Source organism: Chanos chanos, chromosome 5, assembly GCF_902362185.1.
Source record: "Chanos chanos chromosome 5, fChaCha1.1, whole genome shotgun sequence".
NCBI classification, from domain to species: Eukaryota; Metazoa; Chordata; class Actinopteri; order Gonorynchiformes; family Chanidae; genus Chanos; species Chanos chanos.
In genome coordinates this window covers 38,308,079-38,452,257 of record NC_044499.1, presented here as the reverse complement: position 1 = coordinate 38,452,257, position 144,179 = coordinate 38,308,079, and the positions used below count along the sequence as shown (strand labels likewise).

The 144,179-nt window shown below is 41.5% G+C and overlaps 4 protein-coding genes across 5 annotated transcripts in view; 1 reads left to right on the top strand and 3 right to left on the bottom strand.

Annotated features, from left to right (window-relative positions):
• Positions 1-4,906, bottom strand: part of zeb1b (zinc finger E-box binding homeobox 1b) — a 49,946-nt gene extending 45,040 nt beyond the window's left edge. The window contains exon 1 of one of the 2 annotated variants that reach the window (XM_030774356.1): positions 4,833-4,906. In XM_030774356.1, coding sequence (XP_030630216.1) covers positions 4,833-4,890 — 58 coding nt within the window. In that variant the 5' untranslated portion in view covers positions 4,891-4,906. Of the gene's footprint in view, positions 1-4,828 lie in introns of both variants that reach the window. The other variant, XM_030774357.1, reaches the window with a different exon arrangement.
• A 39,925-nt stretch (positions 4,907-44,831) lies between these two features.
• Positions 44,832-47,319, top strand: znf438 (zinc finger protein 438). Its single transcript, XM_030774986.1, has 2 exons — positions 44,832-46,480; positions 46,728-47,319. Exons 1-2 carry the CDS (start codon positions 44,841-44,843, stop codon positions 47,317-47,319), a joined length of 2,232 nt encoding a protein of 743 aa, XP_030630846.1. The 5' UTR covers positions 44,832-44,840.
• A 2,945-nt stretch (positions 47,320-50,264) lies between these two features.
• Positions 50,265-74,128, bottom strand: LOC115812507 (GTPase IMAP family member 8-like). The gene is made up of 6 exons (XM_030774985.1): positions 74,101-74,128; positions 72,834-73,535; positions 71,825-72,457; positions 70,933-71,625; positions 51,099-51,237; positions 50,265-50,286 (listed from the first exon to the last, which is right to left on the bottom strand). The coding sequence occupies exons 1-6, from the start codon at positions 74,126-74,128 to the stop codon at positions 50,265-50,267; spliced, it is 2,217 nt and encodes a 738-aa protein (XP_030630845.1).
• Positions 74,129-83,383: 9,255 nt separating this feature from the next.
• svila (supervillin a) lies at positions 83,384-130,565 on the bottom strand. The gene is made up of 44 exons (XM_030774984.1): positions 130,511-130,565; positions 126,738-126,801; positions 125,819-125,910; positions 124,275-124,338; positions 124,016-124,167; positions 123,115-123,820; positions 121,372-121,446; positions 116,244-117,185; positions 115,328-115,483; positions 114,433-114,467; positions 113,040-113,104; positions 112,408-112,544; positions 111,804-111,899; positions 109,732-110,014; positions 108,584-108,646; positions 106,952-107,309; positions 105,239-105,443; positions 103,034-103,166; positions 100,700-100,747; positions 99,812-99,866; positions 98,764-98,828; positions 97,576-97,741; positions 96,744-96,839; positions 96,127-96,213; positions 95,802-95,979; positions 95,526-95,698; positions 94,772-94,927; positions 93,571-93,707; positions 92,635-92,782; positions 92,202-92,347; positions 91,691-91,866; positions 90,945-91,092; positions 88,639-88,832; positions 88,328-88,410; positions 87,697-87,845; positions 87,370-87,475; positions 86,455-86,662; positions 86,060-86,193; positions 85,800-85,955; positions 85,548-85,691; positions 85,280-85,401; positions 84,915-85,070; positions 84,403-84,423; positions 83,384-83,470 (listed from the first exon to the last, which is right to left on the bottom strand). The coding sequence occupies exons 1-44, from the start codon at positions 130,563-130,565 to the stop codon at positions 83,384-83,386; spliced, it is 7,020 nt and encodes a 2,339-aa protein (XP_030630844.1).
• Between the last annotated feature and the right edge of the window lie 13,614 nt (positions 130,566-144,179).

Here is a 144,179-nt window from a genome sequence, read left to right as displayed (position 1 = left end):
GAAAATATTTCAATGGAATATTTAAAATTCCTTAACACCCTCTGTTTCACTGGCTGAACAGGAGTCAAAATATAGCCTGCAGAGTTGAAGAAGTTGCCGGTAGTAACAAACTACATTTTTCAAAGCATATGTAGGTGCATAGAACTGGGTGTTTGTGAAATGGCAGTGAATAAATGTGCGAGAACGCTAAACCATCAGCTGGTTCAGCTCAATTTCAAGGTGTAAATCTGAACTTTAAAATGTCTGAAGGGCTAAGACATAACCATAACAAAGTCGCTTTGAAACATAAGTTAAGTAACCCCTGTTATGGAAACCACTACAAAGTGCAGTACACTCATGGTGAGCTGGTCTGTTTATTTTCCTAGGAATAGCTATAACGGTCAGTCACATTCCTTTATTCCCAAATTGGGAGGTCAGAAATTCCCCTCCGATATTCCTGAAAGGAGCAAAGAGGAGAGAAGATAAAAAAAAAAAAAGAGCCAGTCATGGCCCACAAATGACAAACACCTGTTGTCCTGGAGAGCGTTAACACCTCCACGTTTACGGCCTCCACTCTGGCTCACCTTGATCTCAAGAACCTCAGTAAAGAGGAAAAGACCCAGAGAGTCGTTAGCATCCAGGACAAAAAAATCTGAATGAGACAAATAAGGCCGTCGCCTTTTGGCACATACCCACCAACACGGGAACTGAGGCTCCGCTGCTTCTGAAATCACTCCACTAAAATATTAAAATGCCACATTTCACACACAAAAAGACTAGTCCCGAATATGTCTGAGGCATTGTCAGTGAGGCACGTGTCTCACTGAAGCAATTTTATACACAACAGACAATGCCTAGAATTCTCTGAATGTAAATGACATTTTTACTAACAACTATGCAACTACATTTTGTTCTTGATCCAGAGTTTTTTGAGTTGCTATGTGTTAAGGAAGAAGAAGAAGAAGAAGAAGAAGAAGAAGAAGAAGAAGAAGAAGAGGAAGAGGAAGAAGGGGGAGGAGGAGGCGGGGGAGGGAGCAGTAGCTCTAATTAAGTTGATATCTTCTGAAAAATTCTTCACCTGACATCTAACAGACCCGTTCTCGAACCTACAATTTTTTTCACCCCTAATTCAAAGCAACAAGCACACCACAGAATTTTCACCTGAGAGTTAAGTGCTACACCCAGTTCACCGAACCAAACACACTCCCTGAGCCAAGATTCATCACCTGGGGACTAACTCCACCCCTCTCCACCTTTGCCCAAGCTGGACTGACCAGTGTTAACCCACTGTTTCCTTTCCAGATAGACTACATGCAACACCACCCACAGTGAAGAACTGGACAGAATTTTAGTATGCTATCATGTCAGGTCAAAGGGCAGATAAAACTATATTACGAATTATATTGGTGTGCATAGGCAAGAATAACTGTCTGGCAGAACCAATGACTAGGATGTACCTGTCCCTGGGTCTGGACATGGAATGATTTCTATTCAGATGGAAGCCAGATGTTTTAACTGTCTGCATGTAATTGATTAACATCAAAACTTAGCCTCCCTTCCCAGGTGACAGCCATCCTCTGGTTCCCTGTACAGAGCTCATGGGGCTAGAACACAAATAGATAAGTAAATATAAGTTCCTGTACACACAAATATCTAGGGATATTTGAAAAGGGGTGTAAGTGTAACGCTTATTTTAAACGATACTTGCACCTCAATTCAGGTTTTTATGCAATTACTATTAAAATGGTACAACAGATGTAAGAAAACAGTTACTTTATTAACCAGCTATGTGCTAACTAACTGTGAACACAGGTTTTCTGTGAAATACAAATACAGCCGTATCTGATTTTAGAGAAAAATCATCGCTCTATAAGCTTTTCACTCAACGCTTGGACCCTGAAGCGGCCATATTCCAATTATACACGGTCTGATCAACACTCCTCGTGGAGCGAGGGGGAGGGGCGTATGCTAATAACGCAGAGACGCTCACAGTCGGAGAGCGTCCATCTCACAAGCGTGCTAAGACCGCTGGTGCGCTGTGAGGTCAGATTTATCCCGTGACTTCTGATTGATGACCGGTGAGCGGACTGGCTCGTGCAAAACACATCTTCACCTCACACACCATAGGCAGCGCAACAGATGTTAACAGTTACTGTGATTTGCGTAGTTAACTACCTGTCACAATGGTACACGATCCAGATTTGGACGTAAGACTCACAAGGAAGAAAATAGGAGAATTTTATTTTGCTATCACTCATCTAGATGAACAGTAAATAACACGCCACAACTCCACTTGGTGAGGGATGTCAAGAAAAACACGACCATTTTTAAAAGATCAGTTCCATCCAGCCCGAATAACTCTTATATTCAGACATGCAAGAATAAATGAACACAAAAAACATGACATCGACAAAAACGATATTCATATTATTTTTATAAATCTCCTCAGGTACTGTTGTACTGCTCAGGTGCGTCTCTCGTTCCTCGCTACCTGCACTGCAGTGCGCACCGCCATTCCAGCGCCTTACGTTGCAACGTGATGCAGCCCTCCACGACGAGTCCCTTCAAAGCAGGACAAAACAAAAACGATACAAAAAACTGTTTTTTCTTTATCGCATCAAACTAAAAAAAACCTTGCGCAACCCCCTTAAATCAATGTCACCACTTCCCACTTTGTTGATCGGCCATGAGACGCAGCATAAACAAACGGTCAACACCTTCGTGTCAGCACCGTTCAGAAGAGTCTATTTTCATACATCAAATCAAATCTTCACGGCGTTCACGAGGAGCACGTTCTATCCGCTGAAAGGAAGAAAGAGAGAGAAGGAAAGAAAAAAACCCGCTAAACTGACAGCATGCGGGAAACAACTAAAACTCCATATTTTTTCTACCTGAGTAAGTTGTCATGCTGCACCGCACCGAGCAGACGGGTTTTGGTCTTTCGAAAAGACGGATCGTCTTTCGAAAATCGAGTTCTTCAGTGAGTCAGCGAGTTTAACGACTCCGATAGTAGATGCATCCTAAGCTTACGTGGTTTAAATAAATGAAAGCGTCATCCAACCCTCTCATTCAGGTGAACTGGCTATGTTTACAGGTCGGTCTATTGCAGGGGAGGCGAAAGCTTTGCACTGTCTGACTACCTGGCGCGCGCATGTCGTCAAGAAAGAGCACAGGGTTTGTCACTCGGCAACGTCCGTCAGAAATATCATATATGATTTATCACAAATCAAAAGTAAACCATGTAATCTATTCTGGTTATGTAGTTGAGTATGAAGCGTTATCTATCAGCAACCCAGGATGTTCTATCCGCCCGCAGTGCAAAAAAAAAAACCATTCATATAATCATTCAGCAAATTTTACTGCAACAACACAGACGGTTTTACTAAGTATATGAGCTACATTACACAAAAATCCCATCAGCAATTTCATTTATTGTTAGGAAACTAAATTAACTCTTAGTTATGCCGTGGAAAATGTTATCATCCTTGCGACGTCCAAAGTGTCACTTGTCGTGATGATTGACGAAAGATAAACACTCAAAAAGAAATAATTCAAATAAATAAAAATAATAAGCCATGTAAATACTGTGTTTTTTTTCCGAACATGCAAGTAAGCAAAAATGTCATAAGCACATTGAGTTCGGTCCCAGGTGCCGCTCCTTGTACAAGCCCTGCCGTGTGTTGTTATATCAGAATTCCCTGTGCTGCTCAGGATGTATACGCATTCCTTATATAGGCTGCAGCAGTTGTTCCAACACAAGACAGCCCTTCAGATTCCATTCCTTCTCTCTTCAGCGTTACCACCCAATGAGAAATGTGGCAGGCTGCACAAACAGGTTGCTCTTGTAGCCATCGGACGAGTTCAGTCCCGAGAGGGAGTACAAATGCAGACATATCACGGAAAATACTCTTATTTTGCTTCGAAAACTTCTAACTAAGTTTGAACATTATGGCCGTGAAGCATCTCAACAAAATGCAGTGTTATCAATTTTCAATGCAGCAAAACAATAACTCAGCAGCGTGCTACCAAGAGGTTTCATTCATAATCCCACTCATACACAATTACAGAGAAAAGTGTAACGAATTATTGTATTAAAAGTATCTGAGCATAAACAGCTTATCGACAAATTAACACACCTGGACGGTATACGTACGAAATAAATTGTCAAATATTTTCGGTAAATTCAGGGGCATGCTCTTCGGTGTTGCAACAGTGCTCCGCTAGCCCGCTAGCTACCTGCTACCATGCAGATAGCGAAACATTTCTTATAAGTTTATGTACTAACAACACAAACAACACAAAAACACAGCGCACCGTTCTTTTCATCTATTACCCTTGTTTTTCAAAATATTTCGGCAACCATACACTAAAACAAACAGTTTGATTAGGATCCGACTGCAACAAGAACACCAACCAGGTATATTTCGAGGAAAAAAATAAGTTTAAATCTGGTTGAATCTGATGAAGAAAAATAGACAAGAAAGTGAATCTGAATTCTCAAATTTATTTTCAAAGTGTTTTATGGTCCAAAATGTTGTCAAAGCAAAAGAAACACGAATAGAGAAAGGGGAACGGTGAAACAAAAGCGAGACTCCAGTGCACGGGACTGGGTGCGTATAACGGTCCACAGTGCACTGTGCCGCTAGGCGGAGGGAGAGTCGCGAGCCAGGTATAACGGTACACCACATAGGGGCTATAACACAGCGCTTTACTTGCGACTTTCCACTACTTTGACTGACTAAAAACGGGGTTCTAAAAGTCCTCTCTGTGACGGAGAGTCGAAAGTTCAACAAAACCAACTACGGTCCACTCAACCGCTTATCAAGCCGTAAGAACTGAAGTGTTTTACTCACCGTTTGTCCTCCTCGGGTTCGCCTGCTTTCTGCGCTTACACCTGGGGCCATCCGCCATGATCCTTTCGCTGTGTCTAAATGCTGCCGGAGAGTCACCTCCTCTCGCCCCCACACCTCCCCTCCCCTCCCTCCCTTCCACTCCACCTCCCCTCCCTGCACCTGGTTTACGACACTACGCTTTACGACATTACCTTCTGGCTGCTTACACCTCTCTCTCACTCTCAAACCCCTCGACTCAACTCCCGCCCCTCTCACCACGCGCTCCCTGTGGCGCTTCGGCCGCTCTCCGTACGCAATTCTCTCTTCCTCTCTCAAGCGGTTGGCCCACCCCTGTCCTAAAAGTCACACACTTTGACAAACAACCTGTTCATTCTTAAGAGGCCAGTTTAACGTTTAATTGACATTTAGTGAGGGTGGGCGTTAACCTATAGAAAGACAGTAAAATATAAAACTCTTCGGCTAAGTAGAGCTAAAGTATTTATAGCCTAATGTAATAATATCTCATAAAATTGAGGAAACCATCCTGTAAGCTGTTTGGAAAATAAATGGGTAACATTTATTTATTTAATTATTTGTTTGTTTGTTTATTTATTTATTTGTTCGTTTGTTTATTTATTTATTTGCCTTTTTGTTGCATAATGGCGATGGGGGAAGGCGCCACATGCACCTGTTTACTACTAGCGGGACAATCTACAAGCTCCTCCCCCTCACCGTTAGCTGCGGTACGCCGCCCTAATCCACCGCTTCAATATCTAGACCCGCCCACGTTCTAGAGCATAAATTATACAGCACATTGAACAAGCTGTTTAACAATGACAAGGTATGCAAACAAATTTATTTATTTCAGAATTACTTACTGCAGAGTTATCCTAAACTATTAAAATAGGACACACACCCATATCGTATAATAGTGTTTATGTGGTAAAATATTATTTTGCTCTTCAATTGCAGATAGTCAGTTTCTAAAACTCCTGTAAGTTTTGGATATGGATCTGTATTTCCGGGAAATGGAGGGGTGTTTTAATCTTTCATTGGACGCTTTGATATCTCTACATTTTGTAAATTATATATAACTATTTTATTTAATCCCAATTCAAACTGAAACCACACAAGGCAAGTACTTCAAAGTGCTGTCATTCATGAGTCAATTATTTACTTTCATCTCACATGATGGATTCTATCTGTGTCACGTATGGAGTAGTGTTTGTTTTCCTGTATTTAAGCAAACAGTTTCAGTTTTGCAACTTCCGTCCACCTACACTTTTGTCTACTAAGAAGTTCTCATTTCCACAATTAGAAAAGTTCAGTTTTTATTCAATCAGAGATGTGTTTATACAGCGAATATAGGTCAAAATGCTATACAGCGTATGATTCTTGAAAAAACATAGTGAAATCATTCCCAGTGACGTGATTATTAGTGGGACTGTATTTTACTAAATTAATTTAGAGACACCAATTCCTGGAGTTTTGTTGCAGTTTGTTCATCTCTCTCTCTCTCTCTCTCTCTCTCTCTCTCTCAGTGTGTGTGTGTGTGTGTGTCTGTGTAGAAAGTGTATGAATATGCTCTACATGTACATGTTCTACATGTAATTTTCTGTGTACACGTTATGTTTACACCCATATTAATGCTTGTAGACAGTTATGTTAGTTGCCTGTAAGAATGTGTGTGTGTGTGTGTGTGTGTGAAGGGGAGAGTTTAATGTGTGTCAGGGCGCAGGGAGGATCATGGGACCCTCTACTCGATGATTCAATCCTCCACCCAAAGAAAGAGCTCGCTGTTCCCCAGGGAGTGTTTACTCCATCACACCCGGCCAGAGAGAGGAGAGAGAGAGAGAGACAGAGAGAGATAGAGAGATAGCAAGGGAGAAAAGCATGTGTGTGTTTGAAAAGGACATACAGGGAGTTGAGACAGCAAGTGATTGAGGGAGAGAAAATATTACAGAGAAACAGAAATAAAGGAGTGAGGGTTGCCAAAATGCGCAGCATATCCAATAACCCACTCTGGCTTTTAGCTTTAAGCCTTGGTTTACACTCATAACTATGGTCACATGAGGTAAAGGGAGCTCTTTCAAAAATATAAAGACACCAGGGCAAAATATCTAAGAATGTGTTCATATGACACAAACACAACAAGAAGTCTTTTAGTTAACCGCACAGCACAGTGTGGAGATCTGATGTTCTCCATTACAGGCTACAAAGGTTGCAGTAGCTTCAATAGCTGAGCCCAGCTATTCCTGTGCCCAATGCCTAACAGGTTTGTGGTGATGGGTGTGGTGGATTCAGCAGTGGAAGTACAGTCTAGAGAGACCACACTAACAGAGAAAGAGAAAGAACACCCTCACATTTCACATCCATCCAGAGGTGTGATCATACTTGGCAAATGGCAGGGAATTTTCCTCTAAATTACGTTTAGAGACATTCAGCGAAGAAATCCAAAAATGTGTGCAAGATCAAACAATTTGACAATGAGATGATGTCAAGAGAGCTGACACATCACTGTTACGCTGTCACCGCGCCATGTTATGATTGGATACTTCTGTTTGTGACCATTGATGATGTCATTTACATTACAGCAACAAAATAAAACGTAACTGATTCGTTGCGAAAATCATTACCATTTCTCAAAACTAAGCTCACCTGGTCCAACAAAATGCCTGCATTCAAATTACAGTTTCTCTCACCAAGTCACATGGTCATATCCAGCCACAGAAAGACTACAAGTGTCTATAAATATGTAACACTGACAATGCTTCGGGGACCATAGTCCTCTATTGTCTTTCTTCGCAACAGGGAGTCTCTCTTGTCAACATCCCAGCCTGAAGTCAAAATAACTGTATGGCAGAGGCATGTCCTTGCTTCTCGTCTTTCATCACAAAACACAGGCCTCTCTACCTTTAACAAGGACCATTGGCTATGATCAAAATGTCAGATACGTATTCCTTCTGTTAAGGCGATCCGAAGAGCCTAGATCAGTAGATTGGGTTCTCAGTCTTGTTGATTTTATCAAGCCAGTCAATAGTTAATGATTAATATGAAAGCGAGACAAGAGGATGGATTTATCTCGGAAAAAAAAGAGGATGAAATGAACTTCTCATTCAGGACAAATGGGTAACTGTACAGGACCCAGAGGGGCGCTCATGAGGAAAAACCGCTTAAAACATCTCAAGCATCCTTCTTGTTCTCCCTGTTTGACCCATCCTCGCGTGTCCTCTTTCACTCCATCAAGTACGAATGAGCCTGTGTAAGGTGCTTGGCCCTTCATCATTAAACCTGTTTTCATTCTGCCGTTGGCTGCAGACAGTGAATTATTCAACAGGACAAAGTGGTCCGTGGCAGCACAGGGCCCCAGCAGAACGACAGGTAATAATAGCATTAGTGCCTTTAGCATCTCACTAAGAGGCTAAGCACACTGTTTTTCCCTAAACAACATTCCTCCTGTGCATACTCTTCCAAAAGTTGTTTTTCTGGCATAATTCACAAACTAAGCTTTATATTAAATAGCCTGCGTCCTTACTTTACCTGACAGTTAGCTAACCTGTCAGCCCAAACATTTGATTTGGAAGTGTGATAACCAAGCTAGAAAGCAGAACAGTAATTTTACATTTTTGCCAAAGCCCATGCCAAAATACAATTCTGAAGGGGTTTTCCTTTCTTTTCTTTTCTCTCTCTCCTTTTTGTTTTTATCAAACTTGATGAAGAGTGTGACATTGAGGAGAAGAATGCTTAAGCAGCAACTGACGCTCATGGACCACCTTTAACCTTTTTGTTTGTTTGTTTGTTTGATGGGTTCTTTCATCTAACACCAGGACAACTTTAAAATCTGGACGTCTGGATGTGCACACAATGTGTTTAAGCTTCCTGACCGATGCTGGTCCAGATGCCACCATCAGCCAGTGGGCAGACCAACGCGGTAGATTTGGAGACTGAAAGCATTAAAAAAGAGGGAAAGGTGAAAAACAGAACTTCTACGGTGGAAAGAGGGGGAGGGAAAAAAAACCCTTTGGAAAAGGGTTGGCATCATCAAAGATCAATGATGAGGCATTTAGAAAAACCACACTCACTCTCTCTCTCTCTTTCTCTCTCCCTTTTACCTCTCTTTCTCTCTAGCTCACAGACTGACTGGAAAAAGACTCAGCCATTATTCAATGGAAAGTCCGGCCTTTCCCATTTTCCTTGGATGATGCTGCTTTAGCATGAAGTCATTTTTTTCTTGTGTCAGTGGAAAACAAAGAATAAAAATAATGCTACCACTACAAATACTGAGACTATAGAAAATGATGTCATTAAAGTAGTAGCTCAAATGTCAAAGGCCTTCATGTCCACATGCTGGTGACAAGACCACCTGAAAGAGGCTCAGACACCATCTAACTGGTTACTATCTAAGCACTTTCAGATCCAGTTTGCTGGTTATACAAGTATAACTACAGCTTTGTGGTGTATGCTGTGATTACATCAGTAAATGAGGGTGACCAAATTCCGTACTAAATCAACAAGTCAGGTGAGAATAAAAGGCATGTTTTTACTTTCCTCCCTCTCTTTCTCTTTATTACACATTCTACTTCCTTTCCTTTTTTAAAAAAAAATAATGATTCTTTCTCTCTCTATTTGCTTCTTGCATCCACAGTTTCTGCACTGTAAAGTCCAGTGTGAGCTGGAGGTAGGGAGAGAAGGATGGAAAGGCATCCTCCATTCTCTACGTTAAGGGATCAGGCCACATCTCTGTAAATGAGTATTGATCCTGCTCCTGGCGGGATCGTTTAGGAGATTAATGCTAGTGGTGGCAGGGGAGCCTCAGCCGGCCGGCAACTCTGGCAGGGGGAACCAGCCCTGAGATGCCCAGGACAGAAAGCCTGCTGTGGGGCGACGCAGAGAGCAAGCCCACCCTCCTCTTCTCACCATCTGGACCAACAGCTCAAGGCACCAGCTGTGTGGGGGAGGGGGATAGAGACGGAAGATAGAGGGGGAGACAGGGGAAGAGAGAGAGAGAGAGAGAGAGAGAGAGAGAGAGATGGGGAGGGGGGGCAAAAGAGAAAGGGTAAATAGATTTAACCAGAAACAGGTATAAACAATTAAACAAAGAAACAAATAAACAAATAAATTGATTAGGGAGCACGGAAACTGCAAGAGCACCTGACTAACAGAGAGGGACAGGTAGAACAAAAATCAAAAGAAACAGAAGCACTTACACACACACACACACACACACACACACACACACACACACACACACAGACTGGACAAACATGGAGGGTGCACAGTGAAAGGATAGAGAACAGAACTCCAAAGAAAGACCAAAGAAAGACTTTAGGGACTGTGCAGGAGAAATAACGGGGAAACAGTAATAAAGACAGTAAGAGGGGAAGAAAGAAAGATGAGAGAAAGACCAGTGAAATGAATCAGGAGAAAAATAGGAAGGAGAGGGATGAGTAAAGTATGATGAATTAAAAGGGACAGGAAAACGAAAGGTTGAAAACAGATGAAACAGCCTTGGAGATTATCCTTGATACAGGGACTCACAGTCCTGAACTAGAGACCAGAATGACAGACGCACAGTACACCCGGTAAAACTAACTTCAGGAATTCAAGTGAATTAATAAAAACAACCTTCTGAGCTGAGGAACCGGATGATAGATTTGAAGGCTTTCGGACATGGTCAAAGATCTTCCTCACATGCTCCAATAACCAGTCTTAAACTCTGGATATTCTACGGTATAATATTAGGATTCTAAACATCCAAAATATTTTAAAAACCTCTGAAAGCTACTAAACCACGTTTGACTATTTTTATTCATGTTGAGAAGCATACACAAGCACAGCCTTTGAACTGCAGTGATCTGTATAATTATTTGAGTGAACAGAGGGATAAGGCAATAATCAATCCTCAGTGTGTAATAGCTTAAGTCAGTGTGGTACAGTAGAGTTCAGCTTTGTTATGAACCTCAGAACCAGAGGCCTCTCAGTAGCAAAGAATGTTTCATTCTGCATGTCACACTGTTTACATCTTTCACAAGCTCTTTTCATGGAGTAGTTGACGTGAAGTCACAGCAGCGCTGGGGGAAAAAAAAAAAAACCTCAACACTGAATGCCATGACTATTAAACAATTCCAGAAACTTAAGTGGTCTGACAATGGAATGTTTTGAGGCAGAGAACGAGATGTCAATCTCGAGCTGCTTTCCCGCCAAACGACAAGGTCATAATGATGTCACTTCCTGCTCTGTATATTGTCCTGGGCATTGACGCCCATTTGAAGTGAACCACACCCGAGAAACAGTGCTGTAATGAACAAAATCCTGAGTCTAAACAACGATCAGAGGACGTTCATGGTCAAACTGACGCACACTGCTACAAACACTATGTGTACCTGGAAAACACAGTACCTGTGATCTGATCCTTATAAAGGATTTACAAGACTTGTAAAGCTACTATGAGATACACACTCACAAACACACACACACACACACACACACACACACACACTGGTGTGTGTGTGTGTGTGTGTGTGTTTTAAAAGATCTCTGCCTTCTTTTTCAACAGCTCATTTATATATATATATATATATGAGCAAAAATGTGTTGTCCAGAGAGGTTTAAACAGTCCAGCTCTGGAATCAGATGAAACTACACCTAATGCAGCATGCCATGACGAGCTATTCTAACTACAGTCCAACAAATACTTATCTTGGAGTGAGAACGTGAGTGAGAGCAAGAGACAGAGAAAAAACAGGGCATGGAAACAAGTAGAAATGTGGGAGGAAGTATCTGTGTATGTGGGAACGGGTATCAGCACATAATAGTCAGTGTGGGAGTGTATGTGCCTGAGACAACATTTTGGATCATCCAGGATGTTCGACTAAGCTAAATCAGTCACGCAGATCACTGCAGGTCCATTCCAACTATTCCATCAACATTCACCTCAGAACCACAGCTCCAATTTATTCTGTGTATGTTGGAGCTCTGACTTCTTTCAACAGCTCATTTGCTGGCATGTGTACCTGGAGAAAACTTTTCATACACATACACAGTCAGGCTTGACATATCAAAGTTCTGTTTTTGGAGACATCCACCCACATGTGAAGCAACGAACAGATACGATAGCTGTGAAAGTGAAATTGAGAGAGACAGAAGAGAGGGAGAGAGAGAGAGAGAGAGAGAGAGACAGAGACAGAGACAGAGACAGAAAGAGGAGAGAGAATATCATGGCAGTTGCTTTTTTCAGTTTCGTACCAGAGGAGTACAAAGTTCTTTCACAGACATTAAATATGATCACATGAACCACGAACTAAATCAGAATCTAACTGAAAAACGTGTTACATGGTATTTCAAAAGAATTTTATAAGTGATCCATAAAATAAGAAATTCAATCAACTTGACTTTTTGGGATGATAGACTCTTTAGGATCGGACGGATGATAATAGTAATTCAGTTAGTCTCAGACAGAGAGACGGATTCAGGGAACAGAAAGATCCCCATTTCTGTCCTTACTGTTGAGACAGTCATAAAAGGTCTGACCACCTACTGTGGGAACGTACCTGGAGTCTGCCTGACTTTACACTGAGCCCTGACTGTCTCACAGAGCAGTCTGCCATCTGGAGAAGACTGTGCTCAGAAAAGAGTGTTTTATACTGATGTTTTACAACCTGGACAGAAAAAGACAGAGAAAGGAAAAGAGAGAGGAAAAACGAGAGTTCCACATTTCTAAAGACATACCCCCCCCCCCCCCCCCACACACACACACACACTCCCTCTAACACACACACGCACACTCACACACATAGAGGGGAGACCAACAGGAAACAGCAGAATGATCAGGACTGTTTATGTTACTGGTTCAAAGTTGAATGAGTTTACGAGAAAAACAGCTGAGATACAAACACTGAAGTAAAGAAGAGGAATCAGTGAAAGAGATGAAAAGGTAACCAGTGTAATAGACCATGGTGTTCGTAGCATAACACCATTTATATCATTTGGAATTTTTTTTGCAGAAGCGCAGCCTGTTTGCTTTGCTAAGGAAAAATATGTATTTACACAGGCTTTTATTGTGCAGCCAACAAAAGAGACAAGAGCGTTAAAAGCAAAACAGGCCTATACGCACACACGTACAGACCAAAACCACTGAAGTGTGTTTGCCCTTCATTTAATATTTCCATAAAGTGGAATTTAGTTACCATTGATTGGAGGGGAGTGAAAAGAAACTGCATGGACAAATGTGGTTTACATCAGTCTGTTGTGAAGCACATTCCTGAGCAATCCACTAATGATGGACTAAGCTGGACAATGTACACAAACTCCATATAATTAGCAGATAGAAAGAATGAGCACGGCGAATCGGGGAGTTGTTTGATTCCGTGAAATGTTTTCTTTTTTTTTTAACTAAAGCACTTTCTATATGCCTATTACAATCACGACTATGGACTCAAGAGTAATCACAAAACTGAAACAAACAGAAAAACAAACAAACAAACAAGTGGAAAAAAACCCAAAAACAATACAGGCCCTTTTCCTGTTCTTTTCTGCCATAAACAAGAGAAATGACTTACAGCTTTAAAAATAGACCAGTCTTATGTGTTTCAACACATCAGAATGAGGTGTGTCTAAAATATTCAAGAAACAAATTGAAGATTTTTCAGGTGATTAGTCATGCTTTCTTTTGTATTTGACTAGGTGGGTTTTTATTGGGCAAACCCTCGGTTATAGAGCTGTAAAAAATATTCTTTTGACATTGGCTAGGTGAAAAACCTTTAAACTCAGTCTGAGAATAAACGTACAATTCCCACTCAGAAACAAGAGAGACAGAGAGAAAGAGAGAGCAGTATTGTTTCAGCAAATAACTACTGAACAGTATCAAACCTGTTTATCTGTTTCAGTGTTCCTGTATCTCTAATGTGTTAAAGCCTCAAGTAACTTGCACAGTTCATGCATTGACACTCCCCACTCTTCCCCTTGTGTCTATTTCTGTCACCAGTTTTTTCTCAATCTTTGCCTCTTTCTTCTCCTCTGTCTTCCATTTTATCCATTTTTATCCATCCCATTCACAGCATACTTTCCTCCTATTTCCTCTTGATACCTGTTCCTATTCAGTCTGGGGTTTGTGTAGATGTAAATAGCAGTAGAAGGTGTGTGTGTGTGGATGCAAGCGAGTCTTTTTAAGAGGTAAACTGCTTTCAGGGTCATCCTGACAAGTGACCACGCTGATGGTCAGAGTATGAACTCCTGCAGATCTAGAATTCTAATTAAAAAGGTGGATTATAGATCAATTACTAATTAGTTAGCATTACGTATTACACTCACATAAATCTTGATTCTTTACATCTGGAAGGCAAGATTTAGTGTTTAGAAAAAAGGTGTGTATCAAGGTTAATTCTAGTTCTTCTCAGTTCAAATCAGAGTTACAGTTGGCACCAGCTCTGAAGATGCAGTTTTGAAAATTTAGGAGTTAGTGAAAAAGCAACTGAAAGTTAAAATGATTTGTTTGCATTTTAGACGTTGCTTTCAGGAAACTGTATTCAGAATACAGTATTGTCTTACAAACTGCCAAACTGTGTTCATTCACTTATTGGAATTACATAAAATGTCACTGAATTTAATTAAACTACCTTTAATTCAAATTCAGTTTCAATCTATTTCCTCAGTGTTTTTAAAGTTAAAATTCAAATTGTAATTCTTCCCTTGAATGGGGAACTGATAATTATGTTTGTTAACTGACTCCAACTCTGATGTATGCATATTTGTGTGTGATAACAGTCGTGTGTGTTTGTGTACGTGTGGTCACAAAAAGTCACAGAATTGCTGACTACAGCGACGAACTCTGAGTGAAGGCACGTAACACTCTGATGACTGGCATGACAGCGGGACAGTGGCACCGTAGATGTGTGTCATGAAGGCTTTTCTCTTTCTTTCCATCTTGCTCTTTCCATTTCCCTCCATTTTCATTCTTCTACCTCTGTTTATGCTCATTTTTTCTCCTTTTCTGCCCTTTTTTCATCAACACCTCCTCCTACTCTTCTTCAAGTCTTCCTTTGCTGATTTTCTGACTGTATCTTATTCCTTCAGTTACAATGACCTTAATCACCTTTTCATCCTCTTTCCCTCAGTCAAACTCTATCTTTCTCTCAGTTTAAGGTCTTTTTCATCCTATCTCTGTTTAAACAAATATTCTCTTTCTAACATTTCCTCTCTTTTTCTCTATCACGTCCTTCTCTCTCTCTGTCTCTTTGAGGGATGAACACCTGCCAGACTCTATTGACTGTGCTCTATGGTGATGGTTAAGTGAACAGGACATGCGTGGCCTGAGGCAACTCTCTAAGCAAAACTAACAATACTATGTTTCAGTGGGCTAAACAATGTGTGACAGTAGCAACCACAGTCAAAGTATATGAGGTTTTGAATTTATGCAAGTTTGTCACAAACAAAGCTGTACTTAAGGTGAAAAGTAAATCTGTACCCAGCACGATTCAAATGATCCATAATACGAAAAAAAAAAGATAAAAAGAGACCCTGGATCAAATAATCATTTTATTTGCGGATTTTTTTTTTTTTTTACCTCAAAGAAAATAAAATGAATGAACATCTCTTCTGTGAGTCTGGCTCCTGATTTAAGAGGGAAAATCTTTACACACTTTCATGGCAGCCAAACAAAATAAGCTCTTTGAGAAACTGTTCTATCTCCACAGTTTCTCTCTGTATGTGTGCTTTTGTGTTCCTGCAGCTGGGCAGAGATGCCCATCACCACCTGAGGAGCTGGCTCTGATTTTGGACCAATGCCACCGCCTGCCTGGCACCAAGGCTGTGCCCTGCCTCTTCAAGATCTGAAAGGAGCATACAAAACGTGCAGGTTCATTATCAAAACTCAGCACATTACAAAATTGAGCAAAAACACTCGCTCTACAATAATCCTTGACTTAGATTCAATGTTCTTCCTAATAAGCATATCTGGTCAATCCAAGACACAAGCAATAACTAAGAAAGAAAACAACCAAGAAAATACATACGAACAATTCACGCAAAAACTGAACCTTTTCAGAATGTTTTTCTTTTGTGAGGCGGTCAAAATAGCATGGTCACAGACGAATCAATATTTGACTTCAGTTCTCACACGGAAAGAGGGAGGACAGAAATGATAACTTGACAACCTCCTTCGTACAACAACATCATTGGCTAGTTGCAATTTCTCCGGCTCTGATTGGTCATATTTATCGAGATGAACCATTATTGCCAGAGCCGTACCATTTTGAACGAAAGGGGTTACAACAGTACAACAGTGCAGTTGAATTCGTTAGCGATGTATCAGGTTATATTTAGATAGTTACTGTAAACATCGGTTTACTTTTCAAGTTAAATTCTGTGTTTCTCCAGAGACACATATTGGTATATCTCCCACAGGTAGATATTGTTGTAAGGCAGTTGCCGCAGCAATCCCCCGCTGTCTGCGTTCGAAGGTCTAGCTCAAAATGGCTGTGGAGAAACAGTTATGAAGATGTGTCGTTCTACACAACAAATTAATTTATTGCATGTTCTAAATGTTTGAGGAATCATCTGAGTGAACCTGAGGACATACCGGGAAGGTGAGGCAAAAGAGGTTCCGTTTATTTCGTCATAGGCTTTCTCTTTTCCTGCACAAAATAAAACCCAATGGGGTTCCTGTTCAATCGTATTACGATAGTATTCTCAGCCAATAGGAATTTACAGAGCAATCATAGGCCGTGGCCCTGAAATGATGTGCTGTTAGAAAAACAAACTTAGCATGAAGTAAACGAAGGCAGACAGACAAGTAGCAGAACGTGATATTACTAGGAATGGGTTTTTGTCAGTCGTGATCCCATATAATCACTGCTTTAACTTTTTCGTGAGATCCAAAACACCATGGAATCAAAACATGTCACGCGATGTAGGGGGTCAGTCTTGATTTATGACGATGTCGGTTGTAGCGCCTTAAACTCGGCATTATAACGGATGGCTGAAAGTTGTTCTTTCAATACTCTAAAGCGTTTCAGCCTTCAAGGCTGTTAAGAGTATTTTACTGACTCTACAGTTTGCTCCAGTAGGATGCTGCAGTCTTACCTTACTACTTGAAGAGGAAAGGACAGGCTGCTTGGCTCATTGGTCCATTAGGAGATGTCAGACTCCATTTGTGTGTAGCTCTTATGCTGAATTTGTTTTACGACTAATGTGACTTGACGATGAACGAAAAGTTCATTGAAAGTTGACTCTAACGAGAGAGAACAAAAAGTAGAATGAGCATACACTGACAACTTGGTCCTGTTGCTTGTCAGGTGCTAATTGCCCGAGATTCACTCAGCTAAACTTCATTAGTTGGTGCTTTGAAGCGGGTATGATAAAGCCTGTGCAGAATGAACACACGGAATATGCCAAGAAATTTCAATATAAAAATATAAGCTAATGTTGCTTTAAATCTACAAAGTAGTCATAAGATCGGAAAAAATGCTTTATACGTCAGAGTTAGGATTGTATGGACTACCTAGCCACTTCAACCAAGGTCTCTAACCATTAATACAAGTTGTTAGGGCTGGACTGAGTCAAGTGCAACGTTAGAGTGAGTGTGTCCAAATGCATCAGCGCTAAAGGTGGCTAATAAATGTGAATGGAGGGCAGCACATGCCACAGTGATTAATAAATGTGAATGGAGGGAAGCACATGCCAAGTTGTGGCATAAGGTGTGTTTGTAAATCACTCTGCAGCGTGTTCGTGCAGAGAAAAAGTCCAAATTTACTAAGTATAGAGATGGTCTGTCAAAAACCAGAAACATTACCTCTTTTTCATCACAATCCTAATTTAAATCCTAATTTAACTTTACATTTCAGATGTAAAACCCCAAGCCATCACACAGGCATACATGGTTGATAACTGTCTATCAACAATATGAATTCAGTACAAACTGTTAAGGTTCTAATCTGTTCTCCATTACTCTTAGTTATCACCAGAAACTAGTTCTATGTTGATGACTGAGTTGGTATTACACAAAACACATTCTTTGATATGAAAACACTGGTAATCTGCTCATCTGATTTAAAACAGAAGGAACGGCTAATCTTGATAAGAGCAACTGAGGTTCCATGGATCAGTCTATAGGGCAGCCCAGGTGATGAGAATATCTCCTTTGTTTAGAATTGCCAGGTCAGCTGAATGAGTGTCAGTGCTGCACATGCTATGATTCCACAAATTCACTGAGAGAGGGGACTTTCCCTGCCGTTTTAATTTTAAACTTATCTCTTTGTGGCGATACCTCTGATATTGAGATGCCGCTAACCAGTGAGAGGAAAGTCATTAATTATTCTCCAGATGTAACTGTGTAGGCTAAGTTAACTGTTGTTAATCCAGGAAGCAAAGAAAAAAAAACTGTGATAAAATACTGAAGCGGGCCAGTTCTACTTGTTTTTTCTTAAATTTTTCATGTATTGTTTCTTAAGGCATACTATCAAATAAATGGAGATCAAAGCCAAAACAGCAACTGATGTATGATTAAAAAAAAAAAAAACTTTATTATTTATGTATTACAGATACCAGTGCAACATCTTGACTCTCAAGAATTGACCTACTTGGTTCAGTTTTAGTAGAAATTTGGAGAACTGGCTTGTTCCTGAGTAAGTTAAAGGTCTACTCTTATTAGACTTCAGCATCACAGTAATGGACCTGTCTTTGATAACCTGACGAGGAGGCCTTGGAAGTGTAGGCACATCCTCTCAGATTTGTGGTCTGAGCTCTGACAACAAGGGTTTACAGTTTATGAGATCCATGTGATTGGTTTTAATGTAATGTTGTAAATAAGAGTAAAGGAACTGTAAACAAAGCAAATGGCACGTAAACACAAACTAGGTTTGGTCTTACAATTGTATGAATAGCCGAGCAGAAAGCATTAAGGTAAGCTGGATTATTCAGAATCAGCCTTTATTTGATTTGGTCATTCAGTGAGAGGCCAAAATGTTTAGTCCCAAATGGACCAGTGATTTAAAAAAAAAAAAAAAAAAAATTAGGAATGTAGTAAAAAAAGTAAACAGGATATGGACTCTGATTTGTTCATGTATACCAGAGATTCTCCACTCCAGTCCTGGGGGCCCACTGTCCTGCACATCTTTGTTTTAAGTCTTCATTATCACAGTTAATTGAGCTAATCAAGGGCTTGATGATTAACTGATCGGTGGAATCAGGTGTGTCAGTCCTGAGTTAAAACAAAGACGTGCAGGACAGTGGGCCTCCTAGACCGGAGCTGAGAATCACTGACTTATACTGTTGTTACTGTAGCTGAGAGGCTTTTTGGTGGAGTTTTCTGTAAAATAAATGGGTTCAGCAGAACCTGGCATAAACACAGTGTGGTCGAATAGCACAATGTCTGTAATTTGAATAAGTTATTTATGACTAACATCTTCAGGAAAGAAGTTTGAGAGATGGGTGAGTATTTGTTACAGTAGTGAGTTGACATTGGGATTGTTGGTGATTGTTTCGTATGGGCATGCTCAGTGCTTTTGTCTTTTTGCATATAAGATACATTTCCATATGGAAGTTTGATACACACACACACATATTTTTTGGAGAATGCTGAGGTTTATTTTGGCATGTCAGGTAGCGCTGTGTGGTTTCACATGTGGCGAGAAAAGCAGAGGAGGGGGTGGAATTCATAGCAGAGACGCTTATTTAACATTTCCGGTCAATCAGAACCATGTCAACATCACCACACACACCCCCTCTCTCACTCACTCTCACACACACACACACAGTCCAAGTGAGGAAAAGAGAGATTGATTTCCTGAACTCTCCTTCAACCTCTCTGTAGGTGACTTTGTAGTGATTACTTGCTGGTGTGTGTTCAGTGCCGTTCCACATAGCGTTGGACTGAGATGCGTTAATAAATGCCAGCCCGTCACATGGTGGTCAGCAATGCATTATGTGCTGCAATTACAGATCAAAATCAGGCACGAAATAGGGATTTAATTATTGGGAGAGCACCTCACATATGCAGAACAAATGTCTTTGTTTGGAGAACAAAAGGCTTCATGGCAAGGTGTGACTCCACAGCCAAAGGAAACACAAACGTTTGGGGCTTGCATATTTTATATGCAGTTCGCTCTCTTTGGTCAGGGGGCCTATGCTTGAAAGCATAGATTTATGAATCCAAATTTCCACAGTAATATAGCTCGTGCTGCGTCTGCGAGCCCATAAGGTCAAACAGCCCTTTTGCGGTACCCTAGGTTGTAATTTTATTTAGTAATTACACATTGTAACCAGAACACTACACCACTGTCTCAGTATATTTTTACATTTGTTGAAGTCTGTTGTTAAAACGCGTAACGTCCTTAATCCAAGGGAGGAATGCACATTCAAAGAATCGTGCTTTGCAATGTGTACTAACTTTTCACCTTAACGACCAGAGGGGTATCCTCACATATTTTGGGATGGCCTGATAGTCTTTTTTTTTTTTTTGATAAAACAGTTGTTTTGAAAGAGACTTAATACTTTTACTGCATCGGGGAGATGAGATTCCTTTATCTGTTTATTCTTCAAACGAAAACCCGTATCCAGGACAAAAACAAGAGTGGCGGTCGACACCTTGAACATGAAAAGTGCATAAAAGTGTGAATTATGAATGTGCGCTGTGACGTGGAGCTGGAGGTGGAGTGGATGCGGTAATGGTCTGGTGAATCTTTCATTCACCACTAAATGCCACTTACAGGCCTAGAGAAGGCAGCTCGCTTCCTGTAGTCCTGGATGTTTAGAACCTTAATGAATTAATGGCCTTTAGACGACACGTTGCTAGAAATTCCGTGTGTAGGTACTGCAATTCTCATATGGTTACATGATCTTTCTTGAAAATGTTAGTTTAGTAACAGATATGACCTTAACTTGATACCAAAAAAACAAAACAAAACAGTTGTTAGTTTTTAATGCACAGGTGCAGATAATAAAAAATGCAGAAAGGTTTAAAAAATAGAAGCATGAAATGAAAAATTTTCTCCTTATAAATCACCTCAGTCAGTGTTTTGAATATAACGCAAACAGGAAGTCGTGTTTCAGTTTAAGAGTTGATTGGAATGCCGTTGAAGTGACTGGGACAGGAAATAGATAAATACCATGGTAACAACCGACCCTACTCTGCTCTCTGTCTGCGCTGGAACAGCTCCACTTACCCTCTAATAGCACAAGTAAACCCAACAAATCACGGGCTAATATGAGCCAACTTTAAACACATGCAGTGTGCAGGAATGCTGGATAAGACCAGAGTGTGTTCCTCTCCCTTTGGCTCATTCCATCCTCTCCATTCTTGTTTGGACTCTTTTTTTTTCCCTCTCATTGTCACCGTGTCTCTTCCAACTATCTCATTCCTACCCTCTTCAGAGTCTCATTCTCTTACTCACTCCTTCTGTCTCTTTTCTCCTTCCCACCCCCACCCCCCCCCCCCCCCCCCACCCTCCCACTCCCCCATCATCCTCCTCCCCCATCATCCTCCTCATTTTTCTTCCATCTTTCGCAATCTCTCCTCTGTGTTTATTTGTCCTCCCTCCCCTTACCTCCGTTTGATCAGGTTACTCCAGTGTGACTCACTGGTTCCTGTGAGTTGTGCGGTGGTGTAGTCAGGGGAAGAAGCCTGAATCCTGCCCTGCACTCCTCCCTCTCGCTGACGCCTGGTGCCCGAAACCACAGACGGCTCTGGCCTGGCATCACACACACACACACACACACACACACACACACACACACACACACCGTTACAGCTATGTTCCAAGGGAAAACATACACACACAAAGTGGTGGTTTTGAGTGCTGGATTTTTGACTGTATCACATGAGATGTGATACTGGATCTCTCAGTTGTTTTTGGTTTTTTTCCATCTGAGTTACACAGCACGTTCAAATATTTTATTGTTCCCGAATTAAAAATAGAAACTAAAGCCTGCGCTTATCTTTACATTTGTATGTCATAGGCCTTTTTCCGTAGTGCAAAAAAATTAAGCTATTGTACATGAAATCGTACATCAATGCAAAGATATTAGATAGATTTTAAACACTGGTCTTTCCCTTAAATGTTATGTTTCAACAAGCATTGAAAAAAATAAACAATCCAACAACCCAGTTATAAAAAAAAAAAAATCATTTATATTCTACGAGCTAGCATTAGCCTACCGCAGGAACTTCAGAAGATTATTAATCCACTGTAAAAGTGACTCACAGTAGTAATTGCCGTACATAATAAATAAGATATGCTTAGCTTTCCAATGCCTTCGCCTCACATGGCTGTAACTTAGGACATATGTTATGTGCCTTCTGAAGATTCTGTCCTTAGTACAACATAAGGATAGTGATTGGTTAATGCTGAACAATAGCAGAGTTTCAGTGCTCAGTATCAATGCACTGAAATCCCATTCAGGCTCCTTTCTAACATAATAATGACTTGTTGTACTATTAAGGAATCAGTACTGCTATTTTAGAATAATATTTCTGATCTCAGAACAGCAGTTTGAACTCAAGTTTTCAATTATGGCTTGAGGAACACTTTAGATAATTGTTGAAATGAACGTAAAGGTTTAATCCATTTCCCTTGTGATGAATAAGCATCAGTTTAATGTCTAATGTTTTTTCTTAGATAATTCTGACATTTTATATAAAAATATCTATAATTTAGAATTATCTGTCTACTCTCTACAATGATCTATTCCTTAATTTTTGTTTATTTTTATTTAATTTAGTTGGAATTAAGATGTTTAACTATAATCTGCAACTTTAATTGTGCTGCCTCTGTGTCTGATTACCCTCAACACCCCCCTGATGTTGTTGTTGCGGAAATTAATGAAAATCCTTAATCACAAATTAGCCTGTTACTCACTGAAGCATGAAAATATTGATTGCACATAATTCCCAAACTTTTATTGACCAGTGCCTCATGGCTGAGGCCTTTTCAGACACAGCTTTGTGTCTAAGCATGAGCTAGGGCTGTATCATTTCAGAACATATAGAATGATTACCAGCCTCGTACGGATTATGAATGAAATGATCATAATATGGTAAAAGTGGAATTTGACAAACGTTCAAAGCAGCATTTTTCATTCAAATACATGTTAAGTAGAAAAATACCACTTTGGTGTTTTTCAGTTTTCAGTTTGGAAACAGTCAACAACTAAACTGAACCTATATGGATGGTGTTGTTTTGTTATGTGAATCAGCATGCCTTTCAGTTATTGGATTCTGAGAACTGAGCCATGAAGAGGGCAAAGAGATTTTGCACATATCTGTGCCAGTGAAGACAGCTAAATAATAGCTCTGTTAGCCTTGGATTAAATGTTTATCCCTGTCATCTAAATATGGTGCATGGCTATAAAACCTGGTAGTAGTTTGCTGTTTATTAGTCCGTGATTACTGACGGTGGCTCCTATTTGTCTAAAGCATCCCACATGCTTTCCTCCCTTTACTCTGTGTATTCACGGCTGCGTGTTCCTGAGCACGGTTGCCATGGTAAGTCGGTTGGCTGGAGATTTGTGGTCCCCATCATTTAGCAGTTATGGAATGTTGGTCCCCTCTGATGGCCTAAAAGGTCCTGTTAAACCATAGTCCACCTTATTCCCATTAAAGAGAGTGATGGAAGGTATTGACGTGTGCTGGGACTCTCCCGCTCTGCTGCACTGTGTGTGTGTGTGTGTGTGTGTGTGTGTGTGTGTGTGTGTGAGGGGAGGGGAAGACAGAATGAGATGAAATGACCATGAGGCTGGGGAGTGGCCGTGACAGCACTGGGCAGAATGACCCAGCAGGATTGTGTTGCTCTAAGCTGATGATCATCAGTCTGATAAACACACAGTGCTACATATAAAGCTTGAGTACAAAGCATAGGAAGGATGTGAAGGAGCCTGTGTGTGTGTGTGGGGATCAGCACTGTTTAATGCTTACTGGGTTGTCAGTATCATGTAATCCTATGGCTTGTACTCTCTTACACAATGACTGTACTTATAACAACTGGTTTTCTGATACTCTCTGTTGAACTTGTACTGACAGTGGTTTTTTAAACTGGTGCATGGGCACTGCTAGTAAACCTCTCCTAATTTCTACAATCAAGACCTCAGTAAGTGCTTTAAAATGTGATTCAGGTGTGCCAGAGCTGTATGCAGGAAGTGACGGTTAAAAGGGGTTTAGTTTGCAGTGGGAGTCAGATGGACTGTATGGCTGAATGAATTAGAAGAAGGTCTACTGCGGTGCAGAGAAACAGAATGTGCGTTGCAGAGGAACTTGACAAGCCAGAGCTTTGTAGGTGGAAGGTTAACACAGTAGAGATGTAAGTGTGAGTTCTGCACAAGCTGCAGTGTAGCTTCTTGTTTCACTATAACGAGACATCTGCGACAGGCAGTGGGCTAATTGTTTTGTAAGAGGATGTTTCTTTGCCTCAGGGATTACAGAATAACAGACAAAAAACAGCATGGCAGACTGATTTGTTTGTTTGATTGATTGCGTACCTAGACGAAGGCTCTCTTGCGTCAGACTCGACTTTTTAAGGAGAGAAAGGGTGCTCTGACCGGCCTGCGTTCGGCGAAGAATTAGGACAACGCAGACTGTTACGTTTTTAACAAATGTCGATAAAAATGAAGTGAGGTTCCCACGCTTGCAAATTTTGAGACAGATCAGAGAAGAAATGAACTCTGCATTTGAAAACCTCAGTTGAAGAAAACTCGATAGAATGGAAGATTCACAGGTACACTCTGAATGGAAAACACATAACATATCTTTCCCATTTTCTACTGTTTCTGAGCAGAGTCAGGTTGTTTAGATGCATCTTCGCTCCTGTAATCAAGACATTTACGTCACTGTGAATCAGACACGGCTGAATGAACTGGCTGGCTGGCTGCCTGTATGTTCTTTAAGATATGCATTAGACTTTCTTTCTCCTTAGTGTGGGTTTATTTTAACATATTAAGGTTAGATCATCACATTAGTTAGTATGATGAATGCTGTGATCCTCTGTGTAGGCTTAGGTGATGCATACATCGCATCTGCTGTCTGGTAGACCTGAGTCAGATAAGCTGATGAAGAGAAAATGAAGTAGCAAATTTCTTTAGTTTTATTTCCTGATAATACCAGTGAGAAGTTTGACCACCTAAAACGATGCTAGGTCTTGTATGCTGAGAGCAGGGCACTGTCAAGAGTGGAGACAATTGTTATTATATCTGTTTGTATGTGTTTTTCTCTCCAGACGGTGCATTAAACCAGACCTACAGTCACACCCAGAAACATTTGGCTCTACTGAGCCTCCCACAACCCACATGAGACCACTAAACAAGCATTCTCCACAACCAGAAAACAACCACACATCCTGGGCTCTCTCCTTCTCTTTTCTTTTCTTTTCTTTTCTTTTCTTTTCTTTTCTTTTCTTTTCTCTTCTCTTTTTCTTCTCTGTGCTCAAAGTTTGTCTTCCATTACACTTCGTTTTAATTTGATTAATACTGGTCACACACACACACACACACGCAGACTGAGGTGGAAGGCTGACCTCGGCAGGGTGTGTTGAGCAGTCAGGTTAATGCTGGCCTGCTGGGCTGCAGTTTGTGCAGGGTTTTAGTGGTGAGACGGAGGGGTTCAGCATGTACCTGTCAGTACTAAATGATTGCTCATTTCCTGCCGAGGGGGAATGGAGTAATAGCATGCAGCTGCCTCAGCTGGACCTTACCTTTTCTCTTCTGCACTCCTCTTTCTCACACACACACACACACACACACAGACACGCACCCACACACATACGCATACACCCTGATCTCGCTGTCTCTCATTTTTTTTTTCTTATTTTAACTCACACCCTCTCTCATATTGTCATCCCATTCCCTCTCTTTGTGTTCTCTCTCTCTCTCTCTCTCTCTCTCTCTCTCTCTCTCTCTCTCTCTCTCTCTCTCTCTCTCTTTATACCATCGTTTTTTTCCCCTCCAGCTCTGGCAGTTGTTCTGTTTCTCAGACTTCTCTGAGAATCATTCTCTCTTCCAGGGCTATGAAGACAAACACACACAAGCTGTCTCAATACAGCTTCTGAGGGCATGTTCCCCGCCAGTTTCTCCAAAGGTCATGCAAAAGTGTGTGCGTGTGCACGCGTGCGTGAGTGTGTACATGCATGTGAAAGTTGACAGAAAATAAGAAAGCGAGAGAGGAAGAGAAGTCCTGATTTGTTCATGAGGGCTATGTGTGGACCATGTAAGCCTGTTTGTTTGTATAGGGAGATTCGTTTAAGGAGGGGTCATGTTCCAAATTCCGTTGCAATTCCATTACGATTCCAACCTCAGTCACATGACTTAGAATGGAACGCTCAACAATGACCAGCTGTAGTCAACATTCCAGCAAAGGGAAAACTACCACACAATCAAAAATGCAAAAAGGCTCAGCGGCTTGAACTTATGATGAAGCCCTGTATACCGACTTTCCCAAACGTCCTTTTCGCAGGACCCCTCGGGCCTATCTTCGCTCCTCTTAAGGCCCACTTTTCTTTCATCCGAAACTAAACGCTTCATTCATTTCCATGGAGAAATGCTCGGTAAAGATCTGTGCTCAGAGGGTGATAATTCTTGGTGAGGAATGCCTTATGTCATTGAGTGAGTTCTCTGTTGACCTGTTGAATTGTGACATCCCATAGAGCATACAGGCAATTAACCTAAAATCACTCGGATCAAAATCTTTTCAGGGACGGCAAATAAACTGGTGTTCGTCTTTCTCAACTGCACACACACACACACAAATTAGCCACACCTCCTCTTCAAGTCTTACAAGACAGCTGTTGAACTCAGCTAGCCAATGTCACGCTGCATCTAATCTCCAATGTTCTTGCCAGAGTCCTGTTCATAATGCATTCGCTATACATATTTGAAGTCATCCGAATTTCTTTCTGTGAGTTATGTCAGTGGGACAACAAGCCCAAATCTGTTTCATGTACAGGAAGCATCACTAAGCAAAATGGAATCTTATCTGCGTAATGACAGACTAACAAAACACTATTAAACAGTGTCTGTTTACAAGCTCCACTGCGCTGTCGTCTGTGAGAACTGCAAGTCTCTGACACTCTCTCCCTCTCTCCTTCGTTTCACTCATTCGCACACTTAATCACTTACTCACTTTTTTTAAATTTGATACTTAGATATTTCTCTCCACTTGCTGGATATTTTTTATACACTCTGTTTCAGAGTTTTAAATGTTCTTCCCTTTTTCCCCAAAAATGGGCAACAGGACTTGTGTTTCCCAAGCAAAATGAATGTTTCATTTGATTGCCAAATATTTGGGTTTTGATTTCATAATGTTCTGTAATTGGAGTTATCCACTTTTAAATGTCCTTTGTTTGGCCTCCTACCCAGCCCTTACATTCTCCCCTTATCAACAGTTGGATTGGGTGAGTGTAGCCAGTGGACTAATGCTCCATCTAGAGTGGGCAGCATGTTCTGGTTTATCTGCAGATTGGAAGTCCAGTCTCCTGTATTTCATATTATGAGGCAATGATGCTGCCCTACTAGGATTTATGTGTACGTCTGATTACTGTAATCACTCTCCTTCGTTCTGTCTATTTTCAAAATTTGTGCTCTCCGTTACGTCTTATTTGGCCATCTCCTATTCCTTCTCATTCTCTCTCTGTCTCTTTCTCTCTTTCTCTCACTCGCTCTGTCTCTCCCTCCCTCTCACTCTCTGTCTCTCAGCGGTTGTAGAATGTAAAGGATTACTTGAGGCAGGAGTTTGTAGGGATGTGTTCACTGTGCGTGTTACAAAAGCAGAGCTCTGTTTCCTGAGCTGTCTTGTGTAATTTTGATCATGTTCTACACTGGGTAGAAGTCTTCTCCGAGTGGGAAGTGAAAGGAGAAGGTAGATTCAAGTCTCTAGGCAGCACAAATAATATTTATTTGATATATTTATATCAAATCAATATAAAAAGCACTGAATTCTCAATGCTCTTTCTATCTCTCTCTCTCTTTCTCACTCTCACAGTCCGTTAAGAGGGAATTGAGATCAAATAGCAGTGTTAGAAGACGTTGCCTATTTAGGCTAGTTAGCGGTCTCTTTCCCCTGGGACTCTGGTTCAGTATGATATATGGCACAAAACTGTTCCTGGATCAGGCTTTCAGGGGTCAAATTTCCCCATGATGATTACTTTCAAACCAGGCGTTCCATTCACTGTGCACTATATGAGCTGAACAGAGACACTTTCTTCCTGCAAGCTTTCCTACCCAGGCTGACAAGTCTCCATTCCTGCATTAGAGTGCAAATAAGTCAAATCCTTAATGCCTTGTTTTTCTTTCACTTTCTTTTTTTCCCCTCATGTTTCTCCCACACTCTTAAGGCAGGAAAGGGTTACTCTCCATGTTTCCTGTCCAATTCCCTCTGCTCTGGCTCCTTTCGGAATCACTTTCTTCACATTAAACATTCCCAGGCTCCCATAACCTCCTGGCTTCCTTGCACTGGCCAAGAGGGGTCCCAGGTGAGTGTGTGGGCGAAACCTCCTGTTTTTTAAGGATAAAAATCACTCCATCTCCTCTTTTCATTTTTTTTTTACTATGTTGGTGGTGAAAGCAGGTTTTTTTTTTTTTGCATACCTTTGATCATAGGCATGTGAAAGTTTTTTTTTTTATTTTATAAACACTCTGTTGTGCAGTGTTTTTGCCCTCAAGAGCGCTTAGGCAAAAGTGATAGTTCAAAATGGATTTTTAGCATTGCTAAGCTATTGAGAATATTCTCAGGAGCTCTAGCCACACGTTTATGATCAAGGCTTTATTGTCATGACCACTCACAGAGTCTGCGGTTCCATCACAGGAAATGATCTGAGCTGAAGGCTTGAACAGAGGGGGCTATTGCTAGACTGCTAGCACCTCCATCACTCTACTGCTCATAACAGGATTAAGCATTTGTAGGCTATTCATTGGTTGCTGAATGTGTCACTTGCTACAGGGACTCTGTTCCTATGACAACAATTGAAAAGCTGTCGCAGCAGAAGTAGTTTTTGATTGATTTTGCTGATAATGTTCCACACCATCACATGATACATGACAAATCCGGTTGAAAGGTTTTCAGTGGAGTGACTCAGGATGTCCTCAGCTCTGTAGAACATATTTTGATGCCTTTTGCAATGAAAGGCATGAAATAGACTTTTTTTTTTTTAATGTATTGCTGGATTCATCCATTTTAATAGAGAGAAACCCAGCACAGCATCATGAATTTCTGTGATCAGCACTTTTTGACTTCTCCAACAAAGCAAAAGCAAAAGCTCATGTATACTCCAAGTTAAAGAAAGATGCACTTTGATCGTGCTTCATAATCCTAGTTTGTTTTTGGTTTTTTTTTTTTTTCATCTTTTTTCTTCCCCCTCTTAAAGGGTATTTTCCCACGCTTCCTTACCCTCAATACCATCTCCGTTTGCCCCTGAGGGATTTAATTGCATTCAGTGATCACCCATCTAAAGCAAACGCTTCAGATCTTTAAAAATTGAGATCAGGACAGAAGGGAAGAAACATGCTGGTCTTGTTTGGACCTGACCCAGATGCAGTCCTGCCCAGCCAGGCTAAATTTAGCCCTGTAACGCTCACCATCTGAGTACAGGTCTGACTAATTGACCAAGGAGTGCTAATCATCTCCAGGTTCTGCAGCTCACCAAGAGCCAAGAAAAGGCAAGACTGTGTTATCTTCAGGAAACTCTGGAGCTGTGTACCAATTTCTCGCAAACATACAAACAAACTGATGAAACAGACAAGTTATACTTACGTTCTCACACTTTTTGCAGTTATCAGTCTATACCTGCGTGGCGCTACTTTGTGACACTGTAAAAAAAAAAAAAAGTGTTTGTCTGTTTGTCTGTGGAAAACCATAACCCAGTGACACAACTTAATCACTTGTCAAAATGTTATTGGGATTTTTCATTCAGTACTAGTCTTTAACCCTAACTTGAGAACATTATAGCACACTTTGTCATGCATGTGTTTATAGACCTGAGAACTGTTACTTCTCTGCTTTTCTAAATGCATTTGCAGAATTTCTAGCATTTGCATTTGTACAGTGTTCTACATCTCAGTTGCTGTGCACTTAACACACCATAGCACACACATGTCCCTTTGAATTGCATTGCGCTCTAGCATTGCACTCTACCTGCACGCTACCATAGCAGTACAAAGTCGCGACCAAAACCTAACCTGCGGCTCACACAGGAAGTGGCCCCCTCCCACCGGATATCCCCTTGTGGCTAAATAAAGTTGAGTGACAGGCTGAGGATGTATGGGGGTAAAGGTTTGCCCTCTGTTCTCTTACTGCGTATGTTCAGCCAGGGAGATTCCTCAAACTGAATGATGCTAAGGCTGAGTTTTAAAAGCCCGCTCTCTCCTTTTGCAAACCTTGGGTTTGAGAGCTTCCTGTGCGGTTCCTGTCCTCTCGTTCACCAGCGGGAGAGCGCGGGGGCGTGCGGTGGTGAAGGGTCAGGCGTAACGCCATTGTGCAGAGAACATGTACTAAACGCGCAGGTTAAGCTCCAGGAAGACGGGGTTTCCTTTTAGCCTGCGCAGGTTCCCTCTAAAAGCTCTCCCACCATACTTCTCTTTCAATATAGGCAATGTTTCTACCCGGTTTTCCTGTCTCTGTCGTGATCATAGTCATTTTTCTGCTCACACTTAAGCACAAGTAAAGCTATTGGTAAAGGAAGTCACACAAAAGGAAAACTCCGGGGGTGTTGTTTTTAGCACTGTGTCATCACCACCAACATCCAATCAGCTTCAACTTCATCATGGTCAGAATTTATGCTGCATGGTGACACAAAACAAGGAAGTGGATGCAAACAGGAAGTGATGCGTCAGCATTTTCATGACACAGGCAGCAGCATCCCACCTCAGTGTTTGTTTTGATTGTTTCACGCTAACCGGCTTCACACACACACACCCTCTCCTTCCCTCCCTCTCTTCTGACCGACAGATAAAACACACACACACACACACTGCTCCGAACAGCATGCCACTCATTGGTCTAATGATGTGTCAGCTTTTTTTTTTTTCAACGTAGAAATTGATCTCCCTCCATCCCTCTCCACCTCCTCTCTCCTCTTTTTTTTTCCCCTCCTAGATTTGGTTCACTGCTAATTTCTTCCCTTCTTTCCCTTTCCCTCATGCTGAAAATGATCCATTACGATGAGGTTGCTTTGGCAGCAATCAGTTTACTACGCTAAGTACGCTGAATCCCTAGGCAGCACAGTCAGGTCACCTGTGGCTAATCGCCAACAGCCATCATGCTCTCAGATTTGCCTTCGACACACTTTTTTTTCCCCCTTGCACACTCATTTAATCTGGAGATCGTGCAAGGATGGGTTGAGTGAAATGTCAAAAGCATAAAACATTTAAAGAATGATGTGATTCAACTTAGATCGTTTTCAGACGGAGATTTGCGTCAGCAGAAACACCGTAGTCACAGAAAAAAAAAAGAAAAAAAAGAAAAGCGCGTCTGTTTGCCAAGGGGGTGAGGGTGGATATATTTTAATGACATTATTCTTGATTGGATAATTTATGTGGGCGTTTCCATATTCATGTCCAGTGCTGGCCATCCGTCACTGTAAAGCTGTTGAAAACCTGACTGCAGCAGTTTAACATCAGGCCTGAGGCTGTATTACCAACAACTGAAGAGCTCAAATGCCATCTTCTGGAAGCCTCTGTGTCTCACTGCTCAGTAATGAGATGAGATTAGAGGACGGTTTTCATGCGTACCTCTCACTCAGTTGGCCACACAGTGCTATGTGGGCATGGCAGAAGTGGAGAGCGGAGCACTGGACATTACTTGTAGGTGAAGGACAGAAAATACTTTTCTTTCTTCATTCTCTCTCTTCCTTTGTGACTTTCTCAAGTCTTTTTGTGATGGTTGAGTCGCCACTGTATCTAGTCTCTTTATCAACTCTCTCTCTCTCTCTCTCTCTCTCTCTCTCTCACACACACACTCGTGGAGAAAGAACATGTTTCGCAATGGGCAACATTGCTCCACCTACAGGACCTCTAACAAGCACTTAAATCGCAGTTGGAGAAATACTCTCTCACACACACACACACACACACACACACACACACAAACAACCGGATACACTCACAACCTTCCAAACTATGATCTGCTGTAAAAGATTAACTGTATTTTACATGTCAGTTAATAAACTTCACCAGTCTAAAATATGCTCATCCGTATATCAAAGGGCATTAAAACTTCTTAACTCCTGATTTTTTTTATTTTTTTTATTTTTTTTTTTTTTAAGAAAAGAATTGCTCCCAAGCAGTTTTGATGAAGCTATAGCCAAATTTCTGTCATCCTACCTGGCAGATATTCTCTTAGCGACATAGCATGGGCCAGAGGGCATATTCATCTTCTCTCTCTCTCTCTGTGCTAATTTTCCTTCACGTCCTATGATTTTCGTGGGGCTTAATTCAAACTCCTACATAAAACCTTGAAGGTCTCTGTGGGATCAATTTAAAAGGAGACTCTCCTCCTTCATCCTTCCATCTATTCCTCCATCGAGCCTTTCTTCCTTTCTCCCTCTCCTCTCTTCCTGGCTGATTGCGACGAGTTTGAAGCCAGGCTCTCTCAGGCGGTAGTGATCTGTCCTCTGCTCCAGTCTCTGGTGTTTGCTGCTTGGCTCCTGGAGCTGATTTGCTGCTCAGTGGGGTGTTCTGGCACCTGTGACAAGAGACCAATCTTCACAGAGAAAGGAAAATCCTCATACGTTTCAGTCAGATGAAGGTTTTGATCTTTTATGCTGTAGGGATGTAATTGATAAGGTGGTAGAGGTGAGAGACGTGTGTGTGTGTATATGCATGTATGCTTGCGTGTGTGTGTGTGTGTGTGTGTGTGTTTGAGAGAGAGAATCAGAAGGTGTGTAGTATTCTTCTCAGGCAGTTTTCTTTGATATATGGTTCCACTGCAGAGGGAATCATACAGGTCTGACTGTTGTTCTCAAATAGCACCCCCCCCCCCCCCCCCCCCCCCGTCTCTTTTACTCTCTTGCACAGGTGAGGAAATGAAAACTATTGACTGTCAATGCTCGGAGAGTGAACGGACAGACCTCCTGATTGTGCATGAATCACCAGAGGTCTCACATTGTTTGAGTACTTGAAAAAGTAAAGTGACTTAATGCCAGTGAGGATCAAATTGGGACCAGTACAAAATGTTGTTCACAGATGTCAACTGCAAAGAAGTAGACATGGATAGTAGCGCTCGTTTTCGTGCCTGAGAGCCTTGTGTTTTCGATGTGTAATGGTTGATACAGGTAGGATTAGATGGAGCAGCTTATCCTAGATCTTTCATACAAGTGGGTCCATAACTTACCTGGATATAATAAGAAAGACTTGGTTCGAGTCCAGAATGCAATTGGAGGAGGCCCACAGCTGGACAATCTTTAAATTGGGTAGGTGGCAGGATGTACCATCCTACTTATTTTTAGCCAGCCCTGGAGTCAGTTAAGGTCAAATGGGGCTTCCTCAGAAGAGTAAACATGGTCGAAGCTCCACACCGAGATTAAGATATGACATGTAATTGAAACCACGGGACGTATTTAGATAAACAAGTTCAGACAGAGTTTTAACTCAAATTAAAACTCCTTAAAAAAAGCATTTGGTGAGTAAATTAAGCTCCACGGTCTTGGACTGTCTGCCAGTTGGGTCAACATGAGGTGAATTGTGAGGACAAACCTGCGCAGGCAGGCTGCCCAATGCAAACTCCCCGTTTAAGCACACGTTCTCCACAATCTTTCCCTTTTCATCTAGTGACATAACAGACTCACATAAGGTCTTTACAATGCATTCGTTACCATGGACAGAAATCATTTGAATTTTCAAATCTTTATGAACAGTCATTTGGAATATGAAAGTGTGTGTGTGTGTGTGTGTGTGTGTGTGTGTGTATGTGTTGAAAGTGGCATTTTGTCACACGGCACCTTTCATGTTTCCCTCCGTCTCCTCAGACAAGGTCTCCTCCTGCCGCAGTCTGGTGCCATGGTCACGTCTAGCACTGATGACATCGTTGTGGTTTCTTAATTAGGGTTTAATGGCATTGCCGAAAGCTGAAGGGTATAATTTTCTCTCCTCCCCTGAAATGAAGCTCTGAGACTCTAATTTGGATTTGAGAGCAGCTGTGTGTGATTTCTAAACAGACCTCTTCTGCTCTGTTTGTGTTCCTTACAAAACTGAAGAGAAAAGACAATAAAGACACCTGCTTTGAACGAAACCCTCAAACACACCAAGGTGAAATTCTTTAACTGTTTTAATTTGAATTTGAATACACGGCCAAGAATATTCCTCACGTGTTTTTCCAGAGAGGAACACAGCTATAGTTACACACGGGGTGGACACTTATGTGTTTTTGATGGATAGATGCAGAGTATGGGGTTGTGTGTTTGCGCCTTGAATAATGAGGTTTGTATGAGTGTGTTTTCATCACCTGAATAAAATGAGAGAGTCCTGTCATTCCCATAGCTGCATTTAATCATAAACTCTTAATTTGAATATAAATAAGTACGAAGGCTGAAGTGTTTTGTCTAGCCTGCAGCTCGTGTGAAGCTCTCGGTTAACGGGAGGGAAAAATATATGGCCAGATATATGCAGAATGGCATTTAGCCTAAACGTAATTACAATCACCAGGCCACAGCAGAAAAAAAAAAAAAGGTCTGCTTTCAAAAGAAATGTGTGTGCACGCACGCATGCGTGTGATTGTGGTGACAGCTTTGTGGGAATACGCACGCACATACACACACACACGCACACACACGCACACACACGCACACTCTCAGCTCTGGCCGTTTGCCTGTATTTTATCCAACGTTCTATCAGAGCTGGGTAAACAGTGTGTGATGTTTGAAGTGGAGTGCTTTAATCAGAAGTGTAATTGTTTACACTGTGAGATGGTTAGGGGGCACTTGTGTGTGTGTGTGTGTGTGTGTGAGGGGGTGGTAGAGATTGAGGATTGCAGGATTGAGGAGGGGGGCGTAGCCCTTTTCTGCCGTGTAAATTATTGCCCTGAGAGAATGAAAATGCCAAGGGCAGAGAGGAAAACAATAGCTGGCAGTGGATTGTGGTGCAAAGTGTTTGGGTTAATATGGATATGACTCAGGGATGCTTAGTTTGGCTATAAGACCGTTTTCACCACTTTTATTCATAATCGGGTGTATCAGACAGATACCCCTGTATCACTTTGTTTGTCATGTGCCGCATGTGTCAACGTGTGTGTGTGTGTGTAACTGTAAACGAGTCTAAATGAATCACTTCTGATGTCCTGGACAGTTGAACAAAGGTGCAGATGGGCAGATCACACTCACGTTCTAGTGTGTGTGTGTTTGCGTGTGTATGTCTCTGCATGTGTTGGTGGGTACTTCTGCATGTGCATGTGTATCTCTGTGTGTGTGTGTGTCTCTCTCAGGGGTGGGGTGGGGGGTGCTCCTAATGGTCCTTATAACATGTCTATAATATCAGGACTCGCGTTAGCGGATATCAGTGGCCATGGGCTGAGTGCATATATTTTTTTTCAAGTGTCAACTCTTAAAGCAACAATTAGGTAATTGACTGTATTTATGTATTTAGATACATTAAACATTTATTAAAAATGTAAGCTGTTAACAGGAAAGACTTGCTTCTGAAGCTTGGCAAATAGAGCATCGATTTACAAATGTTTTTTTTTTTTTCTTTTCATCTGAAACGATGTATTAAAAAACGAGTTTGCCTTTGGCTCATGTATTATTAACAAAGAGCTAGTAATGGTTTATGAATAATGTAAGCCTATCCACTGGCCCTATTACAGCTTCTTATCAAATTGATAATTTCTCCCCTTGGTTCTAAGGCAGATTAGAGTTTTACTAATGGCGTTTGTTGCTGTTGTGCGTTTGAACTGGTTGGTTCAGTCACTGGGCGCCCCTGAGCCAAAAGCTGTGGACTGAAGCAGTAAGCATCTGTTCATCTTCTAGTATGTCTGCTAACTCCATTTGCCCTCTGACATGACACAGCCATGTCTCCGACTGCAGGCCTTTAGCCCTGTGTGTCAGCCCGTGTGTTTGGCTTAAGAGCATAGAGCTGGACTAGGATTGGGCTCCTGGGTCTTATCTAAGAGACAAAGAGGGAGAGCCTAATGTTATCACACCCTTTCACCCAAAGCATCAATTATTCACAGGCTAGATTCAGAGAGATAATACTCTGTGTGTCCGCTATAGACCTCTTCTGTTTGTGTGTGTGTGTGTGTGTGTGTGTGTGTGTGTGTGTGTGTGTGTGTGTGTGTGTGTGTGTGTGTGTGTGTGTGTACATGTATGTAGGTGAGTGTGCATGAGTTTGGTTGTGTGTGTGTATTTAAAAACGTGTTTGCTTTGCTTTATATAAGTGCATGCATTTATGTCATATTTACATGTATGTAGGTGAGTGTGTTTTGTATTTGTGTGTGCATGCTGGCTCTATCTACGTGTCAACGAGTATTAGACCTTGTGTGTGTGTGTGTGTGTGTGAGGTAGTGAGCATGAGGTTGTGTGTGTGCGTGTGTGTGTGTGAGTGAAGTCTCACTGTGAAACAATGGATATGTCATAGTACATTATATTTGCTCTGTGAGGGGCTGTTCAGAGAGTCTGAAGATGTAGCCCTTGTTCTGCTGAGTGAGCAAACAGGTGGACTAATGCCTCCAGTTCTCTCTCGCCCTCTCTCTCTTTCCTTTTTCCCTCTTTTCACTAAGGAGGTGCTCTAACAAGCTTGTTCAGTGCAGCTCAGGAGTGTAAGATGAATAATTTACCTGAAGGAGCACTCTATATTTATTTAATATCATTCTCACCGAGAGAGAGTGAGAGAGAGAATTGTGCGTGTACTCTGATATGACAGTCTGTATCCATGCTTTTGAAGCTGTGTTGTAAGCTTGTCGTTTGTTCCCTGATTGTCTCAGGTGAGCAGAGGGAGAGAGGAGAGAGGAGAAGAGAGAAAGAGAGAGAAAGGAAGTGTGGAGAGGGACAGTCAAAAGAGAGAAGACTTAGGCTGACTGGTAAGAGCATTCTCAGTGGCCCTGAAACTGATTATAACACTCAATAAGACTGGATGGCCCAGGTGTTTCTAGATAGCAATATCCTGTAATAGTCAATAACCCATAAGTTAACAGTCCTTTAATTGTTACTTGAGCTTATAAAGCTTTTGGTGAGGTGAGTGAGGGATCTTCAGTTTGGAACTGTTTGGTCTACTTTACGGAACTTCGACTAGCAGCGAAACATATCCAAACATCGCAACTCGTAGGAACGATAGTAATGTCACATAAGGATTTTTTAAAATTTGTTTTAATGTGTAAGAAATGTAGGTTTTAGTATTTGGCCTAATGTGAGTAATTACCCCGGTGCATCTTTTTATATGTATTTTGTCTTTGTTTGCAAAGACATTGAGAGTGAAGCATGAAATCCCAGTTGCAGTTTAGCAGTAGCTCCAGAGAGAAATGGGAATTCCCAGTGCAACCACTGACCTCCTTATGTAAACAGACAGCTGTCTCCATCGTTGTGTTTTCCCCTCAAAATCCTACTCTGCCGTTTGACTTTTCAGTCCTATCATATTCAGCACATACGTGAGAATATTCCCTCAGCGCAAACATAAACCTCATTTTCCAAAATAAACACTCGTCTCAATAAGCAGTCTTTGCTTTGCGATGGACAGTGTCTCTCCTCCAGACCCACACCCAGAACAGCGTATCATCTGCGTAGATGCAAATTTAGACGGTGCCTTGTTTGCTGGTCAAATAGGCGTTCTTCCGCATGTCCCGAATGCTTATATTATACCTTAAGCTTAAGTGAGGATGCAAAATATAAAGCGTCTCCCGCTCTGTCTTAGTCTTCGTCCAATTTAAATTTGTCAGCAGGCGCTTTTGAGCCAATGCTGTGTGTATTGCTTTTACAATATCATTCATTTGGTTTTTAATGTCGTAGAAAGGTTTGGGATTACTGTCGTGTGGCCTCCAAAGGTCTTAATCAGTTCTGTACACAGGCTGTATACGCAGATACAGATCATTACTGAATGAATCAAGGAACGATGGAGAATGATCAACTACATCAAGTGCTTCAATCAACAAATCACGCAGCCCAGCTCACTGGGTTTCTGTGGGCATATAAATACCTCCTCAAACGAGGCGAGAGGAGAACTTTCTCATTAAATGAGTGAAGGCTGAAGCCTGCTTAATTTAGCAACTTTACCATTGGTAACCGTGGTAATTACTGCGAAGGTTGCCTTTGATCTTTCCAGACAATGTTTCCCAGATTCCAACACTCATCAGGGGCCAGGGGGAACAGCTGCAAAAATTAGTGCGGAGCTGCTCTTTCTCTCTCTCTCTCTCTCTCTCTCTCTCTCTCTGTCTTTCCTTCTCTGTCTTTCTCTCTCGCTCTCCCGATCTATCTTTCTCTCTTCTAAAAAGCAAGCCCCTGAGCTTGCATTGGTTGGGAAATGTGTGTTTGGTAAGAGAGTGTTTATGTTGGGTAACGATGAGTTTTTTTTTTTTCCCCTTGATCGTTTTAATAACACATCACAACACATGACACTCAATCTGGTTTCTAATTTGAATGATTGTTATTTCAGATAGAGTTTTAGGAAAAGAATTCTGAAACACGTCCTAAATCAAATGAAGATTGAGTCTGAGAGGAAATAAAATCCCTCTACAGCAGAGATGACATGAAATCAGCTGTACTTTCAGTGTGTTCGCACATCTGTGTGTGTGCGCATGTATGTGGGTAGGTGGGTGTGCAACAGGGGGTCTCTGTCACTGCAGATATTACCACACACACACGCAAACACACACAAATGCAAACGCAGGAGGTCTTCCTGTTACTTTTGTTCTGTCATATGTCAGCTGTGTTTTGGTGAATAGGAATGTGTGTGTTTGTTTATGCTATCATCTGTTCGTATGTGGGCGTGCGTGTGCGTGCGTTCGCGCGCGCGCGTGTGCCCGCATGTGTGTGTGTTAGTGCGTGAGTGCACCCGTGCGTACGGATACATGTGATGTGTAACAGTGTTCTACATCACAGTAACCGCCGCAGTATGGCCAAATCACCGATCCTTTACAGAGTTCTACTGGGCCGCACACACACACATTTGCATTTAAGTAAGCTGACATTTCTTTTTCCCCTCTGTACAGTCAACAGGGCTTGATCAGGACACAGCTAGGAGGTATCAACAGTGGCTTTGATCTGCCATAGCTCTCGTACACTCACTAACATTAAAGATGTACATATCAAACAGGGCTGACTCCCTGTCCGCCACACCGTCCTTATGTAACTCGAGAAAAATGAAAGGACTGAAAAAGGCTCAAGGCTGGAGAAAAACAGTCCCCCAGTCTCACCCTCTCTCTCTCTCTCTCTCTCTCTCTCTCTCTCTCTCTCTCTCACTTCCATCCTTCACCTCCCTCTGCACTCATCTAGTGAAGAAACTTCCACAGGGTTTTCCTCCTTTCTTGTTCTTCATCTCTTTCTGTCTTTCTTTCCTGGTTTATCTTTTTTTTTTTCTTTTTTCTGTCATTAACAGCTTTGAACCTGCTTAATTAGCACCTTGGTGCTTTTTAATCCACACAGGTACTGAGGAAAAGATAGAAGACAGAGAGAGAAAAAAGTCAGATTCAGTTTTAATAAAGTAAAGAGGCATGGTGGAAGTAAGAAAGAAAACTTAGAGCTTGAGAGAGAAAGAGGGAAGAAGAGGCAGAAAGAACGAATGTCGCATCGCACTGTTGTTCTCTGTGAAACACCCTACTTATGATCACAAATGTCATACTAGGCAGATAAAGGTCATTTAAAGGTTCAGCAAGGTGACTCACACTCTTTGCCTAGGGAGCAAATTCACACACACTCACAAACACACACGCATCCACACCCACACGCACACGCACATGCACCATATTTTTATGCTCCCAGCCCTGACACCAATTTGAATTCCCTGCTCAGAAGGATCTGTAATTCAAAAGTTCAAGATTCTTTGACCTCAGCTTCTGCTACAGTTTGCAAACTGTCTCCATCACTAACGGATTTACACATGAAGAGACCGGTGAGTCATACACGCAGACATACACATACAAAACTCAGTGCACACAAATTAAAATTTGCATTTCAATAAGTTGAAATTAGCAGTTTTATTTTTATTTTGCATAATCCACATATGAATTATGTAGAAACACACAGAGGGAGGTAATCTTTTGAGTTTTTTTTTTCCTGTCACTGAGATTCTCCGTTGACCTGCGACCGGTGGTGACATCACCTAAGCGTGCTGACAGACTCACCATTAAGCTTCGATATTCACACTTCCTGTCAGACCATAACGCACAACGACACAGAGGGGATACTCGCTCTGTTGCCCATGGCAACTATCATTCCCAAGGTCAAAGTTCAGTGTTAAAATTTACGGCATCCTGTCTTGGCCGGATGGGGGAAATGAGTGTCCTCAGCGCGTAGTCTTCCGGAAAAATCACTGCCGCGAGGAATTATGACACACTGTTATCTGCGGCTCCATGCTGCATTCCCAGAAATATCTGACTAGCTCAGTCTCTGAGCTTTTATACATTATTCTCTTTGCAACCGTATGTAATCGTAGATCCCAATATTTCACTGGCAAATATTTCCATTCCCGAATGTCATTTGGAATATTGCCGGAGTTGGTAGAGGAATGGAATGGAACGGAACAGAGCACTATATTTTTCATAACTGTGGTCAGCCTCACTAGATATTGTAAAATAATATATTAGACTGAAAGAGAAATAATCAGCTTTATCAGCTGCAGAGTGTATGACAGAATCCTGGTCTTTCTTTAGTCACTTACATTTCTTATCGAGGTTTTTTTCTGTTTACTCCTACAGTCTGTTGTCAGTTAATTGATCTATACATGTGTTTACAAGTTGACCTGTAGTTTTGAAAGTGAAACAGATTTGCTTTCCTGCCCATATTGATTGATATTAGATGGCCACTAACAACAATGTGTGCATTGTATGTAATACTGTGTTTTAATTGTTTTTTTGTGTGTTTCTTGTGGGTTAAACTCTAGGAATGTGTACGTTTGTGCGTATTACAGATAACATTACAGCTGGTTCTGCTTCCTGTCTGAAGTACCATAATGTGTGTTAGTGTGTACATGTGTGTGTTAGTGTGTGCGTGCCCCCACAGACCCATGCATTTGGATGTATACGTGTGTGTGAGTGTGTGTGTGTGTCTCACGCTTGCTTGTTGTATGTATGTTTGTATCTGTTCATGGGTAAAGTTTTGCTGTTTCGTCCCTGTATTTCTGAGCAGAAATATGTATATATACATTGAGGGACCTACAAACACTGATCTCGTTTTCTCCTATTCCTTAGAGGGGCAAGAGACCTTAATAAACATACGTGCACACGCACACACACACACACACAGACATTGCACCATAGAAGATACCTCTTAACCACAGTAAAAGTAAAATATGCATCGAAGGAAAAACCACTGAGTACAGATAATTCTAAGACAAATCTTGTGGAAAAAAGTGAAAATAATAATGAAATTATTCAATATTTCTCCCTCACCTATGAAACATTAAAGGTTGTTTTCATAGCACATACAGTACATTCAATCCCAAGTCTTGGGATTTCCAGAGGAAAAAAAAATCTCATGGAAAACTCTGGAAGAGCTTTAGCTTAGTGGGGCTTAACAACTAAGGTTTAAAAGCTGGTCTTATCTCTGATTCCTATCGTAGTTCATTTAATTTTTTCCCATGCATTCATGCAGGATAGCGTCACAATCACTACATAACCAGAAAAGGTACAGGACATGGAATGAATGAGAAAAATGAAAACAAGCAGTTTTAAGAGTTAGGGGTGATTTTGTGTGCGAGGGGTGATTTTGTGTGAGTGTGTGAGTGTGTGTGAGTGTGTGTGAGTGTGTGAGTGTGTGAGTGTGAGTGTAGGGGATAGCTGATGGGTCACTAAGACTGTGACTGTTAGATACATAGGTTGAGTCCATGCCTCCCTTGTGTGTCCACCCCTCTTATCTACTGCTGATCCAGACCTTTCATCTCCACTCAGACCTGCAGGGCACACAACGACCCACTGCTGAAAACACACATCCTCCTTCCCAACACACACACACAGACACACACACACATACAGAGACACACCAGCTGCTATCTCTCAACCACAGACGAGGACACTCACCTAGAAGTCTGATTACGCGTGCACACACACACACACACACACAAGGTTTGTGTCTTATACACCTTCGACATCATCCTCCCACCCTTTTTCCTTTCCTTCTCTCTCCCCTTCTCTCTCTCAACTCCATTTTTTCACCTCCACTCTCTCCCTCCTCCCTTTCCTGTTGTTTTTCTAACTATGTGTTTGCTCTAATCTCTCTCTGCATGACGTCTGGAATGTTCCCTGGTTTTGGTTGAGATAGCAAGAGAGACAGACAAAAAGAACAACTTTATACAATTGCAGAGACACTGTAACAAAGCATGAAATACTGTAATTTAAATACATGATCTTAATTAGTCTAGACATTAGATAACAAATGTCTTTTCTCTTTGTCTCTGTTATAGAAGGGCTGCTGTGTCTGAAGATGGGTCATGAAAAGTCTTAAACAGACAACTAGGGCCAACTCACTGAAATAACACACACACACACACACATCCTTTGAGTTTTCCCAGTTTAACACACTGTTACAGCAGATGCAGTACGTAAAGACGTTGGAATGGCACTTAATGTTGTTAGAATACTGTCATTAGAATGTGTGGCAGTGATTAAACCCAGACAACACCGACACATGCACAGCTCTCAGACTCTGTGCCTATGTGAGCATTAGCTAATGGCTAAGGGTAGTGCTCTGTGTTTATTTGTGAGGAGGTCATCTCTGTGACCAGCACAGCTCATCTGACCCATTGACCGTTATTCAATCGCCCTCCTCAGCACATTCCTTTACACGTGGGTGAGCCAAAACACACGCGCACGCGCACACACACACACACACACACACACTCAGTGTGTGTCCTGATCATAACCTCAAAGCTGGCATAAACACCAGACTTCACCTCCGACCTTTCACCTCTCACCCTTTAATCTATCTATGATGCTGCACTGTCTCACCGTGGTTTTCAATAGAGCTAAAAATAAATCTCCCGTCCCTCTCTTTAAATAACCCCCTGCTCTTCTCTAGAGGTAACACTAGCATCCTCTTCCAACACCCCTCCACTTTTGTCCCCTTAAGAACATTGGCATCATAATGGCAGCAGTACGCACTCACTGTGGCCTAATCGAACCCTCTGCAGACATTCTACTGAAGGGTTATTTAGGCATGGCTCACTGTGACCGTATGCACGTTTGTTCTGTCATGAAATCTGCATGCGTGCAGTTTTGAAACTTTGTGATAAATATGGTAATATGGTACATATCCCATGGTTAGCATCAACTTTCATGACAAACTAGATGCTACCACTTCAGACACACCCACACACACACACTTTCTGGAATCTGTGTCTGTGTGTCTGTGTGTGTGTGTAGGCCACTGAAGACAGAAGAGGGAATTTACCAACCCAGCTGTTTCCAGTCTCTCAGCTCTTGTCTCTTACAGGGAAACGTTATACTTGCTTCATCTTTCTCCTCCTCCTTTTTGAATGTTTCATTATCTTTGAACTCATTTTCTCTCAAATTACAATTTGTGAGTTTCAGTTGGGAAGTGTCCTCTCATACGTCATCCCAGTGCAGTGACTGTGTTTAAGGTTCTGCTCCATCCACAGCTGAGCTGGAGTCAGTTATCCAAACAGAGTCAAAGTATTTCACAGGCTGAATTAGAGAAGGTGCCAAGGGTATGCACTGTCAAAATAAGCGAACCATCCACAACTCTTCCAGGTTTTGACCCTCAAACCTTAACAATGGGTCTTTTTTTTGGCCTAATTCCCTCCTTTTTTTCCTACTCCTGAGCACTTCTAGTCTAAGGTTGCCATGTCTTCCTATTATCAATGGCTTTTACCATTATTCCAATGGAATGGTGCTGAGCTTGCTAAGGACAACAATGCTTACCATGTATAGTGATCATAGTTGTAATCATCCAGTGGGCTGTATATATATTTTTTTTAATTTGGCTCTATTACAATCAGCCTGTTGTAACAATGCCTTTACCCTCTATGCCATAGACAGGGTTCACAGTCTGCATTATTCCTCTTTTACTTCATGTGAAACTGAAGCCAGGATACATAATCCACTTAACTGAAGTGTGACCAATCCTGTTCAGTTACTGTTAACTCCACTGCTCCATTACCCTTTTAATCAAACATTGTGCCTTCTCAGATGTTATGATGTATAGTTGTAAATCATATCGTACTCTAAAGTGTGTTCTGAAACTCACATAAAAATGAAATTCATGGTTGTGTGTTGGACACTATAGATGACACCATAAACCTTATTTTTGGGGTGTTAAAGCTAGGTCATCTGTGTATTGTTGATTGTCAAGGCCTGTACTGGAGTATGTGTGTGTGTGGTGTGTGGCACTCTCTGTGGGTTTTTGTAACTCTTTTTCATGTCGTAAAGCCCCTGCCCCTGGGCAGCTTTCATGCTCTGATGGAGGTTTATCCATACAGGAAGCAAGTGTGTGTGTGAGTGAGAGAGAGAGAGAGAGAGAGAGAAAGAGAGAGAGAGAGAGTATGTAGAAGCACATGAGGGGTATGGGCCCCTGTGAGCCACAGCATGAAGAATAGCTGGATACTGAGTCCAAATCAAAGGGAGCTCTGTGTCTGTGCCCCGGGGTAGTGTCTGTGTGTGTGTGTACTGGAGTTTAGGAACAAGTCATGGGGCTTTTCAGAGACAGATAGAGACTTTCTTTCTTTTCTTTTTTTTCTTTTTTTTTTTTTTTTTTTTTTTGCGAATGCAGTATTTTTTTTTATGCTTTGTGTCTTGTGTCATCCTTTGTTTTTCTCATTTATTTGAGATGCGAAATGTTGTAAACAAAATACAAATTTTATAGTCTGTTCCAGTACGTTTTTACGTAATTTTATTTTAGTTTTATTTTTAAGGATTGATTTAAATTACAAGCATATCTTTTTATTTTGACAGGAGATACACAACCCCCATCCCAGATGAAGGGTCTTCAGTTTCGGAGCATCGCCCCCAAGGCACCAGCAGTGGTCCAATCCCCCACTGTGCTTTCTTGCCAGCCCACCTCTGCCCTTCCAGAAGCTTCTACAGCTGTCAGCCCTAAGTCCATCCTCGTGCCTGCTCAGAACTATGCCCTCATGCAAGTGGCTGGACAAGAAGGCACCTTCTCATTGGTGGCACTGCCGCAGTCACCACAGCAGCAGCCAGTCCAGAAGAGCCTAAAACTACCCATACCAAGGTATCAGCCAATGAGAGGCAAGAGTGCTCAGGAAAAGGTCAGTAATAAGAGGCAGAGTCCCGCCAAGATTACCGTAACAACACGGGCCCGGTCATCTGTAGCAACAGCAGCGAAAACTAAACCGTCTGAGTCGACCGAGAGTCCAGATTCCTTGTCTGAAAAGGTCTTTCTGATTGACCCTACAGCTTCATCTGAGATTTCTGTTGCAACCCTTCTTCCTGACAATGCTGTTCTGTATCCAGGCTCACAGACGGAGCAGGGAGGTGACAGAAACACTGACTCTAATCAGAACCTCAGTTACTCTCAAGGGCCTAAGAACCCAATCGTCACCGCTGGCAACAATTGTTCACCAGCCAAACTGCAAACGAGCAAAGACCGGAACTCAATGACAAACCAGCCCGGTGGTCCAGGTGGTGCCATCACGGTTCTTTCCCCTGCTATCTTCAGCAAAGCCGTGCAAATTATCCCCTCTCCACCCAAAGGCAAGCTGCCCATCTTACCTTACGCCAAGGTGAAGAACTCCCTTCTACCTCCAGCCAGCCTCTCCAATACCCAGTCCACAGAAAAGAAGCTACCAAACAGGGCTAAAACCAACTTCACCAGAGCCGCAGACCTCACTGACAAGACTCAAGCTGAAAACACAAGCAACAGTGGCACAGCACAGACTAAGAAACCAACTGGTAAGAGGCGGGGGAGGAAGAGAAAGACAATGGAGGACATCCTTATGTTTGAGGCACGAAAGAAGAGATCTTTGACGTTCTTCCGAAGGCGCGTGCCTGAGAAACCTCCAGCCGGCGCCACAGACAAACTCGTGGACATCTCCAGGAAGTATCGCACCATCCGCCCCAAGCCCATGCTGGTGATGGAAACTGCGATCCCACAGTTAGTGAGTCTACCCTCCCTCTCAACCCCAGACAGCTTGGACCAGGAGGCATCCATTGCAAAGCAGATCTCAGGAAAGCCCCTGGATGAAATTCAGTCAGACTTTACTCCTGCGAGGGCCCCAGGTCAGAGGAGCACCGTCGCTGGCCTCGGTGGAGGTTTTGTGTACACCGGCAGTCGGCCGCTGCACCGTTGCCCGACCTGTAGTAGGTGTTTTCAGTTTAAACACCACCTGCAGAGTCACATGAACAGCCATAGTAACCTGCGACCGTACGTGTGTCCGGTGTGCAGGAAGGCCTATGCTCACTCAGGCAGTCTGAGCACACACATGAAACTGCACCACACTGAAGGTAGGCCCAGGAAGAACCTCCGCTGTGAGTTCTGTGAGAAGGCCTTTGGCTATGTGGGTGTCTACTTCAGCCACCTGAGAGAGGTACATAGAGTCATACTTACAGTGGAGCCCTCCATCAGCCAGCATGAGGAGAATACACCTGTAGAAGGGTGAGTATGAGTAATTCACACACACGCAGACAGAAATACAGATGCACACATACAGGTGGAAGGGCAAAGACGCACATGTACGGTGCACAAAGCCACATACTGCATCCAACCTACTCAGATGGGCACCCTGACCCACACATACACACACACACACACACAAACACACACACACACACACACACACACACACACACACACACACACTATAAATCTCTCTTTTTTTTCCTGTTATTTTTGTCATCTATAGGTCAGCAGATCCAGATGAACAGGCGTCGGAGCGCGTTGACCCCGTGGAGCTGCAGATCAAATGTGGCCGCTGCCAGGCCATCACGCCCACCTTTGCCGACATGAAGCTGCACCTGTTGTACGTGCACGGCGAGGAGGTGCAGGTGAGGTTGCGTGAGGGAGCGCTGCGTGGGGGCCGGGAGGCCGAGGATGAGCTCGTCAAACACGCCGCGCACTATTGGCGGCAGCTCAACGAGAAACGCAACCTGGTGCGCTGCGGTAGCTGCGACGAGGAGTTCTTCTCCTTCTCTAAGCTCAAACGGCACCTCCACTCCCACCACCAGAGGGAGAGCCAAGACGAAGAAGAGGAGGAAGAGGACGACAGCAGAGAGGAGAAAGGGGAGCATGTCCCGGGCGTCACTCATAAAAGCGTGATACTCCAAACAGGGTCACATTTTAACTGCATCCTGTGTAGCGAGGTCTTTATCAGTAAGCAGGACGTGTTAGAGCACTGGAGGGGGAGACACCACTGTGAAAATCCTGCACTACTGTGGGATGTCCTGGACTCTAGGGGGAGGGAGAATGATGACACACCCATGCCTAGCCCAAACTAGTGCCGCCTAAATGGCTATCGTTACCCGTAATCTAACATGTGTGTTAACCGGTGCTCAATTTTGTGATGGCACACATTAAAATCCACTAATGATGAAACACTTTTTTTTTTTGTATGTTTTGTTTGTTTTTTCTGTTCTATCAGGTTGTTATTTTTTTTGTTGTTGCACTGTTTTGTTTTGATGAAAGATATTTTTATATATTTTTTTTTAATTTATGGCTTAGTTGTTTTTTTTGTTTTTGTTCTCATGTGTTCCAGTGTTTTTAAAGCAAGGTCAGATGTTTTTACATCAGGAAGCCAAAAGGCACAGTTCCTATTAACTCATTGTTAATGGACATACTAAAGTTTCTTTCCACACCGTTGTAATGGCACCCGTTTGTCTTTGAATTGATTCCAGAGGCTCAGTAGCCTTCAGTGGAAGTCAATGTTTCTAATGTTAGTGCCAATCAAAACTGTTAATGATAATTGTAGTACGTTCCTGGTGACAGTTGATGGGATCACACGTAGTGAAATTAAAGTTAAAGCCAGTTTGACTGATATGGACTGTTTTAGGATGACTTTACCAAAATTGAGGAAACTTTGAGAAGGTTCAGTTTAAGGTACATCCAAATGTAATGTAAAAAATAAAAAAAATATGGTAATTATGTTCTCAATAGCATACCAAAACACACTCAAACTTCAAATCAATGTGTAGAACATTCATTAAATAATACCTGGAATCTTTCAACAAGTATGACTAAAACATTCAGTATCTACTCTTGTTGCAATGACAAAAGATCTGTTGTGATCTTTTGTAACTGATCTAATAGACATGTAATGTTGCGATGCATCTCATTCCAGTGAGGGTATTTTGGATCATGCCAATGCTTTTTCAGTCCTTCCCAACACATAAAAGAAGTATATTGTTTTGCTCAAAAGTGGATGGCAGGAACGTTAAGGTCATTTTTGTACCTGTATTTGATTAAATTAGTTTGAAAGAAGCCTAGAAAAAAAAACCATCCAGTTACACAAGGTTTTATATTCTACAGTTTAAAACCTCTTTAAAGAATGTGTGGTGTGTGTATGAGTATGTGTGTGTGTGTGTGCGTGTGTGTGTGTGTTGCATTACAGTCTTTAAGCCTCTTAACATGTCAAAGTTCTGTGTTGTGTTTTTGGCATGGGAAATGTTTCTTGTAGACTGTGTTGATTTATTTAAAGTCAGTTTGTGTTTAGTTTTGCTAACAGGGTTACTGAATGTACCTTCAATGTTTTAAACCCTACCAAATGTTTATATATATATATATATATAAATATGAATATATATAATACATAGATAGAGTATATATAATTATATTGAAAATATATATTTACATAGAGGAGTTAGTCATCATGCTGCTGTTTAATTCTCAATGGAGAAAACATTTCGACGTGTTCAAATGGCATTTTAAATGACTTCATGCAGCTTTAGCTAAGTACTGTAAATTGTTCTTCGCTACAAGGTGAATTCGTGGTGTGTTGAACAAGGCAAAGGCTTGTCAGTGCTTGTTGACATTTTTGGTTTCTTCTTTTTCCCTCCTATTTGACATGAAAAAGTGAGTTAAAAACATAAATCGTCATGTTATAATTTAAAGATATCAACATAGGTTGAATCATATTTCATAGACAAGCTATGCTATCCAAAATGAATATTGATTCTCAGTCTATTTAAACTGTTAAAACTCACAGTCAGTTCTTGTCACATCGAACATCAGGAAGGCTGGGTTCATCTGACATTACATCTATAGCCCGTGGATCAGAAAATCCCTCATCTCTACTGGATAAAGGCCTCAGGATAAGGGAGTCTTGGAGAAGTTTTGGTATGTGTTTATGCGTAATGACAAGGTACATAGACATATGGCTTCTATAGACTTGCTTCACATTCCCAGAGCTGAAAGTGTGTCATTTCTCCTCACTGTGATGCTAGTGTCTGCTTTGTGTGGCTTTGGCCAGCTCCGAGTAATGGAATTCCCTTCGTCTCTGACTCGTGCCTCAATAAAAAAAAGAAATAAAAGAAGAGTGAGTTGTGGTCATTTTTAACGTGTCTGTGATAAATGGTCCTTTTCCTGTTTCTTTTTTTTTTTTTTCCCCTCCATCTCACCAGCTCCTGCACTTTATTATCCCTGTCTCTTATCTTTGGTTTAAGTTCTCTCATTTCTTCGAAACCTTCTCACTACATTTTCTCCGCATCCGTCTTTTTATTATTCTTGTTTGATTTTTTGTGCTAGCTTTGTACGTGTGCACTTTAAAAGCAGACACTCAGTGTGAGTGTGTGTGTGTGTGTGTGTGTATGTGTGTGTGTCAGTTTGTGCCTGCGTTATGCTAACTGTGTTTCCTGTAAGTCATCATCTTAGTGAGGAATGTGAATCCTCACATTTGATGTGCTCAAGTCACATGACTTTGGTTGAAAAGTCTAAAGGCGAATCGCAGAGGTTTGTCTAGGTGCATGGACATACCAACATCCTTTTTTCTTTTTTTTTTTTTTAAACACTTTTTTATGGCACAAAGAACATAGTCTGACAAACAAATCTGTAACTCTCTCCAAACCATTTATGCTTTAAAAATGAAAAAAAAAAAGTGGTGTCTGTGAACCAAGCAGAGAAAACTAATCATAACTGCAGGCCTGGTTTGTTGCTATGTCCAAATTCGTGATGTGCCCCAGCTTTGTGTGCTGCATTTTGTGCTGGTATTCTTAAGGGCTGCACAGTCAGATAAGCTCCCATTAGAAAGAGGCTGCCTTCCTGTTCAAATGGGAAGTCATCTTGGAGAATGTCTGTGAAGCTGGTGCGGGTGTGTCAGTGCAGATGCATATTTCTCTTTAATCATCCCAGCTCTCGCTCTTTCTTTCTTTTTTTCTCTCTCTGTCTGTCTCTCTCTCTCTCTCTCTCTCTCTCTCTCTCTTTCTCTCTCTCTCTCTTTCTCTCTCTCTCGCTAGTTTTCTTTCTCCTCTGGTCTACAGAAACACAATCGCTCAGAGATCAAAGACCAACTCTCTAACAGGATTAGCATGAGTGCAGGAAAGGAGGGAGGAAAGTGTTGGTTTCAGGAGAGAACCAACCGTCTATGATCAGTGTTTTATTACAAGTCACAACCAAGGACCAAAGCTGTCATATACTCCTACTCTCTCTCTCTCTCTCTCTCTCTCCCTCTCTCTCTCTCTGTCTCCTCTCTCTCTGTCTTCTCTCTCTCATATGCTCTCACACTCGCCAGGTGTTTTTCCTCAGAGCTATCCAGCTCCTTAGGATGGAGTTTTGTGTATTAATGGACTGATGAGAGATGCTAACCAGATGAATTATTCATCCTGAAAGAAAGCATGTCAGAGAGAGAGACAGAGAGATGACGATGATGACCATGACAATGATTAGGATGACGACGACAATTAACAGTAGGTGATTTGTGGGGGGATGCCATCCCCCTTGTTAGCAAAATGACCAAAATGCAGCCCCTTTGTTAACCTGCCATCTCCCTATATATTCTATAGAGTAATCTCAGTGACCACTAGACCATACCCCCTGTTGGCCATCGGGCCATCCCCCCGTTAAAAAATAACAAATCACCTACTGATGATGAATGATGAATGATTAGAATACTGACAAGTGGTAGAAACAAACACCACACATAAAACACTCATCTGATGTCTGAAAAGATACTGAACGTGTCTGAAGAGCCTGGTCTTGCTTCATCATGTCAGTCTTATCACGACCACTGGTAGAAAAGACAAAGCGGATTCTACTGCGCAAAGAAAGAGGTGTGTCTGCTCCTGACAGGATTTCAGACTCCTTCATCTGCAGCTCAATCTCGATGTGGGAGGAGCTCACCTTGCTGTCCCTGTTATTGGTCCCCTCCCTCAGCAATGCTGTCACCACGGAGCTGACAGGAGAAGTACACTCCAAACCAGACGAGGCTCAAACACAGAACATCTCAAACAAATCCCATCAAAAACTACACCTGACCTTTCAGTAGTTCAGTAGTTCAGCTTTGTTTTTGGATTTAGAAGGAGTTAAGAACTTAAAATGTCCAGCTTAACCTTTCTGACAAGCGCTTTTCTTCTCACTCTCCAAAAAAGAGCATTCTTGCTCCTCTGGAGCAAAAAAACAATCGTGCCAGAGGACATGAACCTGGCTGTATGGGTTGAATGCGTGAATTCTCCTGGTGGATCTTTGCATCGATTTGGTGCATTTTTGCATCAAAAATGCATTTTCTTTGCATTTTTTTTGTATGTGTGTTAAAAGATCAGCGTCAAACTTTTGTTAGGTATGTACATGAATCTGATTTTGTGTGTGTGTGTGTACTTGGTTCATGGTATTTGGTATTGAAGTTTGAATATATGAACCAAAGTGAATACTTGCCACTAAAAAAAGGCTGGAACTCTCTCTCTTTTTCTCTTTTTCTCTCCATCACTCTCTCTGTAGGCTGCGGTGAGCTGGGTGGTCCAGATGGCATGGACTCACCGTGTTCCACTGGGTTTTCTCTGAGTGCCCAGAGGGACAGCAGCCATCTGCCTTTCTCCTCTCACGGCACCCAATGCAACTCACTCCTCCTCACCTCTGACCTGCATTCAGTCACACACGTAGAGAGATTGCCACTCAAAAGCATCTCTCATGGGCGTCTGTGTGCAGACACAAGGGTATTTCTGTGCTCTGAGTGGTTGTAGATGTAATATAATAAAGACTGGATGTGGAGCATCTTCTCCACCTTAGGAGCCCCTCCTCCCCTCCATCCTGTAGCCCCTTAGGGAGACTCTGATAGCCTGATGCTAATAGGAGACTCTGGGGGATTACTTTTGCCTGAGTGGTAACCTACATTCACCCACAGATCTGACAAATAAGGCTAATGACATAAGCCTGGAGAATACACATGGACACACAAACATGCACACACACACACACACACACATATACACACAAATGCTAAGAGACAGTGCTTCCTGTTTCTTTCAAATAAACCTACAGAGACCCACACTACCTTTTATACACATACACGCACACACACACATACACACAAGCACAACTCTGCATGGCTTTGTAGAGAGGTAACAAGGTTCCTGTGTATTCTGTTCATCTAAGCATAAGTCATTTATGTGCTCTGGTCTAAGGAGTCAAACGTCAAGGGAGAACTAAAAATTCCATTCCTACACATCTCTCTTCAATTCCCAGTGAGCTGGCGGTCACTGAGTGACACTGCTGAAGGGAACTTAAACACAAATACACACGTGGGTACTGCGTACACACACACACACGCACACACGCACACACACACACACACACACACACACACACACACACACACACACACACACACCCTTGCTGCCCCCTGTTGGCAAATAACCGAGACATTCTCTTAAACTCATTCTTCAACCTCATCTGTTAGGTTAATTAACTAATGTGTATACCATTCATTGTATCTTAGGTACATGTCAGAAGGATCAGGTGGCCTCTATATTTCATCCATCTCATCTTGAGACAAATCACACCATTCTTTTCACATCAATATCTGGGAGAAAGTTGACTGTCTGGCAAGCTGTGGCTATTAGTGTTCATTTGTCTTCCACTCTTTGTGTCCACTGGTTGTATTTTTCTCTCTGTTCTTGTGGTTTTATGAATAATGAGGGCTCACTGTGAGTAATTAAGAAAGCTCTTCAATCACCCCCCCCCCCCCCCAGTCCCTCTCCTGTAAGAGGAAGCTATGACTGGGCCTCCCCAGTGAGACTGTCCCACACGGAAAATGCTCCAATCCTGCCTTAGCCTACACTGTCAGAATCAACTGGACTCATCTATTTTGCTCTCTCTCTCTCTCTCGCTCTCTCTCCCTCTTTCTCTCTGCGGCATGTGGTGTTGAATCACCACGGCAGAGGCAGCCTGCCTCTCTCCACTCTTCTCCTTGTCAGGCTCTGGGACTAATGTCCCTCCTTTTCACCACATTTAGAAGGACAGGAGTGTGATAAATCCACAACAGTGGGGTTAAGGAGGGAGAGGTGTGTATGTGTGACCTGGGGTGGATAGAAAGAAAATAAGAGAGGAGTAAGATAATAGAGTCACAGTAAGAGAGAGAGAGAGAGAGAGAGAGAGACAGAGAAAGAGAGAGAGTTAGTTAATAAGAGTCAAACCTCTCACCACCCCACCCTAAAAAACAAGAACAAAAGAGTGGTGCTGATTAAATGAGTAAGGAAAGGGAGCCAGCACCGAGATGAGTCAATACAAAAAATCAATGCAGAGAAATACCGTACATTCCGGAATAGGACTGTGAGTCACAGTGGAAAATGAAAGGACAGTCAGTCCATGTAGCACAGGAGTGCATCAGTACAGAGTCCCATCCCGCCTCACGGTACTCAGTAACCGCGGAGAATGCGCGGAAATAAGTGAGGAATATAAATCAAAGAAAACTCAGGCTCTTATCTGTGACTCATACTCAGGACACAAACACAAACATATTTTACACACACCGGACAGATAAGGGAAAATAAGCAGAACACCTTGGTATATTTACGATGTGATTTTTCCAAAAGGAAATCAGGTCTTACATGATTCATCTTAAATAGTTTTTTTCCCCCCAAATAGTTTCATTTTTGTCTTATTTTTTCATCACATAATAACATATGCAAAGGTTAGGAAAGCGCCATGGTAAGTTGAGTAAAGTTTCTCCAGAAAAAAACCCCCATTGCTCATTCAACACTGGGAGAACTCAAAATCGCTCCCAAACAAAAAGTCACCTTCCCTGTTGAGTAAGAAAGGGAACCTGTCCAAAAATGTCCACCCCCATAAGCTTCAATTTTGTTATGTTGAAATGTTTTGCACACAGGGTCAGAAATACCTCTTGAGCAACCTCTCATACTTGGATAGTTTTTTGGCGAGGCATAGCATAGAGACCGAAAAACAATTAAATAAACAGTTACCGCAGTAAACAAAGAACCAGCATCCATTATGACCACTGCCAATCTCAAACTCAACAACTCTTTTCTCAAGTTCACATCAGTGCTTCATATAACACCTTAAAACAACACGAAAGCGACCACGTGTCCGTGTATTACCCAGGCCTACAGAATTCTCCACTAGCAAGGGCCAAGGCTTTTCCCCCAACCCCACAGAAAGACTCCTGATTCAACCTATCACAGTCCTGAGGAGCCTGTGATTAGATTCAGGTGTGTTAGACTGAGGTCAGAAGAACCTGAACAAGGGCAGTCCCCAGAGAGGACAACAAACGTAAACTACACTACTGTGGATACAAAACTGTTAACAACATCAGACAGTTACTGCAGTCTTACAACACAACTACCGCTTATATTACATTAATAAAGAAAACAAAGACACGAAGAACAAGGTACAAAAAAAGGGTTTTTTTTCTTTCCTTTTTCTTTAAACAGAACATAAAAATACTGAGAACACATTATAAATATAATAATAAGCTACCTAAATTGATTTTTAAATAGATTTTGAGGCTGCGTGAGATGTAAAAAAGAGGCCTTTAGCTGAAATTAAACCTGCAAGGAGAAAAAAAAAATACACAACATTTCTCATATTTCACGCTCCAGGACTGTTCTGGCATTGACTGACCTGTCATTGCAAGGCCTCGCCGTCATATCTCCTCATAATCAATACCATGTTATACAGGAAAGCACAGCTTAGAGAGAGAGGGAGAGAGAGAGAGAGAGAGAGAGAGAGAGAACACACGTTCCGTTTAGAGCTTTCCCCATATTAAACGGCTGAGTGGCTTTAAAAGCTCCCACAGCACATTAATGCACTGACTTTGTTTTATACTGTCCTACGGTTAAAAAAAATCCCCCAAAAAAACCATGCACCTAGCACACGTCCAGGACACACACACACACGTGCAACCCCACGCACGCACATATATACACGCACACGCATGCGCCTTTGCTGTCATCTCTCTCTCTCTCTCTCTCTCTCTCTCTCTCTGTAGATAAAATCTTTACCAAATACAGACTGTACTACTACCAGTACCACTGCTTCAAAAGCATTAAGGATGGTGAATTTGAACAGAACTGCCCATCTATCCATCATAATCCACCCCTGCATATAAATAGTGGTTCAAAATGCCCTACAGAAGAGAAAAAATGATGCATACAACATTGTTCTACCATGACACGATTAAAAGATGGAAAAAGAAGTTAGACACAGCCAACACATGCTGACACACACACACTGTAAGAGTCTCATGGAGTGTAACAGGGATTTACACAGTAGAGAGTTTATGTACCTCTAATGAACACATTTGATACAATATGCTACTGTGTTATGTCACTGCCCAGGTTAAAGAAAAGCAAAAGCATCAGTCACACTTCTGTAAACTGGTGATGGATTTGTGCATCACTGGTTTCAATATGAACAACACCTGTAGATTACCACGGGAAGTACTCAAGGGAAATCACACATTTACGGGACTCACTTTCATCAGAAAACTAATTAGAGCCAAATGCTTCAGTCATATCGTAGATCAGGCCTTATACAAGCCTGAATCCACTCTCAAACCAGAGCTTTTAAGAGGCCAATTAGGAGAAGTTAGAGGAATGTATGTGCCAAAAACAGTGTGGTAAGCGGGTAGGTGATAGCTTGACTAACTCTGAGGTAAGCTCCATTACACTCTCTTTCTCTCTCTCTCTCTCTCTCTCTCTCTCTCTCTCTCTTTCTCTCATTTCCTGTGTGCAAATGGTGAACGTTGTGAAACTGAGCTTAGAGCTCTACGTAATAATCTATGCTGGAAAAGACTATTTCCACAGCTTTACAGCTCTACAGCTGACTGTGCGTCCGGTGTGAAAACCCAGCTAGTCCAATACCAAAGAATGTCTGACGGGTCACATGACTAATCCCTCACTTGCATAAGTGATTCCTGAATGTTCAAGTTGTTCCTCTGAATAGCAAACTGAAACACGAATTAATGAGAATATTGTGTTACTATGGTCTGTAACTCTTTATGTGTCATTTTGATGTCTTGGCAGAACAAAGCAGAGAACTCACAGCATCCATCCATCACCTGCAGTATCACCATCCACACACATGTATCCAAGCCAACGTCTCCAGTGTTCTCCCACTCCCTGGAGCTTGGCAGATTCAATGTGTGTGTGTGTGTGTGTGTGTGTGTGTGTGTGTGTGTGTGTGTGTGTGTGTGTGTGAGTGCGTGTGTGCATTAGGGGATCGTGTGCTCAGGATATGACCTATTGTTCTGAGATAATGTGCGATGTAATGTTCTCCAGCTCTCTTGGATGGAAAACACTCCATGTAAAAACCCCTTTACTGTGGGAGAAAAAAAGGAACGCCAAGAGAACCACACCTGCCAAAGACAGCCGTCTATCACCAGAGCCGTGTCGAGTTTTTACGGTGTGTGAGCGTAAGACTGTAAGTGTGAGCGTAAGACTGTAAGTGTGAGCGTACGTGTGTAAACGTGTCTGAATGGAACCGTGCGAGCGTTTATAAAGAACGTGCTATTTCAATGTGTCAGCATTTTAATGAAACTCCCACCAAAAAACTCCCTAAAAATATCACAGTTTGTTACGTCTAAGAGAAATTCACTCACGCTCACTCACACACAACCCCATCAAATTTTCCTTGTGAGTGTCAGCTAAGTGTTGTGAATGGATCTCATCCCATTTCTACTGCGTCTCACTACTACCAGGTAGACCTGAATCCTGATGCCTTTTGATCTGTTTTTTTTTTTTTTCACACATATGGAATCAAACTGTCAGATAACTATCAGAATTTGAAAACAAACATTTGTTTAATGTTTTATTTGATAATTAATCTTACAAAACTTCTGTCTTATTTGTTAATGTTGATCTGTGAGATTGAGGGACACCCTTCAGGAATTTTACCATCTGCATGTGACAAACAGGGGGAGTTGTAAATTTGCTCTGTGACCGGAGACCAGGGCCACGCAGCAGGATCTAAATTCATCCCAAGCACACAATAACACTATAACATCACACCTGGACTGTCTCTGAGTTTCTAGAATAAGTGCTTCATAGCACCCTCTAGTGTTCTTCCACTGTTACTGCATATCATGGAGATTAAAGGAGCAAACTAGAACTGGCTCACTGGCGTGGCTACAAAAAAAAACGCCAAAAAAACATTTTTACAGTTCAGATAATATATGATGAACAAGACAGAGCATTTATTTGAATGTAAATTATGATGAAGAATGAGGATTTAGTTAGAGAGCTGTTTCAATGACTGAAACATTATCAGCTTGTTTAGAACAGAAAGCACAGAATCATATTTTCATATCATCACCGGAGCAGTTCTCTCAAATATTCACACCCCCACTGAAACGCATTCAGCTTTAATGTAATCCAGCTTTCTCTCTCTCTCTCTCTCTCTCTCTCTCTCTCTCTCTGTATCTCCCTCTCTCTTCCTTTCTTTCTTCTGCATCAAAAAAAGGTAGGATAAACTGGGAACATGTGCATCTAATTGTCAGGGCAGAGGCGGTGGGAGGATTATGAAGCAGTGCAAAAAGAAGGAGATGCATATGTGTGAATGTACGTGTATGTGTATGTGTGTGTGTGTGTGTGTTTGCACAAAAGGAAGCAAGGGACAGTGTAATGGTAGAGTAGACATGAATAATAGGGTTTTGTGTCCCAGTATTTCTCAAGCGTAGGATGGCACACACTCAACAAAACACACAAACACACACACACACATACACACACACACACACACACACACACAGCTAACTGCTGTGTAATTACAGATCGTTATGTGAGATTACAGGAGTGGCTTACACCTGATGCCAGAGAAAGTGCTCAACACATTAAATATTTAATCAGAGCCTTCAATGTGAACCTAATAAGGCAGAGAGAAAGAAGGCAGAGAGAGAGCGAGAGAGAGAGAGAGCGAGAGAGAGAGAGAGAGAGGGAGAGAAAGATAGGGATGATATGGATAAGAGTGACAGACGCTCAAACATACCTATATACACAAAAGACTGGAAGTGGTTGTGATAAAAGGGAAGTGGATGAAGGTGAGGGGAGGATTCTAGAGGAAGCGCGTGGATAAGAGGAGAGGTGAAGAGTGGGGAGGGGGAGAGAGAGGGGAGGAGAGACTCTGTTCTTCATTCTTTGTTTGACAGGTGAGCCATGGCCCACATTCTCAGCACTTTTGTAGGTCTAAATAATTAAAACATGGTATGTTTTATCATTTCATCTATTCCTCATTTCCTGCCCGATCCTGTCATCTCTCTCTGATCAAATGCGGCGAACCTGTAGTCCTATAGCCTCGTCTACCTGAATTACATCTCATCACTCGGCACTTGGCACGGAGGAATGACCTACTCTTTCTCATACATTCTCCCTATCAACACACATCTTACATCCATCAGGTGATGGAAAGAATCCAAACTCAACATTTTACCTATAGGTTTCCCCCACATACCCTCACCTGCTCTTGTGTGAACTCTCTTACCCTGTAGCAATCAACGAAATGAAATGATGCCTTACCTTTCTAAGGTTATGGAAAGAAGCTTTTTTTTTTTTTTAACTCTCCTCTGTCATTTCTACACACAGATAAACAAACGCAGTGATGATGATCTGTTGTTTTGTGGCTCTTTGATCTTTCTTCTGAGTTTAAATAAAGTCTCAGGAACGGGATAAACTGTCCAGGACGTCTAAACAACATCCAATCGCTGTTTCCATTTTAGATCTGCACGGCAACAGGGGAAAGAACGACAGAGAGGAAGGAAAAGGAGGAAAAAAAAAAAAAAAGACCAGGCATGAGATAAACATATGAGGCTGTTCCCCAGAAATGAAGAAAAGGAAAAGAACAATGGTGTACATCTCCACCTACTCCACACCTCAGCTCCCTCGCTCTGTCTTTCTTTCTTTCTTTCTTTTTTTCATTAAATCACAGGAAAAGGTTTAAAAAACAACAGGGCAGGAGAGGAAAATAGTTCACAATGATGTTTAGGTTCTCCTGGCGAAGGGAGGCTCTTAAAATGCCATTCTCTTCTTACCCCATCCCCCCCCCCCCTCCATCAGCCCTCTGGCTTCTCTTACTCCACCAGTGAGGTACCGTTTCATTTGAGGAACAGGCGTTAAGTTCTTTTTCTCTCTCCCTTACGCCCGTTAGACACTCACACACACGCACCACAGGCCTAGTTCTCAGTGTGTCTGAGAATGAAAACAGTGTGCACATAGACACACAAGCCTTCGGTGTTTGGCATTCAATGTTACTGTGTTAAATCAGTGTACTCAGAATGACACACACAATCCTTCTCCTCCTCTATATCATTTCTCTGATGTGCTGTTTCTTTCAGTCCTTACTTCTTCCTCTGCCTGTCAGCATTCCTTTCCCCTGTACATTCCCATCACTTTTACGCTTTCCTGTACATTCTCTCTTTCTCTCTCTCTCTCTGTCTCTCTCTCTCCGTCTCTCTCTCTCTCTCTCTCTCTCTGTCTCTGTCTCTCTCTCTCTCTCTCTCTCTGTCTCTCTCTCTCTCTCTCTCTCTCTCTCTCTCTGTCTCTCTCTCTTTCTCTCTCTCTCTCTGTCTGTCTCTCTCTCTCTGTCTCTCTCTCTCTCTCTCTCTGTCTCTGGGAGAGTGTAAGCAGCAGGTGGCTACACTCTCTGTGGAGAAGATTGTGTTACTAACCCACTCCTCCACCTCACATCCCAGTGGACCTGACTGTCCATTAAAGATGACATCACAGACACTACAACAGCCGTGTGCAGCTGTGGCCCAGAAGACAAACTCAGCTATCCCTCAATGTCCAACAAAATGCACCAGCAGAGACTGAGTAACATGCACAAGTACACACACACACACACACACACTTGCGTGGGCGCACACACGCACACATGTACACACACAGCACACACGCACACACAGCGCACACGCACACAAATATACGATACCATACAGTTAAGATCTCTTTGCCTCCGGCCAGTTTTCAGTTAGTGAGAAGGATGTGTTCATGTTCACTCTTTTGTGGCAAACAACACAGGCACATATGACTTGAGTGTGGCAGAATGTGTAGTATAATAAAGTGAAGTCCTCCTATGTGAGCACACACAGTAACGTGTCTCGTCTCTTTGTTCTGGTGAGAGAGTAACAGCTTTGACAGGTGCTCCCCTCTCAGCCAAAAAGCTTAGAGCGACATGAGCAACTGTTGTACCCACCTGTCTTTCCACTACCATTTTTTTTTTGTTATGCATTCCTTCTTCCAGTGACTATGAAACTAGTCTCTCTCAAAATACAACACAGACCATCTATGACAGTAAAGCTGTAATGAGGCATGAGGTCAGTTGATGACAGTCTAATTACAACTCTCAACTATTGAGCTCAGGGGCAAATCTGATCTCAGGTCTGTTTGTCTATGTATGTGTGAAGAAACTGAATAACCAATGAACTCATGTTTTCTTGCTTTCTTGGATGCTGATGATGCAAATACAGATGAATGGTATGGACAACACTGAGATTAGCCCATGGCTGGTCACACGAACACACACATAAAACAGTGAGCCTGGGTGGTAAAAGTGTTCAGACACTACAGTTGTGTGGAAATAAGGATGCAGCCATAAAAGAATGACTCAGGAAAAGTGCAAGTCACCCTTAAAAAAACCCCAAAAAACAACTTCAGTTAAAATTGTAAAGCATCAGGCTCAAAGTATCAGTACTCAAATTTTCAAACGCACAAGATAAAGGAGATTATGAAATTTATTAAATATAACCAAAATGGAATCTTCTTGAGATTTAATGGCAAATTTTTGCATGCACTTATTATCCTATCCCATGGTAAACAGTAGGAATTTCATCCTCTATGGATTGTTTTGTGCACTAAGAAAGGTAACCTTTTTTTAAAAAAAATAAGGCCAGTGATGGTCGTCCATGCTGGTACTGTGGGTGGCTAAAGGTGTCAAGCTCAGGACATTTTTCAGGAACTAAAGAGTTCTGAAACCATCCAGAAAAGGAAGTACTCACCAGGGAAAGTACCATAGCCAAGCCTATGAATAAGGCACACAAACAGATATGATCTTGCACCTGTTTGTGTACATCTGGATCAGTCAAAACCACATCTTTTCAGTTGGCTACTAAAATAAATAAATAAAAAACAATGTCTTATGACCGCCCACGTGAAATGAAACAATTGGTGACAGTTGTCAGTAGAAATGTACTGGTGTAAGAAGTACATATATATTCTTCATAGATGTAGTCCAGTGGAGTAGAAGGTGAAACTGCTCATATTGTTGATACTCAGTAAGAGTATAAGTACAGTAATGAAGGACCCTGTGTCAGCACATCAATCCACATGCACAGAGCACTGCAGAGCCCCCTAGTGGACACGCGCACACGCGCACACACACACACACACACACACACACACACACAAACACACACTTTCATTTACCTTTGATCTTTGACAGTAAACACTATAGTCTATATCATACCAAATGCTCAATTTTCTGTCGACGGAGACACCTTTCAAAGAAGCCTGGACTACCCGTACTGTTTTTGATTTCAGAAGAGAAGAGAAGAGAAGAGAAGAGAAGAGAAGAGAAGAGAAGAGAAGAGAAGAGAAGAGAAGAGAAGAGAAGAGAACTTTCTCTTCTGAACAGTTTATTCATTAGGGGTGTGGTGACTCCACTGTCAGGTGTGTCAGAGCTTTACTTCCAGGTCAGTAAGAACTCAGTCATGTTGATGTAATCCCAGTGGAGGTCAGGTGTCTGATAGAGCAGAACTGTTGTCCAATGAAAGAGAACATTTGTCGTAGTGAAAAGTGTACAGTGGGATGGGATGTCAGACAGATAATAGAGATGAGATTCCACTCAGGACAGTGCTCTTTCAATCAGGAGGCCAGACCTCCAGCCTGCAGCGTCTGTAGAGTGTATGAACACAAACTGTGATTTTTTTTAAACCTTCCCCTTTCAGTGTTTGGATGGTAGAACAAATTAATCATACATTCATAACCAGCAAACATTCTGCTGTGTTACATAAGTCTATACCTGACCCTGGTCAGTTAAAAAGTAAAAAAAAAAAGCAATAAATGCTTTGTTTGTTCTACTTTTCCAATTTCTCCTTTAATATTCACTTTTATAGGACAATTCATTAGCCTTTGGTTGAATTCTGTTGAACTCAGCTAACCCCTACGTCCACGGCACGGCCCAGGTAGGGAGAGCAGGGAGAAAAGGCCCGGCGGTTCGGTGGTTTGCCGACAGACTGCAGACCCGAGCGAAGCTCTCCGTCTGCCCGAGCGGCTTTTGAAGGGCGAAATTGAAAGCAGGTTTTTGTCATTTGGCATGTTCTTTCAAATGGAAATAATCTGCAGTTCTGTTTTTCTTTGCGAGGGAGCCACCCCCCTCATATTTGCTTTCAAGGTAAGATTAAGAGACCAATTTTATAGTTTTGGTTCAAACCTTTCTTCCTTATCGCCTTTTTTTTTTCTTTTCTCAATGCAGTATGACGAAACGGATTATCAGTCGCCATAAGCAATTTATCATTAAATATGAAATCCCAGTACATCAAGCGCTATATATAAAATTCACAGGGACAGAGATGGAGTTTCAGTATAGGCTGTTTCGTCTCTCACTTTTAAAACGCGTCCTGTACTTGCTGGTTTACCCAACAATGGAGACGTGATAGTTCTCTTCCTCTTTGGTTTTTCTAGACACGTCGTTCATAATGTGTCCTGGGAGCTCACAAAAACACCTACCAGAAGAATCCAAATGAAACAATACATTCACGTAGCGATGAAGCATTACACATCGATACTTTCAACACATGGCTATACTTCACATATCAGACATGGAGAGAAGGCAGGGAAAAATATCCAGTGCTCTGTGGGCAGGTTACGTCCAGCATTCAGTCATATGACTTCTGGCAGAGGAGACCCAGACTGTGGGCCAGATCCCGCATGTGGATCTGATAAAGGTAGAACCAATGCAGATTATACACTCTGCACCGTCTGATTCCCAAGATCAAAAGTCATACTCCAACATGTGAATGATTTTCAGATTAAGTCACAAGTCTATGACCATCACATTGCTTTCATTTGGTCTTCGTCTTGTTTCATTAATTTTCCTTAAACGTCCGTTTTCACTAGTCCTTTCCTGTCCATTTCGTGTCCTCTTTTTCCTCCTCCTCTTGTCCCTTCTGTTCTTTTGAAGTAGACATACCACCAATGATGGCAGACCTGTCGTGGTGTGTCCGTAGCTCGGGAAACAAGGTCCTGCTCAGAGAGGCCGGTTCCTCAGGCAAGTGCACCTCCTGCTGGCTTTTCCACAGCACCAAGGAGCTTCTTCTCCAACTTCCCACCTTCTCTGCCTGACTTACCCCAGCAGCTCTGAGCTAAATCAAATCTGTAATGACATTATACTTCAGATGAAGACATTCTTTTTTTTTTTTCTTTTTTTTTTTCAGTGTATTTGTATAAAGTAGGTTTTTGTTAAAGAATTAAAATGGGTTAAAGAAGCTCTATACTTTTTTTCTCCTCTACAAAAGTATTTATTTTAAATATCTAATATATAAGTGATTCTTTTCAGCAAGGCCACTATGTATTGTGCTAAGGACAGAGGGACTCCCTTACAACCTTGCCTTGCAGTAGTAGAGTGCTGCATGTGTTAGATTTTCGTCAGTTTTATGGCATTTCCCACTGGTCTCCACATTTTCATAATCCTTTATATATTAACCATGAAAATGACCTTGAATACACAGTCTTTCACAACCTAGAATTGTATGACAAGTTTAGGACAAAAAGTGTGCAAACACAATACAAAAACATCAGTGTCCCAAAAATATGAAAAATCTGGAGCAGTCACACAAAACAATGGGAGAGCCTGAAAGAGTTGTCTGAATCTCTCACGGCCACGGGGTAATAACACGACTTCCTGGCATTATTCCAGCCCAGTATTCTGCATTTTTAACACCTAAAGTCCATCTGTCTTTTTTTTTTTTTTTTAAAGAGAAATATTTGTGCTCACTGTTCCTGTCTCTCTCCATAAATTTGGCTCACGTCTTGGCCGATGAAAACTCTGATCCAGGTTTGTCTGGTTATTCCATTTAAGCACCACTTGGTTTCTCACAGCTCAAAACTTGAATGATGCATCTTGACAGTTTGGCACCATTGTGTCGTGTTAATACTCAAAACACTTTTTTTTTTTAAAGTAAGGAGAAACATGTTGTGAAACTATTCATGGCACTCCACTCTGTGGGAAAGTACATTCCTAACCTCTGTTTTGGAAATCCCCCTGGACATTTCTATTCTGGCCCACTGCAGTCTGTTCATCAGGGCTGTGGTGATTGTAAAGCACGGCACAAACATCATGGTCAAGGATGGATTCATACCTGGGGTTGAGAAGCTCTATCTTAATTCAGTGTTTTTTGCTTTTTTTTTTTAAATTTTCATCACTGACCATTAAACATGTCACATGTTTGTAGTCCTGACATAGCACATCTGACTCAGTGAATCAGCGGCTTGGTGACTGATGGGCAGGATGAATAAGACTTTATGGTATGGGACGGTAAATGCTGCAGAGGTCCCTGAGGAGAAGGCTAAGAGACATATCTTTCTGTGATTTTCCAAAAGCAAAGCGGTGCGAACTCTGGGCTGTGCTGTAGTTATGAGAAATGGTGTTATGGTAATGCTCTAATGCATTTTCATTGGATTTGAGCACGTCATACCATACCATAGCATTGCTGTTCCAGGTCATTTAGCATGAGGCTGTCATCTGGACTTTAGAGGACTTTAATACAACTGCAGTATGACTCAGGAGAACATGTTCCAATTGGAATACTCACACTTGTGTGACAATACTACATTCACAGAGTGAGAGACAGATAGGGAGGGATTGAGAGATAGAGAGAGAGGGAGAGAGAGAGAGAGAGACAGAGACAGACAAACAGACAGACAGATATCCTATAAATGTGTGTATGTATGTGTCGCATTAAAAGTCTTTGAACAGCGGATTATGTTTGGGGATATTATAAACATGAAAATAATATCATTCAACCACAGTCATATGTTAAATAACTATTATCTCCCTGTTATCCTGGTTTTCATTTCCTGCATGTAGGAGATCTTGAAGAACATCACATGGTTTTGGTTAAGGTGGAAAATCATAGTCAGTTGTGGACAGAGCCTATTTTTTTTCTTTCTTACAAACATAAGTGATTTAATCATTTTTATGGATAGTGGGAGTCTGCATGCTTTATATATATATGTACTGTAAAGGAGATAAATCACTGTTAAATCAGAATGAGGAGCAGAGTGGTGGAGCCGGGAAGAGGAGAGAAGGTGAGTGCATCAGGAAAGTATGGAGAGGGCAAAATCTGTACTCATACGCCCCCTAGTGGTGTGCAGAATCTTAAACAGAGATGTTTGCTTTCAAATACACAAACTTTTTCCAAAAGGCCACCCCTGTTTGAGGCATGCAATATGTTATTTATTTAAAGTTACAATTACTGTCTGGAGACAACATGTTCAAAACAAACACATGTAAATGTGCAGCGTTTTCTAAGTGAGTCAACAGTGACAGTGACATTGCACCTTTTAATCATGTTTTAAAAAAAGTCCTCAGCAGTTTAAGTAAGAATTATTTCTGATTGCAGTACTAATATTACTCACTCAGTTGTAACATTTGGCACGTTGGTACATTGACAAGATGATTCTGATAGTCTCCTCATTACTGGGAAATTTCACTTTGCGGAGTAAAATGTAATATCTCATTATCCTCGTTTATCAGAGGGTAATTAAGGCATTTAGTCTAATTAGGGTTTCAGACAGGGACCAGCTGTCAGACTGCCACAGCCTTTTGACTCAGCAGCACAGAGTCTAACCTCTCTCTTATCTCTCCTTCTGTCTCTCTCCACACACTCACTCTACAGCATTCAAATAACAGTTCACCACCCTGCTGAAAGTTCATCAGACACAGGATGAAGGACAGGCATTAGAAAAGTATCGAAATGAAAAAAAGAAGAAGAAATGAAGGATGGAGGGAAACACACTGGCAAGACAGCAGAGAGAGAGAGAGAGAGAGAGAGAGAGACAGACAGACAGACAGACAGAGAGAGAGAGAGAGCTCTGTGAACAGTTGCTGATTAGTCTGATTGGTAAATCAAACCCTCTAACGATGGCAGGTGGGCAGGGGGCTGTGAGGGTTTACACTCAAAGGTGGATTGGAACACAAACACGAGGTCATTCACAGAAGCATACAGTATCAGTGCAGTGCACAGTAGTACCAATTAACAGATCACAGGGTTATTATCTAACCAAGAAACAACTTCTCACACTGTACACACTGCCATAATTCTGAAAATCCTATGCTGCTACGGCAGCATTAGGAGTTTATGTATAACAATTTCGGTCTTAACAATACGCATCTTTGCAAAGCCTGAGAATCAAGGTCAAACAGCGGCAACAAACTAAGTGCAGATTTAAGCAGAAGAATGAGTTAATGAGAGAAACACAGAGAGGCAAATAGCGAGAGAGATGCTGTGTCATGAACAAATGCAAGTTTACAGTAATTAAATGAAAGAGAAAGCTTATTGTACTTGTGCTTGGGCACACAGAAATAGTAACTGGAAAAGCTGGAACTGAAAGCCAGTTTCTAAATGAGAACAGCTCAGTGTTTGGTCTACTTCAGTGCCTTTGTTTGTAGGATATACTGCCACCTACTGGTGAGTCTAAAGATCTTTTTCAGTACCAGGCTGGAAAGAAACAAGCATCATGGCTGGAAGCCAGAAGCTGAGAGCTGTGTGAAGCAGACAAATGTAGAGTCTCCGCTGTGCTGGGATGTGTTGAACACAGTAATCCAAAACACTATGTTGCTATGACACAGACCTAATATGTAGGTGGATGACTAAGAGCAAGACCCAAATAGTCGCCAAATACTCACCTACGTGTCTGTGCACTGCATCTGGTGTGTGTGTGTGTTTTCTCAGAGGACACAAGTTCCCTAATCATGTTTAAATGGCATATGGTGGAGTAAAAGAATCACCTTTGGCCTGATGAAGTACTAATAACTCAACCGCAAAGACTTAATATTCACAAGTGACTCACACATTATGAGATGAGAGAGAGGTGTGAGAATGGCCATGTCACACCAACATGACTAAGAGCCTGTTATTCAGCTGGTATATGGGCTATTGGCCGTGTCTCAAATTCAGAAAGAGAGAGCTTTGGTGAAGAGTGAGGAAGAAGAGATTACCCAGTAAAGGAACCAGCATTTAAGCCCCCCCCCCCCCCCCCCCCAGCACACACACACACACACACACACACACACACACACACACTACAAACATTATATACGGAGGTCAGGTATATTAGAGATACTGAATTGCCCCTAGGTGTGAATGAGTGCATGAATGTATATGTCTGTGTGTCTGTTGTGCAATAGATTGGTGACCTGTCCAGGGTGTTTCCTTGCTTTTCACCCAGTGAATGCTAGGATAGGCTCCAGCACCCCCTGGGACCTTAATTAGGATAAGCAGCTTAGGCGATGAGTGAGAGTGAGAGAGCGAAATGAGTGAGAGAAAGAGTGAGTGAGAGAAATTTTATTTGTGCTTTACTTATAAGGTACACCATCTAAACTGAATTGAACTGAATAACCTCTCACGTGGCTTCTGGATTTGGCAATTGGCACCCCCCCCCCCCCCAAACACACACACACACACACACACACACACACACATTCTATGGACACAGGTGTGGTCCACAGGATTATCATTAACAGTTAAGCTTAGGTTATTTGTAACTTTAGCTAGCTATAAAAATAAAAGAAAAATGCTTGAGAGTAACACCATCACAGGCTAACGTCATCATACACTTAAATTCATTTCCAAATTTGGCTTTGAAATGTTTCGTACGCCAACTATTATTGATACCGTCGCCTACATAAACTGTTTTTAAAACAACGGTGTTGTATGAAACGTTAGCTAGCCTACTATTATGAAAGAAATAGTCTAGCCTTCATTATGGCCAGAGTACACATATTTAACATGTTTCATACAATTGTCTTTACTCCACACGCTGTACCAGGTTACTGTTTTGAACATTTCTTACAGATATCAGCATTACGAACATTGCTTTGTCTTACAGAATATGGTATGTTGCCAGTTCACACACAAGCCACCTGCTGCTGCCAACATGTGTCAAATCACAATTGTTGTCAGTAGAAGCGCTGATGATGCAAGGAGCGGCGCTGGCGCCCTCTCTCACAACTCTTTCACACACTCCCACACACACACAACGGACGCTAAATAACAAGTGTAAACTGAATCAATAAGCATGTACTTGTCTCCTCGGAGAAGTTCTCAACCGCTGATGTTTTTTTTTTTTGTTTTATCTAGTTGTATTTAACTTCAAATTTTATCTTTAGGTCTAAAAAAATACCGAGGTCCGGACTTCAGTAGCCGGTTACGGGCATGAGCCTTACTAAGAAGAATAGATTTCTTGAAATCTCTTCTCATCTTTTACATGATGTCTTTATAGCACTTCAGAACCAGTTACCAAAGTGATGTGCTTGTGGATAAGAGCATGAACTTGTTTTTACGATGTCAAAACACAGTCTTGCATTGTTTGGCAGATTTCTATCAGTTGCATTTAAAACAGAAATAGGCTTCAAACTTGCCTTAGCCACGTTGGAGAATGAGGAAATAAAAACAATGGCAAGGGAATCCAGGGGACTTTAACTATCCAAAGACACTGAGTTCTGAGAACTCAGTGGATTCAAGAGTATGCTTGTAACACACAGACTTTACAATAGAGTCTAACTTGAAGTTCAAGTGTGTATGGCACAGATACATACTGACTGAACATTGCACCATGAAAGGTGAACTACAGAGTATTTGGAATAGGGAAACGGCCTTAGCCTAATTTAAACTACACTAACTGGTATTTTATTCCCAGTGTATGTCTCACCATTTGATAGCATGACATCCAAATATCCATCACACACATAAAAAGTGAACATGTGCCTCCACAAATGCACATGCACTCTTCAAAAAAAGTTTTGTAGTTTTGGTTAGAGTTTCAGTTTCAAATCAGAGTCTCTGCCACGGCACTTGAGCAGAATGTATTTTGATATCTGTCAGAATTAGACTTGCCTATTTTATAAAGATAAACATGTAGAAAGCCTGGTTAAAACTGCAACAACCATTATATCTCATATACTCAGAGGAACTAGTCTGAAATTGTCATTTATATCAACGTAGAATGACCTGAAGTACAGAGTGTCTCAAATTAAGGTGTCCTTACTTTGTATGTCGGTGTGTATCAATCTGTAAATACATACATAACATTTTCTAAGTCAAACAGAGCACCCTTTTTTATGTTAAGTTAGATGTGGTAACATAGCACATGGTTTTATAAACCGAACAAAGTTATAAATCTTCACTGTGGCATGCTTCAAAATAATTACAGTGCCCCTGAGGAGAAGAGAAATATTAAATCACAAGAGAGCCCTTTACAATATCCAGATGTGGAATACCATCTGAAACATCACATTAAAAATACTTTTACGCCGCATACAGAGTATGTAAACACACAGAGTCCACAGGTGTACAGACGTCAATATAAGCTTCAACTTCTTGATTTCATACATGAAAATGATTAAAGGGTACATACAGTAAGCATACAGTAGAGAATGACTGAGAGACCTCAGAAAGGCAAATAAAGAATACTCTTCCCCTCTGTTGGAAATTCATCTCCATGTACAAGTATAATGAATGTACTACAATTCTGTTATTACACACAAACAGAAATTATGCTAATTATATCTATAATGACCAAAGATCTTTATAAAGAAAAAACGTGTTTACTGTACATGTCTATATTCCAGAGTAGTCACATACTACTTTCAATGTATTGGCTGCAAGGACATGGCAGATCAATTGAGGCGCTTCATTATGAGGAGCCAGTTTACTTGCTATAGAAATTCTTTATGTCTGTGTTTTATGTAAGCTAAATTCATTAGACCACAAACCAAGTGCATAAGAGAAGAGAGAGAGAACACTGAAAACAAACTCTGTCAAAAATACTCAGTCAGAAGCACTGTGCTCTTCTGACGCCCTGTGTGCGTCCTACATGGTGTCCTGTCTTTGGATCAAGATGTCGTCTTCAATCTGTTTATCCTCCTCGTGGCCCAGCAGCTTCTCACACCATCAAAGACTGAAATCCCAGAATCCTCCCCAGAGTTTGCCAGTGAGTTGGTTGATAAAGCTATAAAGTTTTTATCCTGAGCATAGGATTCATCTAAATCTCTTATTGAGCTGTATCCTGAGCTTTTGTCATCTTCTTCCACTGTTAAACAAAGTAGAGGAGAGATTAGTATGCATGTTAATGTGGTCTTTTCCATGACTTCTTACCAATTAAAGCAATTAAAGATAAAGCAGACTAAGAACAAACCATGAGGAGCAGCATAGACAGGCTCAGGATCTTTATGTGGCTCAAACAGGGGTTTGATAGCAGCAGTAATACACAAGAGAAACCAAAAGAAATTTTCCAGTTTTAATAACTTTGATTTGTATTATCCACAATGATTTAGTAAAGGCAGTTATAACAGCAGTCAAAACAGCATTCTGTCTCAAGTGTGTATGTTAATACAGTTAAAATAACGATGGGAAACGAATGTACTCTGCTTAAATTATACATAGTGTTCTAAAGACTCACTGAATGGATGATCAAAATTAAAACTTGTAGTCTTCTTCATGGATTTCTGTGGATAGCTCTTCAAGATCATTCTTCTTTCCACCTTCTTGAAAATATCTTTGTCCATCTCATAATGACGACCACCATTACTTGCCACCATCTGCTCAATCTTGTCCAGCAGCTCAGTGACCTGAGAGTCATCATCTTTGTTCTTATTGTTCAGAACATGATACCTGTTCCCACATTTCTCAATAACCCACTGGAGAGCCTCTCCTTCACTCTCAATGAACTGCTCAACACTTGTGTCTCCAAGCCAGTCTCCATGGGTGAACACCACTATTGTGTGACTCCAAACATATTTACCAAGAAGTTCCAGATATTTCTGAGCTGCTCTCCTGTTTGCTTCTTTAAATGAGAAGGAAAGACGGATAACGAGGAGAAGACCATGTGGTCCTGGAGAACAAAACTTCTTGCTGTTGACAATGTTCCAGTCCAGTTCAGTGTTGTCTTCCACATACTGTCCCCAATCCCAGCCTGGTGTGTCCACCACAGTGACCTGCCTCCCTGCTACTTCTCTCTGTTCAGCCACACACTGAGCAATATTTGATGTGTCAAACATCTCACTGCCTAGAACTGTGTTCCCTGTGCAGCTCTTTCCAGCTCTTCTGTAACCCAGTAATACAATCCTCAGCTTTGACAGATGGTGTGAATAACCTGTTTATTGAAGAATTAGAAAACAATCAGACATTTTTATCATTACTATTATTTTTAACTGAATAGACTCTAGTGAATGTTATAGGCTAGTGCTATTAACCATTCTACAGTGTAATTGTTTAAACCACTGTCATGTCACTGTGCCTCAGTGTATCATCACCCCAGTGTATCTTAAGTGTAAGAGGCAAAATAAACTTACTCTTATGCTGATTCTGTTTCTTTTGCAAAATATTTCTCTCTATCTCATAATGACGACCATTGTTTCCTGCCACCATCTCCTCTATCTTCTCCAGCAGTTCTGTGACCTGAGCGTCATCATCTTTGTTCTTATTGTTGAGAACATGATACCTGTTCCCACATTTCTCAATAACCCACTGGAGAGCCTCTCCTTCACTCTCAATGAACTGCTCAATACTAGTGTCACCCAGCCAGTCTCCACATGTAAATACTGCTATGGTGCGACTCCAGACATGTTCACCAAGAAGCCCAAGGTGTTGCTCTAATGGTTCTCTGTTTTTATGAGTGAATGAAGTGTCCAAGCGTATGAGCAGGAGTATAGCATGTGGTCCTGGAGGACAAAAAGAAGCACTGAGCACAATCTCCTGCTTAAACAGTTCAGGAGTGAATTGAATAGGATGAAGTCTCCAACGGCCTGGAGTGTCCACTACAGTGACAAGCCTCCCTTGAACATTTCCCTCATGTTTCAGACACTGAGTAGTTCTCTTTAAGGGAAATGTGTCTTGGCCCAGGATTGTGTTTCCTGTAGAGCTCTTCCCAGAGTACTGGTAACCCATCAGGAGGATTCTCATCTCAGGAAAATGTCCTGTGTCTGCTGAGAGGAACATTGGTAACGTTTTAGTTTAGGGTTCATTGACAAACCCTTAGAATATGACTGGCAATGCATGAATAATAGGAAACCTTAACATCCAAATAATAAGTGTAAAGCAGTAATGAATAATCTATTACCCTCTTGATATTTGAAATGTGAAATAAATGATGTTATCAGATTATCACATCAACTTAAAGGAATGAAAAATTAGCTGACAAATGATATAAACTAACTAATAATGTATCAGTGTATACAACAATGTATGACAAAAGTGTATAAATGACAATTATAATTCATTGAATATATAACAGTAGTCCAAACTCTGTCAAAAATCGACATATGTGAGATTTCTCTTTTAGTAGGTGACAAGAGAATTTACCTATTTTTGATCTGAGGGTCTGTCTCTGTTTCTGCACAATCTTCATCCTCTCTTTTGCTTTCACCTCTTCTGTTGCTCTCCACTCTTTCATCCTGAGTATGTTTTTATCTATGCCATAATGACTGCTGTTGTTTTCTTCCACCAGTTTCTCTATCCTCTCCAGCAGCTCTGTGACCTGAGCCTGATTATCTCTGCTCTCATTGTTAAGAACATGAAACCTGTCCCCACATTTCTCAACAAGCCATTCGAGATCCTCTCCTCCTCTCTCAATGAACCAAATGATGTTTGTGTCTATCAGAGAGTCTCCATGGGAGAACACTAAGATTGTGTGCGTCCAGACTTCTTTACCAAGCAGTTCCATGTGTTCCATGACAGCAATTCGAAGCGTTTTATTGAATGATTTATCTGCACGAATGACCAGGAGGACAGCATGTGGTCCTGGTTCACAGTGAAGGACACTGCACATGATCTCCTGCTTGTCTATGTTTGTTGTATCGATCAGAGGAAGTTGTGACCATCTGCCTGGGGTGTCAACTACAGTGACCCTCCTCTCTGCCACAACTCCCTGTCTCTTCACACATTTGGTGGCACTCTTCAAATCAAACGCCTTCTTGCCTAGAATGGTGTTTCCAGTTGAACTCTTCCCAGCTCCGACACATCCCATCAGCACAATCCTCAACTCAGGAAGCTGTTCCTCCTTCCCTAATGACAAATCAATATTCCACGTATTCAGTTAACACTTCAGTATTTTGCCGGATATTGATTCGCTGTTTTCATGAATTGCGAACTGTAGCTGTATTAATGAACTTCAAATGCTTTACAGATATTCAAGAATGTACCAGAATTTTGAGCTCAAGGTGAAATAGTAACTTCTGAAATTGTGTAACATGTTAATCCTGAACCAGCTCCAGCTTCATATGGCCCCTTGTCCAAACTATCTGAAGAGTTCTTTGTGCTTAAGAAATGCCCCCTTATTTTCTCTTCAGTCTTTGCTACAGTATAATGTGTTCTGTGTAACTCTGGAGGAGCTTCCCTGTTTTATTAGCAAGGCTGTGTTTCCCTGATGCATTAGCCATTATCCATTTCCCATTTAGATCAACTCAGTTGCTGAAGGGTACTTTTCTTTTGTACCTGAATTTTTCAACTAGTGTAACTCAATGCAAGGGAAACATGAAACATGAAATGTTGTATTTCGCCAAAGTTTATGAAACAGAAATGAAAAGTCACTTTTGGAATAATATGTTGAGATCACAGTGAGTTGACTTACCAGAAAGGGAGGTTAATCGCATTGCCATTATCCCTGCAATTATTTTCTCTCAGCTGTGCATGTCATCTTGATATGAGATAGAACCACATGACTCTGAGAAACAAATTACAACCAAACAAACTAGCAAACGAAACAGCATGACAGAATAAATGTCATCAGTTTGAGACATAACAGTTAAGCAATGACAAGCGAATAGGTGACTGATTAAGCACGCTTGTGAAATGTGAATTAAAAAAAGACCTCTTCGAAGAACCTCACAGCATACCTATCACGTTGTGTTTGGTATTAAGACATTCCTGTCTGGCAGAGACTCGACAATGCTTGACAATGCGTTTTTAACATACCGTCCTTTGTTTTGTGTGTCCTTGTTTATCTGAAAATGTAAAAATGTCTCTAAAATCAAACACTGTCTAACCAAAATAAAATTGTTTAGCTGTAATTATAGTTATGTCAGTTTTCAAACAGAAGGGGCTAATGACCACTGTCTGAAGTATGTGATTATAGTATAAAAATCTACTGCAAAAACTGACAGACATGAACACATACAAACAAACAATATGGATTACACTGTTTAAGAAGTTAACATGTTTTTCACTGAAGTCATAAAATCACTGATATCATGAATTGTGTCATATATTTTTAAAATTGATGGATAAATTGTATAAATAATATAAGCTATGTTGACTCAAGCAATTTACCTGTGTGTCGCGGTGTTGCAAAATGACAAAGTGAAAGTTGAACTGTTTTGAATACCACACCTTGCAGTAAACTTGTCAGGCAGGTACTGAATACAACAACACGTCAGAAAAAGTCCTCAACTCATCTGACACTAACATTCATGTATTTACTTTGAAGTGTGTAGAGCTTTGCTTTCTTTTTCTCCTCTCTCTTTTTTTGACAGTCCAAGCTCTTGTCCAAGAGCTGATCAGTCTTACTTGAAATACTGATCAATCATATTTAATATAATTGCTAAACCTTGTTAAATCACTTTGAAGTAGAACAATTTGATAAACTCTGAACTGATAAAGCTTCAATTACAGTAAAGGGCACAGCCAAAATATTTCTGCTGTAGTTTTATTGTTCATGTTGTTTTGATCATCATACCACTTTTTAAGATACACTTCCCCTCTGCAGTGTAGCAAGCAGAAAGACGGAATTAGACTGAAATTTCACTAAAACAAGAGCTCATGCCACATTTACCAGTGCACACTATTTCTGTATACAGTAAAACCAGTAAGAGAATTATAACTGATAATAAAGTTTACATTTCTTACATTTATTATCAATACTAATGTTACGTTCCCCCTTTTTGTCCGGGGGGGGGGGGGGGGTAAGGCAATGTAACAAAATAAATAAATAAATAAATAAATAAATAAATAAATGTCTAAATTAAATAAGTGAGTGTCCCAAGGACACCACAATACAACAGAAAACAACTTTGAAGAGGATAGTACTTGAATTTATTATCAAACTTAAATGAGAACAGGAAGCGTCAACCAAAAACAAAAAGAGACTTCAGGAGGGGGAAAGGCCAAAACAATAAACAAAACAATCTAGTTATTAGGAGTGGACTCTAACTTACCTACTGTTAAAAAGAAAACAAAATTAACAACACAAACTAACCTTACTCCCTAACTAACCAGAAAAACAGGAGAAAACGGTTTCAAACAAAAAGGCACCCAACCTCCCTACGGGGCTTCCTACACTTTATACAAGGCTATATACAAATCTATATACAATACACACACACAAAAAAGAAACACATAGCAAACAAGAAGCAAATGAAGCAATAACAAGTTATCAACCATCAACAATCAATCAACAACCAATAACTACCAACCAACAACCAACAACCAACACTAAAAAGGTTTTTTAGACAAAAGAAAGTTATTTATAATGAGAAGACCATTTTAGAGGCAGAACCTTGAACAGAGAGATTTTGGAAGTGCTTAAGCAATGTCCAGTATGTCTGTGTGGTTTATTGATTTGTGTCTCCATTTTGAGAGAAGTGAGATGGCTGTAAGACCTCTACTACATTGGGTCAAGGAACAGTACACATACACACAAGACAGAAAACCATACATAGTCAATTATAAGCATGTGTACAACCAAAATCTAAATAAAAACAAATGTCTTCAAGACCTGCTTCCATCCTGGCAATATGAAATTCCACGTACACAGTTAATCTTTGACAAAAAGCATATAAAAATGATGAATGATAAATTGGCGAGGACAGTTTATATGTCATGTGTTGTAAAAATCACAAAAATGAATTTTGAGAGGTTGACCACGGTCACATTTGAGAGACAAAATCCAGAAAGGTGAGCCTTCAGAAACATAGAGGATTTCATACTATGCAGTTAGAATGAGTTTAAATGCCTTCTCTGTCATTTCCTGAACAGTAGTCTCAGGTTCTGTCTCCTCCTTTTATTATTAGTCAGTCTGAAGGAGAAAACAGAGAGGCGTGCGTATTAATGAGTGCTTAATGTGGCTTTTTTTTTTTTAATCAAATTGATTCAGTTGTGTAGAGACAAAAACTGACAAAAAATACTATGCCATAACAAACAAGGATATTTTTAAAAAAATAATAATATAAAAAGAAATGATTTGGTAAATATTTGTTGCTTTGTTATGATAGCTGTGGCCACACTTCTTAGTAACTCACTAGAGAACATCCTCTCAGCTATCAGTGAAGAGCTCAAATTATTTTCAAGAAGAATGAGATAACTTTGACATTTAATGTTTGAAAACATTGTAGCTCAAACAAAACGAGGACAATAGCACTGATTCTATCATGTTGTTTTTAATGTGTTCAGAATGCTCCTATATTCATTCTTTGCTGTCTGACAGCATTTTTTTGATTTTTAGAATGTGATAGATGAATTTGTTTTTTAACATACCAGCATTTCTTTTGTGTTCCTTTGTGTCATTAAAACACAAATGTGAATCTAAAAATCATGCATTATCATAGAGAAGGAAAATCTTAACAAGAGTATTTTATTTTACCTGTGCGACATGGTCTTACCACGACCTGGAAAATAAAAACTCTTAGATGCAACAAAGCTTTACACTTTGCTAAAGTTAAGTGAAAATATGTCAAAACAAAAACAAGAACAATCAACAAACAAATAAAAGTGTTCCAGAAAGTGGGTTTAGTGAAAACCCGCTACAAACTTCCTAACAGAAGAGCCCTATGGCTTTGTTTTGCTGGGAGAATGAAGCCATAGAGCCATTCTATTAGGAGGTTTACTACTTACTCTGAGTTAACTAACTCTGAGTTTTCATCAAACAGACTTTCTTAAACAGGGCCCTGAACTTATCTGATGCTGGGAGCTTGTATGTATTAACTCATAAACAGAGTGTAGAATTTTGCTTTCTCTATCATAGTCCAAGCTCTTTTCCAAGGACTGATCAATCATGATCAATGAACAGTCTCTACTCAAAACCTATTCTATGTTGATAAAAGTTAATAAAATATATATATGTACACGGTCAAAATAGTTTTGCTGCTCTTTTATTTTTGTTTTGACTAACATGTGATCTTTAAAGGCACACACACCCATTTGGTGTCACATGAAAGAAAATTAGGTAAAAGCCTTGATTTCAATCAGTTGCATTAAACAAGAAAGGCATGCATGTTAGAGAATGAGGAAATAAAAGCATTAGCAATAGAAGCCAGAGGACTTTAGCTATCTTGAAAACAACATATGATGTTCAACAATGAGCCACCAAAGGAAAACTATGTTCACTTAAGGATATGGATAAGAGCACATGCTCTTTGAGTCTTGGCCTAATGTAACTTACACCCTAAGCACTCTCATGTCACTCCACTCCTTACTGTGCTCCACTGGCTTCCGGTAGCTGCCCGCATCCAATTCAAGACACTGGTACTGGCCTACCAGGCAACAAGAGGCTCCGCCCCATCCTACCTTCAGTCGCTGATAACTCCATATACCACTACTAGAACCCTCCGCTCTACGACCGCTGGTCAGCTGACGGTCCCCTCACTTGGGGAACCCGGCAGCCGCTCCTCCCAACCACGCCTCTTCTCTGTCATTGCCCCGAGGTGGTGGAACGACCTCCCTCATACAGTTAGGACTGCGGAATCCCTCACCATCTTCCTCTAGAGACTGAAAACCCACCTCTTCAGGACCCATCTATCCCCCTAAGCCTAACCCCCTCCCCTTCCTTATAAAAAAAAAAAAAAAAACCTTGTCTTGTATCTATGTTTGTCTAAGAATTCCAGGGCGCAATACGAAGGAGTAAATCGACGCCCAGTCTTTTTAGCGATGTATGCTTATGAGGTATTAGGAATCTGACTGATGGACTGACTGTAAGTCGCTTTGGCTAAAAGCGTCTGCTAAATGCTAAATTGTAAATTGTAAATTGTACCCTCACAGGGGGTTTGATTCCCAGCTTTATATCTCCCTATTTGATCATTGGATCCAAACATACATTATACACATAGTAAGCGTGTGCCTGCACAAATGCACACAAACTCTTGAATGCAGAAAACATAGCCAACTGATATGTTTTGTTTAGTTCTATAGCTTTGGTCAGAATGTCAGTGTCACATCACTGTGCTTTGGACATGGTAGTTGAGAGCAGAATGTGTTTTGAATGTATTTTGTCAAAAGTTCAGTTGTATATATTGTAAAAACGGCTTATATTATAAACTTGAAGATACCCTCTGTGTTAAGAATGACAACAAAAAGTACACCTCTCACACTCACAGGAACTAGTATGAAATTATTTTTTTTATCAACCATGCATGACCTGAAGTGTCAAATATCTCAAACTAAGAGGTCTTTAAAGTGTATGAAAGTCTATAAACCCATACAAAACCTTTTCTAAATCCAACAGAACATTCATTTATTTCAGGGGTTAATGTAACACATACTTTGTAAACTGATTAAGTTATTACTTCTTATGACTGAACAGCTTGATATAATGAGTATTTAAGCCACGTGAAGTGCCCCCACGCAAACAGCATTTAGTACTCTTCACTCACACATATCTCAACTATCTAACTATAATGCAGCTGAAGAGGAAAGAAATATTGCATTACAAGGGAGTCCTTTAGACTATATCAAGAATAACGTCACCTGAAACATTACATTTAACACGTTTAAACATTACTTTTAAAGTGCTCTCCCCGCTCCACAATGAGCATGTAAAAACATATTATCTACAATTGCACAGATTTTAATATAAGTCAGTTTTAATATTAGAAAATCATAATGTGTCATTGTTTGTGAATAAGTTTCTACTGAGCCTAGCAATGAAAAATTTCATGAGTAAAAGAAGAGAGCAGCAGAGAATAACTGATTTAACAACTGAGAATTCTCTTAGCATTTGTTTGACGATCATTATGGCTTTGTGTACAAATATGATGAACAAAGAAAACAGATCAGTAAATGTACTATATCTCTGTTATTTCACACAAATAAAAATTACACTCACTGTATCTGTAATCATTAAATACAGTACCTTAAAAAAAAATGTTTACACAACACAATCAAAGTCTATGTTCTAGACTAGTCGTACATTTACTTACCAGATCACTTAAGTCCCTTTACTATGAGTAACTGGTTCACTTTCTATATAAATTCTTTATGTCTTTATTTATCTAAGCTTAATTCGTTAGGCCACAAGCCAAGTGCACAATACAAGAGAAGGAACACTGAAAACAAACTCTGTTAAAAATGTTCATTCAGAGGCACTGTGCTCTTCTGACGCCCTGTGTACACCCCACTAAGCGTCTTGTCTTTGGATCCAGATGTCATCTCCAATCTGTTTGTCATCTTCATGATCAAGTCTTCCCATGCCATCAGCAATGGATCCCCAGAACCATATCCAGAAGTCTTCAATAAGATGGATGACATTTATAATGATTTCAGCCTAGGTTAAAATGATTCTAATTCTGTCATTGATCTAGTCTTGGAATTCTGCCTCTGAGAGACTTGTCACTGATCCATACTCTGAAGTTGTGTCTTCTCCTTTCACTTCTAAACAAAACAGAAAAGAGATGGGTGAACTTATTATTGCATGTTTTTTTTTTAATATTCCTTCCCAATTAAAACAATTAAAAACAAAAAGCAACCAAGCTATATTCAGCAGAATAGATCATTTCAGATGCCTGAGGAAAGCATTTGTTGATTTGTCTAGATTTAAATATGCCTTATAAAACTGGCTAACATAAAATTATCTTGAAAAATTAGCATAGTGTCATAAAAACTTACTCACTGGACACAAATCAGTGCTTTCAGTCCTCCTAATGTATTTATGCCCGAGTAAGTTCCAGGTATTTCTCCTTTCCACCCTCTTGAAAATATCTTTGTCCATCTCATAATGACGGCCACCATTACTTGCCACCATCTGCTCAATCTTCTCCAGCAGTTCTGTAACCTGTGTGTTTCTTCTTTCTTGGGTATTATTGTTCAGAACATGATACCTGTTCCCACATTTCTCAATAACCCACTGGAGAGCCTCTCCTTCACTCTCAATGAACTGCTCAACACTTGTGTCTCCAAGCCAGTCTCCATGGATGAACACCACTATTGTGTGACTCCAAACATATTTACCAAGAAGTTCCAAATATTTCTGAGCTGCTCTCCTGTTTGCTTCTTTAAATGAGAAAGCATTACCCTCTTGATTTTTTAGATTTTAAATAAACCGTCATCGGATTATCAAACCAACTCACTAACAAATGCATAATAACAAGACTAATAGTATATACATGTATACAACAATGTATAAATAATAATAAACCAAATATATAACAGTAGTCAGAACTGTGTTAACAGGGTGATGAGAGAAGGGTCTCTCTCTTTTGCTTTTGTCTCCTCTGATATTTTCCATTCCTTCACTTTGAATATGTCACTGTTTATCTCATAATTGTTTATCTCATAATTGTTTTCTTCCACCACTTCTTCTATCTTCTCCAGCAGCTCTGTGACCTGAGTCTCATTATCTTTGCTCTCATTGTTAAGAACATGAAACCTGTCCCCACATTTCTCAACAAGCCATTGGAGATTCTCTCCCCTATTCTCAATGAACTGAATGATGTTTGTGTATATCAGAGAGTCTCCATGGGAGAACACTAAGATTGTGTGCGTCCAGACTTCTTTACCAAGCAGTTCCATGTGTTCCATGACAGCAGTCCGAAGCGTTTTATTGAATGATTTATCTGCACGAATGACCAAGAGAATGGCATGTGGTCCTGGTTCACAGTAAAGGACACTGCACATGATCTCCTGCTTGTCTGTTTGTTGTATCGATCAGAGGAAGTTGTGACCGTCTGCCTGGGGTGTCAACTACCGTGACCCTCCTCTCTGCCACAACTCCCTGTCTCTTCACACATTTGGTGGCACTCTTCAAATCAAATGCCTTCTTGCCCAGAATGGTGTTTCCAGTTGAACTCTTCCCAGCTCTGATACCCATGAGTACATGAGTACAATCCTCAACTCAGGAAGCTGTTCCTCTTCCCCTAATGACAAATCAATATTACACTTATTCAGTTAATACTTCAGTATTTTACCAGATATTGATTCGCTGTTTTCATGAACTGCCAACTACAGCTGTATTAATAAACTACAATCTATCAATAGACACTGACAATTAATTGATTGCAGAGAAAACAAAATCGTACATCATCACACGGAGGGAAAATCTTCAGCTGTAATCGTGGTTTTAAAAATAATATCACAATTCAGAGTGGGATAATGTTCCTGAGATAATGTTACTGAGATATCAGTCCATTCATAAACAAAAAAAACTCAGTGGTTATTGTAAATATTCTGTGGGTATTCTTTAAATATTTGACTCTTCAATCGAGTTTTTGACATTCTCGCTTCACTTCAGGTGTCTGAATTCTTTTATGTATAATACACAGAAATGTACAAAAACCATTGGAAGAGGTGAGAAATAAACTAAAGTCCCTTTATCTGACGGTGGGAGCTTGTATGTGTTTACTCATAAACAGAGTGCAGAGCTTTGCTTTCTCTTTCATAGTCCAAGGAACGACCAAACATACTCAAAAGACCCATCAATCCTATTCAATACAATTCATCACACTGAGTCAGATCACTTTGATAAAAGACTATTTTATGTCAATAAAGGTTAAAAAATAAAAACATAAGAGGGCAAGGTCAAAATATTTTCGTTGCTGTTTTATCACTGATGCTGTTTTGACTGGCATGTGATCTTTAACAGCACACACCCATTCAGTGTGTGCTGAGAGAAAATTATTCAAAAAAATTTCAATGGAAGAAGAGCAGACACCATATTTTCCATATTCACTGTTTATTTTTCTCTAATTTTATGTATATCACAAACTATGTCTTCAAATGCAGACTAATATCTTTCTGTATATAAACTGTACATGAAAGCAAGGCACTATACATTGTAGAATTAGGTAGAAAGATTTTGAATTTTCTTCTACCCCCACACCTATCACCATTTGAACACATCCACACACAAAAACACACACTTTTTCACTTCAGTGCCCGTAACATTTGAAAAGGCTTGACAACAAACACAAACAAAAAGAAAAAAACAGGAAAAAAAAAAAAAGAAATAAGGTTAGGCTGTTTGTTGCATGTCTGATAAAGGGAAGTTTACCACATATTCATACAACAACAATCAGAACCAATGATACATTTTAGATTCTTTACATTTATTGTCAATACTAAAAGTTTTTTTTTTTATACAAATGCAAATTATTTATAATGCACAGAGCAGTTTGGAAGAAATAAACTGATAGGAGACATTTGGGATGTGCTTTGGCATCCTATGCCCAGGGGGTTTCTTGGTTTGTGTCACTGTTTTGAGTCTGTATGTTGGCTGCACGGCCTCTCTCACATAAGAGTAGCACACAGACAGAGATACAAGCCACCAAGACCAATCAAGGAAAACATATACATATAACCCTCTCTATTATATTACAAACAAAAACAAACAAACAAACAAAAACAACAACAATAAGCAAGGAAAAAAAAGAAAAAAGGAAAACAAAAACAAAATGAAAATTTAAAAAAAAAAAAAAGAAGAAGACAAATGCTACAAGAGTCTGGAATACCAGTCCGTTTCTGTCCACGTCCATCTCGCTTTTCTTCTCTTCATTCCCTCATCCTGCGGCTGCACGCGTAAGAGTGTTTTCTCCGCGTTAATTCTGTCACAGCTGAGTCACAGTCAAAACAGTTCCCCACTTGCAATCCAGTCCCGTCTTCATCGCTCTGCGCGAAAAGTCAGCGCGTCTTCCTCGGCGAACGCTCCCGCTCTTTTAAAACAGTCCTTTGGCTTTCTTTATGTTCACCTGCTTCCATCCAGGCAATGCTTCATACTCACTTCTTGTCATCTCCAGCGCTTTCTGTACGGACACATTTACAAAAACACGTAGTCAGTTTCGGAGAATAAGCGCACACACTTTATGACTGCTGCTCTCTGCCCCCTTGCATATACTGCACATGTAACTGCAACATTGCACATTCACTGTAACTTAAATGCTAATACTCCAATACTAAGGTACTTGTCATAGATCTACCTCACTGTCATGGATCTACCTCAACTGTTATTTTTCTCTTGTTTTTTGTCTCTTGTCTTCCTTATAAGATTTTTATTTTTATTCATATGTTGTCTTTTATTCATACTCGTCTGGTAACAGAGGATTAGCAAAGTAAGAATCTCATTGTACAGTGTAACTGCCTGTTTTGCTGTGCACCTGACAATAAAACTCTTGAATCTTGAAAACAAAGAACCAGATGAGAGAAGACGATTGGCAAGAATCACACTTCACGCTTCAAATGCTAGAAAACAACAACTTAATCATGGGTGAAACAAACACAGTTGTGAGGTCAAGAATGCTTAAGAGTGTTTAAGAGATTGACCACTGTCATGTGAGAGCTGAGATCTTGAAAACAAGCCCTCACAAAACACTGGGAACCTTTTTTTTGTGTTAAAAATAGGATTACAAATTACTCTTGTGAAAATAAGTTAACATAAATCAAACCACAATCAATCAAATGTAATACAATACCTTAGTCTAGGTCAATCAAATGTAAAAAAAATATACATATGCATAATTAAGTGCTGCATGTGAGAAAGAAGACTCACACTCATGCCAGAGACAGATTAAAGGTGAGCGCTAACATGTGAGGGCCCACCTGCCGCTAGGTTACAGAGAAAGCGAAATGTGCACAAAAGTGCAAAAAACAAGCATATGGAATTCTGGGTGATGGAGGTCAAAGAGTCAAATGTAGTGTTTTTGGGGGAGAAAACAAGTTTTCGGCTCAAATGACTCACCTTCCCAAAAGGCCCTCCACCCTGGAAGGTGAAGGGAAAAGTTAACCTCTGTCAGACGAAAGACTATACCACCAGGAAGAGAGACAGAGGGGTAGAGAGAGAGAGAGAGACAGAGGGGTAGAGAGAGAGAGAGAGAGAGAGAGAGAGAGAGAGAGAGAGAGATGGAAACGAGACGGAGAGGAGGAAAAGCGACACAGAGAGAGAGAGAGAGAGAAAAAAAAGATAAAAAGAGAAAGAAGCAAAAGCAAAATTTAAGAAGAGTTTCAAACAACTAACTAAGCAAGGCAGAGGGAGGAAAGAAAGAATCAGCAGATAGAGAGACTGACAAAGACAGAGAAAAAGATGAGCACACTACACACACAAGCACACACACACACACACCCCCCCACAGACACATATATACACACACATGGTACCTCTAGCAAAACTATACTGAGTTATCCTGTTATTGCACTCTGTGCTGATTTCACCCAGTCAATGAGCAGTTTACAGAGCTGGTCATACAATCTCACCTCAAAGTCCTCATCTGAAAGGTAGATCTCCAGACGCAGTGGGTCAACGCCCTCTGGCAGTGGGCGGGCCAACAGATCAGCCAATGGGTAGGTGGTCTTACATAATCTGTTCAAGACATCCTCTACCAAAATGATCTGATTGGTGACCTCTGCTTCCTGTAGGACCACAAGGAGAGGAGGATCAGTGTCATACATATAAAGCCAAATTATTATGATAAAGATAACCAGTCACTCAAGGATCATCCTGGTTTATTCCATATTAAAGCAATATTCATGCTGTACAACAATCCCATTTAGCTGATAAGTTTATTCTTTCAGTGTCCCAAATGCATGTTAAGAGTGTGTGGTGGTTAAGGTGCGGATACCTTCTCTGTGATTTCGGCGATGTCCTCCCGGTGTTCCCAGCTGGGGAACATATTGGTGAACGTGAGGGGCTCCAGGCCTGCGTGGATCAGGTAGGACTTAGGTGGCTTCTTCTCATTCTTCTCTGTATGAAACACCAATCAGAATCAGATCAACGTGTCCAAACTTTTCTTCAAACACTGATCCTCTCTAATGAGTCATGAAGCTCTAATGACTTCTAAGGAAATGTTTATTGTAATGCTGAGTGGATGAATGTGTCGTTATGGTTACCCCTGCAGTATTGGAGCACAGTTTCCATGGCACATTTTCTGTCAGAATCCCAGCGTATCCGGGCAGAGCCTGTGCTTTCCCTGTCCTGTGGCCACCAGCCTTGCCACAGGTAGATCTCATGATGATTATCCACCAGGAACAGAGCTAGAGCACAAACAGAGAGTATGATACCACAGCCTGGACAAAGTTAAATAAGGTGCTATTACACTGGTAAAACATGTATTGCTGTGTATACTTTTGGTGCGTGTGTACCTGGTTGCGTGGCTGTGTATAGGTCTTCCTGAAGGAAGGGCAGTGAGTTGACCAGATTGGGTTCTCTGGCCGGATACAGAAACTCCACGGCTGCAAACTCCCCTGAGGAACTGCTCAGCTGGTACAGCCGAGGGGTGAAGTTGAACTTCCCTGGGTCTGAAATATCCATAAAACACAGGCACACACACTTGGTTTGAACGTTAATCCAAACCTCTATACAATACATACAGTGAGACACATATTCCCAGGCTTTTATTCACCTTGCAACATGCAGTCATATGCCTTTCGGTCCCTTTTTCCCAGAGCTTCCCAGAAGCCCAGTGGCTCCGCCCCCTCATCACACTCCTGAATGGTCACTTTACTGCTGCTGTGCAGCCCCGCCTCCAGAGGACACCTACCAACGCAGAAGAAAAGTTACTATGGGAACAGGTGGTTTGCAATGTGTTGTGAGTATTGTTCTGTACACGTGTAATTGTGTTTGATTATGGAAATGCGTTTCAGAACCGCTTTGTGTGAGCCAGGTCACAACATGTTCGCCTAGATTTTAATGCCTGATTTTTGCATATGTGTTATAATCCTTTGTACATATATGACAGATAGAACTACAGAGAAAGAGCGAGAATTTGGGTGAGCGTGTGGAGTTTTAATGACTCACTGTTCTTTGATCTTGTTAGCAGCAGCACGGCCTACGTCTCGTGTGTGCGTCTGAGACTTACAGCCGTGCCACAGGTACATGCTGGCTTTAGGAATATTGAGGAGAATCATAGAAGCACGAGAGCGCAGACTGCTGCAGTGACACACCACCTCCAGTAGATGGCCCTCTATTGGCTTCTCTCCTCTAACACAGTACAGTCGCCAGTCATCTATATCAGAGACACATAAAGCACGAACGCTTAAGATATAAATTCAAACAATAGATTTCTTGCAGAAAGGTTAAAATACAACTAACAGTGAACTCTCATTCATCTATACAGAAGCATTGGAAACATGAACACAACCCATATAAACACACAGTAGTAATTATATAAATACACATATTTGTTTGTTTACATGAAAAGAACCTTACTATTGTAACTAAAGGAACTATTATTGTAAAGACAAGAGGGCTACATTTAGTTTGAAGTTGACAGGACAACTGTTATCTGGCTTATGCAGAATGGTTATGTGGAAAAATCAGCAAGGGACTTATGTAACACACAGAATCCAGGCTGGAAACATTAACAGAAAATCAACATTAATCACACATTTTCTGTGTTTGTTCTTCTGCACCCTGGCTGTGCAGAGAGTGACAGATCGGAAACAGGGAAGCATGCTGCACTAATAGTAAAAACATGTTTTTCATGAGTTTGGATCCGTACTCCCCACCCATGACCACATACTGAAAACACACATATGTTTTAATCTGTGTCAGCTATAGGTTATTTAAATATCTAGAGACATCAGACACTATTTAACAAATATATTAGATGTATTTCATTCTAAAGGACCAAAGGGAATAATGGCTTGTGGGTAAAAAAAAAAAGAGAGAGAAAAAAAGAAAAATAAGATGAAAAAGTGAGCCAAGACATACTCTGAGAGTTCTCCTCCTCCTCCTCTCTCTTTCCTGCGTGAACAATCATTCCTCCGTTAAAACACTGCAGGAAACAGGGCGGTTCCTTCCCCTGCTGCACCTGGACCTGAGAGACACACGGGACTCGTCATCAGTCTTTCGCACACGCATACAGACGTCCCTGGCATTCAGACGCAGGAGTGACTGACTGCAATCAGAGAATTCTGAAATACTGTGAGGACTGTACAGGATGGTGGCGGCATCACGGGGCTGTTATAAATGCCTCGTTAATGTGAAATAAAGGTTTATGGTTTATATATAATATTTAATACATCCGTCAGAACCTACCTGTGCGCCTCTCTCTTCGTCCAGCTCCACCGTCATCAGGGCCGACGTTCCCTTTTCATTCACTGTAGAGTTACGACCCTGCCAGAAGAAATAGGAGCACTTCTCTTTTCCCGGGCCGATAATCCGCTCCGCGTTCTGCCATTTCCCCACTGGAAAAAACACAGGGATGTGTCGACACATAGTTACACACATTCACTCAGAGTTCAGTTCAATGAAGCAAAAATACTGTACTAGTACTAAACAATGATCTACAATAAAATCTGAAAAAAAGGTCATCATACAATAATATTGTCCCAGAAAATGCAAATGATCCTTATATTAATGTAGTAAAAAAAATAAACACCTCCACAGGATTCACTTTAAACCCAAATAATCTTTTAAGTTAAGGTAACACTACACATGAACAAGTCTTTAAACCCTTATAATCTTTTAAGTTAAGGTAACACTACACACGAACAAGTCTTTGTACTACATATGTGCACTGTATGGTTGTGCAATAGTGAGAATGATAAGATGTAGGAGATAAAGAGACTTACTGTGTACAATATCTCAGAAAGTGAAACAGAGAGAGGCAGAGACAGAAAGTTATTTCTCTCCCTCTCTTTCTTATACAGACACCACTGTTACTCACCTGCTGTGCTGACCATATACTTCCACTTGACCACATATGTGTCACCTTCATGGAACTGACCAATGCTCTGTTTGGGCAGACGACTGCAGGGGGAACCAGATCAACATGGAGAAAAGAATAGAATCACATGATCACACAGGTTGGATCAGAAAACATTCAATGCAGCTCGACACAGATCATTTCAAACTTTTGACTGTTAAAACCACAGACCTACAACTAGACACTGACAGACGCATATTAAGATGGCACTGAAATACAGAGGAGAGGGGGAGTTCAATATTTTATTGGCTAAACAGATTCCTGAATCCCACCTATAATCAAATTCCAGGATATGCCAGACGTCGACGGATAGTGTGCTGATCTCATAGCAGCGCCCTTCATCCCCCTCCACCAATCCATAGCCCCGACCCACATCAGTACCATCCAGAATGGTCCGTATGGGCGTCCGAACCACTGGCAACATGAGAGCAGCATCATATGATTTAGACTCCCCACCCTGCAGGTCCTAGACAGAGAGAGAGAGAGAGATGAATTTTAACAGGATTATCGTATCTTTATATACCTACAATGTATAAAATACCTATCAACTATTTTTCACTAACTGTAGAAGAAAACAATTTTAAAAAATGTAAAAAAAAAAAAAAACCCCACAAAAGATGGAATTATTTCCTTTGAAGTAAAATGTACAGTGGTTATTTACATCCAAAATAACATGTTACATGAGAGCATGTTCTGCCCCACACACCAATGTAAAAATCATTATACGAGACTCCCAGCTTCTCTTCATCTTTAGTGGTTTGTGCAAAATCCTTCACACTGGTGTTCTTTCTGGTCCTATACTAAACTGAGCCTTTCAAGATCTATCTGTTGTGTCCTTTAATCTTTCTTCCTTCTAAACTTTCAATACACTTCTGTGCAAGGTTTTCACACCAACATTCACAGAGTCTATATTTTGTAACTCTCAAAAACTAATAGCAGTTCCTTACACTCTGACCCTCTCAGGTCAGAGGTCATTTCCAATTTAGAAAAAGGGTCCACTCTGTTTGGTAATACTTCACTATGTGTATAGTCTGGTAGCGGTTCATTCTCCTCTGGGTTTAAAGCCTGACCTGTTTGATTAAGCACTCTTTTGAAATTCTGAGCAGACCAAAATGCGGTGTGGGTGGCTAAAGCCATCATGTGCTAAAACTTTACAGCCCCCCCCCCCCCCCCCCCATGCAGAAAACCATGCAGACCTGCTCCATGCACCACTGGTTCCTCTAGCACCCAGCACAGAGATAATGCTGGATCGAGTCTCTGTTCACTAAATAAACCCTGTGCTTTGAAAACATCTCAGTCAAAAAGAGGCGCTTGGGGAAATGAAGTGCATTAAAATCAGAGAGAACAGACGGAGCAGTCGGGGGCCCTGGGCCACCCACCAGGTACAAAACTGATAAATCATCCTCCACGTGAACTGTCAAATGTTTCATTCCTCCTTTCTGCTACGTTTACCCTCCTGATAAAGGAGGCCTCTACTGCACTCAGTTCCCCTAATAACAGGCCCCCACCTCTCCCTCAGGTCCCTTAATAACAGGCCCCCACTTCTCCCCCAATTTTCTTTGGCAGCTGAGAGAATTCTGAAATGTCTCATTATGACCATTCATATTTCATGATCACTCTGACCAGTGACCATGACAACGACATCATCAGCATAAGCGGAACAATGTAAACAGCTTCAGTCCTGGGCACATTTGGCCCTGTCAGTTCAGAGTATAATATATGCAACACTGCTGTTGGATGTATGATGAAGGATATCTGTGTCTTACACCTCTGTGCTCTTTAATAGGAGCATTAAAATCCACTGATAATTCTGATAACCTGGTGAGTGCACTTCATTCTATACTCCAAAACTCTCACAATAGCTACAAAACTAGTTTTGACAAAGATATGGATATGAGCTTGGTCATGCTATCCATATTGTCCTTTTGGGAATACAGCAGGTCTGGTCCAAAAGCATGACTTGTCTCACCAGCAATCTAACTCAGAGCCTGTAATCATTGCATAACCGGGTAACCGACCGCCTGTTCTTGATGTCATTTAGATATCGAACCACATTTCCAGCATCTCATGGTCACAGATGATGAAAGAATAACATAATCAAAATTGTCAGTCCGATATGTCAGCCCTAAATTCAGCTCAAAGTCAGTCTTCAAGATCATGACTTGATTTGTAAACAAGTACGATCTTTGACATTTTTGACAGCTGACAGTGTCTTCAAAGTTCTCCTTTTAGAAGTTTGTCGTTTATGAATGGTGGAATATTAAAGAGTGTCATCCTTCTGGGTGGCTGTACAAGCAGGAGTTCTGTATGGCCAGCTACGAATGCACTCTGAATGGCAACACTCCTCTCAACTATTTGATTGATTTTGTTGACACTATCTAAAGTAGAGTAACAGAGTAATTCATTTGTTTGGTATATCTTATGCTGCAGTGTCCCCATAACTTCACCAACCGCTAAACTGCATTCTTCAACCAAATGGCAGAGACAACTTTTTTCTTGCCTTGCTAATGTAGAGTTTGCATATCACGGTATTGAATGAGGATTAATTATGCCATCACAGTTACGTATAGATTGATACCTTGTGTTCAGCAGCTTGTGCACTGCCATTCTTCTTTGAGGCTTTCTTTGAATCTGTCCAATCCAGAAACTTCTCCTTAAAAAGGATGGTTTCATTATGCTGTGTCAGCCGACCAAACACGGCCCAATCTGGACGACCCTGCCCCTTCCTGCAGGACAAACACACACACACACACACACACACACACACACACAGAGTTAAGCTGAGGCTCTCAAACAGACTATGTAACAATTCATACAGTCATTCCTTCAGCAGAATGTGTTATGTACATGTGTGTTAACAGAGAGAACAAAAGGGGGTTAGACAGACAGAGGGTTAGAGAGAGAGAAAGAAAAAGACAGATAGTGAGAGAGAGAGAGAGAGAGAGAGAGAGAGAGAGAGAGAGAGAGAGAGAGAGTGCAAGCGGAGATGAAGATAAGAGTGTTGTTTGTGAGGAGAGCACAGTTCAGTCCTTTTATAGTAAGCGATGCACGCTGACGGTTTCTTGTTTATGAATGGTGCGAGAGCTGGCTGAGGTGCTGACAGGAGTGATGGGGTATTCATTGACACTACTACACTGAGAGTGTTATGGAAACTGAGGACCTCTCTTAACCTTTGAGTGTTTAGTGATAGTGCCCTTTAAAAGATTCACAACACGTAATTTACTGCAGAGCACACACAGCCAAGGTTTCACAGTTCCCCGTATTCCGATGGTAGATATATCAGCTTGTTTATGTATGTGCATATACACATTAGTTTGCATGTACCTGGGTATGAGAGAGTTGCACTCTCCTGGGTCCAAGGGGTTTATGTCGCAATTGGTATAGTCAAATGTGCCGTTCCACAGGTGTTTTGCCAGCTGAAATGCCACCTTTCTCTGTGCCAATGTCACCTCTTTACCGTGCCAAACGTATACCTCACTGCCAAAGTCAAACACCAGCACCTGGATAAAACATGGTTTTCATAAATCTAATACAACATTTAGGTCAAATTTTAGCAACACATTATGACATGTAGCGTTTTAAAACACACATTAAACGGAAGTGGGGTATTTAATACAGCAAGATATTTCTGTTAGCCAAAAGTCGAAACTATCAAATAGAGCAGACACTGAGACCGTGAGACGCTGAAAAATCTTGCTTCACGCATCTTTTTAAACTGCACCATACCATGAGGAAAGGTTTCATGACTTTTTGTTGCGGCGGAGTTTCCTCTGTCTTGCCATAAAAACCTCTATGTTTCGTTGGTGGTTTTGTTCTAGCATTAACAGTAACTGACCTCCTTAGGGTTCAGCATGGTGCACCGGGGAACCCTGCCCCAGTAGTCATCATCTGGAACCAGTTTGTCCTCCACCAGTTTGTAGATGCAATTTGTCTCCACAATGGCATTCTCATACAGTTCATCTTCCTCTGGTGTCCCAGCACCTACAGGAAATACAGAGTCTGATTAGCATAGCCTTAGGCTCACTGTGCAGCCTCATGCAGTCGACAACTTGACATTTTATGGTTTCTCTAATGGAAAAAATCTCATTAAAAATCTTCATTATACCCTTTATACTCATCATACCCATTATAAACTGTGTCCCAGTAATGACCTTTAGTCTGTGTTTTTGAGGATGAGGATAATACTGGAGCAATTTGCCTTGAAAAGTCAGAAAATGTAATATGTTATTAACTAGACTGACTCTGAGTCACTTTAACCTTCTCCCCACCTTGGTAGCTGGTTTGGCCTCCGAGAAGCTTCCAGAACTCTTTGGCGGCAGGGCTGTGTGTGTTTATGCCCTCTTCGACGGTCTGCACGTATGAGGCCCTGCAACCCAGGTCATGCTTGGTCTGGATGAATGTAGCCAGCTCAGCAGCCTATGGGGAAGAGATGGAAATGAGCCTTATACACACTAACACAAAACTAGGGCATTCTGCCGACCAAATGTTGTCCGGTTCAGTTTCAAAATGCCCCGTCATTTAGATGACCCATTAACTACTACACTGCTCTAGAGTCTCTGACCCATTAACTTGCATGACATTTTCAGTTGATAATACCTGAGATTTCAGTTAATGGGACACAGATATATCATGACATGTCTTTCTATACATTTAGATGTTGTAATTACTGAGCTCAAAAAGAAGGCCAAAAACCACAGCCCTACATTAAGGGCACAGATCAATGCTCCTGTGACTCTGTCTAACTAAACAGAGTCTAAATTAACTTGGACTGTTTGGCTGTACAGAGTCTGGATGAACTGTGTTCAGTGTTTCTCAGAATGAGGTCAAACTTTTTAACTAAAGTTCATAAACCTCAGCTCCCTCAGCTGGGTGACACTAGATCACTCCCTGAAACTGTTCTTCATCAACTGTCTTGCACACACACATACACAGACAGCGATACACACTTCACTTCCTGCTTCCTGTATGACCTCAAAACATGAATACCGTTTACATCCTGCACGTGAAGGACATGCCAAAAATAAACAGATTTATGGGGTATTTAAAGACTGGTGAAAGCGAAATAATGAATGAACAGATGAATGAATTCAGAACACAAAGAATAGATGCAGAAGGTAAGTCAGAATCTAAGACTGCTGTCAAAAGAAGCATATCCCATCTATTTCACAGAGCATACACATGTCCTAAAATCAGCACACACTCACTTTGGCCTTCTCGATGACATTGGCAAACTCTCCTGTCCAGATGTAGCAGTGATGGGGTGTAGTCAGGAGGAAGCAATCACCACTGTTCAGGGAGGAGGCTCTGGGCTCGACTAGCCTTGTCTGAACATGTCTGCGACCTGGTTTACACACACACACACACACACACACACACACACACAGACACACACACATAGACACACACACATAGACACACACACATAGACACACACACATAGACACACACACACACACACACACACAGACACACACACACAGACACACACACACACACAGAGACACATACAGAAGCACAGTTAAACACCCCAAGGACTTTGATAAAATGTGAGAACTAAACTTGTAAGATCGCCATAGAAGTCCTCGGAACCAGAGCGGTTTGAGAGGGAACTAATAAGATGAGGCACAAAATTTGATTGGTTGGAAGCCCACAATCATATAAAAAAAATACATATTTTGTAACAAACAACAAACAAAACCAAACAACCTAATTTAAGAGCATCAGCATGGTTTCAGCTCATTTTCTGCTGCTCTAAGCAGCAATAATTAGAAAATTTCTTATGTACATTCAAAATGCCTCTCTGTTTATTAAGACACTGCATTCCCTGGTTCCTCTGCTACGTTAGCCTGCCCTGGTTTCTGTCTATCTGGGACAGGAGGGATGGAAGAGAAGGGACATAATATTTCTCAATGGAAAGCAGAGATAAAGAGAAAGAGAGAGAGAAACAGAAGGCGAGAAAGAGAGAGAAAGTGCAAGAGAGAGAAGGTGAGAGAGAGAGAAAGAGAGAGAGACAGAGAGAAAGAGAGAGGACAAGTGGTCATGCCTTATGAGGGCTGAGCATCCCTTGCTCTCTGTTGTCATAAATCCACACAGAGTCATCTACAATCATAACTGTGTTCCCACTACAGTAAACAGAGAGAGAGACTATAGCTCACTCTGAAAGGCAAACAGTCACAAACCCTCTTTTCAACGCTGTTCCAGCACCCACTGAAATAATCTGTCTTCTCCCCCAGAAGATGTCATAAGAATCTTCAATGTATATAAATGCTTTGATTTGATTTTCAGATATGTCTCTTTGAATGATTAGAAAACAAATACTTTTAATTGGTTCTAAGCAGTTGCCCTATGCTAGATGTACGATTTGTAACCATCTTTCTCCTCCTTCTTTTCTCAGAGATGTCTCACCTTTGACCTGCATGAGCATGAGTTTTTTGTAGGGCATGGCACTGTTGTTGGAACTCTGGTCAGAAACATTGACGCTCCGTAAATTCACGCTGCTGAAGTTCTCCTTACTGGCCAAACCAGCCAGGGCGACTTCTGAAAACCCACTGTTCTTACTCACTAACAGACAGACAGAGAGAAAGAGAGAGAGATGAAAGAGGATGTGCATAACCTAAACAGCCACACATAACCTATACACACTCATACACTTAAACACTTTTAAAAGAAACCACAGTAAGACACATCACAACCACTGAACTTTGACTTGGTTGACTAGTTCAGTTTTTTTTTAAAGGCACTTTCTGTGCTGAACATGGACATGGTGCTTTACATTTCAGATAATACTGCTCTTTTCATATAATGGAGCACAGCGCCAACTGAATATCTACATAAGCTTCTCTACAATGACGGGAAATGGCAACAGTGAAATTAAGGTCACCTTCACAACACAGCTCTGACCTGTACCGTAAAGCACTCTGCCTGGATTTACTTTAGATGTCTGAACATGATGAGGAGAAGAGAACAAGAGGTAGGTTCTGTCAAAACCACAGGCAAAAGCACAATCACCCTCACCACACCACTAAAAACCAAAGAAGCTGAAAGTTCCTCTCTTCTTTTTCCCCTTCTTCTTTTTTCCATCACGCCATGTCATCTCTTTCGCCTTGATATGATTACCGTTTCTCCATCTCTCTCTAACCGCTCAAATTGTCTCACTCACTCTTCTCTTGCTTCATCCTCTTGCTCTCCAATAGACCAACGTTGAGTCTCTGTTCTGTGTACTCATGTCTGATGTCCTCTCTGGCAGCAAGCATCTTCAAAGGGTTTCGTGACGACTGGACGTTTCTCGCCGGACGCACAGCTCGTTTATGCTCGACCATGGCTGAGGTCAGCCTAGAGAGGGCAAAGGTCAGACGTTTAAGTGTGGTAAATGGACAGAGGTACAAAAGGTATGATGACATATGGTGTTCTACAGTTAAGTAAGACCTATTCTTACTTGGGCATCTGCGGGCCAAAGATGGTGTCAAAGTCATCATCTATCTCAACCTTCTTGGTTATATTAGTGAGCTCTTCTGTATGGCGGTAGAATTTGTCGAAAATTGCATCGTCCAACGTCATAACCTCTTTAATGGATTTCTCAGTGACTGTCACTGTCGTCTCCTGAAGCCCGGCCACTGAAACAGAGACAAAGAACAGAGACAATTATAGGAGGAATGGAAGAGAAACTGATCAGTAAAACAATATGGTGTGCACACCTATAATAATAATAATAAATACAAATAAACAGTGACAGCTCTTACGGCACAGTCTCAGACGTTTACCTTTACTGTTCAGTCGGCCAAGGAAAGACTCCAGCTTATCCAGCTTCCTGTCTGACTCCAATTTCATGCCCTGTCTGACCTCAATTTCTACAAGAGAGATAAAAAGAGATTATTCATTTAATATTTGGAAACGCCAAACAGCACTTGGAAATACATAGCTGCCTTCTAAACGTCTCACACTGAGGAAGTGAGTTTAAGTGTAAATCAAAATCGCAGGAGTACAATACACAGATAACGATCACATATAGATGATCGGGAAGCATGGAAATCTCACAGCACAATAATACTGAAAATGCCGACTGACTGGCAAACAGAAGAGTGTAAAATTATTGGACTGTAAAATTATCTATTGGACTATAATGTTTAAAACACTACTGTGTCCACCATCGCATTAACAGGCCATATCTGAAAGAACACAACAACCATTACAACTACCACACACAGCACTTACACTTGACAATAAAAAAAAAGATTTCTTTCTATATGGAAGTCTTTCTATACATGCAATTTTTTCCACTTCGATTTAAGGGTAAGAAAAAAATAAACACACTGCCTGATTTTTAAACGTATTAGGGATGCAGGTGAGGAAGTGTGTGAAGTGTGTGAGTGACTCTCACCTTCCTGGGGTTTGGAGATGACATGAGAACCATTCTTGTTCTTAGTGGACGGAGGAGACAGCACTGACGTTGTTAGAGCAGAAGGTGCTGCCAAACCTGAGAGATAGAAATGATACAGATGAGAACACTCATGGATGTGGTCCATTCGAAGATGAAAGAGGAAGACACGACTGTGCAAAATACCAAAAGTCAGTGATGCTATCAGTTAGACTACCCTTCAAACTAATGGATTAAATTTGCCCTCAAACTGGTACAGAACTCTCTGAGTTCATAAAGAAGAATGTTTCCTTCTAGCAGTTAAAAACACTTACTGCCAAACACTGGAGGGTGCTAACTGTTGTTATATGTTAAGTTCTTGGAGATGTAGCATTAATGCTAACAGTAACAGTTATTGTCACTTTCAGTGGCACCGGGCGGCTAACATTTACTATTAAAATATAGAGAAAGGTCACATCCTCGTAGAAATCGTCAATGGTTGCTGTAAAGACAAGGTTCAGTAATACACCTTGCTCTTACAGTAGCACTTCAGAAACAATGTGTTCGGTACTAACGACAGTCATTAGACACACTTGTTTGTGATAGAGGCTAGCTGTAATCATTAACAAGCTCTAAGCCTCTGTATATTGCCCCAGTTGGCCCAGTTTTTGACTTGGAGGACAACGGGAAGCCAATTTGTTTACCAGTTTAGCAAACTGGACTGGAGAAGTTAACAGGGAGCTAGGCACTGGAAACCTACTCAAACAAACCTTTAGAGAAGCTGCATGTGACTCAGGGGTGTAACTATGTGTGTATATGTGTGTGTGTCTACATTTTTGTGTGTGAACACACTGACCCTTTTTGACCATACGGCCAGCCACGGTAAACTGGGTTGAATCGTTGGCAGCTCCGTGACCTCTGACCTTCCAGGCATCTTCCTGGGCTGTAATAAGCTGTTTACGTTCCTGAATGGACATCTGTACACGTTCAGTCTGTTCAGTCTGCACCTTGTCACCCATCCTCTGAGAAGTCAACAGAATGCAGAGGGAATTAAGACATGGGACCGCCTAAACAGAGAAGAACACCCTTCAAAACATTATAGTATTATTATCTTGAGACAAAACCCAGATCTTGTTATCAGAAAGTCCTGTTGTCTAAATCCTTGGCATGAACATTTCAAAGCTAATGACACAACATTTTTTTGCAATAGGCAGTATCCTGTGAGCCAAACCAACCAAAGCAAAAGCACTGCTGCAATCACGTCTGGCATTGCTTCCCCTACGGCATCACCAGTTTCTCCCTCTTTTTAAATCTTCTAGAACCCAAGTCAGACAGGAAATCAAAGCTTCTAGAAGAGTATCCTACCTGTATGTCATGAGTTTTTGAAGTCTAGAAGTTTTTAGACTGCAGCATAATTTTCTCAAATTACCCTAAAGTAATTTGTGCCCATGATTAAAGTCTTTTTTTTTAGTGTTAAAGAAATAAACACAGTTCATGGTTTGTTACAAAAGGGAAACAAACAAACAGGGAAATAAACAAAATGTGTTGTAACCATCACTGTCACAATCACAAAGAAATGAAATCACAGAATAAAACTCTTTCTATATCTGTTAAAAGGGAGAGGAGTCATACAGACAGTGCATGCTGTAAGAACTCTATCTCTTCACATGATGTTGTAAATAGAAACTGTGGAAATACTTCCAACCAGTTTTAGTAGGTCAGTGCTAAGACCCAAATAAGACCCACTGATTTCTTTATACCCTTGAGGGGCTGTGACGGCAACAGACAAGGTCAAACCACTGAGAGCATGCATTAAATACAAATGAATTAAGATGTATGCATGACAATACTCACACAGATAAACCAAACAGAATTCACAGTAACAAAGGGATGGAATGTGTCATTAGGTTCAGCAGATGTCATGTAGCTTTCCCTCAAGGTGTTTATGGTCTTATGGTGCGAATGTGTGTTTGTGTGTGCATAGTGTGTGAGTGTGTGTTTGTGTGTGTGTGTGTGTGTGTGTGTGTGTACAGTGAGGGAGCACCTTCCGTCTCCAGGGGTGACGCTCATCCACCTGCATGGGCAGGAGACTTGCCTTCACGAGGAGGGTAGGGAGGGCAGGAAAAGAGAGGGATGAGAAAGGAATGGAAATAGAGGATGACAGAAAAAAACAGACTAGAGAGGCTGGAGAGGTCCTTAAAAACAGAGTAATTCAAAGAAAATCTAGAGCCTTTAAGACGAAACCTCTGTAAGTCAGTGAAAAACACACCTGACTGCAGTTGGGTATCGCTAGTTTTTAGCTAGTTGTAACTAACTATGCATAGTAGTTATGACTTTCTTAAAAGCCATGAAGTCATATGAAAATATTCTTTCCGAAAGGGGCTCCAATGTGTTAAGAAATTACGTTCTCCAAGGTATAAAATAATGGACTTTGATAAGAGAGATTGAGCATTTAACAGGACTGAGGTGCTGATCTCATCTATGGCCCTGAGAGATTACGAAAGCATGTAAATGGAACCACCCTATTAGCACTATAAAATCAATATGGGTTTGGAATTCAAATGCATGCAGTACATGCAATGACTCGACAAAGCAAGAGCTGACAACCATTACCTTCATTTCTGAGGAGAGGGATGGAGGTTGAGAGATGAATGAGTGTGAAGGAGAGGAATTAAGCTGAAGAGCAGAAAAGATTACGCAAGCACATTAAGGTTAATTTAACATCAGACAGGTAATTTAGCATGAGTCAGAGAGCTCTGGATTAGAAAAAGAAGGGCAGAAAAAAAAGAGAGGAGAGGAAACAAAGCTTGTGTTTTTCAGATAGGAACTGAGGAGAAGAAGTGGTTGGAGTGTGGTGTGCAAAGCTAACGTGGTTTAAATTTAATTGTGTACAATTAGACGTTAAGATTGTTTTGTGTTCATTATGTGTCTAAGCGCGTAGAAGGCAGGACAGGTAAGCAGGGTATCAAGAAAGCACAGCATAGGACACTTAAATGGCTAAACACAGCTCAGTTTTACACTTCAGTAATTGAGAGCTCTGAGACATCCTATGCTCTTTCTCTCTCTCACCTGGTGTTGAGGATCAGTGTGCTCAGTAAAGTCCAAAGGCTCAGAAGCAGTGGAAAAAGTGGAGGCAAAAACAGGTTCCTACAGGCAAGATGGAGTGGGGGTTCAAGCAACAAGAAGGAAGAGAGAAAGAAAAAGGCAGAGGGGCAGAGAGGAGAGGAGAGGAGAGGAGAGGAGAGGAGAGGAGAGGAGAGGAGAGGAAAATGATGGCATTTGCTGACGTTGTAACTCAAAAAGGTAACAGACAGAAAAATTGGAGTTTCTAATGATTTTTTAGATGACAAGAGTAAAATAATGCAACCAACACCAGCTGTAAATCAGTTATTGTGTCAGTGAGTGGTGTGAAATGCATTATAATGCTATAATAGTATGCATTACAACACGATTTAATTATGCACCATAATATTACCATGGTTGCAATATAGGTAATATGCTACCACCATGCCATATTTGGTTAAATGTTGAGGTCAAAACAAATATAGCGCATTACCACCACCATGACTGTGAGGTCAAAAGCACAATATGGCAATCAGGATGAGCTGAAATGTAACCATGGTAATGAATTAAAGAAAATGAGCCCACACCATCACAATAACACTACTGACACCACCACTATAGTTATCAGTGCCACTGCCAACCAGGAATAAGCGCACCACCATGATTGTGAGGTCAAAATATGCTCTCCCCAAAATTCAATTGCTAATGCTCCAGCATCACCATGGCAGCAATATGAGAATTTGGGCGACATGACTACCAAACGAATGGGTGTCGACGAGAACGTCCATGACGGAGAGGTCAAAATGACATGTCACCACAGCACCAGCTTGTGAGATCAACCACAAACTAAATACCACACATACACATACACGGAAAGCACTTTGGAAGCCCACTATCATGACAGCCAATGATCTTACCCAGAGCTGATCAGACACAGCAAAGTCATCTATCATCATCCTTTCATCCTAGAAAGAGGGGGAAAATGAACGAGGGGGCAAACAAACCCCCAAAGCATCTCCCCAAAACCACCAGTGCAAATTCTGAAAATATAAACCGAATATTCAAAGGATATTTGAAACTTTAAGTTTGTCTCAGACAACAGTGGTGATTTGCTCTTTTTGTCCTCATATTGCATTCTTAAGATGTTCATGTTTTCACAACCTCTTATTTTACAAAAATCCATTCACGCTAAGCTGAAACCGCTTTGTTCTCAGAGACATTTGATAAATTACAGGCAATATAATAGCAAAACAATTGTAATACATTATTAAATCAAAACAACAAGATATCAAAAAATCCTGATTAAATTAAATACACATGATATCACCCAAGATATATTAATGACAATGATTTCTTGGGAAATATCTTTGTCTTCATTCAGTTATGGCCACTGAAGATCATGATTTATTGTAGCAGATGAAACAAAAAGGGAATAAAAATGAAAAGATAAAAAAAAAAAAGAAAAAGAAAAAGTAATGCAGTCCTTAGCATAAAACCCAAACAGAGAGGTTTGTGTCAAAAACCCCACCCTCCACATCCCATAAGACACCACCCTCCACATCCCATAAGAACCTGCCCAAAGAAGCACTTGACTATAAATTAACACTAGCCCAAGCATGCAGGGATTCAAACTGGATTTATTTCAGCAGAACAGAGAGCATGCAGAGGAAAGGAAAGACATAGAGAGTGGTTTCACAGATGAATGCATAAAGAACACACACCAAATATTAGAAGAAATATGCAAATATTTAAACCATGTGTCACAAGACAGCTATTACTGTTACAAAACATATTAAACGGAGTCATAACTTTCTAAATATGCCATTACATTAGCTTTATGACAGATTTTAGCAGTGATGTCAGTAATAGTACATTAGTCATATACAGCAATCTGTAACGTGAGTTCCCCAAACATTAAAGTGTGTCACACTCTGTGAGTGACTATCAGTGCAGGCTGTTTTATCTGATTACTCATTAGTGCTCTTATCAAACTCTATGCTCTAGATAATATTAAGACTAGGTTTAGGAAATATTCTTCTGCTTAAGGCCAACACATAATATCTAATGATAGACATGTAACATACAGTATAGCCATACCATAAGACAGATCGTGGACTACAGTGAAACAGTACAGATATGGCTAGACTTCATACTTTTAATGGCTAAAAATTAGATGTAATCAAATATGCATACTACACAAACAGTTTAGATTACAAAGAGCATTAACCCAACTACAAAACCAAACCAAAATCTAAACATTGACTAAAATTCTGATTTGTCGGTCATATGTAAGATGAGATATACACCAATCACCTCTGTCTTTGTGACTGCAGATCTAGTACACAGAATTTCAAGAGGAACTGAAGTTAACAGACATAAACCATCAAAAACACAACCTGTTACGTTCCTAAAATAAATAAACAAGACACAGCATCCCTTAAACATTATAGACAAACATCACTGGACACGCAGACAGAAAAATCCAAACAAAGCGTGAGACAGAACTTAAGCATTCAGAAAGAAACATACAGAGAAAAAAAGAGAAAAAGAAATGAACAGCCAGCAAACTAAAGCAATGAGACAGTACACATCCCCTCTCTTTAGAGCTGGTCATGACTGCATCTCTAAAACAATGAATCTTAAATGAAGGGTTTGAAATTCAGCTTTCCGACACTCTGCTAACAGCTGTTTGTCTTGTTAGCTCAGCAGTCGAAAGCGCAGCGGTGTGAGGAATGCAAGCAATAACTGAATGAAATATCGAGGATCGAGGAGTAGCGTAACATTGCCGCTATTTCCTGTCAGCAGGCTGTTCAAATAATGGTATTTAAAAGCAGGCATGATATGCAAGATGATTTGAATTCATTTTCCTGTCGTCACAGGTATTAAATTACATTGGTAGCCTAGATTTAAAACTCACACGGAAACACTGTTTTGGATAACATAAACGCCCATGAATCAAAGGAGATTCTATGAGACCAAACTAGCATGGTGGATTCTAATCACCCTTTTCTTTGTTTTGTTTGTTTCACTAAACTGCTTACATCAAAAAGTGGCAGTCAAGTTAAGCGTATACTGGTGCATTTTTGACTGTGATATCAATTTACTCTATATCTTGTAGAATCCACAGTGGGTGTTTGTTAACACTATTTCTTAACATGGCATGGTTGACTGAATTTGTGGGGCATGGGATGTAGGCAGTGATCCCTGATAAAAGTCAGGTGATATGTCAGAGTTCATAGGTCAGGGGTTACCTTCTTTTTGAAGCTCTGTTCCACCTCCCATAGTTGGGCATATTTCTCTGACAGTGCCACCTGCACAATGTCCTGCTTCTTATTGATCCTGTTTCTCCAGTCCTCTTCTCCGCTCTTCTTCAGCAGAGCCAACCTGAGAGACAGAGATCGTGTCAGACAAACTCTCCATTTTTAGTGAACCTGAGACACTATCACACACACACACACACACACAAACACACACACCACCCAGTACAGTGATATATCTTTTTAAAGTGCTCCTCAACACAGTCAACCTGTGAGAAAGACACACACTATCAAAATAAATGTACAAAAATGTGTAAAAACACAGACACAGACACAGGCTTCACGGTTCAGATGGCACCTTGGTTTTTGGGCCATGCTTCACTTTATACGTCAGATTTATTTACTTTTAAGGATGTGTGCTCTTTTGAAAAGTAGTATTTATAAACAAAAATTTGACCTTTGGAAGGCAATATCAATAAACAATAAATTTGCTAGCTCTAACTGGTTTTACACTCCAAACAAAAGGTCTTTTTTAACTAACAACAAAAATATTTAAACTGTTTTGTTTTTTTTTTTTTTAAATCAACTATTTAAAACTTTCATATTACTCATTAATGGTACATTACTCACTCATACAGTACGCTGTAAAATTCTTATGTGACTGGCCATCAAAATGAAAACAAACTGCAGTTTCACAGACATGTACAAAAACTAAAGGCACCAAAAACATGATTTCATTGCAAAACTCTCCAAAGGGCATTCATCTGTAGAGCTGGGTGAGTGTGAAGCCGGATGCTACTAGTGCGATGGTGTGGCACTGCACAGTGTCAATCTGAGATATTTAGGTTTAGATTACACAGCATCTCAAGACAGACTGAGTCACAGCGACTGTGCCAAAGGAATGCCACAACCACGCCAAACGATGGGAAGACACCTGACGCGTGACAGCTATCATTTTCTCAATTACTGCACACACTCAGGCACACACACGCACACGCCATGAGTGCACAATTACATGAACCATACAGACAAATATTTCTTTCCTTGCTTTTAACTGATCTTTAACAATGACTTATCCGGAGCCTTTATGTACACTGGCTGTCATGGCAGGTTGAAGGGAAAAGCCTTTTACATTCAGCAATGCTAGTGGTCAGAGAAAGGACAGGGATATTGAAAACAACATTCCTCTTATCAAATACAGACCAGCCACCCTTCAGTTCCTGGAATGGAGCCTTCACCCAGTGAGCCACTGCCATACACAATCATATCGACTTGTGACATAAACACCAGGAAAGACTGTCTGTGTTGCATTATGTCATCAATCAATTCAAACCTTAGCCTTTGCGTCACCCATGGCAACTGTTGAGCATCAGTTGCATCCAGCGGTTACGTAAGTATTTAATTTTAGACAGAACATGACTAGACAGCATCAGTGTCAATATGAATACAAACAGACCAGTGTGAGCCCAGCATAAACTGACCACTTTCCCAGTCATTAACCTAGAGGGATTTTTACAGAAACAAGAGCGGATTGCCTAATTTTCATAAACATATTTTCCTACATGTTCTTGCCTTCGTAATGGTTCTATTTAACCAGTTTCACCATATAAACCACTGATGTCCATCTGTAACTCTTCTTTCATATATCTCCATCTGCTGTCTCACCACCTCCTCATGTCTCTTTTCTCTTTCTAATAAAGTGAAGAGGTCAGTTCGCTTCTGCTGCATTCCTCTCAGTGCTCAGAATGGATGGCCCAAAAAGAAATTAAATCATGTCATTTTCTCTCTCTCTCTCTCCCCTTTTCTCTCTTTCTCTCTCCCTCTCTCTCTCTCTCACACACACACACAGAGCTACAGTAACCTACATTTTGACCAACATCTTCAAAATCTTATAGTATCACCATTTCTCTAGCTCATTTAAAAACATAATCTTACTGATACTGAAACGGGACAGACTTGCATAGAACCTATGAAAGATACGAAAGATTGACAAAAAAACCCCCCTCTACTACACAAACACGGATCCCCATGCACAGAGACAAGAGTTCCAAGAGACATTTAACAGAAGATGAAAACATTCATGCAGAGCTGTACCACTCTTTGACCTCCTACAAAGATGCAATGCATAAGAGACAGACAAAACCACAGCAACAGGTAATGGTTTACTGACTGAGCACGCTCACACACGTACACACTCACCTGTCTTTGATGGACATGTGTTTGGCTTCCATGGCATCAGAGAGCTCCTCTCCGTCCTCTGGTTGAAGGACTCTCTCTTGTGCTCTCTCACTGTCCTCAGCTGTGTGTGTGTCTTGCTCTTGCAGCTGCGGCGCGTGTGTGTGCGTTCGGCTCTGCAGAGAGGACTGAGGTGCTTCCACACGCGCAGACTGCTCTGGGAGTTCTGCTGAGTGAACATGAAGACAAACACGCACATACAGGAAGGTGTTAGGACAACCCACGTTCAATCAGCAACACACAGGCGACAGGCAGGCGGAGTCACAACCACAGTGTCAGCACTCACACACGCACACGCACACGCACGCACGCACACACACACACACACACGTGCACACTCTCACACTCTGTCACTTTGAATGCGGTTAGCTTCTACAAAGCTTCTGTTAAGAGAGTTACTGAGAAACTTCACTTTTTCTAAAGCAGTCACACCCACTGAAACATCCTCCTTGACTAAGGCTCAGAGCTCAGTTCACTGTTAAAAGAGAGACAGAGAGATGGGGTCTTTGTCCCACAGTGACAGCCATACTTTGTGTGTGTGCTCGCATACACATCTGTCTTCTGTCAAAACAAATAAAGGAAAAGTATTAAACCACAAACTCGTAAGGGAAACATCGTTCAGACACAACAGGAAGCGTGTTGTCACAAGTGATACACAAAATCATCTCTCTCTTTTCCTCTCTTTCTCTCACTCCCTCATTGTCTTGTTCTCGTTATGACTGTTTTCAACTGCATTACACTGTACTTGAGTTATCACACATGGGAGTTGGCACTGGGCTTTTCCTGTGCTGTCAATAAGTTTGCTATAGATACTCTATTACAGATCAAACCTACTTATCAAATTTAACTGGAGCAACTAGTCTAGCTCATCTCTCATATCAGTCTGAGAACAAGTCACATCTCTTTCCTGTCTGATTAAGTACTATGCATGATGTGAGAACTTTTTTAATACAAAACAAACAGAGAAAGAAGGAGTGAGAGAGAGAGAGAGAGAGAGAGAGAGAGAGAGAGAGGGAGAGAGAGAGAGAACATGAGGGCATGGAGAGCCTAGCAATGTCAAACTTATATTAAGGAGCTTTACAGACCATTTCATCATAATAAAAGTGAATAAAAGTGAGAAAAAAAATACAATCACATTACAAGCTCTGTCTGCTTGGGCATGACATCAACTTCACCAACAAAAATTACCAACCTACAGTCCAACTGTAAATTGGGATGAGGGCAAATCTGGGAAATTTACAAAAACCAAACCAAACCAAACCAAAACAAAAAAACATGACACACTGCTGTCTGTCCCTAAAAAATGAATATGGAAATCATGAGAATAAGAGGCCCATAGATTGGTAAACACAAGTAAAAAAAAAAGTCTGTATCAGCTCTGATAAATCAACACGGGCAGCTCTTAACTGAATAAGGGCATATACAGCATATACAGTTATAACTGATCATCATTATCTCTCTGCTATTACTATAACTGGTGTTTTAATTAGTAGTAGAAGTCATTTCTTTATGGAATACTCCTTATTGTGATTGTGATTTTTTATTTCAAAGTGACACAGTAGTTGCTATATGCTTCAGTAAACACTGGTTATATTTTATGTCATGCCATTAAAGCAAGCTGGACTGAAACTCAACGAGACAGAGAAGAGAAAAGGGGAATGGTGCCTTTACACCCACCTGAAACAATGGCCTTTGTCCTCTGTGCACCATGTGTGTCTTGGAGATCCTCAGCTGTGTCTCCTCCGTAGACTCTCTGCTCCTCCCACTCTTGGCCTGGTTGAGCGTGGGGTGGTTGCCTTACGCTCTCTGGAGAGGGGAACTTCCGTTTACCTGTGCCCGAGGGTGCTATCTCAGGCTGGGATGGCTTGGGAGGTTCCTGGTAGTGCCCCACAAATGTGGTCTGGGAGGGGAGGGCCTGTTCGTAGTAGGCGGAGCCGGAGGGATTAGTTGTAGCCAAGTGGATGTCACCAGCATGAGCTGTAGAGACCGTGGACGACTTGACTGATTCAAGACGTGCGCCTCCACCTGTCTGGAGCTAGGAGATGGAGATGAGGGAAGAAAGTAGAGGAGGTGGATAGAGAAAGAAAAGAGGGAAAGATGGACAGATGGAAGAAAGAGGGATAAAAAATGGACAGGAAAGAAAGAGAGAGAGCGAGAGGGAGGGAGAGAGAGATATAGATGGAGAGGTAGAGAGAATTAAGGATAGAAATAAAAGAAGGTAAAAAAAGAGGGAGAAAGTGGAAATAAAGCGTGTCAGCATGGATGGGAAGTGGCATCAATGAAGAGAGTCTGCTGACTGGAAACTCTCCCTCACACACACACACACACACACACACACACACACACACACACACACACACACACGCATAGAGCTTAGCTAATTGTGCTGACTAATCACAGGCTGACTCACTGAATTTCCTGCAGTTTAAAGTCTAACGTCCAGCTAGCCAGACAGTAAATTTTAAAAGACCACATCCTTAATACGGCGCAAACAAAAACCACAACACACACACACACACACACACACACACACACACACACACACACACACACACACACACACACACCGGTCCCCAGTTCATCCACAGACACACAAACACACAAACACATTCATACGCTCCGGTGGGTTTAGTGTGACAGAGTTCATTCCAGACAGACATTGGTTGCTTTTATGACAGTCTAAATAAAAACTACAAATCAAAACACAGAATCTCAACAAATTGCTCCCATCTATACACGCAACAACAGGAAGAAAAAGGACTTTGCTTAGAACAAGAAGTCGTTTGTCATCACCGTGTGTATAGTGTGACATCATAAAGCACTCACAGTCTGCACAGCATTCAGACAGCAATGCACAAATGGCGCATTATTCACAATCATTTCTCAAATGACAAATGACATAACAAAGGACAATGAGAAGCTCAAGGCTCAAACATATGGAGCCCCCCCCCCCCCCCCCCGCACAAAAATATTCAAGCAATAATATGCACTACTGATCTGAACCGTATTTGCAGAAATGCCTTCAAAAGACAGCATGCTAACAATAGCACTATTCATGCCCTATTGACTTTAATGCAGTGTCCAAGCTGCAGTCAGCATAACTCTAATGCGAGGCTGACAGAGTGACTGTGTTGTTTCATATCCTTACTCAGAGCAGCACGAAAAGCACGGGGACACTTCAGATGCTACATATTAAGCATAGCATCAGACTCCAGCTAGCGTGCTGGGGCTGAAATATTTTACTGCAAGCAGAGTAAAACCCAAAAGCAAGTGTGGTTTCTAGAACAATGGTGCTAAGGCCACCCTCACATGTTCTGGATCATTCTGTCCTTCTGAGAGTTCTTCTTCAAACAGCTCAGATTCAGAGCCATCCTGTACCAGAGAGAAATCAGTCAACTTCTGAGTGTGTGTGTGTTTGTGTGCATATGTGCGTGTGTTGTCAGTGTGGGTGAGAGAGACGGGGAGAGAGAGAGAGAGAGAGAGAGAGAGAGAGAGAGAGAGAGAGAGAGAGAGAGAGAGAGAGAGAGAGAGAGAGAGAAAGAGAGAGTGAGAGCAGAGAGAGTGTGGTTTGTTGGTGGTCGAATAATTTCAGCATGAAGCATTTTCTCATGTTAATCTGAGAGACAGCAAACCGACTTGTGTGTTTGTGTCTGTGTGTGAGTGTGTGTTGTTGAGTTCCCACAGTAATCTCTCTATATTAAAGACTTTATTGGATATTTTAATGAGAAACTCACATCATCTTAATTTCAACCAAAGAGATGAGTTGGAGTTTGTGGGATTCACCCTCTGAGAGACAGAACATGAGAAAAGCACTGTTGGGAAAAAGTTCTCAGTGCAGTTTAATTCTATTTAATCATGCTTCTCAGAGGACACATGAAGGATCTGTGGAGGCTGATGGGTTTTAATTGGGCCAGTCCTCAGTCTGTCTTTTGACCCCACTCTTCCCTTTTTCTGACAGGCCAGGAAGTCCTGGGTAAGCAGGCCTAACTATCTTCTCAAGGTCGAGAGAACGACGTCACAACATCCCCATTTGTCTTAGCCTCTTTCATTGTCCCCTTCTTGCCCTCTGCTTTTACCTCACCAACGCTGTTTTTTTTGGGGGGGGGGTTTTTTGGATCTGTTGTTTTTTTAAGAGGTGATCCCAGAGTGAGGGGGTAAGCTCAGAGTAAAGCTGTTCTTTCAGCTTCACACACAGGAAGTTGGATATAAGGATAATACTGCATAGTTGTTTTTCTATTGGATCAAACATGTATTTCATAAAAGAAACACTGGTGATCACTCTGACTCTGGAAATTGGGACATTAAAAAAAAAAAAAAAAGGAAAACTTTGCCTCTTTGGTATTTTTAGGCTACCTCTACCTTTAGTTATTTTTATGGAGGCAAGACTGCACAGAACGATTCCACAGCGAACCGTAACATAAATCCAAGAGTCACTGATGGTCTGAAACTGTGATTACCTGTTCCACCTCTCCTAAGGTGATGGGTTGGGTCTGATAGCGTGTGTTCTTGCGGCGTGCCCGCGTGTCTGTCCTTGTATGGGTGACGTTGGTGGGTGGCTGGGCCAACCGGTTAAAAAGTGCCATCTTTTCAGCCAGGCTGAGGGCGGAGAGATCAGGCTCCTCTGGAGCCTCTTGAGAGGAGGCCTGCCGTGCCTGCTCCGCTTGCCGGGCATCCTGAGCCAGCCTGGCCTCCCGCGTCTGCTCCCTTACTTTGGAACTGTGCTGTGTGGATGCTTGAAGGCTGGAAGGGCCAGTTTCACCCCACACAGAGAGAGTGAGAGACAGAGTGAAAGAGAGAGTGAGAGTGAGAGAGAGAGAGAGAGAGGGAGAGAGAAATAGAGACAGTGTGTGAGAAACAGGTGCAGACATGCAGCACTCTGAAAGAGCTCCTTTCCAATGAGTGCGGAGGGCACGACAGGTTAATAAGAGTCACAATGAAAGGAACCCATTTTCAAGAGGCTACACAATACACACTGATACGTGCAGCAAATGAGACCCAAAAACAATACAATTAAAACACAGATCAGTCAAGACAGAAAAACAACCAGTCTGGATGGATGTTTCCTCTGTTAATACAGTGCGCTCTGAGCATTTATTCCAAAGAGAGAATAAATGTTTATTTTAGTGGCATATGGGAGGACGCCCGAGGCAGCTTCGACTGCTCACACAGGGATTATACATCTGGTAGAAGTGGACAGTGGCAATGACAGCAGTGATAGCATGCAGTTCATATTGTTCTAATTCAATATAGACTCATTGAGAACACATGATGGCATTAAAGTGACACATACTGAGATCTTTACCAGCATTGTGAGAATCCTTTAGTGGTTTTGGAGGTTCTTTAGCAGTACACTGTGTTCTTTTGGTTAGGAGCAATATCACTCTAATGAGCACCCCTGGGACTAATGCAGTTTGCATCTTTGAAAATGTCAACTGTTAGCGCCCTCCATTGTTGAAGGGATTGCATTACAGGTTCAGTTACATGTTATTACAGATTTGACACATCGTATTTAATTGGTTGGCACAATGGTGAGAAGCATGAATGGATTTGAGTTAGAAAATCTTCTTCCTCTATGTTCCTCATACTTGAAAGACAAATCCTCTGCTCCCAGTGTGGGTCTAGATATATATCCTGAACATCGAGTGGCCTTGAAAAAAAGCTCTCAAATCTGACAGATACAACTATATCAAATCCAGCAGAGGGAGCTCTTCACCTATGAACATTTTACAGTCGAACCTCGACTTTCACGGGCTTGACTTTCGCGGATTTGATTATTTGCGAGTATGCCATTAATGATTAAATGGGAATTTTTTCTGACTTTTGTGGCCTACTGCGGAAAACCATAGTCGACGTACATAGACTAGAAAATGTAAAGAAAACTTTAAAAAGTTTAGTAAGTCATAAATACATAGATAAATAAAGCATATATTTTATTTTTTTCATTTACTACCATAACTATATACACAAATTTATTACAAAAAGTTAAATTTTGCAAAAAGTTTCAGTGCTCTAAAGAACTGCGGACTACGCACTCTGTCTGGGGATGCCACGCTCTTTGTCTCGGTACTAGCCAGTCTGTGTATTGTTTTACCTTTTTTTGTGTGTTAAATATCAACAGTATTAAGAGTTAAGGTTTGGGGGGGCCCCAGAGATATTTGCGTTTTTTACACTTTTGTGGATGTCCCGCGCCCCTAACCCCCACGAATGTGGAGGGCTGACTGTAGCTTACTCGTGCATGCAGTTGAATAAGGTGTTATTCAAACACAGAGCTCCACACTTTAACAAGGTGAGACATTAACAAGTGTAACAGCAAATCCAGAGCTGACAGGTTCAATCAGAGGTTCTGATCTTCGTATTTATGCAACGGCAGTCGATACTGTATGTGAGTAACACAAGAGCGGACATCCATGCTACGCTCTTGGTCACTTAGGAGTGTGTTAGTATCTAAAAGGTGATCATGCTTGCCTTACACACATGCACACTGGGGTGTGTGTGTGTGTGTGTGTGTGTATGAGCGTGTCTTCTATACCTGCGCTGAGTCATTGAGCAGCTGACTACAGTGGAACTAGGGACACACGCAACAGAGTTGTGAACCGTCACAGTTTGTGACGAGGGACCAGAGACACTTCACACACAAAAGAAAGAGAACAGGGGAAAAAAAAGAGACATAGTGGGAAGGAGAGGCAAAGGGTCAAAGAAATATAAAATCAAATCTCAGGAGGAGAAATCATTCTGAATAAGTGCTCGATGAAAATGAGGAGTAAAAGATCATGGAATGAATGAGGTGACAGGACTTTACAATTTACAATGAGGAAAGAGGACTGTACAATTTTTTTTTTTTAACAAGCACAAATCATGCCTTTCACTTACCATATCTTATAATTAAAATATGTAAGGTTTGCTCCTCAACCTAACAGTTGCCTGACAATTCTACTGTAATTGTTTGATTTCACCTCTTGTTAGCAACACAAATATCTTAAAAAAAAGGCCTGAAAATAAGGAAACGTGTGATGTAATGAAAGCAGGAGAGTGTAACAGTAGACCCAAGCACATTACTCTTTGAACCACCTTTAAATGAGACTGAGCGTTGTAATGGACCGGTCGAGAGGTGTATTATGAAGGTTGAGACTTACGTGGCGGCGATGACCACCTCCTCGGTGGTGACCGGCTGGGTGCGTGAACGGTCCTGACCGCGTCTCAGCCTTCTCTCCACTGCAGCATTACGACTGCGCGGTTTAAGAGCGTCACTGTCTGTATTCTTCTCCAACTCCTGTGGACACAAGATTCTCTGTCAAACGTGACTGAATGAAACAAATCAAGTATAAAAGAACTCAAACTCTGGGCAAAAACTCAAGACATGTGCTGAACACACATTGTATACTGGAATATTCATGTATAGCACATTTTAGAAGATACTCCTAAGACCTCTAAAAATGTGCTGAAATGATGAAAGTCACACGCTTCTAGGTGTATTGATGAGTATGCCTTCTTATATGTGCTGATATGTGCATGTTTTCTCTCTCTGCTCTGTGTGTGTGTGTGTGTGTGCGTGTGTGTGCATGTGTGTGTGTGTATTGCGCATAATTTACAAAAGAGGTCCCAATGGGACTCTAGAGTTCTTGTGTCAGAATGCTGGAATGTGGTGTGTGTTAGTTCGGGGAGGTGTGTTTGATGTGCGTGTGTGTGCATCAGAATTGGCCAACAGATGCAAAAGCCTTTGCCCTCACACACAGATACAATAAACACTGAGGTTATAGAGTCATACTCTGAAAAGAGAGCGTTTGGCAGCCACACTCAATTTTGCTCTCTCATCCAACTTCTCCTCATCCACTGGAACACGAGTGAGCAGGAGAACAGAAGGAGAGAGAGAGTTGGGGAGAGGGGGAGAGAGAGAGAGAGAGAGAGAGAGGGAGAGAGAGAGAGAGAGAGAGAGAGAGAAGAGAGTGCAGACAATAAAAGAGCAAAAAGGGAGAGAAAAATGTGAGAACATTCTTTCAAACAAAATAATTTGCAGGAGCCAAAACACAAGCCGTAAGCATATATGGTGAAAAGATTTTATAGCAGACAAAAAGCTCTTCTGTTTACCACTTTTATTCAGACTTTAGTTAACTCTTTCATGCTGAAGGGTTCATGTGACATATTGCCAAACGCCAAACAAGTGTCTTTGGCACAGGCCAAACACAGAGTGGTTCTGATACCATTTAAAACATTAATGCGGTCTGTAAGAAGCTGCTTGACTCTGCCCCCCACCCCCCACCCCAACTGCTGAAGTAAACAGTATATTCTATTGAGCTGGAGCACTATAGGTCATGTATTTGTGAATATTAGTTACAGCCCTAGAAGTTCTGAACAAGTTTGCTGCTTGCACAACGAAATGCATCTGCACAAACAGAGGAGCACCAGTCCCCAGTCTCTGAGTCTTTTTTCTGCTATTCAAATACTTTTGGAACCTGAAAAGCTAAAAAAAAAAGAAATGCTCACTTCCCAGAGAAAGGGTCTATATCTAAGAAGAGTTTTAGATCTGATCATCTCCCAATGAGATCTAGGCTGAGGTTGGTTGATAACCTTTGGGTAACTCAACCCTTTTCAGCTACAAGGACAGATTACAGGCTGTTAAGAGTGTTCCAAAAGCTCTTTAAGCAGGTCAACAGCTTTGTGGAATCTCTCCAAAACCTCACTAGACAGATTCAGCTACGGACTTCTTTTAAAGAGGCAAGGCATCCTTTTTCTATGCCTTGATACATCTCCTGACTTTACCACTGTATTTACTCTGTTTCTCAGATGATATGAAAGGTCCTGAGCTAATGCCTGAAAGTAAGAAACAGATGTTGCACAGAAGCAATATGCAGTCATGCTACTGAATCCCAATAATGAGGACATAAATGAACAGATCACATTTTATGCTGGTCGGTAAGAGGGTCGAATGATGTAAACCACTTTTATTAAACTGTTTGAGGACAAATGTTTGATCTATGAGTAAAACGTTTTTAAATGGCAATTACAGATCCGATCCTACGAGGACCATGTGCCAAATAAACTGACTCTGCACTAATGAATTTTCCATTTATTGAAAAAATAAATAAACGAATAAATAAATAAAATTTAACTGCAAACATTGCATGACCATTATAACAATTTATGAGAAAACTAAATCATACCTTCAGCACTGTGGGGATCTGGGACCATGCAAGACCTGATGAGAAGAGAAAAATCAAAAGTCAGAGAAGTAACAGAAAACGATGACTATTAGTCCAGAAAACTGAATGGGTCAGTGAAAAGTAGAGCGTAGAAGGCCACTAGTCTGGGAGAAATGAAACAGAGCGAAGCAGCAGATTTTTAGAGCCAGCGCAAGAGACAGACAGAAAGAGAAGGAGACAGATGGATTATGCATGTATTAAAGAAAATCAGAGGCCATTAGTTTTGCTAAATCCACAGACTCAGGGGGAATTAATGATGTCCGCCAACAGGCCACAAGACGATGGGAATGCAGTAACAAAGAACCATTCAAACAAAGGCACGCATACACGGAACCAGAAAATAAGGGCTCACCTAAGACCTTTGAATTTTAATCTGATGGTAGAAAACCAGCTTTGGATTCAAACAGACAAGTATTTATACATGTTATGGAGACTTTAGTTTCAACGCCATCTCTGATAGAGCATGTGCAGTGTATGTAAAAGAGAGAACCTCTGTATGTATACATATTTTCAAAAACACTGAACATGTATGTATTCATACATGTCTGTCTCAAGGTCTCACACATGCTCTTGCACATTTATTTGTGATAATGCAAAACCGAGCAAGGTAGACAATAAAAACTGCTGATATCCCTAAGCAGGTTAATCAGTTATGAGGAGTCTCTTTCAAAACACACAAAAATCCAAATGAACTTAAATTCAGCTTCCAGACAAGTGTTAATGGTGTCAGATCTGACATGCTCCAGTTTTTCCTCCATACACCATTCTCCAAAAACAACTTTGTGCCACGTCAACTGAACTGTAACCAACACAAAAACAGCTCCAGGACAATCCCCACTCTACACGCACACCATACCTATCAGACTCCTGACGCTCGGCTGAGGTAACGGGCTGAGTCCTAAACCTCTCTGAAGTCTTTCTACTCTCATTGGATGAGATATATCGCCTGGGGCGACGAGATGCCCTCTCGCTTCTCCAAGGGACCTCAGTAACCATGGGCAACTCGTCTGCACTGGCATTCACACTGTCACACCACAGAGTTAAGGAGAGCCCACAACGCCGTCAGAAATAAAGTGAGGGAGAGAGACAGACAGACAGACAGTTGGGAAAGTTGGAAAACGAAAGGGCACAAATTTTACAGAGGAAAATAAAGAAGGCTGGACAGGCACTTCAGTTTATTAGGCAGAAACCAAAGCTCTGACTTTCACATTGGGAACACAGCGAAGCGAACTTTTAATACCCATAACACATGCATAGAGATGAATCACTAACAACTAGTCCCACGACCTGTGCCCAAGTGTTTTAAAGAACACAAATACAGTCATTCAGACATATAGATCAACGAGGGTAACTAAGGCAGTTGGGTTCCATTAAGAGGTTACTGAATGCATTTCTAAAGCTAAGTTAAAGCCGTGCACTTCATAGAAGCTTCCATGCAGCACAAAATGGAGCAGCAAGAGATCTTGGTGCATGACAGATGAAGGTGAAGATGTTCTAAGCTTCTCATGGAATTAACCATGGCTAATAAGAGCCAAAGTATGGGTTGGTCCAAAACAAAGTAGAACATTGTTTCGACTTCCCATGTAAGGGTCTGCACACTATCTTCTCCTTCATGCTCATTCTCCCTAGCGAAGGTCATTCGCATATTTGAGTGGTTAGTTCATCAGCAATTAAAGGTCCTAATTTGTTAGGGAGCCATGGACTCCAGACAAAATTAGCATCAGTATTAGTAACTGTGGCATTCCCATTCAATTCAGTACTGTACCACCTACAGTTCAGGTCTCCGCTGGCTTGTGGTGTTCTCCAGGTATGAGTGGCGCAGCTGGGCCACAGAAATTCTGGTGTCCGAAGGTAGATGCTCCCCATTGGTTACAGCTTTGTGAGGGGCAGCTTGTCTGGCATGAGTGGGCTCTGAAATGGGAACCTCTGGTGCAGCGGTGGTCCGATGGGTCTCAGCATCAGACATGGAGTGGCTCAATGGTTTGGCTGGGTCCGGAGCCCATCTGTTGTTGAGTGGAACTACAGTAGGAGCTGGAACAGGGACTTGGCTTTGTATGTGTGGACTGTACCCTGTGGGGTGATGGAAGCCAGCGTTGGATCTCTGTTGGGCATCCCTACTGCGTGTCTGCATCATCTCAGTTGCCTGAAGACGTGACACATGTTCTGTATGTTCCTCCTGCCTGGACCATCCACCTCGAGATCCTCGGGGATCATCTGAGACCCCGTCTCTGCCCGTTCCAGGCCCTCTGTAGCCTGCTCTTAGATCAAGCTCCTCCACTCTGCCACGCCGGGGATCTTCAGTACTCCTCTCTCTTCGACGGATCTCTGAAGGCAAAACTGCCTTCCTGCTGCGCAACAGACCCTCTGTCTGTGGATCCCGTCGTCCTTCCCTTGGGCCGCTCCCATCACCAGCCTCCTCCTCCTCCTCCTCCCTAACCTTAGAACTGGGGCTACTGGCCATGGAGAGGTAGCTTTGGCATCCTTGTTCTGTACGTTCTGCTGTGGGGCCAGGACGGGCACGGCGAGGCTGGACAGGGGAGTAGGTGACATGGGGGTTTGACTGCTCCGGGTAGGAAGAGGTGTTAGGTTGTGATGCCTGGTCTCTGAGTGTAGTTTGAGGGTATTTGCGGTACCCCAGGGCCTCAGACGAAGATCTCAGTTCTGGGCTCCTCTGAGAGGACTCATCTCGAGTCAGCCTCTCCCTGACTTTGATTCTTCACAGAGAAAAAGAAGGGTTAACACTTTAGAATTTAGAACAGGGAAAAAAACAAAAAGAGGCATCACAATTGTGTTGCACAGTGAACAGACAAACTTTCGTTCTGAACCAAATCAGACTCCTCTGCAAGCAAACTCTGTGACCAACACACAACAAATCTTCACCATTATGGTTTTTGGTCTGAAAAGGATGTGGTCAGAGTATCATCTTTACGATCCCGCTAAAGCAATATTTGAGCTGAACCTCTCTGTAGTTGCTGTAATCCAAAACATGTGATGAAACACCACAAACCCCTCACTTAATATTTCAAAACATTCCAATACAGACAGACTGGAATTCAGCGCTCTAAACAGAGAAGGAGCACAATATGAAAACATTTATTTTGATTGCTGAATTCCAGCTTTTCATCAACAGATTAGCAGTTTGGGATTACTGTCGCTAAATGACAGTTGTCCGCTATGACTTGATGATGACTGAGAGGCATAACTGAAAATCATACAACCAAAACTACAAGTTTGTCAAGTTCATCATGAAGAGATTGCATGCTCTTTCTTCTAAAAAGCAGCCATGTGAACAGAATATTGCCAACTAATCACAGGAGCAACTTCCCCATTCGACACCACAGATAGCATCCAAAGCATTCACAGTAACAAATGGTGTGAAGGACTGAATTTAGATATGCTGTAATCAGCTGTGACTGTACATTACTCTTTGCAGGACGTTGTAGCGGTTATCCTTTGCTGTGGACAAGCTGTAACTTAATGATGCTTAATTCCAATCAGACCTAACATAAAATTTCGTAACTTGACAATTCCAAGAGTCTATGAGCTCTGCTAATGCAGAAAGACAACTTGTGCGTGTGAAAAGTCATTCCATCTCAAATCATCCACTATGACACATCATTTCAGACTGCTCTCAAATGATTTGTATACTTACAAAATATAATCACTATTTAGTACCAGTATTTGAGTATTTGAGGAGTAACAGTCTCACAAGACTGTATCTTTCTTTATTTGGGGGTGTTTTCAGACTCAAAAAAGAAGCCTCATACCCACCCTCTCGCCCAATTCCCAAGTCAAAGACTGTCAATAAGCTTATTAATAACAACTCAAATTCAGAGTCATAAAGAAACAGAACTGCAGAGGAGGGTCTAGAGGAGCATTTTCAAAACAGTTCCTCAAAGCCCCTGCCAACCAAAGCATCCTAAGGTACAAAGCTATCCCCCACCTCACTATCTACATCTATCTGCTGATTTTTCTTTGAAATGCTGACCTTGACTTGTGACTTAACTTTAATAACTCATCAGTCTGAGCTGCAGCCATCACTATGTTCTCTAGGAATGCATTGGAAAGGCTGAGGAAGCAGTGCTCAAAGCTCCGTCTTTGATCATTATAGAGAACTGAAGTTACATAAAGTACAGTGGGGTAGACTTGAGATGGGTGTGGGGTGAATCCATAAGTGTTTTTTGATCATTTATATGAAGGTCTGGTGTCCTAATTACTTCAGGGGGAGTTAGCATGAAAGACAGCATATGTTGGAAATTACTTTTACTCAGTATTGCGACTCCCACATAATCACATAATCAAAGCATCAATTATGGCTCAAATTAATTAGCGTCAAATCAAATTTCATTTCGACAAAATATTGCGGGGAGAACGCTACAGGAATGCTTATTTTATCTCTACATTTGGGAAAAATCTGAAGTGGTGAGGCCGCCTTTCAGTTTAATTTCAGATGGAATAACCCCCAAGTAAGTGCTTAAAGTCTTCTGAACCATTAAGAAAGGTGAAGACTGTGCACATCGATTAAATTACCTATCGTTATAGAACATCCCCAGTCTAATTCACCACAATGAAAAATTACTGTGAAACGTCCTCACTTGAATGTGACCAATACATATTATTGACCGTTTTCTAAGCTCCTAAGGAAATTCTGTGTCCCTAACTACAGATCAGTTACTTGGATAATCTAAACAGTTCCATGATCAGTGGATAGTTTGAATACATTTTGATTTAGCATAATGTTCAGTTCTTGGCAGGAAAGGGAGAGAAAGTCAGAGATTGTCCTTTGCTCTAAATATCTTAAATCACATGTACAGCTGCACTCTTTTTTATAGGGCCCCGCAGACAGTGTATAGTAGTAATGCAAACCAGAGAGAGTCCTGGAACAAATCATGGGTTATACACTCCCAGTGTAAATGTGCTGTTGAAGAAACTTCAAATACCTTTAAAAACATACAAATCTCAACTGTTAAATTAGCACAAAGTCACTGAAACTCATCTCTCTTTCTCTCTCTCTCTCTCTCTCTCTCTCCTTTTGGCCAAACAAACTAGAGGAGCAGCTGTCAGCACCCCCTCTAGCCCCCTTCATTCTTCTCCCCCTTCCTCATCCCTTGTTCCCCTCTCTCTCACCCTCCTTTCTTTGTCCCCACCTGTTAAAGCCCTGTCAAACTTTGAGCTCTCTCAGCTGAGTGCTCTGATGTTGTTCTGACTGAAGTCATGAGACCCAGTTTCACCCTCACAGCACAATGTCTTACTGGTTCTTTTCCATACTGCTCCAGTGATAAAAACCTGTCTCCCTGACCCCTGAGTCTGGGGCAACAACTCCAGCCATTTGCAATAGGTGATAGTTACACAATACACTAACTCATTATAGGTACCCACACAGAAGACATGTTCTGGCAAAGCAGTTTAAACTTAGTTCTCATCTGTTGCTAAGTAACTACACTATATTTTAACATTCAGTGTTTCGTTCAATGTTTCAAACCACCTATTTCAATATTTTTTGAGGGGTTGAGTTCAAAGTTGTCATGAAAACAATGGCTGCTTGGAAACAGCATGAGTTCAGGCATCCCAATTCACAATCCCCACAAACGATTTCCACACTGAGGGTTCTGAAATATATGAGTTAAAACTCGGCATGCTCTAATGTAGCATAACAGAGCAGAAAAGATAGTGCTGTATATCAGTTTAAAGTGTTCCAGCCCATAAGGCAGCCTGCCAGACTTTGCTCAATAAGACCTGAAGCCAATATAGGATTAGTGATCAAATGCAAAAGCACTATCAATCAGTACATCACACAGTAAAGGACTATCCACACACTTACTAACCAAAGTAAAAATACCAGGTCTATAAAGAGTTGACCGTATCAACGTAAGACCAATCATCCTGGTGATTAAATTTTCATTCAAACTGAACTCTACACAAACTGAACTGAGCAATGAAACATGTATGAGAGTCACATCAAGGTTTCAGACAAATAGATGACTGATGATTTGACTATCAATAGCTCCGCATTTGCCCTCTTTGTCAATTTTGTGTTATTGCATTGGGAATTATTTGGCTCTTGTGCTGTGGATGATCTGCTGACTCATGGTGAAAGAGGGGATATGGGCCAAGACTAATGTTTCTCTCCCACAGTTGAAAAACAGCCTCCCATTCTCTCCCTCTCTCTCTGGCCCAGTTAGCAGAGACACAGTGAGAGAGAGGATGAAAGAGACAGAGGGAGGTAAAGGACCACTACAGAAAAAAAAAACACTCCAAAAAATAAGATCAAAGCCATGGGACACTGATAGACTTCAAAATTCTGCTGGGGTCAATATCTGAAATACTATACCACTATTATCTGTGGAATGACATGAAATAAATTTGGCCATGTTTCTTGGCATTACTACTCATAGATTTTCCTCACCATATCTATTAAACAAAGCAGAGCTGAGTTTTTCAAATTGCTCCGTTCATTTTTGTCGTCGATCAAGAGTTTCTCTTCAGTCACAGTAGGTCAGACACTGATGATGAGCACAACGATAAAGGACAAGCACATCTCTGAAATTTCAGCAACATTTTAAAAACACAAATCCTCACTCAGAAAAGGAGATGTGTAAGAGAGAGATAAATCATTTTAAAGGAGGGACTGAGGCTATTAGTAACCAATTATTAATTGAGGTAACTATTGGCCTTGTAAAGACAAGATATGTGTTAACACATTATACTAAAAAGCACACAGACAAAAATCCAAAACTTCCACCAACACTTGTTAACAGTGTCGGGTGGACCACCACTTCACAGGTCAACAGGAATGGGGAGATGGCAGGTGGCCATTTTGTTATAAGCAGAGGTTAGGGGGTCTGGAGTTAGATGGGAGAGGGGTGTAAACACTCCCACTCTTCAAAACAGAAGGGATACCTGGAGGGCCAGTTGATTGGGAATTTGGTGTCCCCCTCGGAATCAGTCCGGAGTGACCATTCACTGGCTGAGTAGCTATTGGAACTAAACGTAGTGAGAGAGGTTTGAATGAATGATTGGCTAATTGCAGCACATCTTTGTGGAGACTTGTTTTTCATGAGTAAATACACACAGAACCTAATGGGGTACTGTAAGTTGTTCTGAAAATTCCATCAAGTTCAATGTTAACAGCGTTAACTCAAACCTTGCAGAAAAAAAACAGTATGAAAGACACTGTGTGGTGTAAGAACAGGACAGAGGTTATGAATGTGTGTCATATGAAACCCTTGTTTATAATGTTGTATCAATTCAGTTACTCAAAACAAAACAACCTGGATGACACTGACTCTAGCTGTACAATGTCCAATTTCTAACCATGGGAAATATGTACTGCATGTGGGCGAACCTAGCAAACCTCAAAACAGTTGACGCAGAGGTTATGCACAAGTGCACATGATCGCTCACATGTACAGACACATAAACGGACGCACGGACACACGGACACACACACATATACATGCACACACATACGCTTTAGCAACGACAGAAATGCAATACCACCTATTGTATAATATGACTCTCTGCCAAGTTATGGAACTTAAGATTGCTCTGATGTAAAGAGACTCATGGACAACTTTTCACCCTGACTGGTAGACCAAAATCAATCCCAATGTGTCAAATTAAATTGATCCTATAACACATCTACACTGACACTAATACAACATCTAGAATACAGCATTGTGTGTGTGTGTGTGTGTGTGGTGTGTGAGAGAGAGAGAGAGAGAGAGAGAGAGAGAGAGAGGGGGGGAGAGAGAGAGAGAGAGAGAGAGAGAGAGAGAGAGAGAGAGAGAGAGAGAGAGATACAGAGCTCATAGTGTAAATATGCCCATACATGCTAAAATAAAATTAAATAAGGAATCTTAAAAAAAACATGTGGTCATTTGATTAAAGCTGTAATAACTGAAAATGCCACAACTTTCATACTCTACAACATCAACCGGTATTAAAATACTCCTGTGCTTAGTTATTTCTGGCAGGACTTTTGAAGATAAATGTAGAATATGAACCACGGCACAGCCAAACAAAATACAGAGCAGACTGGAACAAGAGGGCATGCATTGACATGTTCATGTATACTATCAAACAACTCAAATGACCACTCTTAAGCTTTATAGATTTTTACCTCATTTGCATCATTTATTTATTTACATTTCAATTTATGACCTAATATAAAAACAAAACCTCATCATTCTGGACAGCACAGCAGACTCTAGTGCATGGTTAGCTAATAGCACAAAAATCTCATGTTGCTTGATTTGGCGAGAACTGTAATTCTATTGCAGTACACTCAGATTTGGCTCTTGTACCTGAAATATAATGAGTCCTTACCCACTTGATGACCATGTAAGAGAGAGAAGCAAGTTTGGACAAATGAACATTGTGTCATACACTGAACCCGTGCCAACCATATCAGGAGAACAGAACACTGGGGTTTAAACAGAGAATAATCCCAGTACAGAGACAACCAATCACAAGAGGGGCTCGCCCAGGTCGTGACCCACCATGTGCTGGAGGAAGGGACTAACAAGCATGAGGGAGAGAGAGAGAGAGAGAGAGAGAAAGAAAGAGAAAGAAAGAAAGAAAGAAAGAAAGAAAGAAAGAGAGAAAGAAAGAAAGAGACGTCAGTCATTTTAGCAGACTCACCCCTGTCTGTTGAGGATGCTGTGCGCCTGCTGCTCTATAAACATGTCCCCAGGAGAGCTTCGGCGACCTGTTTTGGGAGAACTGGGGACTCCGGTCATCCCTTGCTCCCAACCTGGTACCCTCGTAGACCCTGAAACATCCATGTAAGATACAGAGTCCGACACCCCTCCTCCTCCTCCTCCTCCTCCACGGACCACACCTCTCTCCTGGGCCCTTCGCTGATTCTCCAGATTCATCTTTCTCTCCCGTTCCGACACAGAGTCTGCATGTTCACGAGAGTTTTCCGGCTCCATGGAGTAAGAGTGTGTGTGAGCAGCTGAATGTGCCACATGGGAGCCGGAGGTGTAGGAGGGCCCGCTGTCGTGCCCCACCTCCTCCATACCTTCAACACGGGGCCTACGCTGCCGATCGGAGTCATCAGATTCACGACGGATCCTGGAATACCGAGAGGAGTAATCCACATCCACTTCCTGGTCGAGAGAGATGCCGTAGCGTTCGGATAGCTGTCGGCGACGCTCGGCTTTGTAACGGGCAATGCGCTCCGCTTTAGAGTTTAGTTCGGAAGTGTCGGCAGAGCCGGAGCTGTAGTGGGCTGGGCCGGAGTGGACCGTCTGTGGGTCCACCCGGGTCCGGGACCGGGACTGGTGCTCGGAGGAGTGAGGATCTGACAAATCAGCATCCTCTTTACAGTAGTGCTGGACAGGAGCTATAGAGAGATTAGAGAAGGAGTGAAAGAAAGAAAGTTTATGCTCATTCATCTCACCCTAAAATCAGCTCAAACAACATAGGAAAATTTCAACAATAACACCACTTATTGAGACCAAATTTCACGGATCAGTTACTGACTTGAACATTTTTTAGCTAGGTAAGCATTACAATTGGTTAGTGGAACAGATCTGACCTGTACAGGGATCACAGGTATCTGCCCCTCGGGTATATCGTGGTGTGTCTTCCTCTAGAAGCCGATTGGTCACCAAGCCACCAGAACTGGGAAGTAGAGCAGACTGAACCTCGCTATCAATACCCTCTAGGCGCCGGGCGATTCTCTCTTTCCTAAGGAGGCAGATTTGCACTTGAGCAGAGATGCAGGCACAGAAATGACGACAGACAAATGAACAAACACACTCATTTATTACCATAATTACACTTTGTCACCTCACCTGTTCATGTCCCCGTCACTGGCACTTGTGCTAATGTTTTCAAAACGTTTCCTTAGTTCTGAAACTGTGGAAAAAAGTGATGATGAGGTGAGGAAAAAATAGTCAAGCCAGTTTGCTAGGTGCATAGGAAATATTTTGAAATATCAAGCAGTTAAGATGCTAGCACTACTGCTCCGCCAATATATTCCAAGTAAGAATTCAAATAAAACGCAGCAGTTCCCTACTGCAGGACACTCCTTCACAAAGATATCTGGGAGGCAAAAGCATCAAGTCTTTACTACATGCTCAACCTTCAAAAGAAGACTAAAATTTTCCTGGCTTTCTGTTGGACTGACAGCTGCTCAGGGAACTGCATTTGCAAGTCAAGGTTTCCCAGACTTGATCCAGTATTGCGCAGAGTAATATACTGTTTAACTTTAATCTAAAATTAAACTTTTCTTCTATTTCTTCTGTCCTTTTTAATATAGGTAAAAACCAGACTGTAGTAGACTCCAACTCTAGTTAGCATACAGAAAAAAGCAGACAGATCTCACATCAGAGAGACTAAGCCCAATTACAGAATACTCAGTCACAAGACCACAACAGTAGTCTGACAGCAGTGGACAGGATTAGAATAAATTACTGTCGTTTGAGGAGCACAACATGGTAAGCATTAGAGGAAGGTTTAATCAGAGCTGATGTCTTTACTACAGATCGGTGGGTCAGCCACATGCTCAACAACCTGGAAACATATCACAGCTCAAGTGCTATCAAGTGATAAAGTAAATGTCAAAAACTAAAGCCAATCAATATGCGATCCAAGTTTTGTTGTTTATGGGAGGTTATGTGGCATCGTGCCATTATAGGAAATGTGTAGGTGACTAACTGTACAGTACAACAATCAAAACCGGAACAAGGTCAATTGCTGGCCAATGAAGTGTTTTTCTCCCTCAAGCTGAGAAAGGCTGGTATGAGAGACCTAACTGCTACATTTTGAAAATGTGAGGCCATTGATTGAATTGTGAATTATAATGCTTACCAGAGAGAGTCTCCCCTTGTGAGAAATCAGCTAACTCCTGTTCACCCATCTTCCATACAAGCAACTACCTCAAAGCCTAAAACAAAGACTCTTGTCTTTTCACACGTGACACACACGTTTTAAGAGGATGGAAAGCAAGACTTGGCAGAGTACCCCAGCCCCCACCCAAAAAAAAAACAGGTGGATGCACCAGTATTCCTGAAATAGACCACAAGCCCCCTGACCTTTCAGTGGACCCATTCCTACTCTTCATGCCCTGTCTTGTACACATCAGCAGACACTTGGTCCTCAAAGGCCCTGATCAACCAACAAATGCCTCAAAGCCTGTTCAAACAACTGCCAACCAACCCATGAGCAGTAAAAAAAATCCATTAACTGGAAATCCCTGGGTGTATGCTGAACGCTGGCCAGACCAAAATGGCCATTGTTAGATGATACATCAGTAATGGCAAGCATATTTCATCTCCATGATGCTAGTTACAGTAAAAAGCTAAATAGGCTCAAGATCTGTATCTCTAGGACTCACCCTTAGGGAGAACTGCCAGAAGGTTGACATCTATGTCCTTGTTGTTCTGAGCTACCTCGTCTTTGTCTTCAAATGAGAACTCTTTCTGAAAGCTGAGGAGGAGGAATTGTATCTCATAAATGCGAAACTGGAAGTTGTAAAGTTATTTTAAGTAATTGAAATGATGATGAATAACTTTGTGAGACTGGAGGCAGAGAATAGTGATTTGGCAATGCTATTGTGAGACTGAAACTATTTGGAATCCTCTGAGGTAGCAATGGAAATGGGAACACACACAAAATTCCACTTTCTTAAGAAAGAAAGAAAGAAAAAAAAGAATGGTCAGTTGGCCAAGAGTCTGAATCACCATTGTGTGTAGGAGAAAAAGTTAAGGTTAGTTGTAAAGCAAAAATAACTAATTCAATATGATGCAGGTATATTTTCCATGACTGGAACTTTTTACAATTGTGAAAAAACAAAAGTGGAAATATATGTTTTGGATGGCATATGTTGGTATTGGCGCTGTGGAGTATACTGGGAATCCAGGGTGAAGAGGGTTGTAAATATGAAAATAATGAGAGTTGAGTATGATGTTTTGGAGGAACTATGACAAAAAAAAACAATAAATCTTGGGGGTTCAGACAGCTTTTCTGTAAGTTTTGAGTTAACACACAAGACATGATAAGCCATCATCACAGTGGGTATGTGTGGAGGAGAAGAACAGACGGTGCAGGAAAAAAAAAAAAGACAGGGACTAAGGGAGGGAGGAGAGAAAGAAAGAAACAAGACACGTACTATCTCTGTGTTATTTTTAGCACAGACTCTGTATGTGTGTGTGTGTGTGTGTGTGTAAAACACAGTGTCTTTGGAAAAAAGTAATTCATCAACTATCAGAACAAATCTGACAGTCTGCAAACACAGCATGTCACTTTTACTGTACCTAAAAGCCCTCCGCTGTAGTCTTTTGCCCCTGCCAAGTTTGGTTTGAGGCTCCTCTGTAAAACCTGTAGAGCCAGAAAAAAAAAACATTCATGACGAAAAACACTAAAACACAACCAACAGAACAAACAAGTTTCACATCAGCTCTTCGGCTCAGCAGGTCAAAACAATATTTCCCATCGTTCGACAGCAGAGAAACACATTACGAATTTTCTGTGTGAACAGAACAGTGGACAGCAATACCAGTTTCAACTCAGTAGAACTTCAAATCCAAAAACAAAAGTGGTCAAATCTTTAACAGTCTATCTATGGTTTGGGGGGGTTTTTTTGTCTAAAAAAAAAAAAAAAAAAAAAAAAAAAAAAAGAAAAACAACATACCTACCACAAACACAACTAATTCAATTTGCCTACTAATCAAGTCCTGTATTAGCTCACTCTGGCGCATGTTAGAGCAGGGTTGGAGCATTTAAAAAAAAAAAAGGAGTTGGCTTGGCAGAATTATCTAAATGTATGCCCGCTCATTCAAATGGCGCCACAGTAAGCTGTATACTGTATACATGCTCTTGTGTGGAATGACTTGGCATCTCATAGTAACTGTGAATGACTGAGATGGGAGAGGGAACCAACCTCTTACTGAAATAACAAAGTGTGGGATTTCCACACACACACACACACACACACACACGCATACGTATACACACACACACACACGTACACTTGTAATTCTATCTTTGTGAGGACACTCATGGACATAATGTATGCCCTAGCCCCTTACCCTAACCTCAACCATCACAACTAAATGCCTAACCCAAACCCTTACCCTAACCCTAATCTAAACCCTCAAACAGGCAGCCCTTTGAAGAAGTGAGAACCAGCCAAAATGTCCTCGCTTCCAAGGTCTAAGACTCAAACTGGTCCTCACAAGGATAGCTGTGCAAGTAGACACACACACACACACACACACACACACACACGTGGATTCTGGGAGAAGAAAAATCATCTCCCTCTCAACATCTCTTTCGTCAGAACGAATTAAACAACCCATTTCACAGCTGACACAGTTGTAAACATTTATAGGCATAATAATTATTAAAGTTCTCGTGAGGTAATATTTTTTTTTACTTAAATCACATGACCCATGTTATAACCCATGTTGTCGTAGAGGCGTGTCACTAATTCCTCTAATCATCACTATGGACATCATCTGGGCATTTGAGGTTCTCTCATGTGTTTCCACTTGAGACTCAGCCAAAGTTCAAATACTTTGGCCCCCCCCAGTTCACCCCAAGGTCAGGAGACACGCCCCTCCTAACACTGCTCAGCTCTCATTTCAGATCAACTTGACTTGAGGTTGACTCTCAAACCCCTTCTCTCTTTCCAAACATCATTTGAGACGACAGAGCAAATGAGAGCCTCAGAGATCCTCTGTGGGCTCTGTGGTGTTGTGGTATTAGTAGTGTTATTACAGCTGGGAAGAATATCCGGCAAAAACATTCCTCACACTTGAAAAATCTCTTCTCGCTTCACAAGCTACTCAGCCAGCTGATGAGGCAACAGAAACTGGAGGAAGAAGCGATGGAGAGATGGACAAAGAGATTGTGGAAACGAACCACTGGTGTAAAGTGACTTGACAAAGAAAGGGCCTTTTACATTTGTACCCTCGATTCATTGCGGCCTTAGGAAGGGAGACCTTATCCTGAACTAATCTTAATCAAAACCAAAACTGGTTTTGATCGAGTGCCCTGGTTCACGCCATCTCGGCGCATGGGAACGCTGTTAATGCTCAGTTTGGAAATACCTCTTGTAGTGCCACCCACCATTCCAGATGTGTTACCCTGGCCCTGTGCCCTGTGATATGCTGAAGCTAATCAGAAACAGTGTGGTGTGACATTTACAGCACTGCTAATGGCATTTGTGCTATTCCACAAATCCTTTAAAATAAAACACACAAAGCCGCTGAGAGCTGGATCAACCAGGACTTAAATCAGTGCATCGCACCAAAGAAAACAGCAGGACGTCATGGTAACTCTGAGGTGAGCTATAGTCTACTATGACACTATGGAGTATTTAAGTTCTCCAAGGCCATCTCATGCTTCACACACCTGTTTTAATGCAGATCCTGCTGTGTTTAATGTTATAGGAGCAGACAAAAGTTGCATGACTCAAATGTTGGGTCATTGGTAGATTGCATTAGTCATGCTAAAAGCATGTGAAGGTGTTGAAGGTTATAGAGAGGATGTGTGTTTTTCTACATGGGCCATTGCCTCACTAAAAAAAACTCCAATAGCATCCAAGTTTATACTACGCCTTTTGCTAGTCAACTCAGGATAAGGCTGAGTTACGCGTACAGTGATTACAGGTTCTGTTAGGAACCTCGTGAAGTATGTCTAGATAAATGACTATTATCTTATTTTAGAAAAAAAAATGCTACACTGGCCAGCAGTAATTACAGTATGGTCGACTGTAGAACCAATGACGAGTCAAAGCAGGTTCCACCTCATGCAGACCAATAACAGAAAGAAATGTAGGAGTGACTATCAGAGTAGGAAATGCAATGTTAGCCTGTATGAACATTAACAGTTTTACAGAGATGAATAATAACAAATGATGAAAAAAGAAAACAAAACAAAGACAGACTATTTAGTGACTTCAGAACAAATGTATGGCTAAGTAAGAAACCCTTGAGGCAATATGGCAGACAGGTGTTAGTGTAGCGCTTGTCTCAGCTAATGAAGGATTACTCCCCTAAGAATCCCGAGATTAACCGAGGGGGATGCGTAGAAGTGTGTCACCCTGTAACCACGGCGTCGCTTACATCACAATGCCCTCAGCGAGGTATGCAGACCCACTGACATACACTCATAAACACCTTACCCTGAACTGACCCAACAGATCCTGAGCCTGACAGGGAAGGGAGCCATAACCCCAGGATAAAATGATGGCGACAAAGCAAAGGAATGAATGGGGTTCAAATGAAAAGATGACAGAGGTTTGAAAGAACTTGCACAGAGCGCACAAGGTGACAGACCAGCCAACTTAATCCATTCATGCTAATGAAGGACTCACTCAGACTGACAAATACATTAAGTGCATTATTTTTAAGTGCCTTTAAATACATTAAAGGAGCGACAGTGAATATAAACACACAAGACCAGGTTTAGGAAAGTTAAGCAGGTTGACAAATTCAGTGTGTTGTCCATCTCTCTCTGGTCTCACAAAAACCCAAACACGCAGATATACACAGAGCCGCATGGTGAATTCTGCACCATACCACTTCTTCAACCACAGCTCAGCACAATACTGAGAATAACTTTCACTCTTGCTACACACACCCCCGCAGAGCAAAAACAAAACTATAAAACTGCAATTTGGCAAAAGTAACTGTGAAAGTAGCACAGATTTCTCTTTGACATGCAAACACATACTTCTGAATCAATTACTGCACAGTAACAGAAATCTCAGCAATTACAAAAAAAGAGCTACAGCAGTCATCCCCGCTCTCTCTCTCTCTCTCGCTGTTTTTCTCGAAGCCCTCACTCACATTGTTGCCCTTTTGTCTGGCAGGTCTCTTGTCTCCCAGTTCAGTGTCCTTGGAGGCTTATCCTCAATTGCATGGAAGGTTAAAACAAAGTAGCAATAATGAAGCTATATCAGCATGGTCGACATTATGCATCTGTGCACCAAGGCCAAGTTCAACTTCAACTGAAAGACGATAAATGCATTAAAATGGGACGGTCCCCTCACAGAGTTATGCAGCCAAACTCATTCACTCACCTTGACAGAACTTGACATGGCTCAGATAGTTGGTGATCCACGGATTTCGGTGCATTTTGGATACGATTAAGGAAAGAGGTTCACAGGCAGATAGCAAAATAGATAAAGAGAAGAGGAGGAGGAGGAGGAGGAGGAGGAGGAGGAGGAGAGGAGGGATGGAAGGAGGTGTGCAGAGGGAGTGGACTGCAAGGTGATGCAGACCCAGTTGCAGCAGTCCTGGGACAGTTAGCAGAGAGAGAGAGAAGGAGAGAGAGAGAGAGAGAGAGAGAAAGAAAGGGGTGGGGGAGGGAGGAAGGGGGTGGAGTGCAACTGAAAGCAAAGCAAGGGACTGAAAAGACAGGCTGAGAGCATGAGAGAGAGGGTGGGAGGAATAGAGTGGAAGAGTCACAGCATGCGTGTGTGTGTGTGTGTGTGTGTGCGTGTGCGCATGTGTGTGTGAGTGTATGTGCATGCATGCGAGTGTGTGTGTGTGATAGAGCAGTACACAGCAGATCCCTGAGCACAGCAACTGTAGTGGTCTTATTCCCCCCTGTTAGCACACTCCCTGTGTCAGGGTGCAGCCTTGAGTCCAAAACTGTGCACTGATTCTATGGCTAATGCTACACGCTAACAGGCTAATGAGCCAGTGTTAAAGCTGCTCAGAGAACACTAATCAGATTACAGACCAGAAATTAGGCTTGAGTCTTCCTCTGCTCCCTGGGGGCTAGACAGGCAAATGAAAGAGGCAATCAGAGAGAAAAGAAAAAAAAAAGAAAAAAAAAAAAAGACAGACAGGGGAAGATACACAAAGACGAAGGCAGAGTCTGAAAGTGGCGAGCGTGTGTGCTCCATTGGCCAAAGGACAGCAGAGAGAGAGAGAGAGAGAGAGAGAGAGAGAGAGACAGACAGAGAGGCAGAGAGAGAGAGAGAGAGAAAGAGAGAGAGAGAGAATGATTGTCTCACAGGAATGAGAAATTCCACCCATCTTTAAGCGATGACATACATGAGTAGTGCTGAGAGAGACAGAGGGCGGGGGGAGAGTGAGAGAGAAGGGGAGAGAGAGAAAGAAAGAGAAAGAAGGAATCTTTGCCATGGAAGACTAATTGCATCATTATGGTAAGGGCTCCAGTTTTGCAAAATGAGAGGAAAATATAGGCTACATTAAATGAAATACTAACCCCCCCCCCCCTCTCTCTCATACACACACACACCATGAAAATGTAAGAACTCTATAGTAGAGACATATCCCAATAGTGAATTAGAGCATGTGCACAAGAGTGAGAAGGCAGAAGGCAAACAAGTACAGACACGTACTAAAACCTGAATTTACTAAAGAACTCTCTCCAACTGAAAAAAAAACCCCCACAGAGTTTATGCCATACCATAACACAAAAGAGGGAACAAGGCCATGAACACAAACATCCCATAAACAACCACGACAATGGCCTTTTTATTTCCTCTCTACCAAGCTGAGCTTGCCAAGCTTCAACACACAGATAATTAGATCTCCATATGCATAAAGACAGAAATGAATATATTGTTCAACAACCGACATGCACACACACACACACGCACGCACACGCACACAAACACACACATCTTTTCTATTTTAGTGGCAGAAAATAAGATATGAATAGTGTAATTTCATTGTTTTACAGGGATATTACTGATGTACACACTGGCCTCATTTGTGAAGACTCCAGAGCACATCCCAGATTGGGGACACCTGTTGGCTTCAGGGTTCAAACAGAGTAGGATATCAAGAGAGCCAGCCAAACACCGATATTCCCACACCATAAAAAAAACCTAACATTTCAGAGAAGAGAACACTCATGGACATCTGGCTCCATAACAGAGGGAAGAAAGTTGAAGGGATGGATGAAGAGAGAGAAAGAGAGAGGGAGAGAGGGAGGTGGTGGAACGCGGTGACTAAAAGAAGAGGCTTAGGCCAGAAAAATAAGCACTACCGTGTTGCACTACTGATGTTTTTCTTTTGAGTGGAAACATTTCACGCTGAAGTCCACACAGCTTGGCATTCACCTCGGTCCTATTTCTGTCCTCTTATCCGTACCGCACTTTCCACTGTACCACTTCTTTTCTCCTTCACACATACATACGCAAAACTATACCACTTTAAGCGAGGGGAGCACCGAACCCAATCACAGGCAGGAATGCGACGTTGAGTCGTTTTAAGTGGCGCAGAGAGCTCTGCTGTTATTCTGTTACTGCAGCTCTGTTCTCCTTTACTAATTCTCACAGTGAAACCCAAGGGAGTGATCTGATAGGACACCACATATCAGGACCTTTTACTGTATCTCACAGCTTTATCAGAGCACATCAAAAGCATTCCACTACCACCGGGTTAATGTTTAAAATAGCCAATAGCCACTTCAGATGCCAAGCAAAGCCAGGTCCTGTCAGAGAAACGCCATGTGCGCCTAAGCTGGCCTAAGGGCTGAGGGAGGCGGAGAGATGACATCAGGTTTCAGGAGGAAGCAGTTCTTTCTTGCCTTCTCATTATGGATAATAAAGTCTGGCCTCATCCAGACACGCACACGCTCACATAAAGAGGAGCCCAGCCCAGATGCTCGGATGACACATGGCATTTACATGACATCATCCCGAGATCAAAAACAGTTACAGCGTGATGACAAGTTAGATCAACTGCCTTTCATCCTCTCTTTTTATCGCTCCCTTTTTTTTTTCCCCCCTTCCTTTCTTTTCATCTCTTTCTTTCTTACCTTCTTTCTTTCCTCCTCTCCCTCTTTCTCCACCTACCTCACATATGCAGGCACACACAAAAACGAACATTTTTAATGCATGTGAGTATAAAAAGTGTAATCAGCATTGGGCTGATCTGCAGACGAAGCTGAAAGGACCAATCATGGATTATGAGACAGAATAATCTGACAGCAACTACATTACAAAAACACATATCAAACAAGGCATTCGAATAAATGTTGGTTTAAGACTTCATTCCAGCCCTTTACATAACTTTATAAATCAAAATATTAAAAAAAAAAGGAAAAAAAAAAAAGATGCTGGCATCGAGGCATACAACGGCTCTTGACGTTGGCTGATGAAAAGCTTGATTTTTCAAAGTCTGTTTGTTCTCAGCTTTCACATTCTTCATATTTTGAAAAGTGTAGACACTGTTTTGACAGATTGGGGTTCTTTAATAGTTCTCTTTCTTGTAAAATATCCTAATAAGCAGATGATGACTTCAGAAGTAGGGAGTACAAAAAGAATAAAATAATAATAACAACTTAAAGGGGCGAAACATCTGGGACAAGTAAATTTTCTCATAACCTCCCAGCCTCACCATCTCACCAAGCCCAGTGGGAACACAATCAAACGCTAATGAATTTAGCATCACATAACACAATCTAAACACCCTAAAAAAGAACAACAAACACGGGTTTCAATAAGATGACATCTGTAATACATCTATATGTTTCATTATACGTTAAAACACATTCCGCATTGCTATTCAAAACCTCAAAAAAAGATTAAAACCAAATGTAATAAATAAGTGTAGCCTGCTCAGTGACCAAGGATGGTTTCAATTTAATAGTGCCAGACAGACACGTAGTACTAGGGTATAAAAAACCTCTAATCCAGACTCAAGCACACACTAATGGATCCAGACTAGTAAAAAAGGCTGCATACTCTCTCTTTTTTTTTTTGGGAGAAGATTTTTCACTGTGGCAAAGATGGGGGAAAAATTCAACATACTTGCAGGTCTGCCTTAGACTATGAGATGTGTAGTGTGGCATTCTTCCTTTCTCTTTATGATTGGGTTATAAAGTGGAGATTTAGTGCATCCCAAAGGACAGACATCAGTCTTTCTGTGTTGTGTTAATGGTGGGGTGAGAAGCAAGGTTTGGCTGCACTGTCTCCTGCAGGGTTTTGGCCTGTATGCAGGCCCATAAATCCAACCACATAGTCTCAGAATGATGGTAGGAGATACTCTTACCCCTGCCTGCAGGATCCACCACACACACACACACACACACACACACACACACGCAAATGCACAAACATGCACACATACACCCACATACGCACACATATACACACATACACAGACATGCATACACATGTACACACGCACGCATACACAAGTACACACGCACGCTTTGTCCTTATTTTAAAAGAATCAGTAGGAATTTATTGGGTAAAATGACTATGCTGGACTAAGTCCATGTGATACTGAATACATTATGAAGGTTACACTTGTCAACTGGTGTTAAGTTATAAATTTGCATGTCATTAAAAATATAATAGCACTTTGTACCACTTTGTGTTTAACACTGGATAGTTGCTAGGTCATATGGTCGTAGCCCTAAGCCTAAGGATCCATATATTCCACATACTGGGCTGGTATCATCCTATGCTGCTAATGGTATATAAGCATTAAAAAGGAAATGAAATACGATAAAGACACACATACACACACACTCAAACAGTTCTAAAAATACTGAATAAACAATGTGCTGGAGATGACCTGTGATTGGTTAGTGCCCTCAGAGGGACAAGGTCATGAAAACATCACACTTGTGCCTTGCACGTTTTCCTAAAATTAACATACAGACACACACACCCACACAAATACACACACACTAACACACACACCCACCCACACACCCACCCACACACACACACGCACCCACAAACAAACACACACACCCACAAACAAACACACACACCCACAAACAAACACACACACACACACACAGCTCTGGAGGTCCTGTCCTTAGTCCTGCCCTAAAAAGGGAAGGTGATTGGTGAGTGGCTGGCTGAGATGGAGGTGACTTTTCTTTTCTCCCACTGGATATTGGGCTGTGTCACCTATAAAGACAGATCTCTTGGCTGTCCTGAGGTTGGGACAAAGCTCACTCCCTACAGAACTTCCACAAACACCACCGAGTCAGCAGGACGCTCTGAGGCAAGACACCAAGCCCAAATTTACAGCTCTAAAAACAACAGACAAATCTAGGACATGTGAAGCCCAACCAAAGCTTTTAAACACTGTCAGACCAAAAATAGGCAAACCAGGATTATTGAGCATTTTAAAGAGACAAAGGGCGCAGACAGATGCACATAAACTCAAGCTTGACAGCAGACTCAGAGTTAGCGTTGCTTAACAGTGTTGGTGAATATAGAATAACCCAGATAGCAGCAGTGAGATGCAAGGCCACTCCAGCCAGTCCTGTGTTTTAACTAACCTTTCAACAGCACCTCAACAAGCGCAGTCATCTGACGGCGGCTTTCACTCTGCCCCCATTCTGCTCATGGTACTCCTCTTTTTCCGCACTCTCAAGTTCACCTCTACTCCTCTGTTTATTCCATCTATCCATACTATCTGTCCTCCACCACTTCCAATATTTTCTCTCTATCCATTTTCCTCCCTCCTCTCCCCTGACTCAGGACAGTTTTATTTAAGCTTGTCTAGATGCTCTCACCAGTATATAATGGCATATGACTGAGAGAGATCAGGTTTATGTCCTTATCAAATAGTGAAAAGAGCAGGAATATTCGTAACCTATAAACTGGGATTCGAACTCATCACCCTAGCATTCAGGCCTACATCATTCGTTCCCATCCTAATTTCCCACAACTGTCCAGGCTCTTCCATTGAACCCTTTGGCAACCAGACTTGGGGAGATTTTTTAAACAGCCTCTGTCAAATGTTACCACATATACACACACACGCACACACGCAAACACGATGTGCTAACTAGTCACACGCTGGCCTGGCAATATGACCTCATCTCCACACACACACACTCATACTCAGCCAACAACTTGACAAAACAATGCACGTCACACAGCTAATGTGTCAGGACAGAGATCAAAGGTCAAGGACACCGCCACAAAATAATAATAATATATTCCCTAATAATGTTGTCCTGGATATGATCTTGATCTCTTTGAAAGTGCGCGCGCACACACACACACACACAACTGCTAAATGGAGCTCTGATCAACAGTTGAAATCTCTCAAGCCTTCATTACACGCAGCTGTTTGCTAAATGCTATACGCTACTATGTTAAGCCTTTAAAATCGTAGAGGACTTAGCAAACGGTGGGCTTGATGGCTGAGATGGTAGAACTAGCACAAAGCACAGTAAAGGCGTCTGCTGGCTTACTCAAGCCGGATATTACATCTCTGTTAGCCAATTAAGCCACGCTAAAACTAGACTAAGTAATTCTGGAGTTAGGCTAAAAATACAGCAATGCTGAGCAGCTGAATATATCCTTAGCACAATGGTGATTACACATAAAGGTATTTACATATAGCCAGATAAACTGTATGCAAGTAAAAGTCTCTTACCTAACACTCATAATGTAACACTGCTTACAACTATTGTAAGTAATGTAATGTATGTGAAAGAGCAAGAGAGTCTGTATGTGTGTGTGTGTGTGTGTGTATTTGCTCAGGGGTGCAGGATTCACATTGAGCTCTATTTCTGTCTATGTATCCTGATGGAGAGAGAGCAGGTGGGCTTAATGAACAGCTGTAGGGCTACAGGCCCAAAAATTCTCCACCATCACAGATACACACACACACACACACACACACACACACACACACATCTGAGGGGCAACAGCTAATATGACTCGTCTTCTGTCATATAACGCAGCAATGATTTTCTGATTTCTGTACATCTAATGCATTTGTCAGACAGTCAGCATGTACATAGTCCTCTGTCTATGAATACTCATAGAGCTGAGTGCCAAATTGACAGGTCATAAAACAAAACAAAACAAAAAAACCAAAAAACAGCCCTATATATTTATGGGGTGCATGGTTGAAATACTATCTACCACAAAACTTGACAGTTGCTTAAATCCTGCTTTTAAACCAACACATGCACGCACACGCATGCACACACACAGACACACTTAGAGACACACAACACAGCAGAGCAGTTAATACTCTTTAAATCTCAGCGTGGAGTTTATTTACAGACCTTAGCTAATCAATCAACAGAAATCGCATCATATGCTCATACGTGAACTTCATATGTTCTCCGGAGTGAGAGAGCATGAGGACGCTGGTATAAAAAAGCATCGACGCTCTCTCTAAAGCATCAGTGACTCATTCAGTATCAAAGATCAACTCAAACTAATAGACTATTAGTTTCACTCTCCTCCAGCCCCCCATGCACTGACTCTAACTATGCACAGACATTGACCCACTTTGCCTCAGCAGAGAGAAACCAGATCTGATGGAGTTTTGTAGTGCTCCACAGACACCACACCACATTTGACCAGAACTTGACCCAAAGATGATATACAACCTATCACTGAAAGTCAAACACACCATTCTTGCATTTCCTCTCACTTTCTGCCAAAACTTCATCCAGTCTACAGTCTCCTAAACACAGTGTCATATGAAAGCTCTGTAGATCTTACTTACAGAAGTGAAGTCCACTTGTAGGGGTTTCTTCAAAAGACGTAAGGTAAGTTTCTAGTCTTGGCTGCAGGAGGTTGGTGGCCAATCAGGGTTAGGAAAGGGTTAAATGTAAAGTCAGATTGGGTCGAGTGTATCTGAGCTTCCCTTTTCGTCTAGGGTTAGACTCTGGGGAAGGTCAGTGAGCAGTACGACAGAGAGGGGACGACAGTGGAGGGCCACACTCGCTGTCAGTGTGAACACTCCAATCCCACACCCCCCAACAGTACATCCAATCAGCCACCCCACCCACCCCCCAAAAGAGAAATGTTAGGCAGCTACATCTGCAACAGGCAGGAATCAGCAGCCTACAAATATAGAACGGTGCTTTCCAACTCTAGTTATGTCAGGACTGAGCAATCAACCACCGAGTGAATGTGAATAAGAGACAGACAAATGCTAACCAGGCAAACGTTACTTTAAAAATGTGTATTATATACAATTCTGTTCAGTAAGAAAGAGAGAAAGAGACAGAGAGAGAGAGACAGAGAGAGAGAGAGAGAGAGAGAGTGAGAGTGCGTGTGTGTGTGTGTGTGTGTGTGCGCGCGTCTCTGCCTAACTGCTTCCCATTCAACCAATAAATCAAACTACCTTCCAACTGCAGACACACTGCTATATTTGATAACAGAGATTTTCCTAGATCAATCCATCAAGTAGATCAAATCAAATTACCATGAAGCATCATATCTTAAGTCTCTGGGCTTGTAATGTGCTCATTCATTCCATCTCTCTGCATGACTATTTACGGTAGAATTACGTGAGACTCAGAGAGCACAAACGATCAATTGCATTACAGAAGTGACTTTACAGCACAGCAAGCTACCAGACTCAACAACTTCATTCAACAGAGAGAAGACTTCTTAAACATACTCTATGAAAGCCCCCAACCCTCACAGTTTTCATTTTAAGATGTTAAGTAACGGTGAGAGAATGAGAATGAATAAGCCTCTGTTTACAACGCACTTCTTCCAGTGACTGAGACAGTACATTCATGTGAGCGTTTGCATTTGATAGTCTTAGAAAATCAGACAGTTTTCCACTACATGAGGGCTCATAAAAAATTTGAAGTCACACACATGCTTAAGAGCCTCTTACTTGAGAAAATAATGTGAGTGCGTTCACTTGAAAAGATTACTTTTCAGAGTGCACAGCACCCTCTAGTGCACAAACACACAAACACACACACACACACACACACTCACTCACACACACACACACACACACACACACATTAATCTCACACACTCATCGGCTTTCTTGTTAATGACACAAAAGTGCATTCACGCAGAGACTAATGATGAGTCTTTTCAAAGCAGCCTTTCATTGTGCTGAGGAAAGTTAACACAGCACAGCCTCACAGAGGGGGGCAGGAGAGCATCCGTTAACATCTGAGGATCCCAAATAAAAATTGTGTGTGTGGCCAAGAGGTGAACCACTTAGACATTCATTAGTTCTCCATTTGCAGCAATGTCAAGCAAGAAAAAGTGGTGCAAAGATGTCTGCACTTAAGTGTTTATTAGTCTGGGTCTTTGTCTTTCCTTCTCTCAATGTCTCTCTGTGTGTGTGTGTGTGTGTGTGTGTGTGTATAGACACAAAGGCACCTTCTTCATTACAAACATGCCATGACCACACAACCACCAGCATAACTAGAGAGAGTGTTTCTGACTGCTCAGCAAGAACCCCTCTGTTTTTCTATCAAACAAACCACAACAAGGTAGTCACACAAGTACATGCACACACACAAACAAAGGCACACATCAGTTTTGGGTGCGTAAATCTTTGTCACTGTGGTTTCAAAGTCAGAGCGTTCCACCACAACACCCATTAGTTAAAAAAAAACAACAAAAAAAAACCATCTGGGGTGGCTGCTGACATTTTTTGTTTTGTTTTTTTTTAAATATAACTGATGCGTTGTGCCTGTACCTCAGCAGGCCAGTATGCTACTGTCCACCATTATCTAGAGATGGCATTTCTGCATCAGTCACTTGGGGATGGATAAGCAAATCTGTGGGCTTTCAGCGCACGCTGCGGGGCCACTGGCACGACCCAGCGTAGGGTATGTGGGTTCAGTGAAGGTAAGACACAGACAGGACCTTGTTAGCCTCACACAAAGCCTGGCTCACACAGACACTGAGAGAGAACACAGCTGGGAGGATCCCACTGAATACCATAGTGGAAAAGAGAAGCATCAAGCATGGACAAGTTTTTCATCTGAGAGAAGTCTGTACCACAAATTAACATAACTCAGCAAGATAACGCAAATCTTTAGGGATCTGAATCATTCTTTATAAAAAACAACAAAAAAAAAAAACAGTGGAGAAATTGTTTTGATTTTAAATCATTTTTAAAAGGGTGGATGACTTGGGGGGGGTGGTCATAAATTTTAGAGGAAAGACAGTATTGTTGTTTTTCGTTTTTATGGTAGAAAATAAGAAACAAACTGAAATTGTTATAGTCCTTAATTGATTTCAGCTCTGTTCTCTGTCAGCATGCATGCAGGGTAAAATCCATGACCCCTCATAAAATACTCTCTTCCCCCTACAAAAATGAGGCGTAAACAACATTTGCCTAAGCTCTTAGCACACAAATGCTTTCTCACTCTAAACAGTTCACACACACACACACACACACACACTAATGGATTACTTGCAAAGCAGAACTCACAACTCTCTGATAGGAGCTAACACTTGGCACAAACCCCGTCTGTTACTCTAATGGTACTCAGATCACAAAGAGATGTCAACAGCATTTGAAACGTGATAAATCTCTACATAAAGTACATAATTTGAGATTCTCGTAAATTGAGAATTTATAGCATAGAGTGCATCTGTTGGTTACAAACCAATACACATACAAGTCCTAAAACCAGAAGTTCTCCACAGTTCCAGTTTGAGTGTAAGATGGCTTAAATTAGTAACAATGGAATACAAAAGGAAAAAACAAGCACAAAGAGACAGAGAAAGACAAGAGAGAAACAGAGGATCAGAAACCTTGTTCGTTATTCAGACTGAATGTTCGGGAACCTGTTCATCTGGTCTCCCCCCTGATTTCAATGGACTTCTATAATGTTCACATCGGTCCATCTGACTCAACCCTCAGTGACCTACATGTGTACTCAACAAAAGCCAAATCATCCCTCCAAACACAGCACACACTAAGCCCTCTGGAGCAACTGTCACATCCTCAGCTGCTACACTGACACACTCAGACTATGCTGCCTACACACACACATAGACAAGACACACTCAGACTATGCTGCCTACACACACACACACACACACACAGACAGAGACAAGACACACCCAGACTACAGTGTCTACACACACACACATACAGACAAGACACACTCTGACTAGACTGCCTACACATACACATACAGACAAGACACACTCAGACTATGCTGCCTACACACACACACACACACACACACACACACACAGACAAGACACACTCAGACTACAGTGTCTGCACACACACATACAGACAAGATATACTCAGATTACACTGCCTACACATACACATACAGACAAGACACACTCAGACCACAGTGTCTGCACACACACATACAGACAAGACACACTCTGACTACAGTGTCTACACACATAAACACACACAGACAAGACACACTCAGACTACACACACAGACTACAGTGTCTACACACACAAACAAGACACACTCAGACTACACTGCCTACACACACACACACACACACACAAGACACGCTCAGACTACACTGCCTACACACACACACACACACACACACACACACACACACACACAAGACAAGACACGATCAGACTACACTGCCTACACACACACACACAGACAAGACACACTCAGACTGACAGTACATTTGCTTCAGCAAGTACACATTACAGTAAAAACAAGCGAGTCAATTAGTGACCAGACAGAGAAAACGGCTAGAGAGGTGGTGGAGAAGGATGACAGAGAATAGAGGGAGATAGATGATACAGGAGGGGAGGTAAAAAAGGAAGGAGAGGACAGAAAATAAATAAATAAATTTAAAAATTGTGGTTGAGAGATGAATATTGCTTCAGTTTACCTCTCATGTTTCTTCCTCCTCTTGGGAAACCTTAGATTTTCGGGAAAACAGACAGTCCACTACTACAGGACCAGATCACTGTACTGCCACAGACAGACACTCCCACTGAGGGAGAGGACTGGGAGGAACCGGACAGAGAGATTGACAGACCAAAAGGAAACAAACACAGAGGACCAAACATGACCTAGAAACAAACTGGGGAATAGCATGAGCTGATCAGTCTTCTCAGTCCAAAACCAGTGTGGTTTTTCAGCAGCCCCTGCACACAGTCTGTACAGCCAGACAATCACAGGGTGTTTCTGTTGGCCCAGATATGTGTTGGCCTCCTGTCACCGCCTGGGATGACAGCGAGACAGCGAGTCTGTTGTCTAGGTGATGGACCAAGGAAGGCTACCTGATTGGTGGATAGTTTTGGAAAACTTTCACTGTTCCCTCTGGACACCTGAGCCTCTCCCCATTATGAAAATAATCCTTACAAGCCACAGGAATAAATATGAAAGACAAAAACTTCTCATATTGACTTTGGCGATGAAAGCAAAGGGGAAAAAATTTAATAAGTGACCGTATGTAGATATAACTTTTCAAAAATGTTTAATGATGAATGTTTCGTGATGGTGGGGATGAGGAGTCACCAGTAGAGAAAGAAAAAGATGGATGAGCTCCAGTGAGTCCATCTGCCAAAGCCACACACACGCACACGCACATACCTCATTACTGGTAACCAGTGCATTCCTTCTGTCCGTTGGGACATCTACTTCATATTGGGTTAAGTGTTATCTAGGGGCGTTCTATACACATAAAGCACAAAGTGTTACTGCAGCATGTGTTCATATGGATTACACACTGATCTAGAGTAAATATTTCAAACAATTCAGAGGAGAAAAACCTACCACCATAATCTGGGATAATTTGTCTCATTGTAAAAATGACTGGTGTGATGTGTGTGTGTGTGTGTGTGTGTCTCATGTGAGAAATGTAATACTGTCCGTGCAAAGAATGCTGAAGTTGCTGTTTGTCAAAAGGTAATCAGCCCTCATGTTTATGCATTACAGCCTGTGGTCTCAGATCATAAGGGGTACAAGACGTCGACCTTACAATGCACCTCTGTTCTAGGACTCATCAGGTTGTGATGCCTTTATTCCCTTAAAAATATTCTCAAGTTCTGTTCTGTGTGATAGAGAACTAATCTGTTGACACAACAACAGTCAGCCTATTATACAGTCCTTTTTGACAGTATAGAATTCCATTTGGTGGACAAAATCTGCTTTTGACTTTCTGACATTCAGTTTCATAATGGATGTCTACTGAACAAATTTGCCTTTAAAGTCATTACAATGTTATTTATCATCTGACCGCTTGGTTCCCAGTGGAGATCTTTAAAAGCAAAGCCTGACTCTTAGTTCAGCAGAAATCCTACAAACAGACATATAATACTGTTTAAACTAACCAGCACACAGGCCACACCCACTGAGCCTCTTTAGAACATGGAAGGTAGATTGCAATCGTGGCTGTAAATAACCTGACCCACTTCAAATGGGAAATGAAATGCCCTTGTCAAGCCCTGCAATGATGACAGTCAACCAAACACACACCATATCACCCCCACTGAAGGCAACAGGAGGTGGCACGTACACACACACACACACACACACACACACAACCCTGATATTTCAGGTATTCAGTCGGATGGTTTTCTATAAAAGGTGAGGAGTTAGCAGCTGAATGACAGGCTGGGGATGGCTGGATAAATCCCTGTGTCTCTCTCTCTAATGACAGTGAGTCATTAACCCATTTCATCAAAAGACTGGCTTTGGTGACCGTGGCACTTTCACTTACACGGTTAAATTACACAAGCTCTGAAGAGTCAAGCTAACCGAAGCCAAGCTGTGTATCAGAACATTTCAGCAGTTTTGACGGAAGCTGGTCTGAGCTCATTTTTGCTTAGATCAAATAAAATTGGTTAGAGGTGCTGACCTCAGATCAGTTTTTCTGTTTATCTTGAACCCTCTGGTTTTAATAACAAACACCCCCCACCTCCTTTACCTTGTGTGTTTACCCCAAAACACAGCAGAGAGGAGCTGCTATAATACAGGAAAGAAAGAAGCAACTTTGAAACACATGCGCAGGCGCGCACACACGCACACACACACCATGTGCAAATATACAA

Excerpts from the sequence above, each read along its gene's own strand:
- znf438 (XM_030774986.1), top strand. The coding sequence starts at position 44,841 with ATGAAGGGTCTTCAGTTTCGGAGCATCGCCCCCAAGGCACCAGCAGTG. Across the intron at positions 46,481-46,727 it reads GAGAATACACCTGTAGAAGG|GTCAGCAGATCCAGATGAAC; the intron begins GTGAGTATGAGT and ends TGTCATCTATAG.
- LOC115812507 (XM_030774985.1), bottom strand. The coding sequence starts at position 74,128 with ATGGCAATGCGATTAACCTCCCTTTCTG. Across the intron at positions 73,536-74,100 it reads GCGATTAACCTCCCTTTCTG|GGAAGGAGGAACAGCTTCCT; the intron begins GTAAGTCAACTC and ends ATTTGTCATTAG. Across the intron at positions 72,458-72,833 it reads GACCCTCAGATCAAAAATAG|CAGACACAGGACATTTTCCT; the intron begins GTAAATTCTCTT and ends TGTTCCTCTCAG.
- svila (XM_030774984.1), bottom strand. The coding sequence starts at position 130,565 with ATGCACCGAAATCCGTGGATCACCAACTATCTGAGCCATGTCAAGTTC. Across the intron at positions 123,821-124,015 it reads TACCTGTGATCCCTGTACAG|CTCCTGTCCAGCACTACTGT; the intron begins GTCAGATCTGTT and ends ATCTCTCTATAG. Across the intron at positions 96,840-97,575 it reads TGGCCGTATGGTCAAAAAGG|GTTTGGCAGCACCTTCTGCT; the intron begins GTCAGTGTGTTC and ends TCTATCTCTCAG.